This window comes from Cuculus canorus, chromosome 3 (assembly GCF_017976375.1).
Source record: "Cuculus canorus isolate bCucCan1 chromosome 3, bCucCan1.pri, whole genome shotgun sequence".
NCBI lineage: Eukaryota > Metazoa > Chordata > Aves > Cuculiformes > Cuculidae > Cuculus > Cuculus canorus.
Genome location: NC_071403.1, coordinates 76,915,805 through 77,059,983, shown reverse-complemented (window position 1 = coordinate 77,059,983; position 144,179 = coordinate 76,915,805). Strand labels below are relative to the sequence as shown.

At 38.5% G+C, this 144,179-nt stretch overlaps 2 protein-coding genes and 1 long non-coding RNA gene across 5 annotated transcripts; 2 read left to right on the top strand and 1 right to left on the bottom strand.

The window, feature by feature from the left end:
• Positions 1-4,638: 4,638 nt before the first annotated feature.
• On the bottom strand, positions 4,639-51,830 carry ACYP2 (acylphosphatase 2). Its single transcript, XM_009560996.2, has 4 exons — positions 51,686-51,830; positions 50,117-50,133; positions 47,507-47,616; positions 4,639-5,563 (listed from the first exon to the last, which is right to left on the bottom strand). The coding sequence occupies exons 1-4, from the start codon at positions 51,753-51,755 to the stop codon at positions 5,449-5,451; spliced, it is 312 nt and encodes a 103-aa protein (XP_009559291.2). The 5' UTR covers positions 51,756-51,830; the 3' UTR covers positions 4,639-5,448.
• Positions 51,831-68,117: 16,287 nt separating this feature from the next.
• LOC128851650 (uncharacterized) lies at positions 68,118-69,885 on the top strand. Of its 2 annotated transcripts, none has more exons than XR_008449035.1 (3): positions 68,118-68,235; positions 69,042-69,147; positions 69,667-69,885. It is a non-coding gene; the product is annotated as an uncharacterized LOC128851650 (long non-coding RNA). The 2 variants fall into 2 exon arrangements; XR_008449034.1 differs by lacking the exon at positions 68,118-68,235 and adding an exon at positions 68,761-68,852.
• Positions 69,886-72,867: 2,982 nt separating this feature from the next.
• On the top strand, positions 72,868-143,946 carry PSME4 (proteasome activator subunit 4). Of its 2 annotated transcripts, XM_054061779.1 has the most exons (48): positions 72,868-73,090; positions 80,218-80,358; positions 80,891-81,007; positions 82,848-82,907; positions 86,245-86,289; positions 87,613-87,762; positions 88,908-88,971; positions 92,273-92,347; positions 92,785-92,907; positions 93,389-93,481; positions 94,375-94,640; positions 96,164-96,350; positions 97,009-97,098; positions 98,664-98,728; positions 98,825-98,975; positions 100,725-100,823; positions 101,190-101,259; positions 101,690-101,757; positions 102,317-102,532; positions 104,510-104,667; positions 106,733-106,828; positions 116,649-116,704; positions 117,786-117,842; positions 118,033-118,088; positions 118,169-118,267; positions 118,766-118,828; positions 118,991-119,086; positions 119,891-120,022; positions 121,463-121,672; positions 122,566-122,702; positions 123,014-123,067; positions 123,896-124,025; positions 124,636-124,717; positions 125,257-125,410; positions 125,956-126,025; positions 126,636-126,761; positions 127,117-127,269; positions 128,043-128,147; positions 129,003-129,094; positions 129,488-129,619; positions 130,263-130,471; positions 130,748-130,833; positions 131,828-131,956; positions 132,994-133,149; positions 137,705-137,867; positions 140,312-140,445; positions 141,500-141,638; positions 142,305-143,946. In XM_054061779.1, exons 1-47 carry the CDS (start codon positions 72,915-72,917, stop codon positions 141,632-141,634), a joined length of 5,526 nt encoding a protein of 1,841 aa, XP_053917754.1. In that variant the 5' UTR covers positions 72,868-72,914; the 3' UTR covers positions 141,635-141,638; positions 142,305-143,946. The 2 variants fall into 2 exon arrangements, with proteins under 2 accessions (XP_053917754.1, XP_053917755.1); XM_054061780.1 differs by lacking the exon at positions 82,848-82,907 and having other exon boundaries at positions 142,305-143,944.
• Positions 143,947-144,179: the final 233 nt, after the last annotated feature.

Genomic DNA, 144,179 nt, shown 5'->3' with positions numbered 1-144,179 from the left:
CTGCTGTCCACATTCAGTAACAATTCAAAGGCCAGGATAAATCTTACAAGACTTTCCTGCTCCCAAAATAGAGGAATCATGAGTGTTAGTTAACACCAAGAAACTACGAGAGCCCACAGTGCCTTTCCAAACAGCAGATCTCTGATGATAGTGGGCCAAGCTTCTCATATTCCTCTATTAATGCTGTCTAAAGTTTAATTCTTCAAGCTCCCACCTTAAACGTAATGACATTTCACAACTGATTTATGAAGCAATTAATCAGTAAAGTCTTGGGTTTTTTTTTTATATTTACTCTTATTAGGTATTATAGTAAGATCTACTAGGAAGAAAAGAAAGAAAATTTAAGGAAGAAAATTAGTATCATCGTAATTATTTAAATCATTCTTGAATTTTGACTAGTAAAATCTTTCAATCCATTTCTGCAGCCCTTTCAATGAAAAGTTGCTCCTCCTTTGAGCTTCCATTTCAATTTTTCTTATTCAGTTATGTCAGTATTAATATCAAATAAACTAGGGCAAGCATAATTATTTTAAGACTGTGCAATGTGTTTTGTTTTGATGCAGAAATAATTTGGCTCTTCAATATTAATACTTACATCCACTACACAAGATACTGTGAGGAGCCTTGAAGAATGAATGATATTACAGAAATTCAAGTATTGTCTTTGTATAAACAGACTTTAAAGAAATATAGCACACACCACTTTTCCCCTCTCCATCTTTCATTACAGCATTCCCTTTAAATTAGAGTACTTCCAGTGGGTAGTAGTACGCAGCTATGCATTAATCAGTAAGCTTTCTTGACTAATCCTGTTCATTCTGTCTAGTAAGAGGATTCCAGTAGCAAACATGCATACAGATTTCTAAGAAGAAAGCAAGCCAAGAAAGGCAGCTCCAGAGGATATCAAGCAAATAAAAAGTGACAGATTGGTGTCACATAAGAGAAAGTATGGTAGGAGACACCATCGTGCTTTTCTCTGTATGAAGGCTCAAGAATATGTAGGTAAAGGAGAACATTCTTACTCTGCATTACAACACACTAAGTACTGAGAGTAAATAGCATAATACAAGATTACATCATTCCTGATGAGGCAGAATGCTCTCCTTCTGTTTGCTGCTTTGGGAAGAGTTAATTTTTTTATTCTTTAATCAAATATAAACAAGCTTATACATTTTTTAAATGGCCTGGCTGTTTGGGAGTTGAGCTCCAATTTAGTTCATGTCTGGTCTTAAGGTTTAACAATGTGAACTTTCTTAAATGATGGTAGAAAACAAGTCAGGCACAACATTTTCCTTCAAGAAAGTCAGCATAATTCACAAATATTTGGAAACAGTGGGCACAGACTTTCAGAAGTCTCAACCCTTTTTAGACAGGTAGAAACTCTTTCCACTTACCGCAAGCATGGAGCTGGCCTGTACATCATTTGCTCTTGTTGCACTGCATTTTTTAAAAAATAAGTCAAAATAAACATAAAGGATACCTGCAGCTACAAATGAGCAATATTAGTACATAGTAAAAAGGAAAAAAAGTCAACTTAGACTTCATATCTAATTAGTCAACTGTCCTTGCTTTTTATTTTTCCGTCTTATCACTGGAACTCCTTGGCTCCTCAAAATCAACATTGTTTTTCACCAATCTAGAGATATTGTTCTGATAGTCTGCACATACTGTATTTCCACAGATCAGATGACTTTGTACCCATGATACTTCAACAGAATCTGAGGATTAAATAAAATGAGAAGATTAATGCATGCAATGCAAGACAACACCCACTAGTTGCAGCAACATACCAATGCACAACTTAGAATCATAGAATCACTAGGTTGGAAAAGACCTCTTAGATCATTGAGTCCAACCATTATATTATACTTGAAGTATAGAGAAATATTTCCAAGCAACCCAGTTCTACAGAGAGCTCAAAACTCCCCAGATGTGAAGGTGTCTCACCCAGACATATCCAACCCCCCTGACAAGCTCTTCATCCAACTTCAGAACTGCTGACTTCACTAGCCTGTAGGCCAGTCTCAGCGGCCTGTCCAGGAAGCTGACAGATGGAAGTTACCACTTTCTCCTGCCATGCCATTAAGCCTTGACCTCTTGGACTGAACGACTGCATCGTGCTTCCATCTGAAGGATCTTTCAGACAGAAAACAGAAGTTACTTTGTATAGTCTTCGAATATCTATCTTGGAAAAAGTCACCCAAATTATAAAAAACAAACTGGCATCTGTTCACTTATAGCAGTCTTTTCAGGAGAGCAACAATGATGCACTGTCTTCTGGACTACTTCTTTTCAACGTGCTTTTGACAACACTATCTTATGTAAGCCACTTGAGTCTATTCTCTTCTGTGCAGTCAACACAAGCCTCCATTTTGTGTGCAGCTTATCCCTAAGGAGATGCGTGATCATTTGCTTATTGCTGATGATCACCTGAGCAAGAGCCCTACAAACTCCTATTCATCCACAAGTAAGCCAGGTGCCGCTTTGTGCAAATCAAACATTTTCCTGTGCCTAGAACAAGTTCCTTCTTAGGCTGGCTCTTCATCTTGACAAACACAGGATCCTAATTGTATTGCAGGCGCTTGTATGAATAAAACACGGCTATGCAGCAACAATTAAGAACAGATATGATGCATTAAAGTTTGATTTCAACGCAATGTAAAAAGAGTCCAAAATGTCTGTAAAGGCATTTCCTCAATGCCGAGCATCAGGACACCAGCAGCACTCAGAAAGTCATGTTAATTCTTCAGCTAGATAACATATGGCCTTTGGCCTTAGTAACCTCCAAATTCAGAGGGATGTACATTTTTTTCCTGTAATATATTACCATTACCCTTATCACCATCTTGGGCCTCCACCTTCAGCTAGAATGAGGAAGCACAGTGCAAGAGATCCTTTTGCTGCTTGGAACTCCATTCACTTCAGAAAACTCTATACAGGTATACTCCTTAAGTACAACTGGCTATAAGGCTTCCCAAAGCTTTGAAAGTATGGAGTGCAATACTTAGTAACCCTTCCTATGAGGAAACAGAAACATTGATGCATCAGTAGTGCTTATTTGCTCAATAAAAGCTCTGTTTCTAAGAATGAAAAGCACTCTATGTGCAAACTGTTAGAAAACTGTCAGATACATTATAGCACAACACAAAGTCCATGTATTTTAGTTTTGAACATCAAAAACAATCAGAACTAAACTCACTTGAGAACTCACACATTTTTTGCCTCTTGTCCTATCACCGATGTGAGGGAAGTGGATTTGCAAATAAAAAGGAAGGTTATAGATGATTCCAGAATCAATCTTTCCATCAGACAGGCCCCAAATGAGCACAGGAGCAGAGGCTGAGTGTTTACTGTTGAGGCATAGGAAAAAACCCTTCTGACACAGACTCGACAAGAGATCTGGCCTACAGTACAGAGGCCACAAATTATAGGAATTATATTTACTTAATACCATATTAGAAATAACTTCTGCTGAGAAACTTCTTGGTTAGGAAAAGCACTCTAAAATCCTCAGTGTAGTGCTCATATCAAGACTTTACTTACTTTTTTGGTTTTCAATATGTGAGACAGGTATATGCAAATTTCTTTATCTTTCAACTTTCTCAAAGTTCTCCACCTGCACATTTCTTCCCTTAAAAAGTGACCACTTTAAATGTCTGCTTCTCCCTCAAGCCTTGCATTTCTAGTGGAGTCAGAGTAAAATTACTGAGTCCTTGTGAACATCCAAATCTACCCATGCCAACACACTGAAACAATTGCACAGGAAGAGCTAAGGATGAATGTAATGGGATATTTGTTTTCTGCCTTCCTCTGTCATTGTTGCTCCAATACAAGCAAAGCAGTTTGGCTGGAAATGCCTTTGACTGAAGGGGTATCTTCTGCCAGGTAGCTTCAAGGAAAATGAACTATTTATGCTTGGCAGGATCCAGTTTTCAGAGAGGATGTAACAGCTATTGAGCTACCGCTACACGTGAACTTTGCCATTTACCATTGGAACTGAACAAGAGTTATTGACAATGACTTCAACAAAGGCTGCTTGTGTATAGTCACAGAAGTCAAGTGTAGTTCGAGCTACAACAATTTATAAATAACTCCTGCAAATCCTAGAAAAGAGATTTTACTGCTTAATGCACAAAGGCCTAGAGAAAGTAAATCTAGTAGTCAGTAGAAATATCTCTCCATGCATACCTTGCTCTCCACAGATGAATAAGCACAATGCTTAAATTATGAAACGTCCTTTCCTGAAATTGAAAAAGTGAAACACAAATTTAAGGACGTTACTTAAAGTGATGCTATACACCCTTAGAAGAGGTACAGACCAGCCAGTGGAATTACCAGCACTCTGCCTGTGCTCAGAGACAATTACTGCAGTACTACTGTGCTTTATGTACCATACACTTCTCACAGGGACTTACAGCCTAAGCCTCCATCATAGCATGATCACACCACTCCTGATTAACTGAGAGTGCTGCCAGATCACACAGGTGCCTGCTTGGATATATCAGAGATCTCACCAGAGGCCTCCAGTATGTAGTAATCTCAATTACAGAAGTAAGAATATAGGTCTGTTGCAGCCCTGACAGACTCCTTGGTGCCTGTGACAGGAGCACTTCATATAAGAATCAGATCCAATGCTGCAAAGACTTACCCAGTATTTATTGCAAGCATATAGTACAAGTTTCTCAGGACCTTTAATGTACTTGATGTGATGTACGTGGGTGCATCATGTTGAGTGAAAGTCCAACATACACTCTTAACTAAGGAGTAAATACATTTCCATAACGAAAAGAGCTACAATCTTCAATTTTAGTAAGTATCAAAAAAGCAAGATACTTTATGGTCAGTATGGATGTAAGCTGTAGTTAGAGGCCATACACATTTCATCATCTTGTTCCAAGACTTATCTGCATTATTATAGAGAATTTTAAACCAGAGATGGTTAGATAATCTTAGTTTTGACACAACATACATTTATTTTAAATTACCACTGTATCTTCACTGTCACAAATAACAAGATCTACAGAACAGAGCTGTTAGAATAGATCTCCCAGTGTTCCAGTTCTCTAGTGAAGTATTTTTGGTGAGATTACAAACAGTAGAACTGAAATTTATTATTTTGCATCTAAAACATAAATCACAGTGTAAAGATTAGGTGCCATATGGTTATATATAACAAATCTCATTGTGCACAAATAGTTACTGACACTTTAATAATTTTTCGATCTCTCAAGATGCAATGGATTAGATATTGGCATTTTAGATACTATCTATTGACTTTCATAGTGCAAAATACGGTAACTAAGAATTCTTACTTCATGTGAAAAGGAACCATTTATTTTATCTTTAGTATAGGAAGCATCCAAATGCTCTTGCGATATTTTATGGAGGCACAGAAAATATCATGCAGCAGAAACGTCATAGTTTTGTGACTGGTGATGTTTTCTTCTGCTAGTATCTAGTGCTAAATCCAGAGAAGTCAAGCTTGGGAATCTCCTTTTCATTGGAAAAATTTGTTCGATCTATGCGAGAACTTGGGCTTCCAACTTTACTGAGCCAGGATTTCCTGCAAGAAAAATGAGAGAGTTAGCATATAAAGAATATGTTTAGCTCTTTTCTGTTTTCCCTCCCTTTCTCCTTTAAATGCAAAAAAATGCCTTTTGAAAAGGTGTCGATATTTTTAAAGGCATTATAGAATATTACATAAACCCACATCTGACTAAAGGCTAAAGCAGATTTACTTTCATGATCCCTTTCTAAGCGCTTATTAATAGCATTAAAATAGGTACATATTAGCTTTGCACATTCAATACTATACTTTTAGCAATGACCTAAAAATCATTCTAATTGAAAAATATTATGAAGAAAGAATCTTACAGCCAGCTTACCCTTTTCTGACAAATAAAAGAAATGGGAAGTCAAACGAAAATTAAATTCAAAACAAGCAGCAAGATATAAAGCAAACAAATATCAAAACGATGTCACGAAGAAATACTAACATAATAAGAACTACTGAATTTTATATAGGCATTTTCAAGTGGCAACTTTGCATGCATTTGCATTATGATCCAATCTTTAATTATGCTGGTGCTTGCCCTCTTCCACAGGACACCAGAAAATAGTACGTAGCACATAACCATAAAATATTCGAGGCTGGAAGCTGATAGTGCGATGGCTGCTCCTACATGCACACCCACTATAATCCTATCCTCCAGTAATGTGCTAATTCACAGTAGTACCAAACTATATATATATTGTATGATAAAAGGAGGTGCACAAGTGCAGCAGACAACACTTCTCACAGAGTTTTATTTATGAAAAACACTTTCTCTGTATTTTCTGTTGTACTAAAGTCTCAGGAACAGGAAGAAGAAAGTATTTTAGCGTACTATATTTAAGGAGCAATATTTCCCCACAAAAGCTTTTTATAACATTAATGATGCATAAATTATATATAGATACATAACTGTGAGTAATATTAAAAATACATCATTACTCATTTAAATTCAAATTTGAACACCAGAAAAGCTGCCTTGTTAACATAACTGTTAATAAATACATCAAAACATCACACTGAGCATTATAAAATGCAATACAACTCAATTTTGATGTCTTTATAATGAAAATTGCTTATTCAGAGTTAGTAAATAAAACACACATGAGGTATAGAAACAAAACCAAAAGAAATATATTCCTTGCCCAGCCTTCACAGCTGTACATAAGACCAAAATTTACCCACTGCTGCTTCCGATTCTCAAGTTCCACTGCATGAAGATAGTAATCCTGCAAACTCTGCACAGAGCAAACTTTATTCATTATTAGCTTCATACACTCACATAAATAAGCATGAAATAAAAACTATGAAAACCCAAACAAAAAAATACAGCTTCACGGCAACTCTTCCTAGGATACATGCATTTCATAGGGTATGCATGTATGAAATGCATGAATCCTAGGAAGAGTTGCCGTGAAGCTGTATTTTTTTGTTTGGATTTTCATAGGGTATGAAATGCAGGAAGTAGGGAAATGTCAGAGAACGGCTCCCTGCCTGGGGTTTGCTTGGCTATAGGGTCTCAGTTCCTGATTGAGATGTTAGTACTTTGCAATAGGATGGATCTCCCCTGGCTCTGCTCAAGTGACAGGCACTATGAGTACTATGAAGAAGCATATTTTTTACAAGCTAAACAAGCAGGAAACCAACATTTGCTAAAAGCACATTTACAGTCATTTCCTCAGTTATCTGCAGAGCCGAAAATGTCATCTTCAATATCTTTGATAAGGGTAATATTTTAAAATGGTTTTTAGCTTCATCAGTATCCAGATCAATAGATGTAAGTTGGGAAAAGGTTCTGTACCCTCCTCTTGCTTCACTCAGCCCTCTTTGTTTTCCCTCACATGCCACGAATTTCAGATCACCCAATGTGTTCAAGACATTAGCTACCATTACGAGCATTTCGAGTTTTAGCTTGCCATTTATAGCATCCATTTTAAAATTCACTGCTGCTACCAACTTCTCTTCAGAATGAGAAAGGCAGCCTCCACCTCCCTTGAAACGCAGAGCAGGTCTGAATCAAATGAGTACATTCCTCCAGTGTGCGACAAGACAGCTTATAGCTTACTCTTCAATAAAGATTTGAAAACATCTGTTTCTAAAGCTACACTGTTTCTATGAATCTGGAACAAGAGTTGATCTCCAAACAGCCATTTCTAGCATGTTTTATTTCTCAGGTATTGCACACCCATGCACCATGCTCTGATCTCACCATTCAAACCCCAGCCGGCAGTGTGGAGCCTAGATCAACTCAAGCACACTTCAATCACAGACTGAGTAGTTATACAGCTTCCTTCTCTGGGGGAGAAATTGGGCAGGGCAGCACCAGGGGCCAGTCTGGATGAGGACTCTCAGACTCTCGTCAGGGCATGCAGCACTCCTGGCACCCTCCTTCCACCCTCTGCCTTATCCACCCTGATTGCCATATCGAGGCAGAGCTGCTCGCAAAAATACCCCAAAATGTACCTGAACAACACTCCCAAGTGCATCTGACTCTGTAGGCATGGTTGTTACTGAAGCCCCTTGGAGCACACTGATTCTGTCACCCCTCTGGATTTTACTTCCTCAGCCCAGCCAGGTCAGCCTGCCTGAAATGGTTTATTCCATCATATTCATGGTGGCTTATTCCTCAGAGTTTAACACAACTGGATCCATCATTCTTTTCCTCTTCTCTTTTCATGTGACTAAAAAGAACCCTGTTAAGTGACTCTGTCTTGTTACCTGGGCAACCAGGCTCTTTCCATTCAACATATTATTGGAAAACGACATCTGAAGAGCTGGGTTTGCACCATCCCAATTTAGATCCTCACAGAAATAGCTTGGATGTGTACAGTATTCCAAGCAGGCATGTTTCTTCCGTTTTGAGGCACACGTCTTTACCTGTCAGGTAAAGGTAACCTGACCAGGTCAAATCTGGAGAGTTATCTGGGAATGTTATCTAAGGAGCCTTGCCTCTAATACAACGTAATAGCAGCACAGCCCTAAAACCCACCACACTTTGACATCTACATACAGCAGAGAAAATTCATGATTTCCCTGAATAATATTATTTAACTGAAATCCCTGTAATAAGACAGATTTCTCTAAAATAAATGGCTTGGTTGGCGCTGTTGTGACTGGAATATTGTCCTACTTTGAAAATGAAAATGTAACTCTGCTGCAGAAGGAAACAGGCCTTTCTGTACCTTTACACAGCAGGTGTGCCAAGCAAGGACCTAAGTAAGCCATGCAGTTTCCTTTTGCTCAACTCTGTACTAAACGATCCATACACGTAGGATGCTTCTGCAATGGCGCATTTACTGTACATCCAAACCACTTTATCCTGAGACTGGAGCAATTTACAGTCCATGGTGTTAGAAATGGGCCTGAAAACTATCTATGGCGTTAATACTTGGTGAGCTAGGCACAATTCAGGAATATGTTTGTTTCACTTCATGTTAACCACAGTGTCACAGTCGAACAAGAAAAACGTACGCTTTTATTTAGAAAAGGAAGAAAATAAAGGCACTGACTTGTTTACACTTTATTTTCCTTTGTTTGGGATAAAATATTGGAGAGAATTTTGCTTTTTGAAGATTGTATTTACATCCATGACAGTGTATAGACTAAGACTGCAAATATTTATAAAGTAAGTCCAAAATGTTGTTGTATTCTGAAACAGTACTGTCAAGTTTTCATAAATCCTGATATTTAAACATTTGCAGAAGAAATGTGGAATTCTTTTTCATCCCTGTCTGGCTTCTCAGCTTTTGGGAAGAGCATTAGCCATCGTTTTCACGCTTTTCTCTACAATCATAAGGGCTAGGAATATTTTAAGTAAAACTTTGTTTTTAAAAGCTCAACATTCACAAGTAAAGCCTCTAGCAGCCTGCATAGTAAAGACATCTCACACCTTACTGTAGAGCCATCTCATTGTCCCTGCACCTCTGCTTCTGCCGCAAGCACCTAACAGTAAAATGTGAATCTGGAAATACAATTCATAGGGTTCAGTGCTGTTGTGAAAAAAATAGCAGGAAAGATACATACTTTGGTAAGAAAAGCGTGTTTGAAAATGTAGGTTTGTTTGACATGATTTGAATCACAGTGTGACCTCAAAAAAAGCGACATTTAGCATTCTAACTTTAGGAAAAGCAACCAAGGCCTTAATAAGAAGGAGAAAACAGATTCTGAAGAAAGTAACATGAAGGATTCTGGGAAGAGTTGCTAACACTTTGCTGCAGGTTAAGGTCAAGAGTCCTCAAGCTACGTGTACAGTCAAATTTTTACTACCAGCCTTCATCCTCTGTTCCTAGTGATGAACTTTTTTAGTTCTCAAAACTAGGTTCTAGCACGGTGTAAAAACCTGAAGCCACCTGACCGGAAAGGTGGCTGCCTCCAGAGCTCTGTGCTGCCATGGAAACTGCTGCACACACACACCCCAGGCAGAGGTAATCGGGTGCTCTTCAGGCTGTTGTGCCTGTTGCCTGATAGAGCAGCAAAATTGCTGCTGGCAGTGGTCCACACGAGGCCAGGATCAAATGTCTGTGCTTAAGTGTATGTCTATGCCCTTCCCACAGACAGAGCTGCAAAAGGAAAGGGGAAGCAGCAGAGGGAGTGACACGACAAAGTGCAATGGAGGGTAATCTTAACATGTTTCTTAGAATGACCCGACCATAGTCCACTAGGTCAAAGCCAAGTGACAGGTTAGTTCAAAGGATTAAAATAAAAAAGAGAAAGCCAGCAGCAGTCTATGGATACAGGCCAAGGAGTGGGTGGGCTAGAAATGAAACAACCCGCTCAGTCGTAGGCGCAGTGCCCTAGAATAGAGCTGGAGGTGTAGGAAGACTGCACTGCTGCTGCCTGTTCACTAGCTGCTCTGGGCACCCCAACAACAGGAATTTCTAAGCCTGTTGGATATTTAGCACGAGTTCCGGAACTGTTTTAGAAAGAGGAGAAAGAGATATTTAATCAAAGCTAGTGTTTGACTCTGTATTTTTAAACACAGCTGCCAGATGAATGTTGTTAATTTGCTTGTGTTCCTTCCTCTTCTGTCAAACCCTGCTGCACTCAAGGCCAGAGTCCCTCTAGATAATATACCATGAGCTTTTCTTCGAGGTACTATTTGAAAGTAACTGTCAACAGCAAGGACGTATTAGCAGAATCTAGTTTATTGAAGATATTGTGTGATATCACACAGAGTAAGCTTCAAACACATGTTCTGATGTCACACTTCTATTTATAAATCTAAGAAAAATTATTTGCATGTTAATGATGACCACATTGTACATTATTGGCAAGATTTTTTAATGTAAAAATGATCATTGCCGGTTCGCATTATCACAGAATTTGACTATATACCTCAAATATACTTTGTCATTCCTATCTGATCTATGTTAAGTCTTAATTAAAGAGGAGGAATTATCCCAGAATGAAAGAAACCTAGCCTGAAGTTGTTTTTTTTCTTGTAGACCATGCAAAGATCTGCAGTGGATTTTTCTATTAATAATTTCAGTAAACTCCAAGTAGAATTTAATAATTCACTTAAGCATGGCATCATAGGAAGAATATTTTTATTACAGAGTTATCAGAGTACCTCCTCGTTTAAACCATGTTAGGCAAGTCACATTTGCTTTTTTTTTCTTTTCACAGATGTTTTCATAGAAAAAAAAACAAATCAACTTTGCAGAAACTTGTTCCAACAAAGAAGAGTAAAGAAGTAAATGAAAAGTAAACCCAAACCAAGTCATTTCAGTAACTCCAAACAGCTTTTATGTCCACACTGACCTACAGAAAGTACAAGACAAAAGAGAATTTCCCGCTAAGCTCATGTCCTGTCTTCCCAAAGCAGTAAAAGTACCAGAGAGCCAGAAGAAGCAAAAAAGCCTATTGTACATTTTCCTGTAACATAAAGGGTATGATTTGGCTCACCAGGCAGACCAAGAATTTTGGCTAACCCCATTCCATTGCACAGAATGCAACTAGAACTTATTTCTCATTCCACATCTATTAAATCTAAGGCCACAGGAAGCTTCGATGAGGAGGAACTGTTGCTGTTAGTGTCCCAATTCAGGCTTCCAGAGAGGAACAGCTCATTCTAATCCCTAGAAGCTGATAAGCACCCATCACCCACATAAACTGTATTTAAAATAAATGGCTGTATTATAGAGTTGAACGAAGAGTGAAGTACTATTGCCTCACACCAATTTTATAACTAAAAATGTTAATTAAACTCTTTCTCTGACCTTTTCCAAGCAACCCTATTGGAAGACCATAATGAATCACCATACTGGCCAAATCTGTTTTAATTAAAACCCATTTCATTATACAGCCCAGTAGAAACAAGACAGCCACTGCAGTAAAGGGAGCCCCATTACAGCCATCCGACTGGAGAATTCATATCAAACCAACATGCACCCACAGTCCAGGAAACCACTCAAATAAGACAGAAAGCTGTAGAGGACAAATGCAATCGAGAATTTGAAAGACTACACTTTTAGGTTCTCTGTTAATGAGGGAGACAGACATAAAAGCCATATGAGGACCAACCCCCACATTATCATGCGTGCTGTATCCTCCGTGTAATTCTCAGAAGACAGATTTATACAGAAAAACACAGATTAATTTATTATACAAGAACTAAAAGTAACACCAGACCAAAACACAGCAAATTCCTTCAAGCACCACTGGGATTCTTGCTATTTCCCTCAAAAGTCTCCCTTGCTTCACAAGTACTTAGGATAGCTAAGACAGAAAAACAAAGACACTCTGAGAAGTTGCAAACCGGCCTTTTCCAGTTTATAAGAGCCTGAAATCCTTTAAAAAGAAGCATCACAACTTTAAAAGCATTTTGTTATAGAGCACTGAGCAATTCTGAGTAAGAATATTTAATGTTTCCATTGTTGCAGTCACAGTACACAAATTTACCTCTCCCTAGAATACCACTGTTGGAACACTTCAGGAGCTGCCTCATTTCAAAACATTCAAGAGTGACTGCTTCTGTCAAAGCACCTTATATAAGCACCCACATGTGAGCACAGATTAGGTAGCTGTTTGTCCTGCTGTTAGTCAGGCTGAAGTGCATGTACAATTGGTTCTGTATGTACAAAACATTTCCCTGCCCATTTTTATAATTAAAACAGAACCCACCTCTCAGATTGCAGAAAAACTGTCAGCCAAAACAATTCTAAGCTGAATACTTACTTTGATAACACTGGTATTACACATGCATTTTCTTTTTACTATTAGGCCAACTGATTAATGTATGTTTGAGCTTACAAATTACCATTAAAGAAAAGATAATTGCAACACTTATGGTGTCTGGCCCCTATAGAAGTGAGTGCTGTTGACAGAAAAATATGTAACAGCTGCGAATTTTATTTTTGTTTTTATTTATAACTTGCAAAAGGGTATTGAAATTTTCTTATTAAGCATCCAGCTAGCTCAGCCCCCTTTCTCCCATTGACTGTACACTACATCATTTAATTTGGTGATTTAAATTGCACAATTTTAAAAAGCAGCAATCACACCCATCTTATTGACCTGCAATCTCAAGGAGCTTTTTTCAAAGCTATAAAGTAGTAGACATTTTAGTATATGAATTAAAAGAACAGCAAAATAGTTTAATTATGTTATATTACAGGGCATAACTGTTCAGAAAAACACCAAGTACATTATACTAGCTAACAGTCTGCTTAAATTTTACATGATGAGAAAATTAGGGCTTTGTCAAGACTTACTTTCATAATGCTCTTTTTTTTTGCATTATAAATATAGATACAATAAGGAGGTAGGAAGAGATTAGCATAATGATATGTTACAGCTATTATGTTCTTCATTTGACAAGAACTATTTGCAGTTTCCAGCATACCAGAACACACTCTTGAGGTAAATGCAGCATGGTATGTTTACAGGAAAGGTAACATCATACCTATCATATACAAGATGCATATGTAATTTGTCCAGGAAATAAAATCCCCTTTGCAATTGGTTAGATTTGTTACCAAAAACTAGGGTTTGTTGATATGTATTATTTATTGTTTCTATAAACAACAGAAATAGATCTTGTGTTTAAAAACAGTCACATCCTTCCCAAAGACTAGGCTGTCTCCTCTGCCTTGAGGTAAATCTCCGTACACAGCAAACAGCCTAAGGCACAATGACATGTGCCAAGCCTCTGGCATACTGTCCCTTATGGAAGGGCAGACAAAACTTATGGAAGCGACTACATCTTTCCACACTGTCACATCCCAAAGAATTTTATTTCATTGCTTTTATTTTATAACATCTTACTTCTTTCTGATGTTTTTCTTACGACTTCATACACATTAAAAATACCACTCTTGAAAGGCCTAGTACTAAGATTGGTTTTGTCTGCTGGCTTTGTAAGTTCCATAAATTTAAACTTTCACCTAGGTTTTAAGTCCCTAAAATGACAGAGGCTATCTTACAGGTCAGTATTAAATACATCATCTAAAGAAGCCTTTTGATTGATCCCAAACTACTCTGATAGGAGGTATCATGGATAGATAGCAGAGATCTTGAATACAGGATAACAAAAGTAACTCTTAACTGTAAGCTACCTCTTTTCCTACATATATGCATTATTCAAATCTACTTTGTAACATCTCTAATTGTTGGACTTCATATCTATTAACATACAAAAAGCCCGTCAGAAAAAATAAAGACATATTCATGTACAACAGTGCTACAAGCACACGTATGGCAAAGTCCATTCCTGCAGTCTATAAACTGTCATTATGAATATACTCATTTAGTAGGAATAAACACACTTAACATCAAAGCTCCAAGCTATTTAAGGAAGCTATCAGAGCATGAACACATATTTTGGTTCATTGCCCCTTTGTGAAAAAAAATGTTATTTTAAACAAGGCTTTTGATACGCATCGAAATAAAACCTGATTCATGTTCTTTGCTACTCATTGGTTCCTGCGCCGTACCGCATATTTTTATTAAACCTGATTTTCAGACTATTTATCTAAACATTTTTTCCTGTTTATTTGCAATAGTGATAAAATTAATCAAGAAATAAAGATTTCTTTCTAGTAAAAAAAAATTATCTTCTTTCCTACAGAAACAAACCCAGATAGGAAATCCTAAGCTATCGCCTTCTCAAGGCAACTATGGTATATGCTACTTAAAGCTACTGCTTACAGAAAGAAAACCAGCAGACTTACAGATCTTTTCATTATTATTATTATGAGGATAATAGGCTTGATCTTTCTCCTAAACTTTCCATTAGTTTTGGACATCTTCCTGCTGGTTCACTAGAATCTGCCCTTTAACAGTACATTTTTTTTTTTTATTGAGAGCCTCAGACTTCATTACCTTGAATAGAAGCAGAACTCTACTGAAGACAGCATCTTAATTTTACTCAACAGTAACACTTCTAATGAGGACAGAGTGAGACTCAACCTCTGTTTTTGCAAAATTTATTTTGCAAAATAAGCAGTAAGAGGTAAATTCAGCTCTCTGATTTTTTATGTATATAACTAAGCATATCAACTAACAGACATGCAAGAGCATTGCTCCAGCAATGCCACCTAATCACTGTCTTTCACAAAGGTTGTTTAGACTAGCAGAGTAAGAGCAATGCATTATAATTTCTTAATATACAAGAGGTTTTGATGTTTTGTGAAATGCTTGCTGAGAACAGAATTACTGGTAAAGTCTAAACATGTTCCTAAACTCATAAATCTTTCCATTTTTTCATTTTCCCCTCAAGCATCAGGGGCTGTCACAAAGTATCAAACACCTCATTTGTTTTCTGTAATTTATGCCATTTTCTTTCTTTCTCTGCCCCTTTCTTGAAATTTTATTCTGCCTGGACAGTCAAAGCAGACAGAGCTGTTTCTGACCACTTTCACACTTTGGACTGCTGCAGGGACTATGTAGGTTTTGTAATGTGAACTGAGAACTACAAAAAATCATAGCAAACCAGTAATTCCACTAGCAACTAATTTTACAAAAATGTACACACAAATATTTCATTAATATTATGCTTGACAAACCCTAGGTTTGGTAGCTAATTGCCAGGGCCTCATTAAAGCACAAAAGAGTAAGTACCCAATGCTACCAGGCTAGTCATGGCTCGCCACTATGAAACAAATTTTGTTTTCCATTACAAACTTTGCACGCATCCCACATAAAGGGTTTGCCAATGGAATTCATGGAACTGGAATAATTCACTGGTATAGTCACAGATGCTCAGTGGCATTATGTCTTCCCTGACTTAGTGCCTCTTGTGATGGTCATGATGCGTGTGCTGGTTTTGGCCCTTTCCTCTGTAACTAACACATTCCTGACTCAACTGTGCACATGAAGAAGGGATTCAGGACTGCAGCCCAAAGTTACTACTTAAAGTGAAGAAATAACTAAAGTACTTAAAATAGCTCATTTCAAAGAACTTAGTTCAAATTAAACTTTGAGTAACTTGGTGCTTCCAGTGACAACGGTTTCCGAAGGCAGAGAGTTGAAATGCTGGCATTGAAGACTGGCAGGTTTCCTAGAATAAAACCTCCCAAAAGGCACACACTGATGTTCTTTGAATTTGCTCATGTAGGCCATTTATAAATGCATAAAGAATAAAAGATGTTTTCCTTTTTTGCAATATCAAGATCTTAGAAGCAAAATAACAAAACTAATAATTTAGGAGGAAGAGTTATGTGAGCTTACAAACGTGAGCAGTGCATGATTAGGGGGAGCTGCTCTAAAATAACAATTTTGCAAAATAATGTCAGAACAGTTCAAGTCATTATGCACTTTACAAAAACAAGAGTATGCTCCAGCTTCCTTGTTGTCCAGAAAAACCAGTTCAAATACTTTATATAAATCATATCACTTAAATATGAACTTCACATTACAACAGCTGCTATGGAATTCAGGATATGGTATAGATCAGATGAAAAGGGTGGCCAGACCACAGATTTGGCTCCAGACACTAAACGCCTTCAGGAATTCTGAGATAAGTGAGACCTGATTTTTAAGAATACGTATGATTATATGACAAATTTCATCACCAAAGTGATGCAACTGAGAACAGGAAGGAACTCAGTGCACATCACATCTGCAAGTCACATTTCAGGGTATCAAACTTTGTACCAGTAAAAGGAGAAAAATAGAGATCACATATGAAAAGCTCAGTCTGAATTACTTAACTGGCACCATGGTAGAAATCTATCACAGAAGCAAAGAAATTCCAACTCTCAGAGCAGTGTTTAATTGTCTTAGTTGATCACCCTTCTTCTCCTCCTGTCTTACCAATAAGACTAGTGAAATCAGAAGGCATGACCAGAAGCTGCACATGCTTTTACTATACAAACCCCACAACCTCCTCTGGACAAGCCTCCCAGGACACTGAACAATGTAGCGGTTCTATGAAAAATGTAATTTTTGATGCTGTAAACGAACCCTGGCTGGACAGGCACACTTAAGCAGAATAAATTACTATTAAGTAAGTCAGGTTCAACAAGGCCAAGTGTAAGGTCCTACACCTAGGTCGGGGCAATCCCTGTTTTCAGTACATGATGGGAGATGATGTGTTTGAGAGCAGCCCTGCAGAGAAAGACTTGTGGGTGCTGGTCGACGAGAAGCTCGACATGAGCCGGCGATGCACGCTCGCAGCGCAGAAGGCCAACTGTGTCCTGTGCTGCATCAAAAGAAGCGTGGCCAGCAGGTCAAGTGATTATGCCTCTCTATTCATCTCTTGTAAGACCTCATCTGGAATACTATTCCAGTTCTGGAATCCTCAATGTAAGAAGGATATGGAACTGTTGGAACGGGTCCAGAGGAGGTTACAAAGATGATCAGAGGGTTAGAGAACCTTCCATACGAGGACAGGCTGAGAGAGTTGGGGTTGTTCAGCTTGGAGAATAGAAGGCTCCGAGGAGCGACCTTCCAGTAGCTGAAAGGGGCTACAAGAAAGCTGGAGAGGGACTGTTCATAAAGGCTTGTGGTGATAGGATGAGGGGGAATGGGTATAAACTGGAGAGGGGCAGATTTAGACTGGACATTAGGAAGAATTTCTTCACCATGAGAGCGGTGAGGCACTGGCACAGGTTGTCAAGGGAAGCTGTGGATGCCCCACCTCTGGAGGTGTTTGAGGAGAGGTTGGATGGGGCCTTGGGCAGCCTGATTTACTGGGGTGTCCCTGCCCACAGCAGGGAGGTTGGAACTAGATGATCTTGAAGGTCCCTTCCAACACTAACTAGTCTATTAAGTCCTAGACAAACACTTAATTCCAACATTTTTTCTACCCCTACAGGTTCCATCTCCACCACCAATACTCCCCTTCCTTCCCTCAGTACACAACTTGGGAATAACTTTACTTCAGAGTCCTCTGCTACTCCACCTACACTAGATTAGATAATACACTCTTATTTGTCTTTTTACTACTTGCCACTCCTTTCAGGAGCAATGCTACTTTCAATGAAGGGAGATGGCCACGCCAGAGCACTCTGACAGGAAAAATCTTGATTGTGTGAAATCCTCACCCTCCAGAAATTGGTGGAAGTCTTTGCAATGGCACAGAATCAGAATTTCGTCCTTTATACCCACAACAAGCAGGTGTGATTGCCATTTCATTTAATGCACTACAGAAATACATGAAATGGAAGTAATAGTTTCATTTCTGACGTCCTACTGAGCCCCTCTGTATTTGGAGAAATTAGTGGCTTAGTATTGCATGAGAATTTTCATTAGAAAACACATGTACAAAGATGTCTGAAGTAACACAACAGCTAATAGTGTGTAAATAAAGGGACAGACACATAGAATCACAGAATGGCTTGGGGTGGAAGGGACCTTTAAGATCATCCAGTTCTGACCCCCCTGCCACGGGCAGGGGCACCTCCCACCAGATCAGGTTGCTCAAAGCCTCATGCAACCCAACCTAGAACACCTCCAGGGATGGGGCAACCTGTGCCAGTGCCTCATCACCCTCAAGGTAAAGAATTCCTCCCTTATAGCTAATCTAAAACTCCCCTTTCAGTTTAAATCCATTTTCCCTTGTCCTATCACTCCATGCCCTTGTAAAAAGCCCCTCCTCAGCTTTCCTGCAGGCCCCCTTTAAGTACTGTAAGGCTGCTCTAAGATCTCCCCAGAACCTTCTTTCCTCTGGGCTGAACAACCTCAACTCTCTCAGCCTGTCCTCATATGGGTGGTGCCTCAGTCCTCTGATCACCTTCGTGGCCTCCTCTGGAATTGTTCCTTCAGGCCCATGACTTTCTTATGCTGGGAGCCCCAGAGTTGAACACAGTACTCCAGTGGGCTCTCATCAGAGCAGAGCAAAAGGGCAAAACTGACCTGCTGGCTGCACTTCTCTTCATGCAGACCAGGATATGGCTGCCTTTCTGGGCCACAAGCGGAGATTGGTGGCTCATGCTGAGCTTTTCATCCACCATCACACCCAAGTTCTTCTCTTCAGGGCCACTCTGAATCCATTCTCCACCCAGCCTGCATTTGCGCTCGGGATTGCCCTCACTCAGGTGCAGACCCCTGCACTTGCCCTAGCTGAACTTCACGAAGTTCAGACAGCTGCACTTCTCAAGCCTGTCAAGGTCCCTCTGGATGACATCCCTTAGCTCCAGCATGTCAACCATGCCACACAGCTTGGTGTCATTGGCAAACTTGCTGAGAGTGCACTCAATCCCACCGTTCACGTCTGCGACAAAGCTGTTAAACACAGGACCCAATACTGACCCCTGAGGAACGCCACTCATTACCAGTGTCCACTTGGACATCGAGCCATTGACCATAATTCTGAGTGTCCATCCAGCGAATTTCTTATCCACTGAGTGGTCCATCTGTCAAATCCATGTCTCTCCAATTTAGAAACAGGGAGATCATGTGGGACAGTGTCAAATGCTTTGCACAAGTCCAGGTAGATTACATCAGTTGCTCTTCTCTTATCCACCAAAGCTGTAACCCTGTCATAAGCAGCCATCAAATTTGTCAGGCACAATGTGCCCTTAATGAAGCCATGTTGGCTGTCACCAATCACCTCCTTATTTTCCATATCCCTTAGCATAGTTTCCAGGAGTATCTGCTCCGTGATCTTGCCAGGCACAAAGGTGAGATCCTACATGGGGTAAAACCTGCGTTACACATAGTGTAGAAGAGAAAAAGAGCCAGATATTTATTGTGACACTTCTAGATAGAATATACTCTCAAATGTATGTAGGTTCCCAATTCAAAAGACCTGCATTTTTAAAGACCAGGGTCACACAGAACATACCTCAAACTCTTGAATACCAGTGCTATTTTAATCAACAGAGCACATTTGCTCTTGGACGTGCATACAAAATCAAGTGCTAAATTATTCAGGAACACCAAAAAACTCCAGGAGACTGGAAATCCTGCTACTCAGAAGTCAGCTGATGTCAAAATCCAGTCACCAAGGACTTCTGCTGGCAATCCAAGTAGTGAATACTTGTAACGCTGATTGTAAGAATTAAACATATATAATGCCATAAACAATCCAGTACATAGTTGTTGACTCAGTTTTCAATGCAATGCAGCGAATTTAGCCACAAAATTTCCATTGAAGTTATGCAAAACGTGCAATTATCCTGCACTTCTAAGAAATTCTCTGTGTGTACTGCGTAGCATCAATAAAGTAACAACGCTGTATTGCAAGTTAAGAGTTCCCACGTCTAACTTAATTTTCCTGTTCCTTCATTACAAGAAAAATAAAAAGCATTTCAGGTATAAGAGCTGTAAGAGCTATTATGTGGGTACACGCAAGTGAAAAATGTATCTGTACTCTTATTAGAGAACAACTTTTTCCCTTACAATATAAAGCAGTAAAAAGGATTTTTATTTAATTAGAACAGTACATCCGTTTTGGCTTTAAACTTAATACAGGATGTTACAGTCTTGCCTTCATATTTTTTGGTTTACTTAAACAATGGAAACAACAGTTCATAATGCCAAGTATTGACAGATCTTTTACTACTACGGTACAAATTCTGTTCTTTCATTCTGCTTTGCTTTAATGACAGAAACAACCATTACTCCTTTACACAATTTTGCTTATTAATCCATATATTCTGATACAGTACGTAGTTCTGATAGAGTATGTAGAAAAATACTACCACATTTTATTTTTCATCCCGCAAAATAGATGAAGCTCTGCATTTCAGCTTTAAAATAATTATTTCCACCCTATTATTGTTTTGATTGTTGAATATTTTTCATGACATAGCTTTTCAAAACTGGAAGACAACGCCCCAAAATCCATAAATAGTGAACGGTCCATTTCTTATTTCAGCTGTTAACAGTGCTTCATCTTCAAGGTTTGTTAAGAATCAGTTCAGTGAAGGTCTATGAAAGCTAATCACTCACTCAGAGTTTCCTATTGAGGATGCACTTATAAAAATGTTTAATCCAAGAGCCTGATCCAACACACACACGTCCAAACAACTGGCAAGCACATCTCAATATAACTCACTCAAGGACTAAGTATATTAGTTTATTAAATCTGCATTTGGCTTCTCAGACAAAGAAATCCAGTATGAACTTGAAGGAGCAACACCCTTTTTAAGCTAGACAAAAAGCAATGTGATTACAGATGAAAGTCAGAATAGTTAATTAAATATTAATAACTACTACTGCTTTGCCTTGCTCTTAGAGGAACAGTAAAACAATAAAAACACCCAAAAAAACCCTGCCCAACTCATCAAATTGCAATTGATGGTTGAGGAAAAAAAAATCAGACTCCTCTCCACACATTCAAGCTGAGTTACAGCGCTGGCCCCACCTACTGCTCCTTCACTGTGTCTGGAGACAGAGAAAGATCACTCCAAACTGCTAAATCAGATTCTCCCCAAAACCCACAGCACTTACTTATCCAAAAGGTTGGATGGCATCCAAAAACTAGATAAAGGGATGACAGTTTCTTACCTTTAACAAAACACAAAACATTGATTTTATTATGAAAAAAGGTCATGCGTTTTTTCCAGATCTACAATTGACAGACCACTGCTATGGCCAGCAAATGCCAACTAGGAAATAGACAAAAACCTGAAGCAACAGAGCACATGGAAGATAATAAAAATTTTCTTTTACCTAAATATCTACACAACCCTCACAAAATTAAGAATAAATACAGTAGAAAAAAAATGTAACAGCGAGAACTCTAAACAGAACAATAAACTATGTATAAATAATTCAGGCCTTGACCTATACATATGGTTTTAATACCATTACATTTACTATGAGTACATGGGACAAAAAAGTTTACACGGCTGTAGTTTTAACACGGACCATAAGCAGTTATAAGTTGCTACATTTAAATAGAACAGCCACACAATTCTGATAGAAACCTGGCTGGATACCAGACCCAAACACAGGCATGGATGCTCAGGGGAACGTAGAGAGCACTTAATTCAGAGTAATGGGTAGTTTTCCAACTCATTTATATGTGGAAAAAGCTTTTTGTCCCTCCAGTCCTTTCCTCTCCGTTACTGTTTGCTTACAAATCAAGACTATCTTGCTGCATATACACTTCATGACACAACCTGACTGCTGTGAACACAGCTCTGACTTATGTGGCTTGCCATTAGCTCCACAAGCAAGTTGTGACAGTTAGAAATCACAGGTCCTTGCTAGTGCCTCAAAGATGCAGCTGTCAGAATGTTACCTTATGAAGTACTGGGACCCAAGACAGAAGACAGAATTAGTCATCAGTAAAAAGGACAGAGGAAAAACTAGCAGGTTTTTTAAGTAAATTAGGTGCGTCAAAGACAGCGCAAGCAAGTATGAAATGTAATCGTGTGCCTAAATATGCCCAGTTAAAAGAGAGAAGAACACATCACAGTAGCACTCTGCACGCATCAGCACTCATCCACTCGTTTTCACCATTACGCTCAAGAGGAGCACGATTTGCAATGAACACTGGCAGAAAAGTGATAAAAGGAGAACGAGGACACCACCTTAAACTTTCTGAAAAGGCTACTTGATTGCTGGGTAGTTAGTCCACAGCAAAAACAAAGGATGCAGAGGGGAAGTTACACACCAGGGGTAAAACCTGAGACAGAACATGTCCAGCGTATTAAGGAAGATCGATTGATAGGCAAAGATGAACAAGCCTTCACTTGTAGGTATCCATAGGCTCAAATGAGGAAGCAGGAGAAACAAAGAGCTATGTAAACTTTCAAATAAAGACATATCTAAACAGAACCACTTGCATGCTTCTACAGAAATCATTGTATAGGTTGCTCGAGAGTAGCATGCTCTTATGCTCTTAAAAATAGGGATTTTTGAGTAAAATGCCATAAAGTACACCTAAATTTCTCTTCTATGATATTACTACTCACCATTCAAATTGCACTCATTCCTGATATGTTTTTAAAGTAAATTCAGTTTTAAACAAAATTCCAAGTCCCAGGCATTAACTTCTTATTTACTGTTCAGTGATTTCTGGAAGAGACCGTGTTTGCTAAGGAATGTAAAACACTTCCCTTATGGCAAAATTCTTTCAGATAATAAAACTGTTGCATGATGGAGGCTGGCTAGAGGATACAAATCATCCCCACTGATCAAAAGAACTTTGTTTTAAGGTAAATTATTTTCCATTAATTACTATTTTATGTACATTCACAATTTCAAATAGGTATTTGAGACAAATTTATGTTAAAATAATACACATTCAGCAGCTGCTGCACCCAGGGAATATGGCCCAAGTGACTCGACACTCACCCCCCACAGGACAGAAAGAGGTCTCGGCACAACAGTGGTCAGCAGGGTTTAACAGAGTTGGTATCAGTCAGCTACAAAGTAATAGTAATGGCCCCATTCATTTGTTCCCTGGTAATGGTGACTCTGTGTAAAGCTGTCTCTTGAACTGATATTAAGCCCTATGAAATAACACAAAACAAGTGAAGTGTAGCTACAAAGACCATGTTCTACCATACACCTTCCAGGAATTTCTAAACAACATGCCAGACCTCCAAAACACTTGAAACACAGGTCAGCTTTGATTCTTCAGGGATGTTTGGAATTTTGAATCTTTTAAGTTTCGAAAGAAACAGAAAAATCTTGAAAAATAATTATATTAATAATAAGGTAATAATATTTACTCCAAAAATTAAAATAAATCATACGGTATTTTACTTTGCCCCAAACAAAGCACTGAAGGCTTTTAAGAATTCCGTAGTTAATGCATTTATAAAGCATATTAAACTTAAGTATTTGAGCTTTCATTCATTTATTCAGATAACAAAACAGTAACTCTGATCCAAACGGGTAGAGACATGTAAAAAACAATATAATGTTTCTTTCAGAAGAATTTCACCTACATTGGCATACCATTACAAATACAGCCAAATTATAACAGGAGTCATACATGATATTAAGGGCAGAATTACTGTTGTTTGAATGCTTTAATTTGACAGAATTAGAGTACAATGCAAGATACCTTCATGGTGGAAATAATTCCAACGAGGGTGAAATTAGTCTTACACAGACACTAATTAACACATCATTAAAACATCACTCAACTAGAAAAAAAGTCTTCTAAATCTGTAGTGTAAGCTAGGACACGCTGCAATCAGTGGAGGCAGTTCACGTGGAGGGTGACAGCATGCAATACTTTAGAGATGCCAGACAGTGCTCCAGCCCCCAGCACAGGCCCTTCTGCCCATGGAAAATCTGCACAGACATTTATGAGATGCAACTGTAGTTTCCAAAGCCAGCCAGGATCAGGATACTAAACTGGCAAAATACATCAGCAACAGTTTCACACTGAATCACATTTAGCTTTTTCAAAAATGACACAAATTGGTACACCAGTTAGCTATTTCAGTGGTATCTAAAAACATAACAGGCTTTTTTTCAGATGAGGCAGAGAAGGTCTGTCACAAAACTGGAGCTGTAACACAATGAAAGAGGCTAATACAATAAGGAAGGGAGTTATATCATTACAACCACTACTACTCGCTCTGTGACTAGAAACTTCATTGTAACTCACTGAATTCTACCAGCAGCATTCATAGCAGCAATTATTTCCATTCACTTCTAAACAGTTACTTAGAATAAGATACTATGTAAGGTGTGTAGATAAACCAGTAGGAGGCAGAGACTTTTACCTGTACTGCTGCTAACCTCAAATGTTTTCCAATCCCTTTAATGGCTCTGCAACGTTAAGATTGGAAATGCTTTTATAAATGTCACAAGTACTAAAATAAACAGGCTACCTACAAACTGCCTGGTTACATATACCTTAGCCAGAAGTACAGACCAGCAAAATAAAATTGATATTTAAATTAATCCCTCTCCTTATAGCACTGATTTTTGCAGCAAAGCAGATGGAAAACAGGATTCTGCTAGTGCAGTTGGTGAAAGAAATATCTAGAAAGCAAAAAAATAGACAGCAACCTCTACATATGCAAGTAGATTGACATCTAGTGTGAAAACACTGAACTACAAAGACTGTACTACATATCAAAAAGGATGAATTTAAAATAAGTAAAACATATATATTTGGTTAAATGACGAGAACCAAATCCTCCAAATACAAACACCTTCAAATCTTCTTTCTTTCAAATAGCAACGCAGACACCAAAACATTGTACCAGTGACTGCAGAAGTGTACCTTCTAAAAGAGAAGACATGAGATATTAGCAGTGAATCCTAAAAGCCAGTGAGAGAATCAGGAAAGAGACAGGAAGATGGAGAAGGAAAGGAGCACCGGGTAGCTGGTCAAGCAGAAGTGAAGTAGAAAAGTTCAAGACAAAGGCAGAATGATCGCATGATTTGTTTTACACTTTATGACTGAAAGAGCTCATGCAATACCTTCATTTCTGTGATGTAGGACTGGAGACTGATGTAGAGTGGCATAAACAGTCTCTAGACAACTTTGTTCTTCAGCACAATGCATAAAGCCATAAAAGACAGTCTGTGTTGTAAAATAGGCTTTCCATAGTTGTCCTGGAAAGATTGAACCCTAGTATCGACATCATTATCCTAGAATTTCACTTAACTACTTTGAGTCAAAGATGCTTTCATTCCTGCAATTTAATTAAAGTGTCACATTTTTATTCATACCAGTATCATATCTAAGTTCATGGTAATATTGGCAGAGATTCTGGATCTAACCACATTCTCTTGGCAGTTCCAGACATTTCAGACCTATTTGTACCTTCTTGTCTGTAGTAATTCTGTAAAAGCAGTGTCTCAAAAATAGTATCTCAAAACACGCTCCAAAGTATATTCACACTATAACTCCCAACTCATTTATGATTAATTTACTATAACAACAGTAGGATCTCTCCTGGCCCCCATCAAACACTCTTCAAGGCTATTCATGTAATGCCCATATGCTTCGATATTAGATCCTTTCCAGAAACTAACAGTGTCAGCCTATTGATAGTATTTGTGTGATGGCTCTTGTCTGCACAGCCACCCTTTAGTGCCAGTGTTTAAAACAGCTGTTAACAGGACACACACTTTCAGCAGAAAACAGTTTACAAGCCTTCTACTAAACCAGAGTGGAATTACACAGCAGCAGCTGGCGCTGTCTGAGATACTGTCCAAGCATACACTCTCACTCCAGGTGTTTGGAGGCAATCCTCACAGCCCGTCCATCCCCATCCTTCTGCTTGGTAAGCAAATACTCTAGATGGATCACAAACATTGCTGTCTCATTTACCTCTTAATGAGAGCATTCTGGAATTTAAAATTCCTTGAAAAAGCCTTGAGGGAAAGGGGCAGGAACATGGTAATAATTATCTATGGGGACAAAGCAACCTAAAGATACTGATCAGAAATTTTGCTTTACATATTTGAGTAACTGTCCATATTGACATAATAAAGCCTTCAGGTCACACACATAAATTATTTTGCATTTTAACATCACCTAATATTACCAAACTGACATTAAATAACAGTCAACAGCTGAGATGTGGTACATACGGGCATCTAAAATAAAAATTATCTCCCATTAGTTCCTATATTTCCCACTATTATCCCTCTACTTATATTTTTTCTTCTTCCTGTTGTCTCAAAATCCAGAAGCACTGATGATTATGTTGTGGTCTGATAACTTATTGCCCCGAGTGACAACTAATTCCCCAAATTAATTCTTTTTTAATGTATACATACAATTCCTTAGCTTGACATTGACTCAATCTGTTAGTCACTAAACAACTGACAGTTTCTAATGTTTCAGATATGACCAAAGGCTTGTTTTTCTCAGGAAAACTTCGGACTAAAGTAAACCTCTGCATGATGAGTCAGAATTGAGTGATGACCTCAGGACAAGCTCTGGAAATGGTAAATGCATCTGTAAAAATGAAACAAATAGCTACTCACTGTGCCATTTTTGCAAGGGCACAGAGCAGAAAACTGTAAGCCCACACAGTGAAGTAAAACTTTCCTGACAGTAACTATACTGTACACATCCAGTCAACTGGAAAATAGTTTCTTGGCACCATTTAAACCCTTCAGAGTTCTAAAGAGAAAGCTAAAAAGAATTGCTCAATACCAAAGGCCTTGCCAATCTCAAATACATCCAGTTTTGCTACACAAGCTAATGATTTTCAGAAATTGCAAACAAGTAGACCCCGAGGAAAAAATCCGTATCTTGTCAATTTTTGGTTTGTGCCAGCAATCCCACAGCATGAACCTAACTGGAGAGATGCCCCATAAAAATCCAGGACTGCACCCAAGATAACTGTTCTGGAAACATACTGGAAACAAATGAAAATTAGGTACTTTTGGAACAAACAGCTTTTAGTTTTGTTTTCCTTGAGTATCTGACAGATACTCAAGGGGTCTAAGGGAGTAAGGTCCTTCAGATTTACTTGACTCCATTCACCATATCTCACATATTAGACATGTAGTCCATCGTTCATCATGTTACTTTTAAACTTTATTCCTACCAAAAGAAGTTTGTGTCCTCCTCATTTCATATACCAATTCTGACATCCAAAGTCTTTCTCTAGCAGCCCTACTCTGTAGAAACATATTTTTTCACTGGACATCAGCATTTTGAAGATGACTATAATTTAAACAGGGTAAATTAAGAAATATTTTTTATGCAACTAGAAGTAGAGAAATGCAACACAAAACACCAACATACCACCAATATACCTCCCTACATACAGAGACACAAAAACCGCACAGTTCAAAGACAGACTGCAGGAGATGAAGAAAGAAAGAATGCAGGGACTGAATGAAGGAAAGAAGTGAACACATCCAGAAGGAACACGAGATTCCCACTGTTTAGAATCTCTAATTACAAAACAGTTGACATTTCATGCTGAACTTTCTTGGTCAATAAACTACACTGTACTATTTTAACTTTGTTGTGAGGCTAAGAAACATCAGTCCCACTTTCAGATTCAGATGTAGCTTTGGCTGAACATTTCCCAGAAAAAAAACTAAGAATTCAGTTGAACCAAAATAAACATGGATTCAGGATTTGCTTTTTCTCATTTGTCATGAGTATGATTAAAAAAAAACCCTAAGTCTCAAATGTATCTTGCCATTACTTGAACATGTTTCTTTTCTTTATTTTTACCACCCTTTTTTCTTTACTAGGAGAACCAGACATCAGAAAAACAAAGTGTGCAATGAACCTGAACAGATATGGCAAAGAACAAGAAATACCTGGAAACTATTCATAATACTCTTAGTATATCCTTTTCACTAAAGATTATTACTAATCTCACACATTCTGATTTATTAATCAAGTGCCAGAAAATCATAAGACCAGCTGAAATCTCATGAGGTCTCTAAAGCAAAATTCAGAGGTTTTGCTTGCCTTTGGGTTTTAGCATTATCTTAACAGTGCCAGCTTTTTCTCTACAAAACGCAAGGCTGGAAACCTTTCTTTACTACAGAACTTCAATTTGTGCATAACAGGTTTGTACCAAGCACTAAGGCTTTTATAAAATGCTAAGTATCGTCACAAAAATCTTAAGTTAGAAATGCAGTTTATCAAGATGCAATCACTGAGTTATTAATGAATTAAATATCATCACCGTGCCAGAAAACAGGCTTCAGAAAACAGACTCTTGCTGCTCTCTGTAGAGTTAAATAACTAAAAACTAACCTCCCCTTCTTGATACTTTATTTCATTCACTAGCTAAAACACATCAGAAGTTACTTGCTAGAGCAATAGCCCTCTTTGCATAATTTCTTAAATGAAAGCCCTTTCTCCCAAAGGAATTTAATTCTTCACCTTTCTTGAAAAAATATTTCCATCAAGATACATTTATTTTAAAAATAAACTCTTTATGAGGCTGGCTTTATTTTAATATATCACTAGATTGCTCAAATTTGATCACGGCAGCATTTCTTTGTCATACAGTCACTTTGTCTCACTATAGTGGTATAAACGTCGCCAAAACTACAACTTAAATTGCCACAAGAGGAACTTGCTTGCTGTCGAGTTGTGGTAGAGTCAGAACAACTGGGAGGGCAAAAATCCCCATGGATTCCAATGTCTGTTGGCCTCAAGACTGCTACTCTTCTTTCAGGTAGAGTGTGATAGAGCCATGGACAAAAGAAATAATTTAGAAGTATCTGATTCTTCTGCCCACCTTACTCTTTCCTCTTTGAGCTGGTTATAAAACCAGAACTAGTGTTTTCTTTCATTAGCATTTAGAGTACTTCATGCCTCCCTCTTAAGTGAACTCCACCTTGCTGCCCCCACCAACTCCAAAGAGTCCTAAGAAAAAGATATTTCTTACTCTGTCAATCCTGAAACCTCAGCAAAGGGCAGGCTCACAAGGCCCTGTCTGAAATACTGGCTAGAAAAGTAATAATATACAAGTTAATGTAAATGTGCTAAGTTTTTCTCACATGCTAATTATTTAAACATGAATGCTTGTTTTACACAACAGGAAGTGGCTTATGCTACACTGCCATGGACTACAATTTTGGTTTTTTTAAATACATAGCAATTTTTAAAACTGTTAAATTCACTGTAAAGACCAAGATAACTGTATCATAATGACATAGAATACACATTATGCTTGCCTGGAACAAATTCAGGGTGAAATCACAGCACAGCCCTTCCATTTTGTACTACTGCATTTAGCTACAACCTTGAGATTAATTACAAAAGCCACTGCCATGTTACACTGCTGATCCACTTTAAGAGCAGGGAGGCAGTTTGGGAGGAGGCAAAGGTTACCAACCACAATTCTCTGAACAAGTGGCATCTACATTAACCTGAAGCAGACCACGTGTTCCACCCTCATGCAAGCCAGTGTCACCTCTGTTCACGTTCATTTCACCACTGCTAACTTTCACTTGCAGATTTGCCTAATCTTGTGACCAGTCGAACATGACCATTCTAGACTGTATTTCACAATGTGTATATCAGAGAATTTATTTATACCCAAAGATAGCTGTTTAAAATTAATACTTCCTACATATCAAATATACTTTATTGCCATGAACTCATTGAAAAAACTATAAATTCTCTCTCCTTTCCCACTTTGTCCTTCTAGATTTTTCTAACAGCAGCAATAAGCAACCACATAACAGGGAAACCACCGCTGCAAACACTTTCCACCCTGGAACATTGACTCGCAGTAACAAAAGGGACTACACAATTACTGCCTTCAGAGCTCTGGGATTTCTATTCCTTCTCTTTAATAGAAAATACTGGGTTAGACAGCACATATCACCTGGCAAGGAATAAGAAAACATGCTATTTCTGGCAGGTCTCCCATATCTCAAATCATATGCCATGATTTTGAACAGACTAAGACAAACGTTTCCCACAAAATTGCCATGATGCACAGATCAACACTTGCACCAATAGAGTCCCACTGGACTCCATGTTCATACAAAAGCTACCAATTTCAACATTAATGTCATAACTTTAGATGGCCCTATTATCTGGAAAAACATTTAGAGCATTTTAGTAAGTTCTATTTTCAAGCCACACATCAACATAGACCTCTTTAAGTCTTTCTACAGGAAGCCACGTTCCCAGTAACAAAATCCTCTCGGGAGTGTACAAGTTTCCATGCAAGATTCCAACTGAAGTAATTAACTTCATTTTTACCTCCACTTGGGAGGACAGTTAAAGCACAGTCAAGAAGAGGAGAGCCAATAGCACACCACAGCTTCCCTAGGGGCACTGTGGTTAGTGTAAAGGCGCCAGGCATGTTTCTAGAAGGCAGGATTCTTCAGTGATCCTTGCACAGGTCACAGCACTGTCCCACAGGTTCCAACAACCCTTCCCACATCAATCCCACACACCAACATGGCATTTTACCTCACTGGGTAAGGCAAACACTGGCACCTATCCCATCAACATGCTGCTTCATGTCTGGGTCCCATATGTGCTCCACACTTTGCCATTTCTATTTGTCTCCAGCAGGCATACCTTACTCGCCTGACAACTACAAAATATGAGACGATTTTTAAGTCTATTAGATGGCTCCTAACACAGTCAAGCAAAATATTTATGATTTCTCAGAATGTGTGTGGCTCAATATTTACGTTCATGGAAACCTAGAATGTCCTGAGTTGGAAGGGACCTACAAAGATCATCCAGTCCAACTCCTGTTCCTGCACTGGACAACCCCAACCTTTACACCATGTGTCTGAGGGCATTGTTAAAATGCTTCTTGAATATTGTCAGGTGTGGCACCACTACTGCTTCCCTGGGGAGCCTATTCCAGCACTCCACCACCCTCTGGGTGGAGAACCTTCCCCTAATATCCGGCCTAAACCTCTCCTGGCACATCTTTCCTGCCATTCCCTCAGTCGTCAGAGAGAAGAGATTGATGTCTGCTCCTCCTCCTCCGCTTGAGAGGAAGCCGTAGACCATGATGAGGTCTGCCTTCAGTCTCCTCCAGGCTGAACAGACCAAGTGACTTTAGCCACTCCTCATATGGCTTCCCCTCTAAACCATTCACCAACTTTGTGGCCCAACTCTGGACATTCTCCAGTAGCTTTAGATCCTTTTTATACTGCACTGCCCCAAACTGCACACAGTACTCAAGGTGAGGCTGCACCAGTGCAAAGCAGAGCGGGTAAAGCACCTCCCTCGATCAGTTAGCAATGCCACGCTTGATGCATCCAAGGACACTGTTGCTCATGTTCAATTTGCCATCGACCAGAATCCCAGATCCCTTTCTGCAGGGCTGCTCTCCAGTCTCTCCCTCTTCAATCTGTGTGTACATCCAGGGTCATTGAGACCCAGATGCACTTGCCTTTGTTAAACTTCATGCGGTTGGTGATTGCCCAGATTTCTAATTTGTCCAGAGCCGTCTGCAGGGCCTCTTTGCCCTCAAGTGTCAACAGCTCCCACCAGTTTCAGGTCATTTGCAAACTTATTAAGTAAATCTTCAGGCCCTGCATCCAGGTAATTTATGAAGACATTAAAGAGCATTAGCCCTAAGATGGATCCCTGCAGAACCTCACTAGTGTCTGGTCACCAGCTCAATGTTTCTGTTTGTAAGTAATAGGAACATCTCTTAATATTAGCTAGACTAGTAAACCAGACACTAAGTTGAATAGATTTTTGTTAGCCAAAATTCACTGAATAATTGTGCCTAAACTAAGGCAACAGAACAGCTTTCAGAAGATGAAAATAACACACAGTTTCAATAAAAGACTATAGGTCTGGTTTTTAAGCACTTGCCTATGGGTCTGCAAGTCCTGAGAAATCTGCTGTATGTAGTCAAACAGTATGGCACAGAAAAATCCTGCCTGCTGTTCTGGTCCTACACCAGAACCCTTTAAAAGGATAATGAAGACAGCATTGCATTTCATAAGAGATTTCCTGAGTGCCTGCTGAGCTGATCTTGTTTACAAGTACTCATTGAAATGATTAATCGCTCCTACATTCTGCTCCACACTGCTATGGCTCAGAATTTTCTGTCTATATTATCCATATGGACATGAGCCAGAAAGCAAATTTCAATGTAATTATCCAATTAATTATTATTAATGTTAGCATTTAACAAAAAAATTGCCAGCTGGCATACAGAACAATCAGTTTACTTCTATTGTGCAAGAAATATAAAAGGTATTTGTTTTCTTATTAATACAGCAAAAGTTGAACAAGTTGTTTTAAACTACAGAGGATCAGAAGGGCAAAGAGAATAGAGTGGTGAAGGACTGGACTGGGAGTCAGGAAACAACTTGAATTCAGTTTGCGGCACTTCTGGGTGACTGAGCCAATCAGTTCATCTCTGTACTACAGGTGACCACTCGTAGATTAACATTTTCTCATTCTCACGCTTCACTGCTTAATTTTATTATCTGTTCTTTGGTAGCAGAAGTCTCTTATAACACATTAATAAGCAGAATGGGGTCCTTACTGACTAAAGCCTATAATTTTCCTTTTCTTTGTACTGTTTTAACATTGAGAGGATTTTGAAAGTAGAAAGACAGCATTTCTTCCCAACCTAGGGGAAACCCACGACTGCCCCAGCTGGCCCACAGAAATCAACTGATACAATAAGGCAACTATATAGTTTGAAACAGTGTAATTGCAGTTTAGGCAAGCTACATAAAGCCTGGTATATCCTGAAATTTAGAGCAAGGTGTTATCTTTAGTGCTTTATGGACATTAGCTAGCCAATGCACAGAACCCCAGCAACTTAAAGAAACCTTGTTACAATGATTAGGGCAGAACTGGATATCAGCAGTCCCACACGTCTCTCTCAACACAATCACAGATTTGCTATATGAGATTGTACTGATGCTGCTCTGTGCACCAGTTCCTCCACATACAGCACAGGAATAATCTATATGGAGCTACTCAATGGAATTGTTCTCAATTTTAATTCACATTTGTGCTAGGAAATTAAAACAAGACAAGTGTTCACCAAAATTTGCCTCCACACTCAATCCAAATATATATAGCACCTCCACAACTATCAATGTCAGCACCATTACAATAGTATAATGTAAATGGGAATTCTACCTTCTAAGAAGCTACACTATATTTCTGTTTATGTACTTACGATGTAATTAACTGCAATAACAGCATCAAACACTCCCTAGGCTGCGTAACAGCAGGTCCTGAAACTGTTGATGTGTTGTGTGAGCTGGACAACATAAAAATCTATTAGATCTTGATCTTCACAGGATCCCAATACAATATCCCAGCCTCCTTGGCACACGGAGAATATAACACTCTTCAACCTTTAAACCAAGTAGAGATTCATCTCCTTTCACTCATGATAGAATTCCACATTTTTTTGCTTAATTGAGAGGACACAGCAGTAAGAGAAAAGCTGAAAACACGAATAAATAAAACTGTGTTGGCAGGGTTCATTAGTGGGACACTCAGCATTCAGTTAGCTTTGCTCTCCCTAGTAGCTCCCACACAACACACTGGAGACTACCAAGCGCTCGTGAGGGCAGCAGAATAATATTATATAGTGATTTATGTTCTAACAGAAAGATCTGGAAAAGCAACCAAATGGACAGCAGTCATTCTGCAAGGCATCACGGCGGCACCATTTGCCTGAACTTTTGCAAGCTGACAACATCCTAGTTATGACTTTTTTAGACATAAGTAGACATCATGACTGATATTTGTGACTACTGGCAGGGAACAGCAAATGCCTTGTCCTATCACCGAAGCTGAGTAACACTGCTGAACCACGGTTTCCCAGCCACAGAGGGTGTAGCACATGCACGAATTGCAGCAGTACAAATAGAAATTCCGTGTATGTGCTCCCAAGTACAGATAGGTTACAGGTGTGATTCACTGGAAAACAGGCAGCTGACCTAGAATTTTGAACATTCATCTCCAAAACCAACTGAATTTGCACTCCAAAGTGGTTTTCATCAGAGTATGCTGGCAGTTTGTCTATGAGGCTGCTGGGGAGCCTGAGCTTTCAAAGTTCACAGCCCCAAGACCGTTGGGCTAGGTAGACTTGCTCAAGATCAATCCTTCCAACGCTTCTGGCTCTGCAAAAGATTCTGCAGATCTCCCTTTGGGCCACAGTCCTTACAGCCTCCTGTCTGACAAGGAAGATCTGTTTCCAGGCTCCAGGTCCTCAGTCCACAGTCTGCAAATGCAAGGCAGGGCAGGCAGGGCTATCGCAGACTGGCAGCAGCCAGATGCCCTTCTCCATCTCTCCTAGAATACAGAGCAAACCCATCTCATTTTTCTAAATTCTTAAAAATTTCCTCTGCAAAACACTGACTCACCAGAATTTAAAGATGATACTAAACCTACACAGACCGACAGTGGGATATCGCTGTGCTCTCTGAAGTTTCCCAATACTGACCTTGAAATCTAATTTCAAGGAATGGTTTATATCATACAATGAGCACGGCCAGAGGCTAAGGATTAGCATTTGTAGAGCATAACAGGATTTCAGGTGAGTTCCTATATGATAGACCAAGCCCGCTCAGATCCAAAAATATGATGACTGAAATCTCATTAAATGATTGCTGGGAAATTTGCAAGCTGGAATAGATGGGGTTTGCTGCTCCAAATGGTTTGTTTTCTATTACATATTAAAATTCTATGGCTTATAGAATCAAAAAAGGAAAGGAAAACTATTTGCTCAGTACCTATTTCCATCAGAATGGTCATTAAGAAGTTCAAGGAACCTTCTTCCAAACATAGTATCAGATGGCCATTTTAATGCCTGCTTTTCTTTCATTAAGTTCTGAAGACTTCCCAGACTTTTCCCAGACTGATTTTCTTTGCTACGTTATGAGGGGAAACAAGCAGGAAGAGCCCACAGCATCACAATATGAGAGCATCAGTCTGAACACCACTAGAAAACATTTAAGATACACAAGCAGAGTTTTCATTATAGATTAAAACAGCTAGCTGTTTCACCCCAACTACAGCAAACACATCACAAAGAACACCAGTTTGAAAAGAAACTTCTAATCCAGTAACACAGAATGACTACAGTAAGTAAATCAACTCTAGAGCAGAAGGATGTCAGAGCAAATCCAGTGTCTTCTCCAAGTTTATATAAGTGATCCTCTGGAAAGAGATTTCAGAATTCCCTTCAGAGGGGCCACAAGCAATGGAAAGGCAAGTAGTGTTAACTCTGCAGGATACTTGGTAACATCTAGCATAGTTCAAGGCAAAAATCTCAAGGCACCACCTTAAGCAAATAAACACTATATTTCCCTGTAGTGCAAGGCAAGGGAGTGGAAGGAGGAGTTGGGAAAAAAAAAAACACGGTATAATTGAGTTATGTATTATATAATGAAGTTACCCAGCATATCGTAAGTACATAAGTGTGAAACATACTCATCTTCTATAAAAATATGGTAAATAAACTGAATACAACTTGCCCATGAATCAAATCATTACTACAGTAATTTGTGGGATAAAACAAACAGGTATCTTGGCAACATAAAAAGGCTTCAGTGTTTTTTCCCCACAAAACAAGCTCATACTAGCTTCGTCTTCTTTTCTGGCTATCTGTGCAGCCCAGCATAAGTAATAAAGATTTCACTTAAAGTCCTATATTAACCTGGCTAATTAAGTGTTTCAATCATAGAGAGACGATGCTTTTCCAAGTCAGCACTTTTCCCAAAAGAACACTGGTAAGATCAGTAGTAGTAGAGATTCAAAGGATATGTGAATTCAGAAGTAAATCAAGCCTACACACTCAACGCAGGATTCAGAGTTAACTATCCGCCCGTTCCTTTGTATGCTGTCCATTTGGACTACAAAACCTTTGCATTCCTATGGAAAAGCTCCTGCATCTGGTACCCCACATGTCACGTAATACAAATGAAAAATACTCCCTCCTGATTTCTCACCAGAAGCACAGGTTACTACTATCAGCTTAACCCTGAATCTGTTTGCCTAGCTCATAACACTTGTTCCGGGGACAACAGCAGCGTTCTTGTAGAGGTCTTTTCACCCTTTCTTATGCAACCTTAATAGTAGTTTAATGTTGTTTTCTCCTGTGGATTACAAACACAAATCTCTAGACTCAGAATAACACCCTTCATCCCTCTTAGGATAGAAAATTGGTCATAACAGGCTTGTTCCCTACTTACCGGACCATTAATCTTCAAATAGTATCAGCACACACAAAAGGAAAACAAACACCTTCAGCCATCAGGTGGGAAGATCAGAGAACAAACCAGACATTACGGTGCACTGCAGCACTGCTCATTTCTAGTCCATCCCAACTTTTGAATGCTTGGCTGTAAAAATTCAGTAATGATCTCTTAACATTGTTCTACACATCTAATCTCTGTTTTCAGACTAGTTAGCTGAATTCTTTTCCTTCTCAGTAAGCTTCTGTAGGTTACAACATCAAGTGGATACCCTTACCAAACTGTAGGTTTGTATAAACAGTGTTAGTTACCCTTTCAGCATTCAGAAGACCTGTGAAATCCTATGCCTTGCACTTTTCAGAAGGCAAAGATCCACTATGATATCCAGCTACAGTGTAGGCATCCTTGACCATTTCTTGCTCCACGCTAATGTTAATTAGTATCTACTTCAAGAGAAACACCAGAACTTACATGAAACCAAAGCAAAAACGTTCATACCAGAATTTATATCATACTGGCATGGCTTTCTGGACAACACCGAAAAAAAGTCAAAACTATCCTACAGAATCTTTGTGCCTAATCTGCTGAAACTCGTTAGCCCTAGACAATGCTGTTTAAAAAACATTTTTAAATGCCTCAATTTTAATAGCAAAAACACTTTTGAATCTGAAGTCAAAGAAAATATGTTCTAATACAAAAAAGGCACAACAAATAATTACATTTCTGAAGTATCCACATTAGTAGTTTTTTATTTTAAGAACTTGTTTGAAACATCACATGCAAGCTGTGGCCAAGATGCCTTTATATCAACTCACTGGAGTTTAAATACAAGTGCAAGAGTGTAATCTACATGCAAGAATAAATCCAGTCTCAACAGCATTCAAGTCTTTTCTACATAGGAAATTGTGACAAGTCTCTCAATTTCCTTCCTGGACTTGATGTCCTTAGAGGCCTTTTCCAACCTAAACAATTCTATGATTCCCGTTACATTCATGCAACTTGAAATAGGCAAACATGAGCAAGCTGTGCCATGTGCTGAGATGTCTGGAAGCTACTGGGCATCGTTGGTGAAGTACTAAGCTCAGGCTAGAAAACCATTCTGAGAAGGGCAGTACAGCAGCTTAAGAGTCCCACAGCTTTTGTCTGTTTCAGCAAGGGCAAAGGAATATCGTGCCTCAGAAGGCCATACAGACATTGTCTCAGCAATCTTGACAGAGTAAGCCATATTCAATAGGACAAACAGATAGAACCTTGTATCACTCCAGTACTAGCTTTATTTCACAGCACAAAACCCCAGGCAGCTCTGTCTAATGCAGCATCTAGAAAAGGTTTCAAAAAACCTAAACTAAGTACATGCTTCTATTGATACTCAGCAGTTTGTTGTCAAAGATTTATTTTTAACTGTGCAGTTATTCCCCTTGATAAGCCGGAGTTTAAGTCTCCTTTAAAAGTACTAGTTTAACCCGAACTTCCACTAATTTCTGTAAACGCTATGTTGCAGCATAACAAAAAAGAACACACTTTCTTCAGCACAAAAAGCCAGAATAATGGCGTTGAACCGTAACACACCTTACTGTATCAGTAATAAGGGAACACCTTCACTCTGAAAATATCAAAGCACTACATGTGGTCCCTGTAATATCAGCTATAAAGAACGCATAAATGCTTAATATGATAAAATGAATAAAAAGCTTCCAGCGGAAATTGCTCATCATACTGGAATTTGTACTTTGCAGTCTCACAGAAAACTCAACCAATCCTGATAGAGTTACTGTAAAACAGTTACTGTGATTTAAGTAAGATTAATTTAGAGTCAAAATAAGTTTGACTTTTCAGTCAGATGAAAAAGGCATATCGCTCTTCTAATTATGCAAGAAAATGCCTAAATTGAGTATTCTGACAACAGCTACACTTGCCTGTGTTTACAGTATGACCCAATACAACCTTGCAATGCTTTCAACTGTGCAACAGATGTGAGAACTGAAGGTTATCACAGGTAGTGATCAACTAAGGAACCGAAAGTCTGGAATTCTGTGGCAAATTAGGACTTCATGTACTAACACCACTAAAGAACTTATGCCACATCCCTATGGAACCATCATTTCCTAAGAGGCAAGCCACCAGAGAAGCACAGTAAAAAAAGAAGTTAAGCACCCTGCAGAAGATCACATACTAAGTTTTCCAAGACACTGTAAAGACTAACATATTCCAGTGGCACAGTTGCAGAAATTCAGTCCTGTTTAAATGCAGGAATAACATCTGGTAGATGCTTTATAAACATAAATGGAAAGCAGCTTTTTGTCTTCTCTCTATCTAACATTTAAACAAGTATTAATATACCCACTAGTAATAAGAACAGGAGACCAGGCACGTATGAGAGACCCACAGGAACTTTTTTCCTGCATTTAAAGAGATCTACAAACACAGAAAATTGTGGAATACCTTAAAAATTTCAAGAGAAAAAGGAGTCATATGGTTCCCAGTAAAGCAAAGGGACGTTCCTGGCAGCTTCAGAGGGAGCTGGAAGGAAGAAACTTTCTCCACTGAATTAATTCAAGCATCAAATATGATAAACTGTTGAAAGCTGGCACCCTCCCTCCAACAAATGAAAATACCTCAACAGACTTGTGTTTACAGTATAAGACTAAACTACAACATATATTTCAGAATAATAGCTGTGAGAATTAAACACTACCCTAACTTAGTAACCTTGAGTGTCAATAACAACATGTGATCTTTAACAGGAACTTTTGGTTTTTTCTCAAAACTGACTAAACGGCTTAGCCTGTCATCCTTCCAAAAAATCCAATACTCAAAAGGTGAAGAAAACATGAGGATTAAACTCTAATAAGACAGTATTTAGCAAATCCTAATTAACCATTTGTATTGTAAGCCTATGTTTAGTATAATTCGTTAATTAGAACATTTCTTACCAAAACGTATCACTATGAACACTTAAGTGATCAGAAATGGAAGCAGATATAAAGAATTACAGTTCGCGAAGCTACTGCAAATTCACACTGACTGTAAAAATTACTACATCAAAAAAGAATCTACAAGGTCATATGAGACAGCTATCTTTATACCCCAGCAGCAGAAAGGGGGAGGTGGAAAACATTCTTTTTTGCACTATTCCATATCCAGAAAGATATAATCATGGTTAAAAGCTTTAGTGGTTTATGGCATTTCGAAGTGAAGAACAGTGACAATCCAGCACAGTCCAAAGGACAGGACCTGTGCCAGGAGATCACTTCTATTTCTGGCTGTCACTGGTGGGCTGTGTGACCTTCAGTGGAGAACTACACCTCTCTTCCTGGTCCACAGCAAGATAATTGCCTTTTGCTGTGGCCCTAAGTGACTAACAAGAGGGCTGTAGGCACTGATGTACGATATAAAACAGCAAGGGTAGAACAAGGGTAAGCCACTAGGCCTGCAGTTTTGTGTTGGAAGCATGCAACTCTCCTTCAGCTAAGTATCAATAAAAATCTATGGGTTTTCTTCCCAGAAGCCAGCAACAAAACCTACTTCTGACTCACCTGACCCACTCCTTGTCTTTTAAGCAGAGTACAGTTGCTATGATAATTATATATATGTATATAATAACTAATATATATATATAATAACCGTAATTAGTTCTTCATTTATTCAATTTTTAACTGCTAGAACCTCAAAGAACGAGGTTTAATTCTAGTCTTTCCCAGGTCATCATCAGTAACATTTAGTAAATTTAATTTACAGAACCAAGCTCTGAGCCTGCATAACTGAAACATTTTACAATTCAGCCTAATATTAAGACATAATCAAATAACCACAGATAAGAAATTAATACCTCAAATATTCAGTATGAAGAGAGATGGTCACATTTACCATTACTCCAGCCACAAACATTTTAATTTAACACAATCTAATTTTCCAGAATAGGTTAGTCTTACCTTTAAAAAATAAAAATAAAGCCAAACAAAAAAAACTGAGCTTGTTATACTTGGACCTACACTGAACTATAAAAACCCATCATATTTCTTGTCATCTGAAATATTGCAGATCACCTTCAGCACCGATTAATGTAAAAACTGTACCTCATTACAATCATAAATGAGAACACATCCTAACACTTTTCCACTATTTCACATTTTAGCAAATTAAAAAAAGAAAGCTTGAAGAATGTGTTTTTAATTTCCCTCTCCCTTTTCCTTCAAAATATATCACTGTCAGCTTCCCAAGAACAGTACATTCTGGAAATATTTCAGCCATACTATTATGGTACAGAGCTGCCTCACTGACAAGGCACAAGGCAAACATTAAGTACATCAGAACAGATGTATTTTTATAGAAAATATGCATGGCAAAAACTGAAGCATACAATGACCAGTGGTTTTGCATGATCAGCCTTCCATCTAATCACTGCAATTTTGTGCCTATATGCTTCCATAGACACGTAGGATGCCAATATTCACCTTGGCCTACTCGTTCCTTCATTAGATAAGAGACACAAGAGAGATAAGAACTTCAGCCTGTATGTTCATGAAGCATGGCTAATAACAACATCATTCTAGTTATAAATTATTACAACCTCATAATAAATACAGCCCTGAAAATGTATACCAATAAATTTAGAGCCTACTTTGAGAACAACTGCATTCATCTTTGAAAAACAGTAAGAGTTTCAAACAGCCTAATTTGTTTTAGAATTACGTGTATTAAGATGGTCAAATGATCTCTTTTCTCCTAAATCTTCTTCACCATGTTTGACCATAAACTCAGTGTGTGTCCCTGCCTCGGTAATTCGCTTCCACTGCAGTCAGCTCACCCCTCTGACATTCTCCTCTCCTACACTAACAGATATCAGAATTTTCCTTCTATCTCTCAGCCCAATCTCCCATAACAATTTTTTCTATCAGAGCCCATCTCTGGTTAGCATATTGTGCTGCCTTTCTGCCTCCTAGACATGAACTTATCTCCAAGTTTTGTACCTTTTGTTCTAGTCTGATGTTACTCACCGCTGCTTGAATCTACCAAATCCCAATCCAAAATCAGTGTTTTTCAGATCTACTGCTGCCAAACGCAAGCTGGCTTCCATATTCTCTCCCTAATCCATCAATTTTTCAAATCTCTTTGAACTTTTCACTCAACAGCCTTCGTCTTCTTTTCAATAGCAGGGTGTATCACAGATGTCTTGAATGTATCTGAAAACCTAAACCACTTCCTTGCCTGTACAAACGTCCTCCGCATATTCATTTTTCCCATTATGTCCAGGTTCAGGTGCAAAGAAGTGTTACAGTTTCATCTCCTAAACAACATTTAGATTGAGCTGAAAAAAATTTAAAAACAGCCGTTTAAAATGGAGAAATAAAATGCAAAATACAGAATAGAATACCTCAACATAAATTGGGTATTAAGACCTTGCTCAAGGAACCCAATCTGTCTAAATAAGGAGAAGATTTATACTAGCCTTGAATTCTATTTCATGCTATCAGAGTTATTCTCTGCCAACAATTAAAAAACTATATTGAGGAAAAAAGTATTCAATGCCAGTTGATACAGACAGGAATCTGGGAAACACCTGACTAACAAAACAGATACAGAACAATAGCTGCAGTATTAAGAGAGCTCCCTTCTCCCACTTTATGTAGTAAAAATGGACATTTTTCAATGCAGATACAGACATCATTTTGAAGTCTTGTGTCATTTACATATTTAGTACAAATTATTCTTAAATTACATTTATATTAAAAATTAAACCATGCAAATTAATTTAGCATTAATTTACTAATTAAAAAAAATTTCCAAGTCAACCAATCTATGTTTTATGCCACGCCTTCCTACAAGAAGAATACTTATTATGCTGTCATATACTACTTGTGTCTAAAAAACATTTTAAGATTTTACATTTTACAGTAAAGCCTGATTTGAAATCTTTGGGCTCTGGAATAAATTCTGAACTTGGCAGTGTACATGACATAAGTCTTACCTTCCTTTTCTTATAGATAACTAAGCCATATGTCATCATTCAAAGACCTAAAAATTTCCATAGGAACATGGTTTCTAGCCTGTCAATGCAAGTTGCTATGGAAACAACCACAGTGCCTGTGAAGGCTCCAACCTTATTTGATGAATAAAATGGAAAAAAATATCACAAGACACTAGGATGAAAAACCCTGTACTCTAAGTCTTCCTGAGAAAGATACCAAATGATTACCTCTTCTACCCCATGTAACAAAGCCTGGGCTGGCAAAAAAAGCCCCCAGTTCACCATAACACCTTATGTCATTACATTTTAGAAATGCTATGACTCTGCTTTTCTTGTGACTTCAGTATTCTTTGGATTACAAAAAGGTAAAAGACTGAAAATGAGCTCTTTAGTATTTAAGGATAATGGGTGTTAGCTATGCAGAGCAGTAGCAGTGAACAGAACCGGCCCATAAAATATGGTAGGGAAAAAGGAGGTGAAGAAAAAATGGATTCTTCTCTACCAGTCCAGAAATAGGTTCACTTCAAATGAACCATGTATCTACAGAACAAACAGCTCCATCTAGAGGCTAGAAAACAAGGGATGCTAAAACAAGATTACAGGTACAGCTTCTCACGACTTCTTAAAAAATACGTTAAAAAAGGTCTGCAAGATCTCCCAATTAAAATTAAAAACGGGCTTCCAAATACATTTTCATATAAAAGTTACTTGATTTGAAAATCTAAAAGTTTTTCATTAAAACCAAACTGAAGACAAATCTTGGAATGAAAATACCCAAGATCAAAACCTGCTTATTCATACCTTAAGCTTCCTGCGCTTCAGTGAAATTCACACTGAACTCCTAGCCTCAGGGAAGTCAGTACATTTTGCCAGTTTTCAGTGCAATCAAGGTTTCACCACCACAGAGTGCAAGCAAAAAAGTCAGCCTTCCAGCACCACTTCAACAACAACATCTGGCCACGTTCAACACTAAATGAATGGTCCAATAAGGACTGAGACTTCTTGGAAGTACAACACTTTCTAGGCCCCAAGTCATTGTAATTGCATATCTATAATTTTCCACTTATTTCTGCCAGAGTCAAAATGTCCCCACTACGTTGCTATATGCTCCAGAGCAAACTCTATTGTGTATGTCATATTTCAAAGTAATCATAATTTTCAATTATAATCATAACCAACATCATAATTTTATGTCTGCAGGGAAACAATTACTTTCAAGATTTAGGACAAAATCCAGGCTTCAGCACACTGCTTGGGAAACTACACTAAGCACAGGTAAAAAGTCAGTTCTTTTTCCTGGCAGGATGGCAAAGAACCAAACCTGCAGTGTACTGGACTGGCTGCGTCAGCAAACATTCTTCTGTGCCACATCTGCAGCAGTAGATACACATCCTGCAGCTGCCTTCCTGCCCTTTATCCCTCAATTCTAGCATAATAGTTGTATTTGACTAGCCAAGACTCTAAAGAACATCTGTTAGTGGCCAAGTGATTTTCTAAGTAGATCTTCTCTAACATACTCTCACCTCATCAGAGAGCTTCAAGTATAGGTGGACAGTCATACCTGCAACTCTTCTGCTTTCAACGTTATTTTCTCCACTTTATACTGGTTCTGACCACTCTCCAACTAAACTCTAAATATGCATTACAATAATGCTTAACATAGATCACTAGGACTGTCCTCATAATTTCTTCCAGATTATATTTTACCCTGCAGCCTGCATTAAAAAAAAAAAAATCAAAAAAAAGATAAAAACAAACACATAAAGGCATTGTTCCTTGAGCCCGCACTGGATGCCTCCCAGCTGTGCCTCACAATACAAGTAGTGATACAAAACCAAGTATAAAGGGTCAGAAAATCAGGGGCAAAGGACTGCTGCTGGAAAACGGTTGTCTGAGAGGTCTGCCGCATTACTGCTCCAGAACAAAGGCATGTGTTGTTATTCACTCCATGCTTCTGGTAATGCTGAATTTCTTCATGGTGGTTTTCCCACAATTTTTACAGTTTCCCTATTTTTATCCTCTTCTTAAGCCCTTATCCCTCTCTTCTATCCTCCCATCCTGCTTTCTCCATTTACCTGTTGAAGAACTCTACTTCCTTATGGCATCCCCATCGTCTTTTGTCTATGTTCTTGATTCTATTTAGCATCATGAAAAGATAAATATTGTTTATCATAGATCAAAACACCCCTTCCACCTTCCCCTTAAAAGTACTAACATTAACAAGCCACAATCAATAAAACAACTACAAATCATTTTATTACCATTAATACATGATTTTTAAAAGTCCAAGTGCTGCACTTGTCAAATTCAGGCTATTTCGTGCCTCAAGTTTAATTTAGGAACTTATATAAGTGAGAGAACACCTGTCCAAAAGACACTGCACAAACTATTCTTGAAAGATTTCTACAAGGAGACACATTGTTCCAATATTTGAAATAGCATTCACCAGGAGCCTTTTTTGAAATATCTTATAACATTGATTGATGTACTGTATTTCTCTGAAAAGTGTTCAATTTCTTCACAGAGATCTTCAATCGTTTAAGTAGTGTCCTACACAGTCTCTTCTAATATTCAGCAAATAGAAACCAGAGTTTTCATAGGAAGTTGACGCCAGAATTTTCTCCTAACTGTTTTTCACATTTTGAACACAAATGTATGTTTAGGATTACTGGTTCATATTAATTTGCTATAGCAGAATTAAGTCTTGTTTTCTTTATATTTAATATAGCATTTTAAATAATCCTTGAATCTAGAACACAGTATTATGATTTCCTGGGAAGCATGACCGAGCACTACAAAAAACGCTACAAGCTCTGGAAAAAAACTTCAAAAACTCAAACCTATTTTGATCTTCTATTAACACGTACTAACAGAGAGAAATAAGGGCCTTTCACACTATCTGTTCACATACAATAGCTCCCCTTTCATGTGAAAGTTCACCAATTTAATGCCAAAAATAAACTCACTACCTTTTCGATATATCAGATCCCACCAAGGAAGCAACGAAGAGTGAACTGTTTCTCCTCCAGCATTCTACTCTAGGGTCTTCAATTTAATAATCCATATCTCAATTCATACTTCAAAATCGGACTTCAACATTGTGACATTATTCCAACATCAGTGGAAAACATTGATTTCCAGCATGAAACGAAGAAGCAGCAACTCAAAAAAACTTTTTATTTCATCTGAATATCAAACACAATGACATAAAAAGCTTCAACACAGGTTTTTTTTTGGTCACAATCCAGCTTGCTGACCCTAAGCAAAATTGCGTAACAATGAAAAAAAAACCTTTTGTTTCCTTTTGGAATAGACTGCATGCCAACACATGTTTAAGAATAAGCCTAGTCGTGTTAGTCTGATTTTGCAGCTGTCCTCTGAGATCCTCTATTACAAACTTCCTGATGTTCAGGTAAGCACGGTTTCATTTAAATTCCATCAATATAGACAACAGAGAAGGGAAAAGTATGGAAGAAAACTCTGCATTCTGCAGCACTCCTAATTCATTCAAAAACTAGGAACTAAGCTGTGCTTTTGCCTAAATCTGCTTAATCAGAATAAATCAACTGACTAGAAATTTTTAAATTAAGTAGTATTTCCACAAATAGAAACTAAATCCTCATTCTTCACATATTCATTTTCAGTATTCTAAACTAACTAAAGAGATGGCATCAAGATACTAAGTTTTCAAAATATTTAGATCAGGCTATTAACAAAAGTCTTCCAAAAAGTAGGTATAAACTTGACTTAGGAAACAAAGAACTAATGTTTCCCTGGCTTTGCAAACATTTTACAGGCCAAACTAATGTTAAGCTCGAGACCAAAGAAAATAGTTACTACAAATACTTCTGTCACATTATATTATCATACATAAATCCTTTTACCAGAATTGTAACGCTATTTTCTCTACTATTTTCTATATTTTTTTCTATATTTTTTCTCTCTTTGTATCCAAGTTCTGTTTTGAAGCAATTTCTGTTGGAAAGTGTTGGCAGAATTTGCACTAGTAAATGCCCATCCATAATAAAGCCTACAAAAGAAAGTTTTACTCACTCATTTTTCACTGAGAGAACAAACCACTGAAGGATGTTTTAAAACTCCTAACAATCTCCCTATATACACTTGCAAAAAACAATAGCTGGAAGCAACAGAATCAGGTTTTGTGTTTCTCCAGGAATCTCCTCAGTGTGACAGCTTTAATCTTCTATAAATTGGAAATTTCATAAGGAAACATACCCGTTCTTTTTCATACCAAAATATTTCGACGTTTCTTTCCAGATGGTAGGGGCTACAAGCTTTTGATGAAATATGCACTTATGTATTCACTTTTCTAAATTAGGAAAAAATCACATTTAAACCCAGTTTCCTTTAAATTTATTTAAGTACAGGCTGAACAAGCATTTCAAGTTGTTCTTCAGTCTGTTTCTTAATACAGAAGTTTTGAAGAATTAAAAACCAGATTTTTGCCACATGTAAGAATAAAGGTTTTTCTTCATTTCACAAGGAAACAGTATGTCAAGGAAATACACTGGAAAAATGTGTGACACTGGAAATAAAAACTGGCCGATGTTACACATCGTAGACTTTTTTTACAGCTTAAAGAAAACACATTTCCTCAAAGATGATTTAGAAAGGCTTGTAGTGATAGGACTAGGGTCAATGGGTATAAACTGGAGAGGGGCAGATTTAGACTAGACATAAGGAAGAATTTCTTCGTTATGAGAGTGGTGAGACACTGGAACAGGTTGCCCAGGGAAGCTGTGGCTGCCCCATCCCTAGAGGTGTTCAAGGCCAGGTTGGATGGGGCCTTGGGCAGCCTGATCTACTGGGAGGTGTCCCTGCCCATGGCAGAAGAGTTGGAATTGGATGATCTATAAGGTCCCTTTTGATCCAAACTATTCTATGATTCTAAAACTAAAACTGAGTACTGTCACTTGCCGGCATATCAATCCACTTGTCACTCTGGATTAAAAACGCTTCTGTAAATTATTTTAGTAAGACTAAAAAACCACAAAAATACTTACATTGCATTTACTTTATCTTCTGGGCCCTGAACTTGGCCTGTTACAGTTCCTTGACTGGTATTTTTAACCCAGCCAACCACTCCTAATTTCCTAGCTTCCTCTTCTGTGTACTGATACAAAAAAGAATGAAAAAGGACAATCAGTGTCAGCACATACACCACATGAACACCACTTAAAACCCCACTTTCATTTTCATAGCTACACTTCCTCAGATGATGCTCACGATCAGGCATTAAGATATTCCTGTCAGCTCTGAAGTTGCAGAAGACACAGCCAACTTTTGGACAAGAATGCGATTTTACATATATATAATAAATGCATGAGTTAATTTCCACTTCCGTTTTCACAGCTTTTAATACCTTTCTTCAAACAAACTATAGGTACGATGGCTCCCACCAAGACATTACACTGCTCAAACTCATTTTCTTCTTTGCTTTATCACTTCTGCATGCACAGAAATCTTCTGATGGCGTGAGGTTCTTTCTTTCACAGGGAGGCCAAAGACTTGCTAACCTAATTTTAGGAACTCTTAATACAATTTTGATTACAGAAGACCCTACTAATCCCATGTCATTCCCCTTGTACCAACTCCATTCCTTTCTATTGCTCACTCCCTGCTCATTTGCCTCTTCAACATCCACAGTGTCTAAATTCATTAAATTTACTACATGCACCAACTTCATAGCTCCTTTTCTCCAGTTTCATCTTAAATCCTTTCCACCTGATTTTCACCTCTTAAATCCTACCCCCAGCTGCTGCATTACTACTAACAAACAGTAAAGATCATAATCTAATTATACTGTTTTTCTAATATTTTTGCAATACTGCAACAAATTATGACTTCTCAGCTAGTCACTTCTTATGACAAAACCAGCAGTTTACAAGTACCCTGTTTTTTTGAGGTGTCAGAGTTTTTAAAAAACTTTTTCAGTTTCAGTCTTTCATGTACATATGAAATATATCCATGATTTTCATAACTTGTCCCTGAACACTGAAATTGTAGGGAACAGAAAGTTTATTTTGTAGAAATCCATTCAATTTTGTTCCATGAAGGACAATAACAACACTGTTAGCCAATACCTAGTATTTCATTACTAGTAAGTTTATTTACATTAAACATACCTCCTCTGTTTTGCTTCTTCCTTGTTTCATAAGACGTGCAAAACTAAATGGCCTATGTTTTTATCTTGTGTTACACAATATCAGACTGATGGCTTTAACAATAGGATCCGAGTTTTCAACACATTTTGATAAGAAATAGCCACCAGTACACAGATATTAAGTGTGCATACTCCATTATCAACCTCTTTACACACTTATCCTAATGCCAACAGCCAAACTTCAGGTCAGTATGGCTACATTCCAAAAGATGAACCAAGTTTGGGTGTAATCTAGGCAATGAAAAAGCATTCCTAACTATGCATAGTATTTTTCAAGTTGATTATGAGCAGCTTCTCCAAATTAATTTGTACAAAAGCATGGGAATGCAGTGGACAACCTGGTTCTCAGGACTGGCACTGTGCTGTGTGTTCACAAGGCTCCAGGTCAGCTCAAAATAAGGCAGAGCAAGCTTGCACCTGCCCTCTACATAATGCACAGGCAGACACTTTCCGCCTGAGAGAATAACAAAATTCAAGAGATAATATATTGTAACTTTCTATCCACTTCAATTATTTCACAATACATATAAACCATGCATAAAAACCTTTAAGGTCTAGTATTAAACACAGCCCTCTATTTTCAGATTGTTCTTATTTGGGTTTCTGTGAAACGCAAAACTACCTGCTGCATGTTCAGAGCTGGTGGAGACCTTTGGCTGGGTTATGAGCTGCAGACTGCATGTTTGTAGCACATTGTTACAAGGAAACACAATAAGCTTCTTTAAATAATGGCACTATAAGGTCCAACACAAAAAAACACAAGACTACAAGTGCCCTCTCTTCGCTGTAAGCATCAGTCAACAACTGAAAATTTTCCATCACAGATTTCTTCTGTTTCACAAGAAATTTCATGTTAACTCACTGTTCGCTCTCGCACACCAATATTTGCTGACCAAGGGTAAGAAAACGTCTCTGTTGAACATGCGTCCTCTCATATGAAGTGAGGTGATCGAGCTGAGCCTTGCCTCACTGTGAAAGGTTAGAACATGACCATCTCTTTGTGTCTCTCCCCCTACTCTTGGTTCCTGAGCCATAGGGTTAGTCTCTTTTTTTTTTTTTTTGTGGTGGACCTCGTATAATTGCCATTATGAAATTAAACTGGAACACATTAGCAAAAGCTAATACTAAGATCTTCAGATTTAGCCTTTCTAAAGACTAACATGTTACAACGTTCATGCGGCTGTTTTATCACAAGTAATCCAAACAGAATCATTAGATACTATACAAACAAGCAACACGTTGTTAAGCTTTTAAAAATCCATTTTAATATAACAATAATATAAAACAATATTTTTCTCCTTTTAAATCCACTCGCAATACTTAACTGACTAACCTAGAGCTCAAACTTCAGGATGGATATATTTACGCTCTACAGACCTGCTGCCATGTATTTTTAGCACTGGAAACACTATACTGTAAAGTAGAACTGGTAAATCAGATGTTGCCTTACCATCCTGAAACAAACACCTAGAAAAAAAAGAAAGAGACATTAAAATAATTTGAAAGAATACCATTTCTAGCATTTTCACTTAATATAAAGTTACGGTAAACTCCATACAAGCTATCTGTGGTCTTTTCTTAAAGAAATAGGAGAGCAGTCGCGAAATTTTAACACTGGGCAAACTATAGAATTCAGGTACAAGCTGGCCTCAAGCCTTCCCTTCAGGAAATGATTATTTTCATTAACATAGGATCATAGAATGAAAGAACGGTTTGCGTTGGAAGGGGCCCTTAAAAGTCATCTAGTCCAAGTCCCTGCAATAAGAAAGGACATCTTCAACTTGATCAGGTTCCTTAGAGCCCCATCCAACCTGGCCTTGAACATTTCCACGGATGGGGCATACACCACCTCTCTAAGCAACCTGTGCCATTGTTTCATCATCCTCAGGAAAAAAAAAAACTTCCTAATACCTAGTCTACATCTCTCCTCTTTCAGCCTAAAACCATTACCCTCATGCTATTGATACAGGCCCTGCTAAAATCCCCTAACTTTCTTATAAGCCCCCTTTAAGTATTGAAAGGCTGGAATAAGGTCTCCTCGTAGTCTTCTCTTCTCCCAGCTGAGCAACCCCAACTCTCTCAGCCTCTCTTCACAGGGGAGGTGTTCGAGGCCTTTGATCCTTTTAGTGGCCTTCTCTGGACTATCCAACAGTTCCATGTCCTTCCTGTGCTGAGAGCTCCAGAGCTGGATGCAGTATTCCAGCTGTCAAGTGGTTGGAGCTTTATTTAGTGAAGATGCTGCAGCATGGGAATTGCCTTTTGACTTATTTTTCACCTTCGGGTATTCCTGCCAGCCCGGGGGTGGGGCCGTTCCCACACAATAGCTCTGACAAAAGATGGGAGCAGAGCGGGTAATGGGAAGTTCTCCTGACAGAACAGCCAGTGTTCTGCAAGGAACAGCAGGGCAAGCCTTACAGCGGGGGTGTATTATCATAGAGTGGTTTGGGTTGGAAGGGACCTTAACACCCACCCAGTTCCAAACCCCCTGCCATGGGCAGGGACACCTCCCACCAGATCAGGGTGCTCAGAGACTGATCCAGCCTGGCCTTGAACACCTCCAGGGATGGGGCAGCCACCACTTCTCTGGGCAACCTGTGCAGTGCCTCACCATCCTCATAGTGAAGGATTTCCTCCTAACGTCTAACCTAAATCTTCCCCTCTCCAATGTAAAACCATTGCACCTCGTCATATCGCTACAAGCCTTTATGAACAGTCCCTCCCCAGCTTTCCTGTAGCCCCTACAGGTACTGGAAGGTCGCTGTAAGATCTCCTCGGAGCCTTCTCTTCTCCAGGCTGAACAACTCTAGCTTTGCTCCAGCCCTCTGATCATCCTTGTAGGCCTTCTCTGGACCTGCTCCAACAGCTCCATCTCCTTCTTATGTTGAGGATTCCAGAAAAGGACACAATGTTCAGCCCTTACCACCCTTCCCCTTGGGAAGGAGGCGGCGGCGGCCGCTCCCGCTGCCCCTCACATACACACACACAACCCTTACACACGCTCGCTCAGCCCCGTCTGTACCTTGCACTCGCCCAAACACTTCGTAATCCACCGACTTGAGCGCGCCGGAGGCTTTCGCCAGGGCGGCCATGGCGGGGCAGGCGCCGGGGGCGCGCGGACGGCGGCGCGCGAGGCCCAAGATTCCCGCGCGCGCGGCCGCCTCGCGCCATGGCTGGGGGGACGCGCGGGGGAAGCGCGGGGGAGGGGGGGCGAAGGGGGCGGGAGGGGAAACACCGGTACCTAGGGATGGGGACGGGAGCGTTACCGAACATGCGGGCAAATCAACTCTCTAAGACTCGTTTTGGAGTTTTGGAAAGCAAGCAGCCTTTATCGGGCCTGGGCAACATGAGGGAATGATCGCCATCATGTGTGCAGCGACACAAGAGCTGGGGACAAAATGTATTTCCCACTTACATGCATATGGATAAATTATCCCAGAAATCTTCTGCTTATTCTGTTACTCTCCAAGGTCTAATTTTAATGTTATTATGAACTTCACAACAGTCAAATCTCTTGCTGATTTGGAGCTGGCTCCAGCTCTCTGCTTGACCTTGCATTTGGGGCAGACAGAACTCCAAACAGAGGTGATCACAGAAGACATCTATTCAGCACAGAACACACTGAACATAAGACGTTATCACCTCCAAAGAATGAGCAGTGTCTGGAAAACGCACTGTCTAAAAGAAAACGTACTGTCAGAGAAAAAAAACATGCGATCAGAGGGACGTTTAGACTAGACATAAGGAGGAATTTCTTCATTATGAGAGTAGTGAGCCGCTGACACAAGTTGCCCAGGGAAGTTGTGGCAGCCCCATCCCTGGAGGTGTTCAAGGCCAGGTTGGATGGGGCCTTGGGCAGCCTGATCCAGTGGGAGGTGTCCCTGCCCATGTCCAGGGGCTTTGAACTGGATGATCTTTAAGGTCCCTCCCAACCCCAACTAGTCTATGATTCTGTCTAACTTGGAAGAAACACCTTCCATTGGATCAGATTGCTCAAAGACCCATCCAACCTGGCCTTGAACACCTCCAAGAATGGGGCAGCCACGACTTCTTTGGGCAACCTGTGCCAGTGCCTCACCACCCTCATCATGAAGAATATCTTCCTAATTTCTAATCCAAATCTTCCTCCTTCCAATTTAAAGCCATTCTCCCCTCATTCTGTCACTACATGCCCTTGTAAAAAGTCCCTCCCCAGCTTTCTTGTATGCTCTCTTCGGGTACTAGAAGGCTGCTGTAAGGTCTCCCCAGAGCCTTCCCTTCTCCAGGATAAACAATCTCAACTCTTCCAGCCTGTCCTCAAGTGGGAGGTGTTCCAGCCCTCTGATCATCTTCGTAGCCCTCCTCTAGACCCGTTCCAACAGCTCCATGTCCTTCTTACATTGAGGATTCCAGAACTGCATGCAATACTCCAGATGGGGTCTCACAAGAGCAGAATAGAGGAGTAGAATCACCTCCCTCAACCTGCTGGCCACGCTGCTTCTGATGCAGCCCAGGACACGGTTGGCCTTCTGGGCTACGAGCACACATTGCTGGCTCATGTTGAGCTTCTTGTCAATCACAACTTCCAAGTCCTTCTCTGCAGAGCCGCTCTCAATCACACCACCCTCCTGCTTGTATTGAAACCACAGATTGCCCTGACCCAGGTGTAGGACCTTGCACTTGGCCATGTTGAACCTCATGAGGTTCACACAGGCCCACTTCTCCAGCCTGTCCAGGTCCCTCTGGATGACATTGCATCCTTCTGTTACGACAACTGCACCACTCAGTTTGATGTCATCAGAGGAGGGAATGGAGATAGGGAAGGGTCTGGAGCACTGGGGTCATGAGGAGCAATTGAGGAAACTGGGATTGCTTAGTCTGGAGAAGAGGAGGCTGAGGGGAGACCTCATCGCTCTCTACAGGTCTGTGAAAGTAGGTTGTAGCAAGGTGGGTGCTTGTCCCTGCTCCCAAGTAACAAGTGATAGGACAAGAAATTCTTCACTGGAGGGGTTATCAGGCACTGGTACAGACTGCCCAAGGAAGTGGTTGAGTCACCATCCCTGGAGGGATTTAAAAGACAGACAGGTGCTCAGGGAAATAGTTTGGTGGTGGACAGGTATGGTTGGACTCTACCTCAAAGTTCTTTTCTAACCAAGTGATTCTAGAAGGTCTGAACAAGACTGTCTCCTGTTTCAGCGCTGGGGCGAGAGGTTTATGTGCTCAACTGAGCTCCCCACAACAAGCACCCCAATACAGGTAGCTGGCATTGGCCTCATTCAGGGATTTGCAAGAATCACTGTAACAACAATAACAAAAAAGCGATGCTGTTGGTGCCATTGATGGTGAAACTGAGGTAATTTGACCAATAAAGTGGAAAGTTAAGTGGTTGAGACTTAAACGTACAAAACCTCACCCAAATTTACCTTGGACATCCCTCTCCAGCAAGGCTGTGTGACTGACATCTCCACACAACTTAGGCTTCCACCAGCAATTTTAAAAAGCTTATTTCTCAAACACCAAAGCTGGTAAGGGGCTGGACTCCTTAGCCGGAGCAGTAAGCCTTGGAGACAGAAAGCCCAACTACTCCAACTATTCACCAGACCTTCAGTGATATTTGTTATCACTCATGTTTTCATTAGCAAGCCTTTCCAGAAGTATTTGCATGTCATGTCTTTCATGTAGATGCTACATGTGCAAAAATATAGGCCAGAAACTGTTTAGTAGGCTGAGTCGCCAACCAAATACCACAAAGATTTTCCATGTTTGCTTGCAGTTTGACTCTCCCTCCCACATTTGCTTTTTCTAAAAAAAAATGTGTCTTCAGGCAGAATTCTACACTAGAAACAACATTTAATCAACCTCAAAAGATGAGCTCAGCCTTCTCTTACTCACCAAGACATAAAGCCAAGTTAACTGTGACTTTACAATAAAAATCAAAATAATAATTTAATTGCTCTCCCTATTAGGCAACTCCCCCCCCGACACCACTTTGTGTCCTAAAAGTATTGCAGCTTAATCTGAGTTGTTTACATATTTGGATCTCAAGACTAGAGGGAAGTTAAGAATAGATATACAAAAAAATGAAATTACCTTTCCAAAACAGGTCAAGTAACAAGACAAGTAACCATTCAATTCAGTACCAAACAAAAATAGTTACATAGAATTAGAAAACTTCAGTATCACAGGGAATGGGAACATAACAGACATTGTATCATCATTGGCTTTAATTACATAACATTAAATCAAAGCCTTGCCTTTCACAGGGGTCATACATTTTGCTAGTGTGGAATCAGCACCATTTTGTTTTTAGAAAGGAGGATTCTACAGAAAGAGGAACAGAATACATCATAGACTGAAAATCTTTTGTCATTTGCTGCCATCTATCAGCAGTGAAGAGCAAGACAGGTAAAAAATTGATTTACAATAGCAGCCTGTTTAGAGTATAAAGCATTGTAACGCAAGCCTGGAAACCAGAGCTCATTCTGGCACCAATTATGCTTTTCTGTCTGCACATTCCAGTATGGGCAATGGCAACTTTTGTTTTATCAAGATGGGAATGCATCCCTGCTTCTCTTCTGGAGAGCTTCCTGGCTCAGAGGTACTCTCATCTCCCATCTTCCTACTGCTAGTTTTTCGGAGCATTTTTGTGTTGTTTTTTTTTTTCTTCAGAAAAGTCAGTTTAAGATATTTTTTTAATCTGCCATAAAGATATCTTGCCACTCTTTCCCTAAATGAGCCTAAGTTTCTCCTTAGTTCATGAGAAGTAGCAGAGATACCATACAGAGCCTAAAGAACTCCAGAAGATGACAAACGAAACACCTTTTTACAGTCCAAGTAATCAATATCAGTAATCAAAACAGTATTCAAATACCCCAATTAGCAAGAGAGCTTTAGCATGTACTGTCAAGAAATGGAGACTCTATGAAGTCAATGATGTTCTGCATTCCAACCCCCCTACCGTTTCAGCCATTCACTCTAGGGCGATGATGTTGGCCTAAGAAGAATCAGCTGATTGCACTTTCTAAAGCTACAGCCAATTGTAAAAAATGCTAAACACCTACATCTGTTAAGGCTTAAGACACATTCCTTGATTACACCGCAAAGGAATGCAAATGACTATGAACATTTCCTGCAACAAATAAATTGTTGTACCTTTAGAATGAGCTTGAGGAGGAACAGAAAATATAATGTCATAACATCTGCAGGTCATCTCGGGATAAATACAGAGTCTTTCATACTGCTGCCAGCTCAGCTGTTACCACATGTTGGATTTAGTTTGCTACTCAGTAAATAAGGGTGACCTTTTTTATAACTACAACAAAGCAGCAACAGTCACAATTAGTGTCCAAGTGAGAAATTCCAGCAGGCTGTAGTGGATTCCAGTGACGATCATTGTGGTGCCAGTTTGCTATGTCTTTGCTATGCTCACAGCAGTTGCTGTTTTAAGATTCCTCTCCTATTTCACCGTATGCATTTCACCTTTTCTTTTCTGATCACTAAATACTTTGTTAATTCAAATATGTTTTTATTCCTCTGTCTGTTTCAGAAGGCATTGGTTTGTATTCTCACTTGTGATATACAGATTGACTTTCATTTCCAGCACGGTGTCATCTAGGAACAACTATTATTGCAACTTAAGGTTGTGGAGAAGGACTTCTTTATTCTGAAAGGTGTTTTACTTGGCAAGCTTTTCACAGCTGGTGAAAACTATAATACAGGTACATCTAGTGTTACCAATAGGTCATCTGCGTCTACTCTGAGCATTAAGCCTTTAAACATTCCTCCTAGTTCTTACTTTAAATGCAGTAAAATTTTCTCATTAACCTGTTTTTAACCACAGCACAAATAAAGGATGCAATAAAGGATACAGTTATTGGAAAACGCCAAAAACCTGCAATGGTGTCATTGCAGCCAAACATCAGAGAAGAGCCCAAGGAGCTGAGGATGATCCTAACACTTAAATAACACATCCCACAGTCCCTGAATAAGGCAGGAAGAGACAAGGGGTGGCAGCAGGGTCCATCTAGGAAAAAAAAAGAGTGGACTGGAAACACAGCTACATCATACAGGTAGATCCAAGAGACAAAGCTAAAGACAGGACTGAAGACTGGTCTGTCCATGACCTAGAAGAAGCAAACATGCCCAATCCCGAGTTTAAATGGAGTTCCTGGACCAAGGATCAGAGGGCTGTGGTTGGGTCTCAGGTGAGGCTGGTCAGGACCTATTGGTGCCCTTGACACTGATCATTATTGATAAATGGTTTTTGATAAGAGAATATTTTATGTAGCTTTTGTCTTGGTTGTTAAATCAAAGCTCCATTATTTATGCTGTTTCTTCATCTCTGGGACAGAATATTTGGAAAACCATTAAGACCTTTTATTCTTTCTCCTACTTTCCCTCTATGTGGCTATCACCTCACCACTATATATACCTGATGTTTTCCACTTCTAAAATTACTCTTTAGAGTTCACATGGATGTCCCATCAGGCACATAACCTCCCACCTTGCTTTCTTAATTCATCCTTCAATCTGTAATTATATTGCTATTTTTCTGCACCTTTTTAAGTAATATGGCTCCTCCTCAGACCCATCCATGATTGCATTTCTGCTCTCCTGCTGCTGCTTTGTAGAGTTTCTTGTGCAATCTATGAAGTATTGACATTCCTGACTTTTCTTTAGAGTTCACCACTCTCTCCTGGCCACCAACTTGCCAGCTGGTGTTTTTAGTTATACAATTTCTTCAGATTTTTTCATATTTATGCAAATCTGTTTCATCTCTCTCTTTATCTGAATGAAACTCTATATCTAACTTACTTGCAAACAGCCCCAGGTGATTTTGATAAGTGGCTTCCCAAAGGATCCCAAAGCTCCTAGATAGAAGCAGCTACTGCCCTGGTTGTTTGGCTATTGTTGTTAGCTAGGGAGCACTGTATGCCCAGGAAGGAAGTGTAAGTCTTAGTTTATCCTTCCTAGCTCCTTTTTTTTGGGAGGATGGGTGAGTTTTTTTTCTGTCAAAAGAAGTGTATATTAGTCTTTCTCTTGTCTTTTGAAAAAATGCTTTGCCCTTCCTTTATGTTTACTTTTCTCTAGCAAAACAATAAGTTTTCTCCTTTCTTCGTTCTTTTATCCCATTTTCTTTTTCTAAATTGCACTTGCTCTTATTCCTTCATTGTTGCATAAAAATTAATTGGACTTTCAACTTTGCAGACTTTACTTCAAACTTGCACAACTTGGTTAGAGTCTTTATTTAGTAGTCCTTATTGTGTGTCACCTAAATATACCAAAAAACATTTGAAGGCTTAATCTTGAGCAACTGTGAAACAGGAGATGGCTTTACTTCATCCTTGTTTTTTACTCTTTCTGTAGATAGCTGGTTAACAGTAGCTGTCTTCTTTTAACTGCTAATGATTGGATTTTGAAGCCTGAAGAGCAATACGTGTGCGCAGTAAGATTCTTGAAAAGCCTTAGTCTGCTTTCTTCTGTATGAAATTGAAAACAACAGGTTTTTGCAGAACTACTGAACAGAAGTGTTGTAATTTTCAAAACTAAACACAGAACTTATAATATTCCTTAAGACTTAGCACGAGACAATAAAGTGTTCCCAGCCTGTAAGGGTTTTGCTAATTCCATTACCAATAGCCACAAGTCAGCTTATTTAGAGAAACTAAAAGTCAAGTGGAACGGGTGTAAAGGTGTCAACTGAAGTAAAGATTAAGGCTCTATATACCTTTCACATAATATATTAATATACAGTGGAGAGCCTAAGCACTCTGTAAAGGAACGTGAAAAAAGGGTGCATGTTGAGAGAGAGCATCTGGTTATAAGTTAACAAGCAAAAAGAAAAAAAAGGCAGCATTTGGCAAAAATCAAGTGTCATTTTGAAAAAATGGCGTAGGAGGAAACTTCTTTATCATAAGACTAAAGAAAACAAGAATTACTTTGTACTGTGGAACTGCAAAACTTGAAATTCAGGCATATAAATTCCGTTATATCTTTGAGGATTATCTACCTACATACTTATATTGCAATCACTACTAGAAAAAGAGTGGTTGAAACAAGTACCACATTCAGTTTTGAAAGAACACATGAGTATGCTTCTGGGGGAAAAAAAAATGTTGGGGTAATAATGCATGGCCAAAAAAAACAAATGCTAAAATATTTTCTTCGTGGTTGACTGATTAACTGTTATATATTAAGCTACATTATGTCCATAGCACAGGCAGGTGACCTGGTTACAACACTTGTCTCCTGATCCATTTGTAATGCAAGATCCAAATCCAGCAATCTGATCCCTGTGGGAGGACCCACACACCTGTGCAGAGGCCCACTTAGGCAAGTGGAGTGTTGTGCAGAGGAAGGGTCATGCCTACACATATCGTATTACAGGACTGCAGCCAAACTTTGTGTGGATGAGACCTAAATGTGTCCCTCTCGTGCTCTAAAATCATAGGCTGCTTAACTGAAGTAACAGGAGTTTTATAGTGGCAAATGCAAAATTGTGAAGCTGTTATTTCACTGTGGCTAGGCCATATTGCATAGATTTTGTTACTTTATGCTTTTTCAATCAGTTATTCTTAGACCCTACATGTAGAACAGCTGTATTCTTTTACAGCAAATTGTATGGAACGCTTCTTGTTGTATTAAATCTCTAACTTGCTACATCCTGATTTTCTTTAGGGTGTGAAGACCTATGAACTGAAACAAGTTTTTACTTTTTAAGTTGAAGCAGTAATCCCCAAAGTTCTTTTGCTTGTAATCCTACTCAGAACTCAAGAATCTTGTTTGACATCATATATAGATATGAATATTTCGTGAAGCTAAACATCTAACTACTTCTCAATGTTTTTTTCTATCATTGCTATATCAAAGTCGTTATTTTGCTTTACATTAGTTCACATAAAAATCTATGGTAATAAACCACTAAATCTCCACCAAAAAAAAACTACATGAAAATAAAGCTCAGATTTTTCAGTCTAAATAAAGCTTCAAAAACTGTTTTCACTGATACATAAAAAGAATCTTCAGGTAAATCAGTTCTAGTTAGTAGTAGTAAAAAATTTAATCTGAAAATATAACAAAGAACTAAACCATTAGGTAAAATTAAATGCTTAGTGTGAGGAAATCTGCCCTGAAGACTTGCATCATCATTGCAAAGTAGGCTTAAATCATAAAGTGTTCATAAATAAAGCGTGAGACTAAGAACTGATGAAATACAGCAGAAGAAAAAAAATCCATCTCAAACACAAATGTGATTGGTAAAGTTCAACTGTTGAGTTCTAACGAAGAATCAGAGGGTGCAGTTTGGGGTTAGGTATGTCAGTCCTGTGCTGGTGTGATCAAGTAAGTCTTGCTTGATAATTAAATCCCAAACCCACCTATTATCATGCCTGCAAGGATTTAAATTCATTGAAAATAATCTCATTGCCAAAGATAAGTCTAACTTGATTTTATAAGCAGTTAATTTGTGAGCAAGGGAAAAACTTAACTGTAAGAACATTTCAATTTTGTGAATCCAAGACCTAGCAATATTATGTGAATTAGATTAGATACTAAACCAAGAAATACATTTAAAAAAAAAAAAAGTGTTATTCGGGAAATAGTTCATTCTGCATGCAAGCAGTGTTAAAACTCTTCAACTTAGCAAGCAGTTCTGTTAGTGTTGTCTTTGTGATCTTTTTTATCTGGATTATTATTTAATGATTTGGAATGTTATGCTTCCTGAGGTTTTACTGGAGACATCAGCAAGCTCCAAAGAGAAAGTGTGAGAAGATTGGGGCTTGGTAAAAAAGAGAGCCCTGGCCATACTCCTACACTTAGAAGGCGTACATTTGAAGTCTGAGTCCCATGGTTTAGTAGAGAACCAGGAGGAGATTTATCTGACATTTCATTTATGAAATATCCATTCACAAGAAACATAGTAAAATTTGGGGAAAGCATTGACTAAGATGCTGCCAATGGTTTTATTTTCTCTTATGCAACATGCTGAGGAGGATATGTGGTCCTTTAATGCAGTTAGTTCTTTATTCCCCTTGAAATATGAGAAATTTAAACATCGCCCTTCCCACAGCCACTAGAACAATAATGTGAGATTTTGTGGAGGATTTAGGGCTCCATAAAAGATCTAAGAAAGCACAAAGAGCGTGGGTTGCTAAAAGAATGGGTTAGAATAGAGGTGGGTTGACAGCTATTAAATTTTGCAGTTCTGTGAAACTATTTGATTCAGTCTCATTAAGTGCATTAGCCCACTATTTCTTCTCAAAAGTAACAAAAAGAAACCCTAATTAGTATTTCAGAATCCTGGAGTGTATTAGTGCAGCCTGTGTCATCAAGTATTTCAGTCAAGTCTCACTGAACTGATTGACACTTCAATTCTTGGAACTGGATAACTTCAAAAACTTAAGTTACAATTTGTGTTGAAATAAATAAAATGAGCTATCTGCTGTTATTACAGAGATAGCTGAGAACCAGTAATGGCCAAACAACTGGTGTTGATGGCATAGCGGGCCAGAATAGCTTCTTAGATTTAGCAATAAATATTGTCACATGAATTCAGACGTTTTCTGGTAAAGTGAATACTCTATTTCAAATATTTACTTTAGGTTCCCATAATATTGTCTCCTTAAATTGGTACATTGAGTTGTTCTGCTAGAAAATTAAATAGTAAATTAGTAATAACAATGAAACCATGTTGATATGCTCAAGTTGCCAAGATTAAAAGAGAGAAAGCATGAAAGACCTTAAGTGACAGAATCATAGAATGTCTGGGGGTGGAAGGGACCTTAAAGGTCATTCAATCCCAACCCTCCCGACAGGGACATAGGCAGGGACACCTCCCACCAAACCAGGCTGCCCAAGGCCCCATTCAATCTGGCCTTGAACACCTCCAGGGATGGGGCAGCCACAACTTCCCTGGGCAACCTGTGCCAGTGCCTCACCATCTTCACTGTGAAGAATTTCTTCCTTACGTCAAGCCTAAATCTGCCCCTCTCCAGTTTATACCCATCTGCCCTCATCCTGCCACTACAAGACTTTGAGAACAGTCCTTCCCCAGCTTTCTTCTAGCCCCCTTCAGGTACTGGAAGGTCGCTACAAGACCTTCTCAGAGCCTTCTCTTCTCCAAGCTGAACAATCCCAACTCTGTCAGTCGGTCCTCGTATAGGCAGTGCTCCAGCCTTCTGATTATCCTTGTAGCCCTTCTCTGGACCTGTTCCAATAGCTCCATCTCCTTCTTATGTTGTGAATTCCAGAACTGGGCAGACTACTCCAGATGAGGTCTCACAAGAGAGGAATAGAGGGGCAGAATCACCTCCGTTGACCTGCTGGCCATGCTTCTTTTGACACAGCCTAGGATATGGTTGGCCTTCTGGGCATGTTTCAAATCAACTTAAATGCTTTTGACAAATGAATGATTATGTGCAAAAGAGTGGTCTGGTTGATAGATCATTCCTGGAGTGTTAAAAAGCTTTTGGCAAAATCCCATATTAGGTTATTCTGGGTGGTAAAAGCAAGTGCTGCTACAGAGAGCTACAGAAAAATCCAATTACACTAAATGACTGAGCATTAAATAGTCAGACTAAACTCAGTGTTATTTAACACTATGAGCAGAGCAAAAGCACACCAAACTACACAGACACAGCAGTGGTTGCTGAACAATCCATTTATCACTTGAGAAAGAGATTCTGGAGTTAGGGCAAACAGTTTTATGAGAAGATGTGTGTAATGCTCAGTGGCTGTCAAGAAAGCCCTCAGGAAAATATCATCAACAAAGTAATAGAGAGCAAAACAGAAATACTGCCAGGTCACTGTGCAAGCCCTGGCTGTACCAAATACTCTGCTCTAGCCATTCCTCACCTCAAAACCAAGAAAAAAGATGACAGAAAAAATCAGTTAGGATGATCTGAAGCTTGGAACAGCTTCATATGAAGAAACACTAAATAGACTGATATTTCCCTGTGTCTTTCTGAGAAGGGAGAATATTAGCCTATTCAGGGAATGACCCATAGGTCTGTATGATCATAAACAGTGCACAGGTTTCTTTATTTCTCACATACGAGAACTCATAGGCATCAAACAAAGTTAACAGGTAACAAGTTTATGGCAAACAAAAGGGAACAAATCTTCATGCCATGTACAAATCAGAAATTGCAGCTGCAGAACACTGATTACAAAATATAGTGAGCTTAAAAGGCCAATAAATGAGGGCATGAAAAACCAATTTAGCACTATTAAATACAATGAAATACCCTGTGACTCAGGATGTCTGTCTGTGAGATGAGGAAAATGGAGAGTATACAGAGGGGAAGTAAAATTGTATGCATGACCTGTCTCTAGTTCTTGGTTTTAGTCTTGTCACAGGAAACTGCTCTTGCATGTTTCCGCAGCAAAGACAATCTTGAAGAACCTGAAAGCTTTCCTGGAAAAAAAAATATTTGTATGGGGTGGAGAGAGAAAAAAGGCACAGCACCTGGGAATCTAATGAGAAAAGAGGTGAATATCTAAATTTAAAAAAAAATAATAAAATAAGAAGGGGAGAGCTACTGAACAAAACAACCATGATGACACCAGCCACTCCCTGAAAAAGCCCCTGAAGAGCTGGAGGATGCTATCCCATATTTTGTGCAGAGGCATGACAGCATTAGGTACACAGGGTTGATGGTCTTAGCTGGTATGGCTGTTCTTGTAGCCTACAGCCCAAGTGCTGCAGCTGATATGATAGTCTAGAGGTGGTGTTTTGCAGAATCAAACCCTATAACCCAAAATGAGTTATAAAGCAGGTATGTTTATTTCCAGTGCTGGGGTGCAAGGGGGTTCTCCTCCTAGCTTGCACACCGTATAGTTTAACAAGCAGCTACTTATAGTGTAAAGACATGCATAGGTATAAGTGCCTACTACATATTCATACCCTTTCCCCGCTTTGTATTATAATTAGTTCTGGGGAGTTCGCTCCAGTCTTGTGCCTGTGTAGTGCCTCCCGATGGTTGTGGGCCGCGGTCTTAAGGATGAAGTAGGAAGTCTTCCTTGGGATGAATATATTTCTTTTTGAACTTTGCCCAGACTCGGTCTCCTCTGGCTGTTTTCAAACTCCTGAACCAAATGCAGCCAGCTTTCTGCATTCCAATGCCCACTTATCAGTAAACTGCTGCTAGCTGGCTCCTTCATTATCAATTTCCAAGGTCTTCAAGGCGAATGACGCCAAGCTCTAACGAACACTCCCAATCCCCCTTGTCTGCTTTTGCTCATCAGTGGTGTGCTCCACAGCTCAAGCACACCAAGCCATTGTATGCTCTGTTGGGATCTGAAAGTGACCCCTGCTTGGTAACACCTCTTGCACCCTGACACTATCCTAAATGCTCTTTCCTCCCAACTTCCCAATTCAAAATGCTCTGCTCTCCAAAGGTGTTCATTTGCTGGGGATAACCAGACTGACTGATCCAGTTTCTTCTAACTTCAGAGACTGCCAGGCCTCCTGCTGATACCATTCCAGATGCTGATTATCAGATTGGTAATCCCTTACTCTATTTTTTCAAGGCAAACAGGGCTGGAATCTTCAAGGACAACCTTTTTTCCAACCATGTCTCATCAGGCCTTTGGGTGAGGAGATTAATTCATAGCATAGTTACAGGATTTGAGCATACATTTGGCAAAGCCAGGAAAGCATGAATCAGATTCTGTATTCATTCACTGAAAAAGAAAACACATGGGGGTTGTAGATAGCGGTATCACTCTCTGTCTGAGGAATTAACAGTTAACGCCTACTGCATTGTCCTGCAAAGTGCTCTCTGGAGAGTACAAGCTATCTCTTCTGCTCTTTTCATTCCAGACAGATTCTCTTTCTCATTTGAGTTTTTTAAGCTTCCTTAGTTCTTTCACCCAGTTCTTGATGCTTTGCCCAGTAGAAGGGCAGCTTCCGGCTTAACACTAATTATTGCTCAGTTTTCCACTGGGCTTAGCCTTTAAGTTACAATATACAGATGTGGCAAAAGTGACTTTTCCCCTCTCCCTGGGTTTTCTCTGATTTTACAGTCATATTGTGTTCCTTAATTAGAACATTCCTTCTATCCTAAATGGTCTTTCTGACAGTTACATTTCCGAAGTTGTTATGAAATGTTAATTGTTTCACTTTGAACTCTTCCTAACCTAACACAATAATAAACCCCATGAATTTACAGTTTCTTGAAACCCAATTTTAGGCAGCCGGACCTGCATTGCCATAATCATGCCTCTGACACAAGCATACTTAGGATCCCATGTTACTAGAACATAAGCATAAACAGCTCACCATGTTAGACCAAATGAATGCTAGATTCATTTGCTCTGAGCTTGCTTCATATGATCCTCTCAAAGTTTGTTAAGCTGCTGGATGTCTCCATAATACCTCAGGAGAGAAGCTGCTGCCTTAGAAATGTGCCAAAATGTCTACCATGTGGATTCAACGCATAAAACCAAACAATGCATATACCAAAGTATAAATAATTCTTTAGCAGGAGAGAAAGGATTGGTTGCTTAAGGGAATATTTAAGTGAACTTGCCTCTCTTCCAGAATTCATAAATATTTAAATATTCAAAACTGCAAGCACTCAATCCACCCAGAGAGTGACAGTCTGAGCTGCCACTCGTGCTATGACCATGATATCACAACAATTATTCGTGCTGCATGCTGCTCGAAACAAGGTTGAAAACCTGAACAAAGATTTTTGGCTGATATTTGATTTATCTTGGGTTGGGATACCAGACTTTATACTTTTTTCTTTTCTTTTTTTTTAAAAACAGATGTTGCCAATTTCTTCCCTGAACGGGAACAACATGGAAGACCTTAACATTTTCAGCTAAAGCTTAACACAAAAGAGGAGAAACTGCATATATTTTAGGATGAGAGGACCTGTTCACAGGTTCCACTCATCAGTGATATCCAAATGGGCTTTGAAGGCTTTTCTAAAAGAAAATATTTACAATCTTCTAATGTGAAGAAGCACAGTGCTGTGTATGATTCCCCACTGCAGTCAATGGGACTATTCATGAAGTAGAATACTATCAAACAAGTTGGTATTTTACATTTTATTCCTAACGTGAAAGATAAATCCTGCACAGAAAAGGTATATGTAGTTGCCATTTGGATAACATAAGTATTGGAAGAAGACTGAAAGGGGAGAAATGAATAGACAAGCTAGAGAACAGAGAACTGCAAATGCGGATGCAACAGATGCATTTACCATTGAAAAAAAACCCCACCATCAGCTACTCCAGGACTTGCGGTAAGGTCTGCTGCAATTCTGCTTCAGCAAACACAGAGTAGCTGTATGAAACTGCTAAGTCTGTAGCAAGCAGTATCTATGCAAGTGGCTGCAGGCTGGTAAGGGACTGTATTTCCTCAACTTCCTAGAACAGCAATACCTCTAGATTTGACCTTTGAGCTCACTGTCATCACGTGCTCTGCTGCGTGTGGTTTCTGTTTAGCAAGACAGTGAAAAAGAAAAACCCATCTCAGTGCCTCAAGAGAAAAAATAATTAGAAGAAAAAAAATTAACGCCTATTTCCCCAAAGCTAGCTGCATTTATTTCATATCCAAGGAATTATTATTTTTCAAAGTAATTTGCAAAGAAATCAGCAGTAAGCTCCTATAATGAGGTTCTAGTCTATTACTTTTTCTCCCTGCAGGCACAATAGTTTCCGGAGGTATTTCGGGAGTTTCAGATATGTAGAGGAAACAGGCTGCCAAAGCCAGATTCTCTTGTGTGAATTTGAGCCAGTTTTGCTTTCCATATCTTACACAATAAGACACTAAAGTGAACAAATCCAGGGAGTTGAGAGGGAAAACTGATTTTTCTACAAATTTATTTATTTCACCAAGAAGGATTTTGGTCCTGGTTTTGCATAGTGACCATCCATGCTTTTAAGAACAGTAACCCATTAACTTTATCTGGGAAGGAGGGGAGGCCAAATAATATCTTGTGAATTGATATGACTGATGATATATTTAGTCACCTGAACTCTCATAAACAGAACCACCAAGAAGGTAAAGTGAAGGACAGCAGTGCTGCACATATTTGGTCAGCCTTGTCTACATAGCAAAGTTTTACAATACAGGTGCCTATATTATCACTTTGACCACTTCATAAGTGCCTTCTGTTGATGTTCAATATAGACCAAACCGGGAAAAGTTCCACTTATATTACAATGTGTATCTAAACAGGCATTATAAAAACAGAACAATATCAGTGCTCAGTGTATGTGCTTTAGGCAATGTTGAATCCTCCTCCCCATCCAACTTGAAACATGTAACAGAGTATTTAGACAGCCTAACTTTAGGGACCTAAAATTAGTTACTCTGAATCATGCTTTAGAAGACTCTATTTTTGTCCCATACTATACAGGAAGCTTAAGTTCCTTGGCACCTCATTCAGATGCTGTTGTAGTCTTCCGCTCATGAAAATTTTGCCTATATTTCGGTAGAGCAGTTTCTCATAGTTTTTTAAATAAAGCAAAGGAGGCTACACTTCTCCAGATAAGATTTTCTAGCTACAAACCACCATAAATGAGCTGTTTATAAAATCAATGTTTCTGCTTCCTTGACTTAAAACTAGTGATCCATATTGCTTTCATACTCTTCAGAAGACTGGTTAGACCATTAATCCTACTGCCATCTTGCGATTTGTTTCTCAAGAAAGTAATAACCTCAGTTGAGTTTCTAGGGGCAGGAGCAGAGACAAGCAGCTCTAACTACCGTTCTTCACTGTTTATACCAGACAAGAAACTGCTGTTACCCAAAATTTTTAGAGCAAATCAGTTTCCCAAGGTCCAGGGGAGTAAACTCTTCCAGAGCAGGCAGTAATTATAAGTTCTTCTCATGCCCCCATCCTGAAGAGATAGAGCAGCTCTGCACAATGAAAATGCCCTTGTTAATCTAAAAACTTGCAGCTAGTAACCAGAGATGCTTCTTCTTGGAGAAAGTAAGTTGCTGCTATCTTGTCTAAAAGTTGGTGAGCAGGGTGGCAGCAACTTCTTGAATCCCTTTGGCATCCTTCAGTGTCTGCTTTGGATGATGGACCAGTTTAGAAACACAAGATGAGAGAAAGTCTGAGGATCCTCATCACTGACAAAATTGAAAAGGAAGCTGTTCTTCCTTATTTTTGAAATGGAGTTCTTTGAGACATGATAGAATGATTTGGGTTGGAAGGGACCTTAAAGATCATCCAGTTCCAAACCCTCTGCCATGGGTAGGGACAGGTCCCACCGGATCAGGTTGCTCAAAGACTCATCCAACCTGGCCTTGAACACCTTTAGAGATGGGACATCCACAACTTCTCTGAGCAACCTGTACCAGTAACTCACTACCCTCCAGGGAAAAAAATCTGAATATCTAATCTAAATCCCTCCCCTTGCAGTTTAAAACTACTACCCCTTGCCCTGTCCCTGCACTCCCTGACAAAGAGCACCTCCCCAGCTTTCCTGTAGCCCCCTTTAAGTACTGGAAAGCTGCTCCCAGCCCTTGGATCATCTTTGTGGCCTCCTCTGGACTCGCTCCAACAGATCCACGTCCTTCCTGTGCCAAGAACTCTATGAGTGGGCTCACAGACTAGGACAAGTATAATACAGGTAATACGAAGCTCCTTTTGGTCTGGGTGTTCTTTTCCAAGTTGTGAAATAGATAGAAGACTGTCACTTGAAAAATTATTCAACTTTTAGCTTAGGTTGAAAAGGACAGATGGGTCACTAAGCAAAATGCCTACATAGGTAAAGTAGTTGTTTGAAAACTGAGATAGTAGGAAGCACAGTTAAGGATGAGTGACAAGTTTCCTAAATACCAACGACAGTGCTGGTGTTAGTTGACCTAAGGCAGTAAGCCGTCCAGCAAGGGAAAGTGTGAACAATGTGCAATGCAACTTAAGCCACTGTTAACAGTCAAAATTTCTCATGAATGGCAAGACTGTATTTTTTTTGCACAACTACAACACTTGGATTCATCGGTTTTCAAGATCTAATGCCAAAACAAACAGGTGGAAGCCATATTTGGGTTGTTCTCAATTCATATTCCTCCTACTTAATAAGAGAGGAAAAAGCTGTTGATGCAAGTAGCACAGACGGGTTCCTTGTTATGAAAGCCAGCCCTTCATCATATGACTTGGGAACCAAATGTGCTTTTACACACTGCAGCAGCCAAAACATATTGCAAACTTGAAGAACAAATTTATTTTTTACTCCCTTGGCAAAATGTAATACTTTTTTTTCCTTTTGAATTGCAGAATGCCAGCATACTGAGGAGAAAGGATTAGGGTTTTAGTAGTTAGTAAATGTAATTAATAAATTAACATCTAGAAAATACTTTCAAAATGCAAGTACTATATGTATGCTTACTACTGTAATTATGAATGGACTCAGGATCTCTTTTTGCCTTGTTTCAGATTCTGAAAATGGGAATCATATTTCTGAGAATAAGGAGGTCAAACTAGTCGGCACCATGACTGTCGGAGGTGCTGCTGGCATATTTTGCATATTTTTCCCTGGAAGGTAAGTGTTTAATTCTGGTGGAAGGCACTTGCGTGTCTGAGGTACAACAGTCAAAGACGAGAAGGCTTGCTGGTTCAGACAAAATAGGCTCCCTGAGGTCAGAGGTGCTTTTTCACATTGCAAATTGCTTAGAAACGTGTGAAAAATCAGTCTTCAGTTTTAACTCAGGTTAGAAAGGGCAGAAACTGCAGGAGTATTTCCTTGTGATAACATAGCTCTGAAGCAACAGAATGCAGCTTTAAAGTTCCTTATGTATCTGACAACTTCAATTTCAGAAAATTGGACTGCGATTTTGATATTTTTTTTTTTTTCCTCTAAGTCCAAACAAACTCTGCATGCCTCAAGTGTGATAAACGCTTTCCCACATTGGAGTTGCCTGTTTGGACAAACCATCATTGCAATTAACTAGGAAAAATGAATTGCCCGTAACTGACAGAAAATAAGTAATTCTAGACTTTTCAATTTTGAGGCATACATATTTTCACTTCTCCTTAAACATGGATATTTTTTTCCTTGCAGCTTCTGGGCCAATTATCTGATTTATTCCTGCCTGAACTGATAAAGCCATTCATTTCATGGTGTTTAGCTACACCGTTTGCTTATGCCTGTTTTCACCAACAAAACACTAAAACAAGATGTACTTTACCCCCATAGAAATTTGATGGTAATCAACTTTCATTTTTAATTCAGGCCAGAAAGGACAGAAATTCATTTATCAATTGTTATGTGTAATATAAATATGAGGCAATAAAATGTAATTGTAAAGCCATTGTGAAAGATATCAATAAATACACTACAAATCACAATTAAAATTAAAGCAAAGTTCAACTATTTTGTAATAATGTAAAAGTCGATTTACATAATCTACAAGATCATGTGATACAGAATCTTCTGGAAATTGAAAGGTATTTCAAAAGTATTTACACTAAACAAAACTGTTGTCCTTCCCTTATTAAAAGTAGAGGTCTAGGAAGATGGGAAAAGGCAGAACTAACATTGTTTCTTTGACATCTGCTTGAAGGCTCAGCCTTTGTAGCACTTCAGTCGTGAAACTAGCAAAGCATTTGTTCTATCCTAGTCTTATCCTGTAACTCAGAACAATTACTGAAACTTTAGAAAAAGGAGGTATTTGGTACATTTAAAGTTCCTATACACTTTCACTTTTCTAAGATATTGCATGAAAAATTATTGATGGGAAGCTATAAAGTAGCATCAAGCCTCTGTCAGACACGTGGGGAAACAGTATTAATATAACGCTGATTTATTAGCAGTCTTTGTCAGAAGAAACCTACAGTACTTGTGCTGGTTTTGGGTTTTTTTTTTTGTGACTCTAAATCCAAGTAGTGTGACTCTACTCATCCAGGTGTACTTGAATGTAACACACAGGATGGCTTTCAGTTGCAGTGGACTGGAAATAAAAATGTTTGATACAAAATAATAAGATGGTTTAAATACACTTGTCAGGAAGATGTCATGGGAATATCATGAGTCCTGAGTTGGAAGGGACTCACAGGGAACACTGAGTCCAACTCTTGTTCCCCCAACATTCACACCATGTGCCTGAGGGCATTGTCCAAATGCTTCTCGAATATTGTGAGGCTTGGTGCCATGACTGCTTCTGTGGGGCACTGTTCCAGTGCTCCACCACCCTCTGGGTGAAGAACCTTTCCCTTGTATCCAACCCAAACCTCCACCAGCACATCTTCCTGCCATTCCCTTGGGTCCTGTCATTGGTTGCCAGATGGAAGAGATGAACGCCTGCTCCTCCCCTCCCCTTGTGGGGAAGCTGCAGACTGTGATGAGGTCTCCCCTCAGTGTCCTCCAGGCTGAACAGACCAAGTGATTTTAGCTACTCCCTGTACAGCTTCCCCTCTAGATCCTTCACCAATTTTGTGGCCTCCTCTGTACACTCTCAAGTAGCTTTAGATCCTTTTTATACTATGGTGCCCAAAACTGCACCCAGCACTCATGGTGGGGCTGCACCAGTGTGGAGCAGAGCAGGACAATCACCTCCCTCACCCTGCTGGTCATGCCATGCTTGCTGCACCCCAGGACATGGTTCCCCTCTTGGCCGCCAAGGTTCACTGTTGGCTCATGTTCCACTTGCCGTGAACCAGAACCCTCAGATCCCTTTCCGCAGGGATGCTCTCCAATCTCTCACTCCCTAGTCTATATATCCACCCAGAGTTGCCATGTCCCAGGCACAAAATCTGGACTTGCCCTTGTTAAATTTCACATGGTTGGTGACTGCCCAGGTATATTGCAGCATCATGATCCTTGCTTATCATGTGTAGGTATTCCACAGCATTTTGCCTCTTCATAATGTGTTTCAGCATGTAGTTAGCCATCTTTATTTTTGGTTTTAATTTTAAGCAGAGCTAGTTTGGGCATAAAGATCAGAAAACAGGATTTGCCCTGATAAAGCTACTGACAAGTAGCTTTAAATCTAATCAGTTCGCAGCTGTTGTATGGTGACAATGTAACTCTGGAGGGGAAAATCAATTAGCAATTATATTTAAGGGACAGCTGGAGATAACAGCTACCAGTATGGCTAGCACTGCTATCACATATCCATCACAGGCTTTATCCTACACCCACAGGCCAGCAGCAGGAGCGGGCACCACTGAGCTCCACTTCACTGACTAGCATTATTATTTCCCATAAGCCTCTTACACAGGCAGTCAATCTGCTATTAAACCCCATGGCTCATTATCTCCATCGTGGAGTCCATCCCACTTCCCACTGCAGTGAATTTTTGGGATGAAGACCAACATTGGATTCTCTTCCCAAGTTCTGCTCTTGTGGACAGCTGGAAGGCTACTGTTTTTGTCCTGAGGTATGTGATCGGATGGTGGCAGCTTTATGAAAAGGGCTTTAACTGCAAAGCCACAGAAAGTGAATGCTAGAGCAGGACCTAGAAGCGCTGGTTAACAGCCAGCTGAACACGAGCCAGCACTGCGCCTAGGTGGCCAAGAAGGCCAACAGCATCCTGGCTGAGATCACAAATGGTATGGCCAGCAGGAGCAGGGAATTCATCCTCCTCTTGCGCTCTGCACTGGTGAGCCTGCACCTCCAATTCTGTGTTCAGTTTTGGGCCCTCCCTACGAGATGGGTAATGAAGTGCTGGAGTGTGTCCAGAGAAGGGCAACCAAGCTGGTGAAGGGGATGGAGGTCAAGTATTACGAGGAGTGGCTGAGGGAACTTGAGTTATTTAGCCTGGAGAAAAGGAGGCTGGGAGGAGACCTTAGTGACACTGTACAGCTCCCTGAAAGGAAGCTGTAGGGAGGTGGGTGTTGGTCTCTTTTCCCAAGTAACAAGCGAGAGGACGAGAAGGAATGGCCTCAAGTTGTGCCAGTGGAGGTTTAGACTGGATATTAGGAAAAATTCCTTCACTGCAAGCATCCTCGGGCACTGGCGCAGCTGCCCAGGGAGGTGGTTGAGAAGGCGCTTAAAAGCCGGGCAGACGAGACGCTCAGTAAGCTAGTTTAGTGCCGAACAGGAACGGCTGGACTTAACCTCCAAGGTCTTTTCCAACCAAAGGATCCTACGCCTCTGTGAGCGAGAGACACTACCCCCACGCCGCACGTCCCCCCTCGCCAGGGCCGCCAGGTCACCGCCGGAAACGTCACGTGGCCAAGGGGGGTGTGTGTGCCCCGCGCTGCCCCCTCCTTCCGCCCCCGCGCCGGAAGCGCTGTGGGCGGTGCCGTCGTGACGTTCCGTCGCGGGGCGGTGGCGCGCGCGAAGGGGAGGGCAGTGCACCGCCCGCCATGGCGCCGCCGCCGCCGCAGAAGGAGATCGCCTACAACCGGCTGCTGCCCTACAGCGGGCGCCTGGAGGCCGAGGCTGCCCGCTTCCTCGCGCAGATCAAGGAGAACCTGGCGCGCGCCGTGCAGCTGCAGGAGCTGTGGCCCGGCGGGCTCTTCTGGACCAGGAAACTCTCGACGTGAGTCGCCTCGGGAAACGGCCCCCGCGGCGGGACGGGACGGGGCCTGCGGGGCCCTCACGGGGCCTCCCTGAGCCGCTCCGTCCCAGCCCCGGCGGGGGTGACGCCCGGCCCTCCCCGCCCCGCAGTCGGCTGGCGCAAGGGAACGGGGACAAAGGTGGCTTCTGCTCCCTGACCTCGCCCGTCGTCCCTGAGGCTTCCCCGCTTCTACAGACCCTAGAATAAGTTGGGTTGGGAGGAACTGTCAACCGATTCCTGCCCTCCTTTCGCTGGCAGGGGGACACCTCCCGCTGGGTCAGGGGGTCAAAGCCTCATCCAGCCCGGCCTTGAACATCTCCACGACTTCTCTGGGCAGCCAGTGCATCATCACCCCTAGGGGAAGATATTTCTTCCTGCTGTCTTACCGAAATCTTCCCTCTATCAGCTTATCCCCTCATCTTGTCCCTGTAGTCCCTGATAAAGAGCCCTTACCCAGCTTTAGAATGGTTTGGGTTGGATGAGATCTTAAAGATCATCCATCTCCAACCTCGCTGCCGTGGGCAGGGACATCTCCCACTGGATCAAGTTGCTCAAATCAAGCGCTTGCGAGTTTGCTTGGGATTTTTTTAATGTATGTGTGACCAACCGTTTCACCCCTTGCCCTTTTAAGCAAGTTGTGCCAGATGCCATCTCTGTGTAACTTCTGGTGCAGGAACGCAGAGTCTTTCTCAGGACAGGCTGTTTGTTAGTTCAGTGCTAGCGGGATTAAATTCTGGCTTCATACTCTGTAAACACCGTTGGTGCCCTTGGTATCTTGCTTGTACTGTAGCACAGTGTAGTCTGTGCTGATCTTGGCTCTGCTGTGCATGCTGCCAAGCTGCTTTTAATATAGAGAAAGCTGTGATGGTTTCACAGATAGCACTGAATAGAACACAAGTTCCTCTTGGTGAATTTCACAAAGCATACTGAACTCTTTTTTTTTTTTTCTTTTCCCCTTAAAAGCTGTTATTTTAGACACCCTGGCACTGAAAATGGCGTCATATGACAATGACTCCCATACCTTCAATCAGTAAATTATATTTCTCTGGATGTTTACCGTGTTTTTTTACTGAGTGCTCTGTGTGCCTTCATAAATGGTGTTTCTTCTGTGCTAGAAGTTCTGCAATGTGTGTGTTTTGTACAATTCTGAGATTTTTAACTTACAGTTTTGCTCTTTACATAGTAATTTTTTTAAATATTAATATTCATTTGGCAGTCAAATCTGTTTGATATGTATGTATTGAAATGTAAGCAATTTATATTTGCTGAGAGGTATTCTTAGATAGAATTACATTGATGGTTGCAAAATGACTCACATGTTTGCGTTATGTGAGAGTTTGAACTTGCTTGGAATGGATTCAATACTGTTTCCCTTCCTTACTCCCCACCCCCAGCCATCTGCTGGATCATAGTGGTTTCAAGTGGTACCTGCTGCCTTTGACCCTGTGGTTGAACTTCACCTACTGATCAAGTAGAAATAAGCTGTAGTAGTTCTTACTATGAGAAAGATCACTAGAAATAGGCTAAATGTGGCACAAGTCCTTTGAAATCAGTGCAGGGTTGTTTTAGAATCACCCTATTACTCACTCTGCAAACTGTAATTACTGTTATCACTTTAAGCTTCAGGGCAGTAAATTTAACCTCTTGAGAACTGCTTCTGTGCTGCTTTATGAATCACAGAGAGGTCAGGAGGCTCTAATTTGTGGTTTTCCACCTACTCTTTGAAGCTTGAATTGTGTGTGCTTGCAACTTGTCTAATGCCCGTTAGTCACGGTTTTTTTTTTTTTTTTGTGGCATATTGTATACAGTAAGACTGGATAAAGTTTGGGTGTAGGCAGGGAAGGAAACAGTGGCCTTGGTTTAAAAATAAACTGGTGCCCTTACTATGAGAGATGTTTTGCTGCTTAGTTTAACTTGAAAAAGTACTTCTGTGAGGTGAAATGCATTAGTAAAAGTTTAGGCCTAAATGAAACACTTCTGAACCATGTGGTGTTCTGATGTCAGGCCTAAGTCAAATTGTAGGATAATGACAGTAAAATCAAAGCTTTGCTGTCTGATGGTGAATAATTTGACTCTGAATGATTTGCTATGTTCTTCCCTATGGGCCAGCTATAATAATACATTTGTTTGTTAGAAAAAATGCCCAGAATCTTCAGGTTATGGTCACTGCTTTGTTGCAAATGTCTGAATTATAAAAGCCGGTATTCTCACAGTCTGCTGTGAAATACTTTATAGTTCAGCTGTGACTGACATGTATTTAATCTATTTCTTGTACAGATAGAAATGTTAATACAGACATTATAATATGTACATACGTGTAAGTGAATAAAGAAAAAAACCATGCATGCAAATAATATACTTGTGTAGCTACACCTCCTCAGGCACACACAACATTATTCAACCTGTATAAAGGCATAGGAGCATACAGAGTATGAAGGTGTATAGAGTATGAAGAATGGAAGTGAAACTCAAATATTTTTTTAAATTAAAAAATCGAGTATCAGTTACTATTTCATGATGACAGCTGAACCTGAGATCTTGTGTTTCTTTTTGCTTCCAACAGCTGAAAACATGACTTGGCACATACTTATCATAAGAGCAGCTGTTTCAACTCTCTGATGTCACGGACTGAGTAGGGGAAAAAAAAGTGCCAATTTGCATAATTCATTTACGTGGAGTTTTCAGTGATATGTACTGGTTCTTTGGTTGGGATGGATAAGTGCAGTGCGGGAAGAGAGCTTTGCCTGCTCTGAAGACAGGAATAGTGCAGCTACTTAAGTAACTTCTGGCTTAGTGGGACTTCTTACACAAGTGAAACTGCTTGCCTCAAAGACTGGCATTTAAATCTGTAATCATTACTCCAAGATTCCTCCAAATTAGGCTCATGAATTCTGTATCTTATAAAACTCTGATCTGGCTATGAAAGCAGAAGACTGAGTCTTAGTTGTATAACTTGCTACAGTATGTGTGTGGCAGGGAAAATCAGGCTGCATCAAAATCATTTGCTCAAATGGAATAACATCATACTCTGCGTCCTCCAGGTCAAAAATAGGTTGCTGTTTCAATGTTTCTCTCTTTTATGTTTTACATAGGAACTTTGTACACGGATTTTTTATTTTTTTTTAACTCCTTTTTGGTTTTCAGAACAGAGCCTGTAAATGAGCGTATTGGTATAGCGTGAGCATTTGGGTTACTGTACATATAGTTGACTGGGCAGCCTGGAAAACACACAAATGCCTCTATGTGCTTTCCACTTCAGTAGGCAAGGGTAGAGTTTTTGGAGCTGAGTGACATGATGTCTGTTCCTGAAAATGTTGTTTTATGTGCTTCTCATGTACAGGCTTATTACAAACTGACATTTCTCTGCCTTGCTGTAAGGTGTGGAAACATTGCAGCTCAGCTGCTTTGAATTAGAATGACAGGACACTAAGTTACAGCAAGAATGAAAACATCTGGGTGGGACTTCACTGAAGTATTTTAATCACTAGTGCATATAAGTCTTGCTTTACGTCTATTTCCCTCACATCTGTATCAGAATACGAGCTTGCCTGAGGCGGGTGTGTGTCTACTGTATATGTGTACATGTGATTTAAACAGTCTCATTGAGTGTGAGTCATTGTTTTTCATATAATCTGTCTAAAACTCTGTTTTAGACCAATTGCAATCTTGTATGTTACAAAATAAAAATAGGTAGCTAGGTGCTTAGGAGAGTGCTGTATCCAGCTCCATAAGTGAAGGCAATTTTTAACTGTAGCGGAGCAGACAACTTTCTAGGGCAATTTAGGATGTTCACTTGATATGATAGCACGTTTCCTAAAAATAGGTCTATTGTAATTGTGGAGTGAGAGATTAGATGCCTGATACTTATATAATAGGAAATAGGCTGTTTGGTTTGGTGTTTTGTGGTGGGTTTTTGTTTTTTTTTTTTTTTTTTTCCCATCTCCAGAGACCCTGTACTCTGTGTAGTAACAACAGAGCTGCAAACAGAATTTTTGCTTCCATATCACATTTTTTTTAGTTTGAGTGGGGTTTGTTATTGCGGAGAGGGCGTCCCCTTTCCATTTATCTGAATTCCAAGTTGGAACCCAATAGGCCAACACAGTGCTGTATAATTTGTCTTTTTTGAAGTTGACAGGCTGAGAGCTCGTAAACCCTTTGCTGTTTTTCTTAAAGGAGGATTCTGAAAACATTGTAGTTCCATTCTGTTACATTTTGCTCCTTTAATCTTGAGGAAAAAGTGATTAGCCCCTTTCTAGAAGTAATTATTTTCTGTCATTGTTTTAAGACGCACGTGGATTAAGATGAATAATTGATAATTTTAAAATCTACCTGCTGCACACATAAAGAAGCTGTAAAAATGGGAGAGCAATTTGGCATCTAGTTCTGCTTCTTGGGCATAGTGACATCTTTGCGTTCAGGACATTTCTGTATACTTCACTTTTTCTTCTGTTTCTTAATTAAGCAGCATTTTATATTGTAGAACTGTTGTTAGCAAATATCAAAAAAGGTAACCAGCCAAACATTTTCGTTATATATAGCAGCACTGACAGATTAATTGGATCTCTTGTGTAGTGTTTCTTTGTAGTTAAAACTTATTTTTCATGCTTCTGCAGTCCAGGGAGTGGAGAAGTACGTGCAAGTGCATATAATTGAAGGATAATGAAACGGAAGTTATTAAAAGTTAAGCTTTATTTCAGAACCTTCTGTTCGACAGCAAAATAAGCCTTTGGTGTTGCTGTTTACCTTCCCAGATGTGTACTGTCATGGAAATTACAATCTCTTGTAGGCAAACTCCTGTAGAGTCTGGTCATTGCATCAAACGCTATCTTACCCTTTTATTAAATAATAAGAGAAGACTAAGGGAAATTACTTCAGTGAGATTGATAGAATTGTGACTGGTCAGCTCTCTCACGGTCATATAAAATGTCTCTGATTTGTCTGTTAAGTCTAGCAGACTGTTTCCAAGGCATATGCTTTACCTTGGAGAGTCTGGCAATAGCTCTTATGTCTGCTTATGAAAACTGCGTTGTCCTGATTGTTGCCCGATCTATCTTGAAAAAGCTTCCATACTTTCACATTGGGTTCTTCCCATACAGTGTATGAGTAATGTATGCTTTTAGAAGATAAATAATTCCAATTAAAATAAGCGTGATTAAGTTATATGCTTCAGTCAGCTGCCACAAAACCATGTCAGCCTGTTTTTTTGGTGAGGATTCCTTTTACATGTCTTTTACACTTTTCATATGCATAAAAGTATTCAGCTGTTGATGGTGTAATTCTATTGGTAGATAAGTGTTTCTGGCTATTCCAGGTAATTTAGGTTCCTGTGCTGGAACGGTGGGTTCTCCTGTATTTCGTTTGTTTCCGTCTGTGTTTGAAATAAGTAAAACATTTTTAAATGAGCATTAGTGAAAATACTGTTCATCAAATATAAAAATCCCCCCTTGAAATCAATAGGAGAAGGAAAAAGGAAGAGGAAAGTGCTGTAGAGTTGATTGGATTTTCTTCTTTTTTCTGAAAACTGATTATTATCAGTTTGCCTGAGCCCGATAGCTGTTAGGAAACTGGAGGAGGAAGGCTGGAAAAAAGAAATCTTGTGAGGAAAGGGAGAGGAGACTTGGTATATGTATATTTAATAACAGTAACTCCTTCTGGTAAGGTTACTAGTGGTGGGTGATCCTGAAAGTTCAGAGAAAATTTTACTTTAAATTGAAGAACAGGGATATGGGGAAGTAAGGAAAAAAGTCCTCAAGCAGTTGGGACCAAATCCCCTGTGCTCTCATGTCACTGTGCATAATGTGCTCCGGTAAGGGATTTGGATTTTAGTTATCAAGTCGTCTCTTCTCCCGTTCTGTGAAGAATGCAGTTTTGCCATGCAGCGTGAAGCATTTGAAAAACTCCTCAATGTCAATTTCAGAAACCAAATTCAGGAAGCAGGACAGTTCATTTTCATTGTTAGATCAATAACTGCTAATGTTTGCCCCTTTAAAATTACATAGCCACTATTATTTTCAAGTAGGAGTCCTTCAGAGATGTTTCCTTCTTAATCTTATCATGTGGTGGTGCCAGTGTAGGGTTCTACAGCACGTGCTGTCCTGTGTACCAAATAATCAGCATGGGAGCTGGCGTTCTTTGCATTACCAGAACAAGCCTTGGTGTTCTACTGGTGTATATTTAGCAACAAATTAATCCAACCTGTACTGAATCTTAAACAAAAACAATGAGTAGGCTTCTCAAATTGTTTTATAGGGCTTGGTGTATGCTTTGTCTGACTGCTTTTTTTATTAGTAAGGTTTCTTATGAATCTTTTAAGAATAGTTGGAACAGGAATAAGAAGGAAAATGTGCCTCCCAGGCGAGCGGTAGTTTATTGTTGTATGATATGGAAAATGCTGCACTAGAGCTGTGTGCAGGTTTTGCTGGAGGAAATTATCTTTTAAGACTTTAAACGTATTCTTTATTCAATCTAAACTTGAAAATAGCAAGCGCTTCTTCTAGAGTTAGTCCTAATGGATCTGTAGTTTCTGAAGGGATAGCACTGGAACACACCACCAACAGAGCTCTATGGCTGAAACAGTTGTTCAGTCTTACTGGAAGCTCTCAGATTTGGACTTTGTGAAACTTGTTGTTTTTTTTTTTAATTAGCTTTAGATTGTGTCCTGTCTCCTCCTTAAAATGCCCCAGCTGAAAAGGATGGAGTATAATAAGGGTGCTTGTGACAGTTTTTGTGGTTTTGTTTTTCTTTCTTAAGAGATTTTAAATACATGGGCATACAGAAATTCTAAATTTTAATAGTTAGTACATTGTGAGCTGAGGTGAAAGAATATAATCCTTGTTTATTTAGTATCTGGTGTGAGCATGAAGTTATGGTATTTGTAGAATCTTAAACCGTAAACATTATTGGGTTATTCTTTTCCTTTCTGTGGTTAGTTTCAGTTGTCATTCTTCCTTTGCTGTAGATCTGCAGGTTCTTATTTGTTGGACTTATGAACTAGGTTTTAGTTTTGTTTCATTAAGCTGCAAGTCAGACGGAGTCTGACTCTGGCCATAGATAAAATGGAAGTGTTTAAAGATATTGCTGACTCATGTTATTATTTGGTTTTTTTGTAGATACATCCGATTATATGGGAGAAAATTTAGCAGAGAAGATCATGTGCTTTTTATCAAATTATTGTACGAGTTGGTAACAATTCCAAAACTGGAGATCAGCATGATGCAAGGATTTGCACGCCTGTTGATAAACCTGTTAAAGTAAGTACAGTTTTCTGCTGACTAGTGAAACTTTGATCTTTAAGTGATTGATCACTTCACTTGCTTAATCTTGTTGTGTACTAGTATGTTCTGTTACGGGTTATTTCACTTAATATTCCCCCTGCAGGTTATATTGGTTAAAAAGAGTTCTTGTTATAAGAACACTTTGCCCCTTCCAGAGCATTAGGATTAGTATTGAGAGAATGTCAGTTTGTTTTATTTCTCTGATAGGAATAGAAAACATCTCAGAGAGCCAACTGTTAAGGTTGAATCTCAAACAGGGAGATGAGGACTGTCTCACAACTTGCTAGTGTTTATTTCACTTAGTCAGACTTCTCCTGAAGATCTTGACAGCCTCTGCTTCTGCAGAAATGCTGCAAGCGGCTGGCTTTTTTCTTGACTGACCTTCCCTTAGTTTGTGCCAGATGCTGAAGATAAGCATAATCCAGAGCAGTGATTTGGGGTATTCTGATGTGATCTGGGATATTCTGATTTAATCCTAAAGTGCTCATTGTTTTTTTTTCCCTATTAGGAAAAAAGAACTGCTTTCCAGGGATGATTTAGAGTTACCGTGGAGACCACTTTATGAAATGTTGGAAAGGATATTATACTCCAAAACAGAACATCTTGGATTAAATTGGTTTCCGAAGTAAGTTTGTATTTGAAAACATTTGATAGGCTGTAAGTACCTGTAGTGCTTTAAGGTGCTTGGTAATTTGCTATTAATATCTGGAATTTAATACATAGTAAATATTTTGCTTATATTTTCATTAAGTATATTTCATAGAATAGAATCATAGAATCACTAGGTTGGAAGGGACCCACCGGATCATCCAGTCCAACCATTCCTAACACTCCCTAAACCATGCCCCTCGGCACCTCGTCCACCTGTCCCTTAAACACCTCCGGGGAAGGTGACTCAACCACCTCCCTGGGCAGCCTATTCGAGTGCCCAGTGACCCTTTCCGTGAAAAACTTATTCCTGATGTCCAGCCTGAACCTCCCCTGGCAGAGCTTGAGGCCATTCCCCCTTGTCCTGTCCCCTGTCACTTGGGAGAAAAGGCCAGCTCTCTCCTCTCCACAACCTCCTTTCAGGTAGTTGTAGAGAGCAATAAGGTCTCCCCTCAGCCTCCTCTTCTCCAGGCTAAACAACCCCAGCTCTCTCAGCCACTCCTCCAGCCCCCTCACCAGCTTCGTTTCAGTAATTGTATAAAAGACTGTGCTAAACCATGTATATCCCTCTGACGATGAATTGTGTTTGTTACGATATTCATCTCTTTATGGATGTGCTTCAGTTAATTTCTAAATGTTATGGAACCAGGGGTCTTAATCGTCTTATTTTAGGATGATAACCAACAATTTAATAGATTTAATGTTTAATTTTCAATGATATTCAAGGTAAATGTCTTCTGTTTTATAACACAACAGGGAAAAAAAGTAAAAATGTTAACTGTTTTTAAATATGTGCTATAATCATTCCCAGTATCTGTAATGTAGGTGTAAATCAATATGCACACAAAGTAAATTGAATTACCTTCCATAGAAAATACGTGTGTGTATATATATATTCAAAGTGATTAGATGTTATGGATAAATAATATTTTTCCTGGTTAAGAATTTTAGAAATGTTCTACTGATTCTAAAAATGGAAACTTGTTTTCATTGCTTCCTTTGCGCTGACAGTCTCTCCTTGTCTAGCAAATTACCAAAATTACAATTTTCCTAGTAATTCCAGTTACAGAAGGTTCTGCTCAATAAATTACAGATTATAAAAGATATTACATGGATAATTCATTATGTTTGTTTGAATTGAAACTTCAGGTAAAGAAACACAGGTGAAATTACTTAATTGGCTTTAAAAAAATTACCTTCTTTTGTCCATTGGGAGTATTACCACTGATTCCTTGTGCTGAATGGAAGATCATATTGCTGATCAGTGGCAACAAAGGAAAATAAATTTAGCCTTGTGACTTGTTACAAAGCACTTCAAGCTGAATTTCTGTCATGGCTACTTAGCTGGAAAAATAATTTTGCTAAATTGCATTATTTTGCTAATTGTAGATATTACGTGCAAGTGAAAATCCAAAAGAGCAGAGCCTTTTTTAGTTGGTTTATCTCATGCGTATGCCAGCACCTACTGAATCTGCATACTGTGCTCTGTAGGATGTCAACAGCCACTTTTTTCACTTACTGCATGAGAAACAAGCGTAGTAAGGAGGAGACTTTTCCAAGAGGGGAAGAAGATTAAGCTGGGGGGAGGATATCAGTTGTGATGGGCTGTCAGAACCTTTTAGCTTTGATTAACTGTATTAAATATCAGACGTTCCATCTTAATATGCAGTGCGATTTTTTCTCATACGGTGTTTTTTTCTTTTATCATCAATTTTGAAAGGTATGTTTTTGGTGGAAGTCAAGAGATAATTTTGAAAGCTGACTTGATTTATAGCTGTTAATTTAACTACTGTTTTAATTTCTCTTTTTACATTCAGTTCATATCGACCAGGCTTGTCTTCACCTAAAACATTTGTGCTTAATGTATTACATAGGTGGTAAGAATGACTTTTTTTGTTCAGCTCTGGCCGATGTGTAATCTTCTGCATGTTCTGTTAAGACTGTAACACTTGTCACACAGGTGTAGTTTCCTGCATAAATAATTGTATTGGAAAACCAATGTTAACATGACACCACTGTTTATGAGAATGTCGCACTGTATGTAAAACTTTCTAATTGGGGGACAAGATAGTGTGTGTGAAGTGGCTGATAAAGTGGCTATATGCTAACTCATTTAACCGGCATATGTATTTCAAGGGTCAAATGAAAAGTGAATTTTACATCTGAGTAATTGCTGTGTCTGCATATGGACAAAATCAGTATCGGTGTATGAGTGGACGTCACTGAATAAGTTTACCTTACTATTAACAACAATGAAATCATGGCAAGTGCTTTAGCAGTGAGGTAATAGGCTCTGGAAAGTACGCCCAGCTACAACGTTCTAGTTGTGAAGTGTGAAACAAAATTTCTGTATTGGAAGAGTTTACTGTGAAATTTTGCAGTGACAACCACATCAGGAGTTTTGACATACATATAAATTCAGAAACCTGGTACAAGAAGAAGTGGAATTGCAGTTGGTTTTGCTTTGTTTGGTTTTTTTAGGAAGAAATTTTTCACTGTAGTTATAAATTCACTAAAATAATTTGTGAAACCAAAGCTGGTTGTTATTTTCATTGTTTTGATTTAAGCTCTTGTAATGCAGTGTCCACTGCAGGGCTAGAATTTTGCTTAAGGCCTGATCTGTCCTAAAGAACTGAAAATTGTGCTTTTCCTGCTTTTTGATAATGTCGGTGATGTCAGTTTCTGTTCATTATTTGAACTGAAACAAATTTGTCTTTGAAAATGCAGGGGAAAGAAACAGATTTACAAATTAATATGTCCGTCTCCTTTCCAAAAGAAGAAAAGAATCATATAGTGCCAACTGATGACTGGTGATAGGGGTTAATATTATTGTTGTGCTTTTCAATATATCCATGGCAAGACATAGTGGTAACAAGCTAATAATACTTCAAGTAATACGAAGGAACTAAAAGGGAGGAAAACTGGGATGAGAAATTTCCCTTTCTCTCATTAAAAACTCGTTTCAGGAATGAGTAGGAAATACCTTCCAGTGTAAGTGACCTCATTATCTCTTGATTATAAAGGTTTCAGTACCTTATCCAAATGGTCTGCACTACATATCTGAGCCAGGACAGAAGTACAGACTGCAGTAGATTGGTCCAATCCAGCATGGCTTATGTGTAGAATTGTTTGCTCTTGTGCTCTCTTACTCTATGGCTATGTTTAGCAGTGGAGTAGCATACAGAAATCTGTGAGTGCGATAAGTAGGTATTTCTCAGCGATTCTGCAGTAACAGGTGTGCAGAAAGTCTGACTGAAAGTGAAACAGAAGCCACTGCTTAAAAGCTGGGGAGCGTTGATTCAAAGTGATAATGAAAACAGCAACCAGCAGGCTCTTGTTCTCCCCAGCTATGTTGTCCTGTCCTTCTCTAACAACTCGTCATCAAACGGGAGTCTTGCAAGATGCCTTCTGTAGTTGTTCTGTGGTTTAATTGTGTCTTAGATGGGAGTTTTCTTAGGTACCAAATTGTCTGCTTTTGTGGTTTTTTTCTTTCTAGCTTTGATTCTAAATTTATGATCAGACAGCAGGAGGGAACATCCCTTCTGATCTTTCTCCTTTGCTCTCTTCCACTAACAAATGCTGAGATATGACTCTAAACTTGTGAGTTTTAAAGGCTTGCTGATCACTGGCATCGTTGTTTCTTCAAATTCCTTAGATTCTCCTTGCTAATAGTTTATTTCCGTGGAGTGGATGGGGATAGCTTTTTTTGTTGTTTTATCAGACAAACATTTATCATGTTAACCTTTAAAGCTCTCAAGGAATGTTGTGGGTTCATTCTTTAATTATCTACTCTTAAAACAACTGTTATCTATTTCCTGACTCTTTCAAGAACTGTATTCACTTTAACCCAGAACCTTTTTGAGCTTCTTGCGGAGTTTGATCTTATTTTTGCTTAATCAGTGATTGACTCAAATTTTAGAAGCTGTCAGTCAGCTCAGAATTTTCATTCTGGAAGAGGTTGTGGGTTTACTTTGTCACTGTTGTGTAGAATGTACAGAATTTTACATCTTCAATAGCACTGCTTGAACTGAAGTAGTCATTTGTATGGGGGTTGGGTGGGCTTTTGCTGGCTTGCAGTGAATGTTGAGGTGTTGAAGGGAAATAGCGCTTTACCCATTTTATATTTCTCCTAGCGTGTATGGGATCAGTTTGTTTTGTATAGGACTCAAGAGAGTGTGTGCATGCTCAGTATTTGTGTGTCTCAGAATTAATTGAGCTAAACTGATCTTTGGTAAAACTCTAAAGATGATACATTTGCATCATCTTTTTCTGATCAAAATAGCATTTCTCTATGTTAGTTTTTGGTGATAAGCTAAAGGATGCCATTTTTTTCTATTAAGAGTACAGAAAGTATATCTAAAAAATGTAGGAAGTTGTTCTGCCAGAACTTTTTTTTTTCATTCAGGGAAATTTTTTTATGTTAAAAGTAGAATTTTTATTGTGCTTGTCTCACAATAAACAGAAGATTTGAAGAACATGACAGTTTACTGCTTATGGTTCCATTGATTTGATCAATCTCTCACCTCCCTGCCCCCTTTTATTCTTCGAGTTTATTCTGAGTCTTAGTGGTTTTTTTTTAAATGGTTTAATGGCATCCTCTGATGATTCCTGTTAAAGTGATTTCTCAAGTTTTCTTGCTGTGGATGAAAACGCTTTTAAAATCAAAAATGTGAGGGATGTGAGGGAAGCTGATGAAATAACCACTGATTTGTGGATAGTTCAATTCTCTTTCTTCAAACTGCTGAACAAAACACAAAACTAGATTCACAAGAACAGTTGTGGTATTTGGAGTCTAATAGTAACAGCTTTCTGAATTCTGTGGCCTTTATTTGTCTTACAAATATTTATGAAGTCCATAAAACCTTTTTATTCTCCTTGTGTTTTCAACTACCCCATAGACATTTCCTTGCTCTGCTGATTGTTCATGTGTCAAATGCAGGATATTACTTATAAGAAATTATAATAATTCTTCACTCTTCACTTAAACACAGTAATTACCAGAGTGATATATGAAAAGTAGAACCAGGAGTTCAGCAGAGTAATTGTTATGGTTAGTTCTTGTAGATGACAGTTAGCTACTGCATGTTCACAGAAGACATCTAATTGCATCAACATTATCTTAAGCTCTTGAGGGAAAAATCAGCAAATGGTTATTTTATGCTGTCATTGAAATTTGGTTATGTACTATCCTTAATGTTTCCTTTCTTGTTTCAGTTCTGTGGAAAGTGTTCTGAAAACACTTGTGAAGAGCTGCAGGCCGTAAGTGTTGTTTCTTTTTTTTCAAGCCTGCATCTTTAATATTACTTTAAGAGAGGGAATAAGTGTGTTGGTTTTTTTGTTTGTTTGGTTTGTTGTTTAAAAAAAACCTAAACCCAAACACACCACCCCTCAAAAAGTCCCCAACCGCACCCTACTGGTCATTCCTTGGCTGATATTGTCCCAGCTCATCTAAGAAGTTTCGGGTGGAGGGTCGAGACTTCTCTGTTTTACTATGTTATGAATGATTAGTATGTCAGGTTCATAGGTTGTTTAAAATGAAAAGAAAATGACAAGCATATTCCATGGTATAATATTTAAACAAAGTGTAAGTTGCTTTTTCCTTTTTAACAGCCTTGGTTGAAAATTTGTTAGTAGTTTAAGCCAGGATATCGGTAGCTATCCCATTGCTTTCACTGGCAATGTGTGCCTGAACCACTCTTGCTGTCTGCTCTAGTTGACATTGTTGGCAGGTGGAGATGTAGAGAAGAGACTTGTTCTCCTTTATTTGCTGTTCATATGGCCATCTGTACTTACCTGCTTTCATGGGAGCAGTTGTTTCACGTACTGGTGTTTATACTCCATTGAGCGTTCCTATGGGAGATGCTGTTCTAAACACATACTGTTAGTGTGAGGAACATAAGGATAAGGCAACTTTACACTTTTTCCAAATAGGTGTGGGTTTGTAGCTAAATAAAACCCCATGGTTTTCAATACCGATTTTTCTGGTATCTGTTATGAATATAAAAGTCACCAAAGCAGTGTTTTAAACATGAAAATGTGATATTTGTCTCTTGAAAATTCTCGCTTAAGGTTGGAATACTGATAATGTTAATTCCAGTTAGCTCCACATCAACTGCAATAATTACGCTGTATAAACAGTTAAGTGGTATGCTTTTTAAATACTGCATTGCATGGACATTCAGTTTATTTTAAAGTAAATTCTTGTGATGTTCTGATAAATGTTCCTTGTGCCTTAAGTAATCTCTTCCTGTATTGTATCAAATGTAAATGGTAGTTGTTTGGATTTGATCAGCCATCACACTGAAATCGTTTTGAATTATACAGAATCTTTTCTTGTTCAACAAGACAAGAATTTCCTTAGATTTGTGGTCTTAAAATGATGTACCATGATGCATGTCCTTAATCTTAACTTTGTGTTTTGAGAAGGTTAAATGGAGTTGAGGGCTGCCCATCTATTGCCCCCTGGTACATGGTCTTAGTGTAAAACTAAGATTTTTATGACAAATTCATAGATAGTTCTAAACAGATTTTAGAAGACCCAAACTTTAAAGGGAAGCCTGTATGTGCTTTCCTTGCTTTCAGATATTTTCCAGAAGATGCCACTGCAGAGATGCTTGATGAATGGAGACCTTTAATGTGTCCGTTTGATGTTACCATGCAGAAGGCTATTACCTACTTTGAACTGTTTCTGCCTACTACCCTCCCTCCGGAACTTCACCAGAAGGGTTTCAAGTAAGTGCAATTGTCTGCTGGTATGTTGCTCTGTTGCAAATGCAAGCGATTATCTTTTACAGAATGACTTGAAGTCAACCAGCAAAATGAATGGTGGCTTTTAACAGCGTTTTTGGAAGAAGTTCAAGGCAAACTCTGTCAGCATTCTTCTTTTGGAAAAGTAACCTCAGGGAATCTTAGTACCTATTCTCTAATGACTTCTCCCTTATCTAGAGTAAAGCATATGATATGGAACATAGCAAACTAAATTGATTTAAATGGACTTTAATTCTGAAAGAATAGTCTCAAGTTAAAATCATGAAGCAAGGCTTTAACTCCTACCTTCTGTTTAATTTGGGGTCACTTCTGATTTGTCCTTCATGTAGGTTAAAGTACAGCTGTTACTGCAAATTTAGGGTTGGGGGGTCTTCAGTTGGCTGTTGGAATGTGGAAATGTGAGACAGTTCGAAGACTGCTATAGGAAATGAGTTTGAGAATTAAAGGAGAAACATTTCCAGAGCGAGACAGGATCTTGATTGGCTTTAAGTAGAACTATTGAGCTTTGAAATGTAAGCCAGTGCCATTTACCACATGTAGAGATTACTTAGGCTGGTTAGGTGAAAAGTGTATTTGGGATATAAGGTAAGTGAATACATAAGAAAGGAAGTGAATACTGTTTGTAAAGGTGAATTCAAGTAAGGGACTGGCATGGAGGGTTTGCACCCTTGGCTTTATATGGATTTAGAATAGAAGCTAATGACATTTTGGTTAATAGGGACAAATTTTAGATTTCATGGTAGAGGGAAGTTAAGTGTGATTTATTTTCATCTGTTTTACCTGTGTTGAGATGACCATATGTAAAGGAACAGCAAAGCAGAGATAGATAAGGAAGCTCCTGGTGAGACACTTGTGTGAAAAGGGAGAATCGGAAAAGAATAAGAGGAGGAGAGGTAAAAGAAGCAAGGACTAAAACTCAGGATCAGCTTGGGCATAGGCAGCATGCTGTGAGAGACTAATACAAGTGTGTCTGTGTTGATCCCAGCTCTTGTTGAATGAGTTGAAGAGCAGGTGAGTTCCTGAGAACACCTGGCAAACTGAGGGTTAAGTATCCAGTGAGGGATCTGCTTTCACAACATAAAAATTAACTTGATTTTGTTCTCTTGCAGGCTTTGGTTTGATGAATTTATAGGCCTTTGGGTGTCGGTTCAAAATCTTCCCCAGTGGGAAGGGGTAAGCATTTACTTTTCGCCTACGCTAGAGGAAACCCATTTAAATATTCCTGCAGTGTGCTCACAGTTTTTTTTTTTCCTTCTGCTTTAACTAGTAGAAGAAAGCTGAGAGAATGATGTCATCATTGTTAGCAAGCAATTACTGGCTGAATAAATGAGACCACACTTGTGCTTGGTGAACATTGTTTAATGGCTAGCTCAGGCAGCTTTCTTTCCAGCCTTGGGAATGCTGGTGTTTTCCAGACTGCCTCCTAATGCTTGTAATGATACAAAGTGCTATTGTGATTTCAGTAAATTATAGTTCTGTAGTGTCCCATCTTTTATATCTTGACACATCTTTGATTCCTAATTTTGAGTAGTAAAGCTTTGCCTTGACTGCAGCGAGTTGTTGTCATCTTTATTTTAGATAAAGAACCTGTATTCCTCTTAGCCAAAAATACCATTGGACAATGTCTTTCAAGGATAATAGTCTGCCGTGTACCCATCTGCCTTTTTTGTGTGTCTTGTGTGCCTAGATACAAATTTGGGAAATAAAATCTCATTAAGGCAACACCACCAGCAGCTTGGGTCCTGCTGTTGTCAGCTGACCTGTGCCTTGGCTTTACCCCAGTGAAACTTGGCCTATTACCAGATTTTTTCTGTACTTGCTATGAACAAAAGCTCACTGACCATCTGGCTCCCTAATCTTCTGCCCATATACACAAGAAGTACTTCTCTGTCATTGGAGAAAGCTGATATCCAAAACACTGTTGAATGCTACCTTGTAGTATATTCCCTTTCTGGCAATTTCTTTGCAAAAAGGCTTGCATATAGATCTTTCTGCTTGAGTTAAGTTTCATCAGAAGTAAAGGAAGGCAGTCTTTGATTCAACATTGCTAATTGTCCAGGTTTAAGCAGGAGTGATTGCCTAAGTTTTACTTGATGTTGTAGACTCTTCTGCATCTTTTTGATGGCGATCCAAAAAGTCACAATTCTGTCTGCACTTCCTGACAGAAGGATGACAAGCCTGCACATTAATATCATGATTTGGTTTGTTTCTGTCAAACAATCTAAAGAGTAAGCATCGACACTTTCATAAAAAGTTATCACTGATATTTTTTCCCTCTTCCACTGTATTCTGAGAGTTTGCTCAGAAGGCCCATACAATGTTATTTTTTACCTAAAACTTTCACTTCTTGTTTCATTTGCTGTCTAGTCCACTTCTTCAGAGCAGTCTTGTTGATTTCATCAGAATTGAATGCAGATAATTAAGACATATGGGTTCTGAGGATGCAGTTGAATTGAAGCCTCTCTACACTGCAAGCTTTTTCTCGGCTTGCTTCGGCAGGAGTTAGACTTGCTGTTTGAAGCGGGGCTATAGAATCAACTACTTTTGTGCATGTTGAGGTTTTTTTTCAGTGGGTATTTCCTAGTATCAAGCAAATAGTAGATAATTTAAGAAAACTTCAAGACTTATCTTCAAGCTGTGTCAGATATTACTATCCTGAATTGAATTAGTGTTTTTTTTCAAACCTATCACGTCCTTCACACTGAGGGGTGAGCCGTTCTTCTGTGAGTATCTGTCTCTGAATTACCAGGATGATTTAATGCCCTTTCTTTTGGCTTTGCCATAGCTTCAAGGTACTGATTGAAGCATCAAGACTCTTGGAGACCTGATCGGTGTTTCCCTTGTTTTGGACAAGCTCATAAAAAGGAGTTTTAGTGGATCATGTGCTTTCTCATGATCAGGATATGAGAGTGAGACTTGATGTCCTTTTTTCTGTTTAGTCCCGATGACTCTCTTTCCCAAGGACATCTTTCAGTTCCCTTCTGGACTCATGAGACTGTTCTGGTGACGATGTGTCTAATTCTTCACAGATAGTCACATACTGCCATCCCATCTGACAGCTAATGCCTGTGACCTTTACAAACCACAGATGTGTATAAGCCAAAGCTTACAAATGTGACAGCCGTGAGCACAGGCAAGTGGCTGGACATATCCTGCAGAAGCTAAATAATCCTTCACGATACATTGGCTGAGTTTTCTTCAGTGTCTATATATATAGATGCTGTATCAGGCCAGTATCCACATTCAGCTCATGTGAGGTAACTTTACTGGTGAAGAAGCACCATGAGATGAACTAACAATTACAAGTACTCATTAAGCTGTTCCAGCTCAGTGTTTTCATTGAAGATGTGCATGGCATGTCACTTTCTGATCGAAGTTATCAAGAAGCAGGACAATGCATTGGCAGCCAGAGTGGATAGTACAGGGCCCTTTCCCTTCTCCAAGTGTTGTTTGTCTTTGGATATCTGTTTATTCTCTTTGCAAACCTCCTGTCTCCTACAGAGCATATCTTTCTCATTCTTCCATAGAAGAGGATTCCCGATGTGTTTGTAGGTAGGGTCGCATCCTTCAGGAAGTTCCTTAGGACATTTTCCAGTAACCAATCCAAATAGTCCTTTATGCAAAGGCTATGAAAACAGAGAACAGATTTCTGTTTGACAAGTTGATGAAATGACCAAACTAGAGCCTGTTCTAAGATTTTTTGTTTTGCTTAAACTGTGTTATGAGTTTGCTGGGAAATCTCCTTTATATCTGTCACCTGCTGTTTGTTCCAAACCTTTGCTGCAGAGGTGAATATTCCTACTGCACCCAGCTGATAAGACAGTGGTTGTATTTGAGGGACTCTGAAGTTTAGTATGGGTGTCTTTCTTTAAGCTACTGCCAGGAGTCTTCTGCTCTGTAGAAGCTGTTCAAAAGGGGAAAAAAGCTTAAAGCTGCCTAACAGGGAAAAAACATATTTCTTAGCAAAAGCTAGGATCTTTGAAATCATATAGTTCAAGTTCTTCTATTGTTTATCTTCAAAAACTTCTTCAAAGTTGTTTTAACAATAAAGAGTTGAGAATTAAAATGGTACTGGAGGCATTCTGCCTTTCATGTTAGTTCATGGAGCATGGGGAAAGAGAGAGTCTGTGTAGACCTTCTATAAGAACTGTTAGTAGGTCTTTACATTTGAAACAGAAATAAAGATATAGGGGTGTATATTCTGGCAGGCTGCCTCTCCCAGGGCTTAGATGGCAATTACCTGCTTTGTAAGTGCTCAGATGAATAATGAGTTGGACTCTTGATGGCAGGAATTCAAATGCATTATGAAATATAGTATTGGTGGCTTCTGGTAGAGTGAATTCTCTGTTTGCAGGTGCTTCAGTGCCACGGGTAGCTTTTATCTTGCATTTCTAAAGTAGATTGAGGGATTTTGTATGTCTTGTATTATAAACACATTCTAATGAATATTTCCTTCTCTTATGGTTGTTTTCAGCATTTAGTAAATCTTTTTGCTCGCTTGGCCACTGACAACATCGGGTACATAGACTGGGATCCTTATGTACCAAAGGTAACTGTCCTTGTTTTATGAAATTATTTTGTTTACTTTGAGATAAGCCTTCAGTGTTCCTATATGAATATTAATTCATACTCCCTGTATGGGTCTTAGACTGCAGTGACCCAGTTTTTCAAATTAGGTGCAGTCATTTGAAGACCTAAGTTGAACTTTGAAATTTGAGCCATCTTTTTGTAACAGACAGCATTGGAACTTGTTACTGTTATCACCTGACTCAAAATCAAACCAAAGCAATAACTTATTTTGCTGTACAAGTATGTGTGACCTTTGAATCTTTCAGCTTATGTTTTTTCTTAAAAAATATGTTACTAGCAGTTATATTGTTTAAAAAAACAAAACCACCAAACATATTTTGACTATAAAGTTACGTATGCCATAGAACTGGCATAAATTTAATTTGCATCCTTTTCTTTTTAACTGTTTTTTTTCAGATATTTACCAGAATTTTGAGGAGTTTAAATCTTCCAGTGGGAAGTAATCAAGTTGTTGTTCCAAGATTCTTGACAAATGCTTATGATGTAGGACATGCGGTAATGTGGATCACAGCCATGATGGTTAGTAACTTTTTCATAAAGTGAAACAAAGCTAATGCAAAGCTTTAAGCAAGTATGTATTTAAAATGAGTGTTTGTTCTGTTTAGCTCACTGCAGATCCGTTATTTTAGGCTATCTATGTTTTAAAGTACATTATTTCACTGTCAGTTTGAGATGTGGATGTAAAGGTTTATTTTGCAGCCACTGCCTGTGATGTTCTGGAAGTGAACAGCCAGCTGCTAGTGCCCCTGTGAATACACACATGGGACCTGCTGTACAATTGAATGACTTTTAAGGGTGAACCTCATCAAATCACATGGAGAGAACTTGCTACTTAGTACTGAGCTCAGGCTGGGGCAGGGAGGGAATTTGCAGATGTGATTTGATGCTTGGAGGTATTGCTGTGGTGAGTGAGAGTGCTCGCTTGCACCTTCTGCTACTGTGTTTCCTCTTCATTTTGACTTATTCCATGTAGTAAAATTCTGTGGTTAATTTTTTACAGGGTGGACCAAGTAAACTAGTGCAGAAGCACTTGTCTGGATTGTTCAACAGCATTGCCTCATTTTACCATCCTTCAAATAATGGGCGCTGGCTGGTGAGTTTTTTGCATGTTGAGACAATACTTTGACTGTCAAACCTGTCAAATCAAACACGTTGATAGATGCACTGTGTGCTTCAACAGCCAGATTGTCTGTTGGTTGCATCATATTTTGAGGCTTTAATTTCCAATATATGTGATTGCACTGTCATTCAAATTATACTTTTATTTTGATGTCAGGACCACAACTAATGGGCGTCTTCTTCAAACCTCTAACCAAAACACAGTTTAGAAGTCCAAAACTAGATTTCTAATTCTTATATAACTAGGAAAAAGAAGTAAGCACTTCAGTGAAGGTGACACACACCATCAGTGTTACTTGTGTGACATAGCTTTCACGTTACTGACCTACTGTCTCCAAGTTTGCAAAATCTAATTTTGATTAGCTGAAGCAAAAAGATTTTTAATGTGTATGTATTTTGATAAAGTATAACTTTTTGATGGTGTAGCTAGTGGAGTCTTTTTGCTGGAGAATGTAAGAATCTCCATGTAAGTACAGATTAAAATAGCAAGACTTATCAAAGCAGTGCCACAGGAGCTAACCTGTGCTAGAATAGAGTATTTGCGTACATGTGAATGTGCAGAAAATGCTCTCAAAGATGTGCCAGTTACTGGTAGGTAATCTTAATTCTTTATTATATCCTTTGTGTATATTTTTAATGATTTTTTAAAATGATAAGGTATAGTGCTGACAGCAGAGTTGTTAATGTTTTGGGGAACTGAACGGTAGTGATAAATTGTGACATTGTAATTTAGCACTCTTCTGAGTTTTCTTCTCTTGTAATTGTGTAATTTGAAGATATTGGCTTATTGATTGTCTGCTGTACTCTTAGCAGCTCAGATTCTTCTACTGCCAAGTAATTGAATAGCATTTCTTGTGTATTCAACAGAACAAACTGATGAAACTACTTCAGAGGTTACCCAGTGGTGTTGTCAGAAGGCTGCATCGCGAGCGCTACAAGAAAATGACTTGGTTAACTCCTGTGCCTGATAGTCATAAGCTTACTGATCAGGATGTTACAGACTTTGTTGAATGCATTATTCAACCTGTTCTTCTAGCTATGTTTAGTAAAACTGGAAGCCTAGAGGCTGCCCAAGCGCTGCAGAACCTTGCACTCATGCGTCCTGAGTTAGTAATTCCACCTGTACTTGAGAAGTAAGTTTTGCAGAAACATTACGACTTTCCCGTTCTCTTCTGAGCAAATAAATATACAAAGCAGTTATGTGTAATGATAAGCAATTTCCTTGCTGCTATGAAAGCTTGCAGGGAGAGGAGCTGCCAGTACACACAATGAGTGATCACCTGAGTCGGGACAGGGAGTGTGGAAGGCCAACTGGGAGTTGCTCATACCTTGTGCATACAGGGTAGTCCTCAGGTGGTATGCCTTTCTGTTAGCATTTTCTGTCAGATAGTGGGTGGAGTAGTTCAAAAAGCAACTTTGTACCCTTTATTCATGAGCCACCTTGTACTTTCAGTAGCTTTCTTATGGGCTGAATATAAATGAGGGTTTATGTGTTTGTGTAGTAATGAGCATCTGCTTGATACTTCTGTTTTGTGTTGGAGTATGTTACATTTACAGATTGTTTAAAATTACTTCAGGCTTCATAAGCAAATCACTAAAGTATGTGCCTGTGTCAAATACTTTGTTTGTACTAGTTGTAATGCCACCGTGCCTGAAATTCCAGAACAAAAATGTTATCTCCTTCTTGCCCCAAAGAAAAACTTCCTTCCTAGTCCTGATCCATATTCCCCCTCCTTTGCAGTCTTTTGTACCTTAACAACTTGTATTGTAAAAACGGTGATGAAATGAATTTGTCTTGAAGAGCCTTTCCTCAGTTTCATACCTTACTGACTCAACTGTTTGTAAAATCTTGATAAATTTACTCTTACGTGAAAACATTTCAAGCATAAGGTTATAAGGACAGCAGTGGATGCCCATATTGGTAGGACTGCTTGTTCTGTTTTGAGAGCAGACTGAATGTCTGTGCAGTAGTTCAAACTGTCACTGGTATATTTGCCTTGGCTGTGGTTCTGAATTAATTTTGTTGAGTAGATGTAGGTCCTTTGTGCTCTGAATGATGTAGGGCAGGGGTAGCACTATGACTCCTGTTTGAACTGTAGGCTGTTGATAACAGTAGGAAGTGTTGGGCAGTTTTCTAAAAAGTACTTGGTGTAAAAAAGGAAAAAAGGTTTAGGAACCACAGTAACATAACAGATTTTTAATAAAAAGGTATGGACTTTCATGTAACATTAAGTAATGTACCCGTTACCTATTTAGAGGCAGTCAAGGCCAGTTTTCATGCTTGCCAAAAGAACCTTACGCTTTTAAGTACACCGCTTGCATTTGCTTAAATCCAGATGGAAAGTCATCATAGCTTTGAATCTAGGAGCCCGTGCAATTATTGATTCCTATGCTACAACTGTTAACAAATTATTTAATCATGAATTTTTTGTGAACAAAACTGATCAAACCAAAGTAACATTTCCTGATAAAGCAATGTTTAAGTCCATTGGACAAAGATTAGAAAAGTACTTTGGAACTGTTGTTTAGATTGAATTTTTCTTGCAGAGATTTTGTACCCTTTCTGTAGAAAATAATATATCAATTCCAATTCTATTTTCTTTGAAGACTTTAGAAATAGTATTGTTTCTAATATGGCTGCTCTTCAACTTTATAGAACATATCCTGCACTTGAGACATTGACAGAACCTCATCAGCTCACAGCTACTTTAAGCTGTGTAATTGGAGTAGCTCGTAGTCTGGTGTCCGGGGGGAAGTGGTTTCCTGAAGGTCCAACACACATGCTACCTCTACTGATGAGAGCATTGCCTGGGGTGGATCCAAATGACTTCAGCAAATGTATGGTGAGTAAATCTTACCCTTTTTTAGAAGATAGTTAGCCAGTTAGTTCACTCAGAAAGCTTTTAATATTCATATTAGAGCAAGTAGCTTGCATTTCTGCATTTCTAGAAGTTCCTTAGCCCCGTTTTGTTCCTGCAAAGCCTCTAACTTATGGTAATGCATTTGTCTTGTTGGACAATGCCAAGTCAAGCTTTTTACCACCAGACTGTGGTAAGCATTGTACTGACAGACTGGGCAGCTTCAAAAAAACAAAGTAAGACAGATTTTCTAAAGCTCTTAGCAAATATTTCTGGTCTTTTAAGATCAGTAGGAAGAGCTTTACCACTTTTGATTAAATTTTCATTAAGAGCCCAGCTTTCAGGAATTCATATTAATTGACTGTTGAAACAATGTAAACCTTATAGGATCTTTAACTTTAAAGTTCAGCAAGAATAAATGTTACTTTACTCACAAAATTGAGGGATTTTTGCACAGGGCTGTCTGGGAAGTTCTACAGATGAAATCAGAAATAACTATTGAAGTTTTTGGGTGGAAGAATTAGGCTCTGGAATTTTTTTTAATGTAATTATTTGCTTTAGCTACCATGTTGTAATTGCAAAAGCTTTTTCATGTGTAGAATACATTAACACTTGTTAAAGAGCTGTTTGCAACTCTCCACAGATTACATTCCAGTTCATTGCAACATTTTCTACTTTGGTGCCTTTAGTAGATTGTTCATCTGTATTGCAAGAAAGAGATGACCTCTCAGAGGTAAGAGTGCTATATAAAACCAAAACTATAATGTAGTTTTCGGTTCTAGCAATGAAATATTCTTTTCAGAACTGCAACAGGTTTGCTGCTTACTTTTGTATACGTAAAATTACATTAAATAAAAATGCAACAAAAAAATGGAAGGTATGGATCGTGGTTGCTTCTGGTCAGTGTGGTGAAGCTGACATCAATGTGCAAATTGAGGCTGTTTTCTTAGCCCTGCTTCTTACTGATAGGCTGTTCAAGAGATAATGTTAAACTCGCAGTTCAATCTTTTTATGTCAAACCTCAGTGGCACAAGGCCCTCTGTAGTGTAATTTGATTCTGAGCTGGCCCTACTTTGAGTAGGAGGTTGAACTTACATGGTTTACAGTGGTCGTTTACCATCTAAATTTTGTTGAGTCTAATAGCAGCTTTGTTACCATTAATTTTTGAAACTTCTTGTTGCCATAAAACTTTAAAGAAAAATAAAGAAAACAGAAAAAAAAAAAAAAGCAAGTGACTACGGTGTTGTAAGCTTAGACGCATCATTTCTAGTTTAAAATTAGTCCAGCTTCAAGCAAGGTAAAAGTTGACTGTCTGGGAGACTTGGGAAAGAATTTAGTTCTCTGTTGTTGAAAACTTTCTATGTTTTAAAAACCAAACAACCCCCACAAAACTATTTGTGTTTATTTTTAAAAAGAGTACACGCTCTTGACTATAAGACATTAACCTTGTTAGGCAGTGAGCCTCATGCCTCTCTTCTGCGTTGCTGGACATGGTCATCTTAGCTGTTTGCTACTTCAGAGTGCTGTTCATACTAGTCTCCAGTTTTAGAGCTCCTTGCACTCAGTTTCTCCAGTATTGTTCTAATACTTTGTCCATTTTCAGGTAGCGAAAACACAGGAGAGAGTGGGAAATAATTTTTCAGTTTCCCAACTTATCACTGTGGTTTCCAGTCTGCTTTTGATACAGCAGTTCAAGCACCGATAGTGGAGCTCAATCTCACATACTACAAATGAGGCAGCAGGAGCAGTGTAGTTGCAACTGCCATGTAAAATGTCTCATCCACTGCTAAAAGCTCTTTTTACAACTCAGAGGATGGCTCATAGCTACAGATTGCACAGATCCTGAATGCTCAACCACTGAAATAAGGTTAATTTCATTGCCCAAGAGCTGCAGCGCTCAATTAAGAGGAGTTTGTGCACTGAATGTTTAATATAAATATGCCAGCAGAGCCAAGTCTGCCACCACAATTGGCAGGCACTCACTGACCTCCTGCTGGAGAGGAGGATCAGTAGTAAGGCCAAAGGTTGTATCCATGGAGGCAAACCTGATTTCACCTTGAGAGGTTATTTGGCTAGATATCAAAGCCGGGAAACTTGATAGGACAGTGTAAGGGAAAATGCAATAATTGTTTCATGTACTGTACTTGACACTGTACAGACTTCAACAGGAGAAGTGCTGTAGTCTGTATCACTTGAAAATTGGAAGTGTTTTTGAAATAGTATAGAAAATAAACTTTATATTCTGTTTCCCTAAGAAAAGCCAACATTTTGTACTTCTTTTGTGTTGGGAAACTGTAGGTGGAAAGAGAATTGTGCTCTGCAACTGCTGAATTTGAGGATTTCGTACTGCAGTTTATGGATAGGTAAGTAAGCGAAGGATAGACGAAAGCTTGGCATGAAGAGCTTAATAAAACTTTCGAGTTCTGCTTACTAACATTGTACTTACTGTGTTTGTGTAGGTGTTTTGGACTTATAGAGAGCAGCACACTAGAACAAACCAGAGAGGAGACTGAAACTGAGAAAATGACTCATCTAGAGAGTCTTGTGGAATTAGGTCTCTCTTCTACTTTCAGTACAATCCTTACTCAGTGTTCAAAGGATATCTTTAAGGTATGTGGAACACAAACTTTCCATCTAAATTTAAGAGGCTTAATTTTCTATTGTGGATGACTGGTACATTCAGATTCTTCTTTCTTTCATTGTCCTGTTGTGAACCTTTAACCAAGGAGAGGACTGGGAGTAGGAAGTTTAGGGCTTCATGTCAATTTAGTTTATGATTTTATAAACATCAGTACAGAGCTCCTAGGTTTTTGATGCTGTCTTGCCAACTGATGATAAATGTTAGGAGAAATCATTCTGACAACTTATTTTATCACTTTATCATTTTAGGCTGTGACTTTTCATGTTGTCTGATGGTAATGCTAACCTACCCAGTCCCCTACTTTCCTCTTCTCTCTCTCTCTCTCTCTTTCCCTGCCACTTCTTCAGCTGGGCAAAACCAGCTGTTCAAGGAGCCATGTAGCTAATGGGATCAGAAAAATTATCTGGATTAAAATAACTCTGAGTGAGGGGGTGGAGAAGCCATGTTGTTACACAGACAGTTTGCTTTTCCTTGCAGGTTGGGTTAACACATTTTAATCTGTTTGCATTGCATAATGTATATATTTGGAGATGGTAGTTTTGTATATTTTTGAAGCAATGCACTGGACACTGTGGTATGATTTTGTCTTGAATCTTTTGTTTAGTGTAAGTCTTAAGGTAATTCTTTGTTGTCATAAAGTATTTAATTTGTATTTTTCCTGATTGCTCATTATTACTGTATTCATGTGCAGTCTAAACTGCAAGTAGTTCAACTTGCCTTGCAAGGTATTGGATGGTAATAAGCTGCTTTAAAACACCTCGGCCACTTAGCCAGTTGATAGTTAATTCCCTATTTATTTGTTAACTAAGGGATGTCTTGGCTTTACTGCACTTTCACATGTGAAATAGCATATTTTCCCTGTTAACAGACTGACTTATTCAGAGAACTGATTTTCTACGCAATTTCTCAAAAGCACCCCAAGCTTACATCATGAACAAGATTCATCTGGTCTCTTTTCTTTCCAGACACGTGAAGTATCTCTTTCCAGCTGAAAGCAGCATCCCATTGTGTCACCAGTTAAAGCACTCAATGTCTCTTGTTAATAAACTCTTGAGGGGAGGATGGGAGCACAGGCATTCCTGTAGTTGAATTATTTTAATGATAGTGGATGTTGTCATGAGTTTTTGTGGTATAGTCTGTTACTGGAACTGAGTGTTGCAATAAATAAGAGGGGGAAAAAGTGAAAATCTGTAAACTGAAACTATTTTCACAAACCTTTTGTCACTGCTACTTCTGTAGCAGCTTTTATTCTACTGCCGAAGGGAATAGTTGTGCAATTAAACAAAGGTGTTGCATAGTAGTGCAAGTCATAGAATCATTTCGTTTGGAAAAGACTTTTAAGATCATTAAGTCCAGCCCTTAACCTGATACTGGCAAGTCCAGCGCTAAACCATATCCTGAACTCATGTGTACTGATAGCATTTAGGGTTTTTTTTCTTATTCACATAAGTTTTTACTCTTTCCATTCTATAGTATTGTCGCCTCTAATTGTGATGGATTGTAGTTACATTTTACTCAGCTTTAGGTGTTCTACAGAACTGCTTTCCCTGTCTCCCTGGTCTGATTTTTTTTAGATGTAACTAATGGTTGCAGTCTTCTGTTTTAAAAGAATACAGTATTTTGCACATGTGCTGCCTTCTGCATAGTATCAAGCACTTTATGATACCTAATTTTCTTTTTTATAAAAGTGAACTCCATCTTTTTTAATTCATTTTTAGGTTGCCTTGGAGAAAGTTTTTAACTTTGCTGTTTCAAATATATTTGAGACAAGAGTTGCTGGTCGAATGGTTGCTGATATGTGCCGAGCTGCAGTAAAAGTGAGAGAAAATATTTTGTGCTTGATCTTTAGTTTAAAAAAGCCAATGCTGCTACTTTTTCTTATATAAGAGCTTTCATTTTTGTGTAAATACAGGTGATTCTTAATATTTTGTCTTCTAAAACTGGATGGTTTCATATAGCAATATTTCAAGAGGTTAAGTCACAATATATTTTTCTTGCATTTATGTTAAATTTGAGTTTAATTAGTCTTTAAAAATCATGAAGTTGGGCTGACTCTAGATTGAGTTGGGTTGAGAAACAATCTGTTCTCTTTTTTTTCAATAAGGTTAGATTTTTATCAATACATGCACTGAGTGCCATGAAACATCTTTTCTAAAACGAGCTATTTATGCTGCTGTTTCCAGTGCCGCCCTGAGGAATCCCTGAAGCTGTTTGTACCACATTGCTGCAATGTTATAACTCATCTCACAGTCAGTAAGTTCATAAGATTTCTACTGTTATTTGCTTTGGTTTGGATTGACTTTCATTAAACATTAAAAATAATACTAAACTTCTGTTTGCATTCCACAACATCATTTCGATGATGGAAAATTAATTCTGTTATTTCATCTGAAAATACAAACCAACATCTATTTATGTGTAATTTCCAGACGGAATTCTATCAAGCTACAAGAGTGTGCTTTGAAAATGTCTCCAGACTTTCCTCAGTTTCTCAAAAAGTATTCAAGATGTTAAATAGGCTAAAGTAACTTCCAGCTGGATGTGGGTGCAGTTTGAATTGGAAGATTGAAATAGAAGGGTTGGGAGTGAACTTGTGCGATACAAGCATCTTGTTTCTTATTTAGCTTGTTTGGAAAACTTGACTGTAGTATTGTTACATAGTGCTTATCACTTGTTCCTCTAGATGATGATGTGTTACATGATGAAGAACTGGATAAGGAACTGCTTTGGAATCTTCAACTTTTGTCAGAGGTATTGCAAAGAATGTTCTTCCCATGCATGTATGTCATTGCTTAATGTCCCTGAAAGGAGAAAAAAACCCACAACTTTTGCTATTAAAGTAAAGGAAATGTTGTATGAAGGACACCGCATCTAACTTCTTTTTCTTTTCTAACTTTAAATGGAATGTAAGTGGCTGCTATTGGAAGAAAATAAAACACACAGTGTGTATGTGCAATAAAGTTAAAGCTTCTAATACAATTACTGAGGGGCAGAGAAGAGGAATCAATGCAGGGAAACCATAAGATGCTTTTGGAAAGGATAAATCTTTTAAAATGAATTTTAAAAAGCATATGAATATTGCCCCAAAAGGTCGAGAAGCAATGTGTATTACAGTTCTTACATGTTACTTAAACTTTTCCAACAGCAGCAGAAGTGGTATTGATGTGCAAATTCAGCCTTTAATTTGAATGCAATGCGATGTATGGAATGAAACTTAGTACAGGAGTGGCTGAGCAGTCTAATCCTCTCTTTAGTCCTCTAGAACAAATCCATTTTTGTTGAACTTCGAAATGTTTGTCTTTCCTACTAGATCACTCGAGTGGATGGAAAGAAGTTGCTACCGTACAGGGAGCAGCTTGGGAAGATACTGCAGCGAACCCTACATTTAACCTGTAAGCAGGGTTACATTCTGTCTTGTAACCTACTGCACCATCTTCTTCGTTCTGCTACACTTATCTACCCCACAGAATACTGCAGTGTGCCAGGTGGCTTTGACAAGCCTCTTTCTGAATACTTTCCTATCAAGGCAAGGATTTTCATTTATTTAGGATTAGAGGACTTGACTTTCTTTTTTAAAAAACAATCATACACTATATTATTTGGGTTTCTTTTATTTGTTTTTGTTTTCTGAACATAGGTAGCAGCAATGGAAAGTGTAATTGAAAGGTGGTTTGGGCTTTGAAACAGAGCAAATTACAAGTTATTTGAAATAACATTGATAGCAAAAATGAATACTGTTTTGAGTAATTTGATAGCATGACATATTAGTGTTTTATGATGTGTGTTTTACAATGATTGCATGACTACAATAAGTTAAAGCAAGTGTGCCAGCTCATGTTTCTTAATTTTATAATAGATGATGCATTTAATTGAGACCCAGTTATCTATCAGTAGTACAGTGGTATGACCAGTTTTGAGTTTAGCAGGAGAATTTGCTGTTCGGTTTAACTTAAATATCAAGTAATGGGAAGCATTGTTGCTCTGGGACAAACTTAGTCTTTCATCTGCTTTTATGGATGAGAGCTGCAGCCTTTCCTTGTTCTTCTTTATGTGAATGTGATTATCAAATGTAACAAGTAGTGGTGAGTGCGTGGAAAAATGAGTGGGTGCAAAACAATTGCAAGAAAGGACATATGGTATTTTAGAGGTAGGCAGAATGACAAATGAACAATGGTTCTACACTGAGCTTGAAATAAAAATTAAAGTAGAAGTGGCAATATTAAAAACGAGTGGAACTGTCAAAAATAATCTGCTAGTTTGCTGTTAAGACTTTGATGTCGATTTATCAGTATTACAGATGAACAGTGCAGCAGTTTTCAGTTGGTGTGTTTGAATATAAACCTGCATTTTGCTGAAAAGCGCTCTTTTACATAACTTTACAATTACAGATAATCTAATGCTTGTTACTGAAAGCTTGTACAGTTTTATAAACTGATGAGAACATCCACTTGGGCCAGATACTCATTTAAAAACAAATAAGAAAATCTTAATTATATGCTCCAACACAAAAATAGATTTTTTTTTTAAAATTCCTTTGCTGTTCCATACATCACTGGCTACTTTAGAAGTGTATATTAAATCAACTCTCAACTGCCATTAACAGCTTGAGTTTGTCACTTACATGCCTCCTACCCTGCCCCAGTGTAGGACTGCAGTTCTGTCACTTTAAGTAATATTCATGGAGGACTAGCCAGCTCTTCCGAGGAAGAGATGTAATAGCAGGCTACATTGAATAAGTGTGTTGCTGCAGTTCTCTGTACTTTTTTCCCCGTTAGATCAGTTAGGCCTTTTAAGAACAGGTCATGAAGTTTTGTTATATTCAGCTACCATGTAAAATTGGACAAAGGCAGGAAACGTAAAGTGAAGACTGCAAAAGCCTGGCTATTAATTAATGTAATTCTAAGCATAAACTTCATGTTTGAATATGAATTAGTAGTAAATATTGACTTTTCTCTCCTAAATATTCCAACGGTGTTAATTCTGTCGCAGGTCTGAGCTCTTTTGTAAGCCAAATTATGAAAAGTTGTCTTTGTTTTGGAATGGCCTGGCATTGTATGGAAGTCCAGCTTAGCTTTCTCTTTTTGTTTTTAAAATGAAAGTGCGAAGTTTCCTGATTGTGTTTCAGATCAGAAAATAAGTATTATTAAACTGGTTAGCTTCTTTATGTTCTGTATAAGAGTATCAAAAGTCTGAGCTGTGCTTAAGAATATTTCTTACTATCCAGCTAAAGGATTAATAAAGTTATATTTCAATTAGACCAGTACAATCCTTTTCCTTTTCCAGGTGTGTTATTTTACAGGTACATGTAGGCATTATATTAGGTTTGGGATTTCTGTTTGGTTTTATTGTGTTCCTGTTTTTTTTCTTGGAATTGTCTGGATAACTGCCTCACAGCAGTAGTTCGTTCATGTGTTGGCCTTTTTAGTAATTTTAAATGCTAAGATTTTAAAAGATATCATGCTTCATAGTTTGATTAATAAGAAATGTCTCTTATTTCCTACAGGACTGGGGTAAACCAGGTGATCTGTGGAACTTGGACATCCAGTGGCACGTTCCTTCATCTGAGGAAATTAACTTCGCTTTTTATTTGCTGGATACTTTTCTTCAGCCTGAGCTCACCAGACTAGAGCACTATGCAACTGGAAAGCTAGAAATGTCCAGGTTAGTCGTGATATGTGCTATGGAGAAGCTGCATTTATGTCTGATTAAAGTAGTTATTGCCAATCACACTGGCACTACAGAAATTAAGGAGTAAAATACTACAATGTCACACTGTCTTTGGTATGATTCCAAGATTTCTAACTCTTAAGAGTACCTACAGTTTGGAAGTGCATTTCATAAAATGGATACGTTATTTTGAACAATAACACTCTTTAAAACAAAAATCTTTTCCATTCCAGAATTTTTTTAAACTGTTTTCATTTAGCTGTAGTCGGTGATAAAAAAAAAGCTCTTCCTCTTGACTCTTATCTTGTTATTTTGGCACAACCATTTGAGTTCCTAAGCGATGAAGTAGAACACCAAACTGATTTGGCTTGGAATTCTGTCTCTCTCCACTTCCTTCCTATGAGTAGATGGATTCAGTACATAGTGTGTCCCTGCAAAAAGTGGCAGTGTTGAAACCGAGGTGGTGCAGAGTCAGTGGCGTAACAGATTGGAATGGAGGCAAGAATACTGTTGCCCAATCTTGTTAAACTCTCTTAGTGTGAAACCGTGTCTCCATAAGGATAGTTTCTTAAGCACAAGATAATCATGAATTTAGTATGTGCTAAAGCATTTACAAGTATCAAATAGCTAAAGCTGTTTACAAGCATTAGATTTCAAACATTCTTTATTTCTCATGCTAAACCTTCACGTCCTTGAAGCTATATATACTTCAGTTGATGTTCGTGGCATATGACGTTATACCTCTTGCTGTAAAGTGCAGCCCTACATGAAAAGGGGCACAGTGTGTCAGGCTCCTAAATATCTCTGTCTAACTAAGCTCCCATGTTTTATCATCTGAAAAAGACAATATATGCTCAACACATCAGTGCCATCAGAAATTATACTTGGACTAAAAGAAGAAAGGATATACTTCCTGTTTAAATCCTTGGTTTATTTGTGTCTTTCTTTCGTGGTTTTTTTTCTTTTCTCCTCCTCTCTTTGACACCTTGTATGTAAAGCTGTTAATTTCTAACAGAATTGGACTTTGATTTGGTCAAGGCTTAACAGAAATAGATGGTGGTGCTTTGGGAGAGTATCACCAAGTGCCTGAATTGCGAATTGAATTGGAAGGCAAGATACCAAAGCTGTGAAAGTAGAGAATACCACTGGCTGCTGAGGGAATAACTGGTGTGAATAAATGGGATACTGGATGGACCTGCTCTCGCTTTGAATTGCAGTGTTCTGGAGCTTGAATTCCTGACAATTTTTTTTTCCCAATGTTCCACTAAGTAATAATTGGAAGGCAAACATTTTTTATAGATATAGCAGCTTCAGAGTAAGTTTTTCTGTTACAAAAGATAAAATTAAAAATTCTAACAGCCTTTTTTGAACACACCTAATTAGAGAGTTGATTAGTAATGCATGTGTATGAAGAGCTATTCAGTTAAGGAACCTCTTAAGAGGGTTGAAAGGAGTTATTTTGCAAATCAGAGCTGCTTACCATGAAGATGAGAACAAAGGGCAGAATTGGTAACGATACACGAAAGGGTACTATATTAGATGAGATGGCTTTAAAAAGAATTCCTTATCTCTAAAGTAACACAGAAGAAGATTGTTCACGTTATTACGTTATAATTTATCTTCAGACGGTAAAATATTCACTAATAAAGTGTGCTCTCATCCTGCTAGTGGTGGGAAGGACTTTCCATGGCCTTGGAGTGAGGAGTTATTTCAAGATTTTTATCTGAGATAGATAAAATTCTTCTAAACAATTTTTGGGAGTAAAGCTGTCTGTTTTGAAATCAGTTTATCTCATTATACTGAAGTTATCTTCACAGTTTCAGAATATAAGATCACCGAAACAAGTTTTTTCTGAAAAGGCTGAATGTTGGAGTTCTGTAATAGAATTAGGTTGGATCCAAAAAGCACTTCTTGGTTTCTATAGTCCTCCCTCTTGTGTTTAGAACTGATGTAGATAAAGAAAAAAGCTTTTATAAAATGTCACAAAAATTATGTTTTATCGTTTATATATTTTCAAGCATTTAATAGATAAGTAATCAGGTTTTCTTCTTTGTTTAAGAGATGATGTGCAGCAGTGTCTTGCTATAGTGCATAACTGCTTGATTGGTTCTGGGAATGTTCTGCCTCCTCTACAAGGAGAAAGGGTGGCTCATCTGTAAGTAAAATTTATTTTTATATCACAAATGTTCTTAGCAGTTGTATTACCTCATACTGTTTTTTACTGCTTTCTTATTGCTGTTATCACAACAGCTGCTTCTAGTGGCTACTTTTAAGGAACTCTCACACTAGTACAAAGACACAGAAATTTGAAATAGTGATTTCCAGAAACTCTTGAGTACGTAAAACCTGAAAGAATGCTAAGTGGGTTGTTTTCATACAAGACTGAAAGTGTTTAAAAAAGGTAGATGATGGCACTGCATTACTGATGCTACTTGATGTAAGGAAATGGAAGATAGGCTTTTAGTCCTGTGTTCTCCTTCCTCTAAAAGAAGCCTTAAAACCATGGTGCACTGCCGTCTTACTAATGTTCCAATCACTCTGAACAAGTATAGTCATAAACAATCTGAACTTAACCTCTTGGATGCTGGTGCTAGCATACAGTAGAAATCTAGAAAAATGGCTGAGTAAAGTTTTATTTTGGAAGTAATTGGAACTTTCTGTTGCATTACAGTGGTTCAGGCTTTAACACAGACTATTTATTAGTAGGTGAGATTGCTGCTTTAGCTTTGACTTTGGAAAAGTATGTTGAAATATTAACAAAAAGACAATTACAAGTTCGATCTCGATATTCCTGTTATATGTCACGTTTAAAATATATAGGGTTTCAGTGAAGTTTATGGCTGCAGTCTGTATTTAGTGACTATAAAGTTGATGAGGGTTTTTTTTGGTTTTTTTTTGCCTGAGTGCCAGCTACTGAAAGTGCCAAGTAGCATTGATAGAGTCTCAAACACATTGCTTCAGGTGCCTGGCCTCTGTGAGCTTCTCATACAGTGGGAGAGCTTCCACTTGAGTGTATGTTTGAACATTTGTTAAGCTGGACAGTTTTATAGAGGCCATGTTTTACCATTGAATATGTAAGAAATTCAGGGAGGTACTCTTCTAGTTAAAGGGCATTCAGGCTGATGATGACTGTTTTATGGTTCCTGTATAAGCAATATGCTGCCACTCTGTATTGGGAAGATTTGAGTCTGTTAGCATCGCCAGGCAGGCCCTGGCATCTCTTAGACTGGAAGCAATAGACACTTGCAATTCTTATGGCTCAGGAGTTCAGGAGCAGAGTTTCTGGTGTTAGTCCTTTGGAGAAGAATTATTTTGTTCTTGGGTGCCTTGAACTTCAAACTTCAAGGCTGTCTTGGCCAGAAAAGCCTTTAACACCACCCCCCAAAAAAAAGGCTATAGTAATCAGTTAAGGAAGAAGTGCCTGTGTCAGAGTAAGCAGTTTTGTACCCTTGTCTGGGCTATCTAATTGTCAGTAACTGGAGCTTCGTGTTTTAGAAGAATAAACCTCTCCACCTGTGAAGAAGAGTAAAATGCAGCCACCATTGGAATGTTAGACTGGCGCTGGTTTTGGTTTGGTGTGGAGTATTTAGGATCATTTTTTTTATATTGTTGGGCACTGTCTGTAAATTCTCAGGGTACAAATTAGGATATTGGCCTGTAATGAACTTCCAAATGACTTATCTACTTGATGGGAGATTGTGTCCTTCTGCTCATGTCTGTGCTCTCTTATTAAATATAGACAATTTACATGAGAACATACTAAAATCTATTTGTTACTAAAGATACTAAAATCAAAAAGTTACTAAAAGTTACTAAAGTTACTAAAATCAAAATCAGACATTTTTTTCTCACAATCTGAATTTTGAAACTCAATAGTTCATTCTACTAAATGTCTCCTGAGCTTCAGAATCCAGCATTATCTGGTTTTGGATGACTTTACATATATTGATGAAACATCATCTGCCCACTGTGAGCAGGTCTTACACCCAAACTTGTTTGGTTTACATTAAGGCTTTTAAAATACATAGTTAGCACAATTTATCTTTTCAGTGACTTTAAACAGGACTCTGGAATTTGCCTGCCAAAGTTGAATGAATTTTGTTTAAATAGGCTTTAGTTCTCATTCTTTGTATGATTTGAATTATCACAAACAGGACATGGATTTTTATTGAAGGAGACAATCTGAAGGAATTAGTGAGTTTGTGCGTGATAGATTGTACTTTGGCCTACTAAGGTGGCCTGAAAACTTAAGGAGATCCTGTTGTACTTCATATAAAATAAATGTTGGATCCCTGACAGTTTATTCAACTTGGCAAGAACAGTTATAAATGTCAATATTAATTTAGCATCTTTAGAGATGAGACTGAGTTGATCTGTCCGGGACACAGATGATATTTATTCTAGTGATGCTCCTTATGAAGCGTATGTTCTGTTTTAAGGGGTTACTGTATGTAAGCAAGGATCACAGAAGGGAATTATATCAAGAAGGAAGATGTTCTCTCTACTGCCTTATTCCTTCCTCTTCCTTCCCCAAGAAATCACAGGAATATTTGTAATGAGGAGCATATGTTTTGATATAAAAAGCAGTATGAAGCAGCTTCCTGTGAATAGTTTTCTATCTCATATGTCCATAAAATTATATCCAGTTTGAATCCAGGGGAGTGTGTTTGGATGAACTTGATATTAAAACAGAAAAGAAGTTTGATTTAAATTATTATATTGTGAGTTCCTGGGTTATTTTTTGTAAGATTCCAGCTTTCTAAGCCTATTTTGATTATATGTGGTGGAAATGTGCATAAACCACTTGCATTTGAAAATAAAGGGCTTTTATTGAGAGTGACTAAGTCGGTTACCCAGAACACCCTTATTTTAGGTAGTATGTATGCGCAGTTAGTACTCACCACTGGTGGTGGCGATAGTCACCATCCTAAAGTGGCAATGTAGGAATATGTTTAAATGATAAAATGATAAATTGATAATGCCTTGATATAGTTAAGTTAAAAAAAAATTGTGTCATGAATTGTAAATTTGAAAATATAAGAGACTTCAGAAGGGAGCTCACCAGAGCGTGAGCAATGATGCAAGGATAACCAAGATTATACAGCTTGCTCTAAACCATTTTCTTTAGATTCTTATCAGCAATCTTGCAAAGACAATCGATTTTGTCTGGCTTGCTGAGTTTGATTCAGAAGCTCCCTTTAAATTCTTCTTCACAGTTAGTGAGGTTGCTGAAATTTGTATATATGCAAATAAGATGATTTTATTAAGAATAATTGATAATAGCAACTCATGGCTAAATAAGGGTTCGGTGGTAGCTGGGGATAAGATACTGTTCGTGAAAATATGTTGGAAGTCAATCACCCAGACATAGAAAGGTGCGATGTGCAGGTAAGAAATAGTAGTTAAGAGCAAAGTATAGATAGATGCTACTAATTAACTTGATGTTAAGATATATATTTAAGATATATATTTAACACACATAACACAAAGGTCTTACCCTGATGGAGTCTGGGGCAGGGGGAAATGGGGTCCAGCCTGTTGGCTGATCCCGTAAGTTTCAATGACATTTTCCCCTCACCACTTTCCCCTTCGTTTTCTTTTTTTATAGTAATTGGCACCTTTAGGGCAGAGTTTTAGATGGAGTTTGGGTGACTGAAGTCTTTACATGAGACCCTGCTGATTGGTGGAGGAAAAATTCTTGCTTTGCTTGCCAAAACTTAACTACGTGTGCCCAACTGGAGTGATTATGGTAGTAGTTTGCCTCAGAGGTGGGGAGGAGGCAGGTAGCCTTATGTGTGGAAGTGTGTTTTAGTGTTATAATGATATTACAATTCTTTTATAATGAATACAGGTCAGCGGGAGGGCTGGATTGTCAGAGCAGCAGCTGCAATGCATATTCCTGGAAAATAATTGGGCTTTTGTCCTTGATGATCATGCTCCTTGCTGTTAGTAGGAGTTGGCTGTCCTTGTTTCCAGGCATCCCGTTCCCCGCTTCAGATAGTGAGATGCCCTTGATGCATTCCTTTCTCATGCTGCAACTCCACTGACTTTGCTTTTGAAAGCTTTGTACTCAGCCTATTGCGGGGGAGGACCCAGTCTCATTTCTCCCTACATTCAGCCTTATTCCCACATACGTGTATAATTCTAAACCAAACTGACACAGGAGTTTGCCTGTCAGATGCCTCCTGTGCCACCTAACTCCAAAAGCTCATCACATAACATGTAGCACAGCATTGTTGTTGTGCTGGCTGTGAATAAGAGCTGAGTAGGTGTAACTGCTAGATTCTCCTTCAGCTTGATGGTTAAGGGTTCCCAAAGATTCTTGCCAAGAAAGACAGATGAGTCTTTGTTCCCTTATCTTCTAGCCTGCTCACTGAATGAAAGTTACTTGGATGGGGGAGAGCTTGGAGCTGTGTAATTTGAACCTCAACAGAAGAAATGTGTGGGTAGAGTGAACTTTAAAACCTTGTGTGTAGCAGGATGATGAATAGATTTGATGATTCCTTTAGTACTATGAACTCTGCCTGTAGCTCCTCCTGCCACTAAGGTGTTTTTTTTTTAACTTAGGGGATTTATTTCTCTATTCAACCACTGAAAGCTACCCAAATATTCGTATACCTTGTTTTGGGGGTCTGTTTGCAATCTTAGGTGGGTGACAGGCAGGGAAAGGCAGCAGCAGGAATGAAGGAGAGAGGCTGCCTTCTCCATTGGGAACAGGCTGTAACAGCATGAGACCACTGTACCTAATTTGATCATTAATTAAAGTGATTTGATCGTAACAGTGACAAATACAAAGCAAGATGACTTGACTGAGAAAGGAGATAGAGGGTTTTGCTTGATAGGGAAAAGTAATTATGAAAGCTAGTTAGTTGAAAACAAGCTGGACAAATGCTTGTTTCATTATTGGTTGTTGTAATTGACCTGTGCTGTTCAATAAAACTCCCTTGTGTTAAATGTGTGGTTTGGGTTTTTTTGGATGGATGAGTTTGAAATCACGGTGTTACATAAATGTGGTCATCTTCTAGAGGCATGAGAATGCAGTAAAAGTTATGAGCACTGTTTTGGGAGAAGAAAATGCATAAATCTGGATTCCAGTTATAAACCTTTGAGTTTTAAAATAAATAGCATGAAACTGAATTCCACTAACATGGTAACTGTTTGCTGTTTAGTGGTTAGTTGTTGCTATAGTTCTTTTGAAGTCACTTCTACAGTAGGAAAATAGAGCTGTTGCAAATGCGAGAGCGCTCCATTAGTGTGTAGTGCTTTTAACACAGGATGGTGTGCTAGAATTCACTATTATTATTTTATGGAAATAGTGTTTCAAAGTCTATTGCCTTGTTCATTTACAGAGACTTTTCATCTTGAAAAGTTCTGCCTGTTGGTCTGTTTCTATGGACTCATACAGGTTTTTTGTTCCTCAGTGTCAAACACCTGAGAGTACCCAATAACTGCAAAATGTCTCTTCCATTTTTACATGTCAACGATAGTCTGGTTTGTGTCTTGACAGTTTGTTTGTTTTATTTATTAGCTAATGAAAATAGGTTTGCTTCTTGAGTAGTTAATATACCAAGGTTTTCTGTTGGTTTCTTCTTTTTGTATTATTTTTATTTATTGTTTAATAAAGCTGAAACTGAATAAAATTCCCCAGCACTGGTCTGGTATGTTCTCCTTATCAGAATCAAATCATGCCCATATTTTCACAGATTAATAAATGCTGGTTCAAGTAAAGGTTTCAGAACTTCTGTTTCTCTACAAGTGTGTACATTGGCATGAGCCTTCTCGACTCTCTAGTCAGTCCAGGTTAATGCGTTTATGATGATTCATTGGTTTCTTTTATTCCTTGTTTTTATCTTTTGATGACTGGTAGTCTTGAACTGAAATATGATCTATTTAGTACAGAAAACACATTGTTAAATTGACTAACACTTGAGGTTGGTATGCGCAGTATACCCAAAAGTATACACTGTGTGGGTACATGCGCACACTTGGTACACATCAACATAGCTGTTGTGAAGTGCTTGAAGAGTGATTTCCTTGTTCAGCGACCTTGAACATAAATGGCTTAGGTTTCATAATGCTCCAACTTTTTCAAAGACCAGGTACTTCTAATGGGTGGTTTGTGATTTTTTTTATGGTGGGTTTCCCACACCCCACTCCACCCCCCCAATTTTGGAAGCAAAATTCCCATGTGTGTTACATGAATGACATCGATAATTTCTATCCTTCTGAAGGATCATATCCATCATAGCTTGTGCTATTTTAAATGCTTGGTGTTAGTGGGAATGTTTTATACCTGGGCAAGTGTTTGGGGAGGAGATTGGCAATTCTGCAGAAAAGGAATTTGTGCACAATTCATGCACAAAGAAACTGCATAATAGAAACTTGTCAGAATTGGAGAGTAGTTATATTTCAGTAGGAAACAGACCTTTAATAAATGTCACTTGGTGTTGAGGTTTTTTTTGCCTGTGAGTAGCAAGGAGTTTAAATTTCACCTTTTTTGGAGGAGAAGTGAATTCTCTTCTGAAGTGCCATGCATAAATTAATAGAAAACTATTACGTGACTCAGTAGTGTGTATTTATATTATTATTCCACATAGCGTTCTTCACCTTTAGTAGAGATTCTGTTGATTCCAGCTGTGTTCTGTGAATTACTTTTTAAATGCAAAATGGATAGTAACGAGGGGAAAGGGAAAAAGGAGTTGAGGAGGCTGCCAGCAGTTGTGAGGAGCGATCCTTGATGACAGCAATAGGGAGTTTTTTTGTGGCTGAATTAAGGTGTTCAAAGCCATAGTTCTAGCTGTGGTAAATTATCCTGACAGACTTGGGGAAAAATGAATATACATTTTCTTCTGCACCTGCAGAAACAAAATGTAATGGCTACTGTGCCACATCACTTTTGTGCAGGTGTACATAATGCTTCTGTGCACACAGTCTGCCCTTTTCTTAATAGGGCACTGTGATTGTGAGTGACGTCCATCTCTTTTTGTTGTAATGACTGTAATCATCTCCAAATAAAGATTGTGTCAAATGTAGACAGCGTAAAGCTCTCTAAGGTTGAGAAATCTTTCACTGGTGATTAGTTGAGTTCCCCTTCGCTTTGCTTTCCTTCCTTGACTTATTAATGAGGTAACTATAAAGCAGCTGATTTAGAGAAGTGGGACCAGGATTACTCAGAGAACATCCAGGTTTTTTTTTGTCTGCCTCTTAACTACGTCTTGGTTAGATAGGATACATGTCGCTCTGCTCCCGCTGCAGATGTTGGTAGGAGCTTTCTTAATGTCCTTTCACTGAAGGTGTTGTTCAAACTGCAGGCCAAGGATAAGAGCATTTCTTTTAAATGTGTAAGGATGTGATACCGTGTGCTGAGGGGCAGGGCTAGCTAACCTCTCTTGGCATCTCCAGGGAACTTCCCAGCTCCGCTGAGGGAGCTGCACACAGAAAAGGAAACAGTTACTCCTCCACGGTGAGTAACCCTGTGTTCTCCTTGTTCACCTTCCGACTGTCGTCATTTAATCTCTTATGTCGAAATAGGTTGATGGAGCCTTGATCTGGTCCTTAATTTGGCACAAGTTGTTATTGCAATTAGAAAAGTGTCCTCTGCTATCAGTTCAGTGGAGTCATGCTAAAAGTTACTGGCTTCTGAAAAGCTGTGTCTGATTGCTGGACTGCTCTTGGAGACTGAGGAATGTGTATAGAGAGACTTGGATAAAGTGTCTGTAAAATGTCCGGAAGTTGAAAAACATAAGTGCATCAATTTTTCTCAGATAAAGATGCTTTAGTTTTTGTACCGTGGCAAATAAGGGAATGAATTCTTCAAAATTCTTTTTAAATGGGATTTTTTTTTTCCAGCTGTAAATTTGGACTTTCTTGGCACTTTCTGTGTTGAAAACTGTTGGTGCAGAATGAAGCACAGTATTGTTTGTACATTGTGTGAAGCATTGTCGTGAGAATTTTGGTTTCAGTATTGACCAAAGTTAAGGAAAATATTTCATGCCTCTTCCTTTTTTGTGTCCGAAGTAAAAAATTTCTCTGGCTGTGTAGCTTATACTTAGAATGCTGGATGTTATTAGCATGGATCTTAGTTTATGGGCCAGCTACAAATATTTGTTGTATTTTGAACGTAACACTTTGATCCTGTTTTAGCCTTATTGAAATAAATGGGTCTGCCTGTGGAGTAATGTCATGGTGAGTGCAAGGACTGTACCAGGCTAGTTCTTGATTACCTGATGCTGTGTTGAGTCTGTTGGTCTGCTCGGGAACCTCAAGTGTAGAGAGAGCTTTGAGTGGTGTTAAGCATTTGTGTTAAGCATTAGAGGTTTTGTTCAGAACTTGGCAAGCTGGCAAAGAACAGCTGAACGCGTTTGATTTGGAAACTTTCTGTAGCCTGTCCGAGGGAAGACCGGGAAATTGCCTTTAATTTTCCTTGTCTCATAGGTAGCAAAGCCTTAAATGAACTCAGTTTGTGTATTTATACCAGGGAAAAGCTGCTTAAGGGTAAAAATATATTAAAATGTTCTAGAAAATTTGCTGCTATGAGGTCTTTTAGCCATCAACATATCCAGCATACTGCACAAAAAAATGTAATGTCTAACTGTCTTTGATTGTTGGATTTATCTGCTACCTTTCTTTTTTTAAGAAGTTATAGCATTTGGGGTGGGAAGGTTCACTTTTTTCCCCCAGATGTTAATTTCAGAAATATCCCTGCTCTGTATCTTCTAGTCTGGAGAGATCTGATCTTGGAGAAAAACATAGCAAACACTTTCAAAGTGAATCACGTAGATGATTCTAAAAGAGCAAGTGTGTGAGAGCACAGAAGTTTTATATATATTTATTTGTTCAAGACAGAAGAACTGGGTTGACATTGGATATTTTGGAAATTCCATTGGTGGCCAAGTTGTACCTTAAGCACATATGCCAGTGCTGAGATCTGGGATAATAAATAGTAGGCAAACTTTTAGAATGGCTTATTTTCAAGCTTACTTGTTAGCGCTACCAGAAATAAAATGGGGAAAAGAAAATGAAGGCTCCACTTCTTCATGTCTTAAATCAGTTATGAGAAGGATGCTTATGGGCTTGTTTGACTTTTGTTGGTGCTGAAGTGACCAAAGAGTTGCAAAAGTAGGTCTGTTTACTTGATTTTTGGTTCAAAGTTGCTTTTTTGTTAGGATTGGCATTCCTATGTCTGGCCCACTTGCTGATGCTCTTTGTTTAGTCCAACACCCTGGTGTATTTTGTCTTTGAAAGCTTGAATTTGTCTGCCTTAATGATTAGGGAGGCAAGACTGTAGGTTTAAAAAAAAAAGAAGAAAACTAAAATACACACAACCCCAAGGCTATGTAGGGTATGGTCTTATGTCTTTTAAGTTCATTGGCATGTAAACCTGTATTTTTTTGCATTGTTCACATAAAGGAAATCCACAAAGACTAACAATTCCCTTTAACAAAGTATTTTGGATTCATAAGTTTGGCCCAAATCCTGGAAAAAGCATGTCTTTATTTTTTTATATCATTATTAATAAGGAACTTCATGTAGTATGACTTCTGTAAATCATGGGTAAGCACCCAGGTCAGAAAAGCTTCATCAGCTAAACTTGTCAGGAAAGGATTCTGCCTCAGCAGTGATGTTCATCTGTTCTTTATGGACTAAGATGACTGAAAGCCTCCCTTGTTTTGATGAGCGTGTTCATAGGTTTCATAATGAGGCCAAATCTCTGGCTGTTTAACATAACTGGTCAGGTTCTGTTACATGAGAAATCAGGATTGAAGGTGTCCTTATGGTTTATGTGTCTCTGACAAACATTCTGACCCATGAATATGGTTGGTTTATAAATATTAGACTTTACTGTTTGTAAACTCAAATGTCCTTGGTGCTACTGGCATGAAATTTAACTTGTTAAAATGAATTGAATGTCAGTGAAACTCACATAGCTAATGATTTCCATAATATGTAGTAATACTTGGTTTGTTTTTATGCAGCGTCCCAAGTCTGGTGTCTTTGGAAGAGACAAAACTGTACACTGGTGTTGAATATGGTAAGTGGGTGCTAATTCTTTTCAAACTGGTTCTAAGTGTTGTTTTCAATCGTATTTTTTTCTTCTTTTAGAAACATTAGGTTGTTTTTGAGAGTGTAATTTTGATTCTTCTCTTTACATTAAATGGGCTCTTTGGGCTAATCAAGGAAGTTTTTGTGTACACACAGTTTCACCTTCAGCAAGATACGAATCTCCTGCAATAACATGGCTAGGAAGGGGAGCTTGGCTCTAACTCCCAGGTCAGAATGGTTGGGTCCGTGCACTTCAGCGCAGATCAGAGGTGCAGGAAGCAACACCTGTTCACCCAAGGACTGTGCTTGAGAGGCAGAAGCAATTGAAGCATAACCTGCTAAATTGAAGTATAACCTGATACATAACCTGTATCAGCTCCATTAGAATAAAACTGCATTTTCCAGGCTTTGTGTATTCTTTACCATCTTATGAATGAAGGTGGGCTGTTTAAATAAGGAACTGGGGCACACAGTAACCGATTACTGGACTATGAAATGGTTTTAGGTGCTTAAATGCTTCTTTTAATATCTGGCCCATTAGTTTGCAAGTGATGAGTTTGTAACCATATAACACGTAATGGAGAATGGATTAAGATTATTCTGGTTTGAAACTTTCCATGAGGACTGATTGTTCTTTCTTTTGCATTTTCTGTTAGATTAGGATTGTCTCTTCCCCTCCATGTATTGAAGGGGAACAAGTCCACTGTCTGTTAGTGGCTTGATCACCTGATATGCAACAACTGTATTCGGTTGGCTTTCTTGTTCACTCTGCTTAGTGTGTCCCTCTCTAATTTTCATAAACTGAATCTACCTTATTCTGTGGTCAGAAATGAATCCAGCTGTCAAGGCAAATAAAGAAGGGTGTGTACCTATAAAAGCATACTCTTTTGACATGATAAACAAAAGAAGGCCATGTGAGAGTGGTATCCTTGAATATAACAAGATGGTTATGTTTACAATAATCCATACTGCCATTTATGAACAGTCTCCTCTGGCTTTCTACTTGTTTACTTGTCATTAAATTGCTTTTTATGCTGTTGTATAATAAATGAATGTTTCATGTTTTCTAGATTTATCAAGAGAGAATTATCGAGAAACAATTGCAAGAGTTACAAGGAAATTGCTACGTAAGTTTAGCCACTCCTCTATCTAAAAGGTTCTGTGTTTTTTGTGCTTTGAAGTGTCACTTCATGGATGAGAAACTTGTTCAATTTCCTTTGCCTATTAATTCTTAAATTTAATCTTTGTAGAACTAAAACTACTGTTAATTTTCAAAGCTTTTTTCCTGTCTCGTAATAAATTTTCTTTCAATTGCAGGCTATATACTTGATAATTCAGAAGATGATACCAAGTCTTTATTTCTAATAATAAAGGTATATTTATAATTTGTAATACTTAAGACTAGATATATTTTGCAGAATAATCACTCTTTGTCGTACTTTTCTTTCTACAGATTATTAGCGATGTTTTACAGTTCCAAGGGTCTCATAAGCATGAGTTTGATTCACGGTGGAAAAGCTTTAATCTAGTGAAAAAATCAATGGAAAACAGGGTCAGTGATTTTTCTTTGTAAAGCTTAGGTGGGGGTGGGAATACTTCCTAATGTTCTGGAAGAGCTTGTTCATATATTTGCTTATTTCATAATCAGTTTTCATAGTTTTGAAATCTAATTCCTTCATAAGAATATTGTTTTGCAAAGATCTTGTACCTTTGTTTTGAAACCTTGTGAGTGAACAGCTTAGCATTTCTGAATTGTAGTAACCCTGAATTTGCATATATCCTTGGACCAAGGTCTCAGAGGCTTGGCATGACACTTTGTTCTGGTCCTTGTTAACTGAGAAATTTCTGTGACCAGAGGTTGCTTTTGCTTACAGAGTAGTAGCCAAATAAAAAACTTTGCCACTGCAACAAATGAAGGTTGTCTGCCAGAAAGAATTTCTACACTACATTTTTCTCTTTCTAGAAGGAAAAGAGTATATGAGAAATTCAGTCAGTACAAATTACTCATGTGGATATCAAAATCTAACCCAAAATATGTATTTCTTTACAGCTTCAAGGAAGGAAACAGCATATCAGAGCTTTGCTCATAGACAGAGTTATGTTGCAACATGAGGTAATACATTAATTTAAATCTCCACTAGCCACTTGACTTGAAAAGCTGACTTGTTATGATATCATTTAGCAAAAGGTGTGGTAATTCTGCACTAGCATTTCTCTTGCATTTGTGAAATGTAGAAACAATCTGTCCTTTGTTTGTGTTTTCTGTGCAATTTAGTTGAGAACACTAACAATGGAAGGCTGTGAATATAAAACCTCCCACCAGGAGTTGATCAGAGATCTTTTGTGTTTGTCTACAAGTTCATATGGTCAGGTAAGTAACACGTTTCAGTTTAAAAGGGTTGAGTTCCTTGTTTATGTCTCCATGTTTTCAGGATATTTGCTTTTCAGTTTATTTCTGTGGCAACATGAAGTATTCATTTACTTATTTCTTTTGCCTTAGTTGCCGGGTTTGAAAGAGTTTCTGCTTTAAGCATAGTCCATTCTTTGTCAAATAAAGAACTTTAGTAGTGGAGAGGATGCCAGCTTAGGTTATAGATTTTAAGGGTTTTGAGGGATTTAATTCTAGGCTTCTAAAGAATGAATCGATAAAAAGTGTCAGCAAAAATATACTAGGTTGACAGTATTTGGAATGCTAAAACTAGGTTCAGGAAGTAGCTATGATGGCATCCTAGATTTTTGAAATCAGCTACTGGCCAGCCTGTTATGAACACTCTGCCCAGTAGGAACTCCGTATGTGTTTATGAATTCAGATCCATCCACGATGTCTACAGGCTCTTTAGAGTTCTGCTATCTGCATTTGCTAATCTATTCTATCTGCACGATTTTCAAAATTATCTTAAAAACACAGTGATTCTTCTTGGCAATATAAAGAATTTTCTTTAACATTCTAGATGTTCTCAAGTAAATGCTAGAAACAAGAAATAAGCTTTTATGAACTGTGAGCCAAGGGTGAGGGAAGCATGCTACTTACAGCCTTCTACAAATAATTTTGTTCCTGTACACAAATACATCATGTAAACTCTCTGAATAAGTAACTGCATAAGGATAAGGATGTTATTTTGTATAGTGTATTTTTATTTTAAAGGAGTTTCTAGTAATGTGTCCCTTCCCACAGGTCAGAAGTAAAGCTCAGCAAGCATTCTTCACAGCTCTGGGAACGTACAATTTTTGCTGCAGAGATATCATTCCCTTGGTTTTGGAGTTCTTGCGTCCAGACCGGCAAGATGTCACTCAAAAGCAATTTAAAGTACTGCTTCATTTACTTTTGTTTCATGTTTATCTTCTGAAGGTGTTTTTATAGGAGAAGTTTTAATGGTGAAGTGGGATTTGCTTGTTTATCAGCCTGACTCTTGATTTTTTGATGGCAAATAAATAGTGTAAGGAATTATTTGGGTTAGATCAGTTGTGAAGAGAAATTTTGTGTTTATGTATTCCTCATTTCATCATGTGTTCAGACACTGCAAAAATGTATGTTAACGCCTATTTTGAAATTATGAAGTGGAAGTTGAGAAGCTATAGTCCAAAGTGGTAAGCAGTTCTGTCAGCTGTAGCAGTATGAGAAAATAGATATAAAGTCAGTCACCCAGAAGAAGTTTTACTAGATCGGGTAGGTTTTGGTACAAAGTGGTGGGTAAAATGCTGATGCTCTCAGGCCTCAAAATAGTGCTGACACAGTGATGCCCAATCTGTCCAGGTATTTGAAAGCATCATCTTCCCATCCTTCCTCTGCTCCCCCCGTCAGTCCTGCTGACCATGGAGACAAGTTAGACTCTTGTCATATGGCCAGTAAAAAAAGCTGTGGCTTATTATCCTGGTCTAGCTGCCTTATAGGAAATCAGACAGCATGTGATTACATTGTTTGCATATCTTATTATCCTTTTTCTTGTTTATTATTAGTTTTTCTGCCATCCTTGTATCTCCATCTGTCCCTGTCTCCTCCCGGATAAGCAACCTATGCTTAGTTATTTTTTTCTCAGTTGGTCCCATTTTGCTACACTTACAGCATTTGCTGCCATACCTGAATGTGGTATTTCTGCTGCTGTCAGGCAGCATTAGGCTTTCTGACATTACTGATGTGGTTACCTAGGCACTGTTGTTCTTGTAAGACTCTGGTCTCCAGAAGATCCTCACAACTTCCTTCCAACGACCTGTGAAATTCGGCCATTTCTCACATAACCCCCACCTAAAGACCAGTGAAACCCAGCCCTGCTTTGTTTTGCTGTGTGAAACTCTGGTCAGCTTCTCACACAATCACCTGTCATGTTCACTGGTTTGTGGTGTCCAGTAGTTATCCACATCCTGTTCAGCCGGCATCGGTTTGGCTCTGAGCTTAGTTTAACTGCCAAATGATTTGCCTGGAGCCCAAACATTAATAAGTTCACAGAAAGGCCAGGGTGTGGTACTTGATCACTGAATAATCTCCTTTGTAATGTAATTTAAAAATCAGGCTGTGGATGAATTAATTGATTGGGCTTCCAATCTCATTAAAATGGTTCTACAACGTGAAGGGAATTCTTTAACAAATCCTCAGTGTTTTGACAATGAGGCCATGTAGCTGAATGTTTATGATACATCTTCGTGTTACCATATTGTTAAAATTAATTTTTATTCTCTGTGGGCACATGCTTGTGTAGACAGCTATTGCTGATTGCTTTAACTTTTTAAAATCACGTCTTTCATTTTCCAGGGTGCCTTATATTGTCTCCTTGGAAATCATAGTGGAGTATGTTTGGCAAATCTTCACGACTGGGATTGTATCGCACAGACGTGGCCAGCAATTGTTTCTTCTGGCCTTAGCAAAGCAATGTCTTTGGAAAAGCCATCCATAGTTAGACTCTTTGATGACCTAGCAGAAAAAATCCATAGGCAGTATGAAACGATTGGATTGGACTTTGCGGTAAGTAGACAGATTGCTCGGTGTTGATGTCTTGGATTCCGAGAGCATTTGGTTACATAAGTCATAGAATCATAGAATGTTTTGGGTTGGAAGGGACTTTAAAACTCATCCAGTTCCAACCCCCTGCCGTGGGCAGGGACACCTTCCACTGGATCAGGTTGTTCAAAGCTCCACCCAACTGGGTCTTGAATACCTCCAGGGATTGGGCATCCACGACTTCTCAGGGTGACCTGTGCCAGTGCCTCATCACCCTCACAGTGCTTGGTGCTCGTTTATATTTGAGGTTTTTTTCTAATGTGGATTGCATCCTGATTTCTATTGCAGTGGAATGTAGACCTGTTTTTTGAGAGCTTCCTGTAATTCTATTGGAATTTTTAACTTTTTGTTGACCTCTAAGGAGGTGTTATGGAAAGGAAATTTAAATTGCCTTTCGGTGTTAATTATGGTGGATGATGCTCATCGGGTGTGAAGATGCATAGTGGTAGTACAGTGTTGTCAAGTTACCATTGTCCTTACTTGTAGTGATGTCCCACTGTGCTAACACACAGCATTCATTGCACCACTGCCTCATGCCTCATAAGTGGCATGGTACTTATTTTAACAAATAGATGTCAACTAATTAAAATATCTTAAACAATTTCTACGCTTTAATAAAATATTGAAATTTGGTGTTAGTTTTATTTTATAATAGAATAAAACATTTGCTTGGAAAAATACATCTGCTCTGTGAACACAAAAGCCGTCTTCCCTGCTTCTTTGTGAACTTATCTATATGTGGACAGGAAATTCTGCATTCTTCACGTGATCTTAAGCTCTCCTTATTTAAAAACAGAAACAAACATTAAAACTTGTAAGTTACTGCTCAGTCCCAAATTTTTGCATTCTGTCAACAGGTTCCAGAGAAATGTGTTGAGATAGCTGTTATGCTGCAAAAGTCAGAACATCCAAGTTCAAACTTCACAGGTCTTTGTTCAGAAGAAATTCAATTAGGAATTCAGCGACAGAAAGAAAAGAATGCTGAGGCTCTGCGGTGAGTTCAGCTTCCCTTAACACCAGCTTGCACTGCCTGATATTTACTGTACATTAAATGTAATAATCCAAAATTGCTGAACTAAATCTTAATCTCAACATATTCAGAATGCCCAAGGAGTTTTGGGGCGTGTCCTTCCTCCTGGCCTGGCAGCGACTTTCCTCTGCACTCCTATTTCCTTCCTCTTCTCTGTCCTCCCCATTTCTGCTGCATTTACTGCATTATCTTCACCCACCTTTTGTTGAGGAACTTTTATTCTATTTTTAAATGATTCTCAGTAGCATCTGATTGATTCCCTCTCTTCCCCTCAGAAACTATGAAAATTTGGTCAACATGCTGCTGGACTGTGTGGAACAAAGAAATCTGTAAGCCTCCCTTTCTGTGCATGAGACTTTTTGGGGGGTGGATTGGAGATGGCTACGTGAATAAACAGGAATTGCATCATGAAGTGCAGCTGTCATGACCAGGACTGAGTAATATATTTTCACCCTTGAGTTAGTTGTCCAAAAGCCATTTTATCAGTAGCAATCTTGCATAAAAGGCGTTGAGGCTAGCTTCCTGGAGAGTTTTTGCAAAGGTATCTGCAAAAATTGGATTTCTGGAAGTCTTCATGTATTTGCATGTGGACTCTGCTTGCCAAAACAGGAAGATAAAGGCCAGTGTAGGGGAGTCTTGCGCTACTGTTTCCTAGGTTAAGACGTGAATGAGCCTTGGATTTATTTTCATTGGGAACTTGATTTATTAATATAAGGTACTATCACGTCTTGGAGTTTGGCTTTGTTGTTAATTAGTTTGACCTGGTTTGTTTTAATATTTGTCTGTTGTGGGGAGAAAAGCTCTTGTTCTGTCTGCATGATACTGACATCTGAATAGATTTTTGATTGGTAGCCTAATATTTGTGTTTAAAAACTTCAAAAGAATACCCCATAGTTCTCTCTTTTACCTTGAAATGCTGGGATCAAAAAGAAATGATTAAGTAAGTGTGTTTGGTTGCACTTGTGTTCTCAGAACACCAGAGGTTTCCCTAAATGACAATTAAGCTCATTAACTATTGCAGTGGCATAGAACATTGCTTAAGTTAGTCCAAACATATTTACATAATTTCAGTCTGTATAATCATTTCTGTGCAAAAGCAGCACATGCAGCTCTGCTACTTATTGTCTGTTTTCAATGTTTGTTGTATTTTTTTTTAGTCCCTGGAAGTTCGAGCACATAAGTATTGGTTTTCTGTCTCTGCTCCTGAGGGATGATAGGATACTGCCTGTCCGTGCCATAAAATTTTTTGTGCAGTGTCTCAACCATGATGCAATTGTCGTTCGTAAGGTAAAAACAACATTATTATATTTTTTTTTAAAATCAGGTGTTTGTGGTGTCTTGCTGTGATAAAAGCACAAAAATTAGGGGGGTGTCCCTCCTTACTCTTCCAGCCATGCATGTGTAAAAACTTGACAGTGCTGTAGCTGTGGCATATGATGTTAAGTCTGTGAAACTGAAGATGTGCAACATACCTTTTCATTCATTTTTACTTCAGAATTTTGCAGAGTTTCTTTTGCAGATGTCTTGTTTTTTCCATCTGCAGCTTCTTACCTTATGGGAGCCATCTGTGTGTTATATCTGTACATTCCATTCTGCTTGTCTCTTCAGTGAAGCTTAAAACCAATGGCTGCCACCTTTTTCTTCCTGATAATTATTATTGGGGAGGCTGTTGTGGGCTATAAAAATCACACTTAAACCATGTCCTGTATCCCCTTGAGATTTACTTCTTTATGGGAAGTATCAGCCACTGGAGTGACAAAGTTCACTGTAATTTTTGCTGGCTCTTTAGGGCACTGAATAGCTGGCTTAAAATGTATCAATAATGAGATGATTAGACACATCCTTCTGGAGGTAAGTGCATGGAATGGATACATCAATGCCCATTTCTTTCTTTTAGGTGGCCATCTCCGCCGTGGCTGGTATTCTTAAGCAGCTTAAGAGAACACACAAGAAAGTGCCCATCTGCCCTTATGAAATAAGTAGGTTTAATTTAATATAAGAAATGTCCTGCTAATGTTTATCCTAAATTTTTTTAAAAGCATGTTATTTTGGTTAAATTCAACATAGAATCACAAGCTTTTCATTTCTCTGTGGTTGATAATGTCCTAAGCAAACAAAACAGGTAACACAATCAGTCATCTTTCAGTTTGGTGTGTTTTTAAACAATGTTATCCTTGCAGGTCTGTATTAAGGTATTCACTTATTTGGAGTGAGTTAAAACTTCAGAGAGGTGGTCATTCTCCTTTCAGAAAGCCTTGTAATTTGTGAGAATAATTTGTATATCTCTTTTTTATTCTTTTTTTTAATAATTTCAAGTGGAACATCTATTTAAATTACTAAAGGAATCTCTTCTATTACTGTTAGGGTTACTTGTAATCTCCCAGAGCAAATCTTTGTGCAGATTTGATAGGGGGGAGGGAGGCATAAAAGCTCTTTAAAATCTTTTGATAAGCACTGTACATTAATGCTCCCAGTGAATGTTACGAGTTTGATAGAGTATCAATTCTTCTTTAACCAGGTGGAAATCCCAAGCCTTCCAGCATTCAGGCTGGTGACAGACCAGATAACCAGTGGCTGCACTATGATAGTCAGAGTTTACCAAAGACTAAGGAAGCTTGGGAGTCGTGTTGTTTTGTGGAGAAGACACACTGGGGATATTATACCTGGCCCCAGTGAGTATCATTAAGGATTAAGGTAGAATTGTGAGAGTCAGCAGAAAAAGCCTTGTGGGAAATTAAATAATGTTTGTTAGGTTTAAATTTTTTAATTGAAACAAAAAAATTACAATTTATTTTCTCCTTTGTGCTCCTTGCTTGTTTTAGCAGTTCTGGGTGGCTTTTGTGGAGGTGGTTATTTATTGTTGTTGTGTTTTTCATTTATTTATTTTCTACCTGCTTCTCTTTGAGTTTTGTGGGTACTATAGGCCCTTATTTCATATGACTGTTTAACTGCTGGTTTTAAAATTAAGTATGCATGTTTAAAAATTATATACGTGTGAAATATGCAGAGTATCCTATCAGTACTAACTCTGGATTGCTTGCTGTAGTAAAACCTTTATAAATACAGACTTAATTTTCTTGTAAAATTTCTTTAAGTTTCTCTTTTGGAGATGATGATGAATCCTACTTAATAATATAAAGAATATAGAAAATTTATGGTAAGCTTTATTTTCCTTTGAAATATACGTTACTGTATTCTTTTTTTTTTCAATATTCAGAACTATGACAGTTTATGCTCCAGTTGAGCATCAGCCAAAGCTTGGACGAAGGAGAGATGAGCTGACAGAGGTGAGGGTTTCAGTACATTGCAGTCTTGTTATTTTATTACTTCTCTTTGCTTTTTTTTAATATTGTCCCCAGATTACTGTGGAGGTAATGTAGAGATTAAATTCACTTTCTCATTTAACCTAAGCATTGCTTGTAATTTAAAGAGTGCTACACAATGTGTAGAAACAGATTTGTTTTGCATGATTGCAAACCAAGATGGAGATTGAATTCAATTGAATTGAATTCATCGGGTACTGGAACAGGCTGCCCAGGGTGCTGGTTGAGTCGCCTTCCCTGGAGGTGTTTAAGGAACAGGTAGATGAAGTGCTTAGGGACATGGTTTTAAGGGAGCATTAGGAATGGTTGGATTTGATGATCCAGTGGGTCCTTTCCAACCTGGTGATTCTATGATTCAATTATACGGTTTCATACATGGATGCATATAATCATGTCTTGAACAAGCAATAAGTCGTAACTATTTAGAAACCTAGACCCCCACAGGACATTTTTAATCATATTTTCCTCCTTCATTTTCATAATTGGTTTGTTAAGCATTTTCATAATTAGTAAGATGTCACTGTGACAGTCAAGCACCTCAAAGCTAATCCTTTTTTTTTTTTTCCTGTTACAGGCAGAACAAGTTATATATGATCACTTTTCTGATCCCAAGTTTGTCGAGCAGTTAATAAAATTTTTGTCTTTAGAAGACAGAAAAGGAAAAGACAAGTTTAATCCTCGTAGATTTTGCCTCTTCAAGGTAACTGGAGTTCGATAACCAGATTACTTCCTTTTTGCAGATAATTGTTGAAGCATGGAAGAGCCATACGCTTCTCGGCTTATACCCCACTGTTGCAAAATTGTCATTTTTTAAAGGCATGCTACTATGATAAGTCCTATTAATCCTCTCTTCTGATTAACTGCATCTGGAAACATATTCAGAGTAATACAAAAGTATATAGGATGCTTGTATATAGTTGTTATATAAAAAAAGCAAAGTAATTTCACTTCCTGCATATTTAAATCTCAGGCATTTCATGATCTTACATTCCTTTTGCAAAGACAATCATTTAAACAGATAATTACTGAAGGCGCTTTCACATCTTGTTTTATAGGGCCTTTTCAGAAACTTTGATGATGCCTTCCTGCCCGTTCTTCAGCCCCATTTAGAACAACTTGTGGCAGACTCTCATGAAAGCACACAGAGATGTGTAGCTGAAATCATCGCTGGTTTAATAAGAGGTTCAAAACACTGGACGTTTGAGAAGGTGCTGAAGTAGTGCTTTTGAGTGATTCATGGAAGTTAAGGAATAACTTTGAATTATTATGTAAATTAAATGTATAAAATGGAGGGGTTTTAATGTGTCACCTCTGTCCAAGAGAGGACTGGAAAGGGTTGCAGCACTTAGTGCTTCATTACCAAACTTTGAGCACAATTTATAGCTTGATGTAGTGCCTATATAATACTACGTGTTAGTAGAATGCATCAAGATTGAAACTAAGAACAGTTTTCTGGTAAAGAGATAGCAAAGCTGACAGGGTTTGTGATTTCTAGTTAGAATAAATGCTTATTTCTAGCTTGAACTATTACATCTTTCTTTAGTCTAAACCCAGCTGTCTACGTTACCGTTAAATGAATTTCTATGCTGAAATGTAATTGCAGGAGAATCAGTTCCTTAATAAAAAATAAGTTTTAAAATCTGTAAGGAGGAGGAGTTCTTGGAGTGTACAAGACTGCTGTCCTACCAGAAGCAAAGCATATCCAGTCTCTGATACAGCTGTGTTTAAAGCACCATGAAAATGATGCATATGTAGTCTACAGGATTTATAAACACCTTGTAAACAAAATTACAATGATTCCTGAAGTCTTAGCTCTGATGCTATTTTTTTCATTTTATAAATACCGTATTGTGGCTGCTTCCTGGAGTCAGTATTGTTTTTCCATGATTTGAAATGATGGAAGGAGTTCTCTTCACAGAGGTTAGATGGCCATTTTGTCCTTAAATAGACAAATCTTGTCTTTTGCCTTTTTGCTGAGCAGGTGGAAAAACTTTGGAAGCTTCTCTGTCCGTTGCTTCGAACAGCTTTGTCCAACATTACAGTGGAAACATATAATGACTGGGGCACATGCATAGCAACCTCATGTGTAAGTCTTATGAAGCTGTATCCAGATGGTGAAGTTTCGAGATAGCCTGTAAATTAGTACTTTATTAATAGAGATATTTGGGTGTATTCTAAACCTGAGACCTGTAAATACAGTATAAAAATAATACTAATTTAAAATCCTATAGCTTTTTTTGACAGTTTTGCTTCCTTCTGCCCTTTGCAGACAATTTAATATAACATTTTAGAGAATTGAGGTAAAGACTTAGTTTTCCTTTTAAGCAGTTTAGAAGAGCTGTATAAGGTTAGTGAGCAATGTTAATGTGTGTGCTTGATATGTGTTCAATTTTTGGGGAGTTTTTAAACTCAAATTACGCATTTATTCTAGCTTTGAAGGCGCAGCATAGCCTTACGCTGTGAAAACTAAGTCTCATATAATAACATAATATTATATGTTATTCTTTAACATATAATAAGATTTCTATATGCTGCGGTGAACCTGGTGTCATGGTGTCAGAGAAAGAGTAAACGATAGGCTGCAAATATTTTGGATCAGTAACTCTTTGAGGTCATGCAGTAAAAGTCAACATAGTTTGTCAGCTGGAACCCTGGTGATTAATTGGTAAAATCCAGGCATGATTATTCATATATGTCAAAAAACTTATTAAAGTCCTTCTATTGTTATCATCGTATTTACCAAATAATTTAAACTGCGTGTGGTTCCATTGGTTTTCTTCCTACTGACGTTCACTGTGAAGAGATATTTAACTTTGCACTTGCTTGATAGAATAAACCCAAGGGCCACAAAGAAAATCTCTGACAAAACTTCCTTTTTTTATACATTATTTACATGAAAAAAAACCCAGTTTGCTTATATGTGATGTCCACTTATTTTCAGGAGAGCAGAGATCCTAGGAAACTGCACTGGTTATTTGAATTGCTGCTGGAATCTCCATTGAGTGGTGAAGGAGGATCATTTGTAGATGCATGGTAAAATTAATTTTAAATGAATTTTAACTATTTTATTGTGTCTGATTAAAGAAGCAAATAAAACATGGATAAAATGTATTGAGAGCATATTGTGCTAGCTGACTTGCAGAAGCAGGGAACAAAAGTGCTGCTTTCCAATTAGCTTTCCCCCCCGTGATGACAGTTTTTCCTTTTTTGTGTGTGTAATTAAATCTAGCTAACAAATTGTGAAGGTTTGGAACTGGCGTAGCAACAGTACTATAGTTTCATATTGTAACTTTTGTCCATCTTTACATGCAATTCACACAAAGACACTTCTATGCACTGACGGGCACAAAATAAGGCCTGGGGGGGAACACTGGGGAATGGAGGAACAGTTTCGTATGACTGAAAACATTCTGTCCTGCTTTCTAGCCGACTTTATGTACTGCAAGGTGGCCTTGCACAGCAAGAATGGAGAGTACCAGAACTGCTGCACAGATTGCTGAAGTACTTGGAACCTAAACTCACACAGGTTTACAAGAATGTCCGAGAGAGAATAGGAAGGTCAGCGTTCTCTCCTGAAGTTCTTGGGGTTCTTTCCTCTTAATTTTCTTTGGGTAGTTGAGTATCTAAGGAATTACACTGAAGTGATGACTACTTATCTCTCTGCATTAACACCGGTAATAGAAATCAGGTATAGTTAATAGACTTGCTTCAGAAACTTCAGATGACTTCTCTGTTTTTGTCTTTTTATTGAATCTGACTTGTTACGTTCGTGTATGGTATCTCTGAAGTTCTTAAACCCCAACAAATACACACCACCCCCCGTGAAAAACAAAGAAAAACCCCCAAAATGGGAAACACAACATTACTACCCAGATTTGCTGTGTCTGAGCCCTAATAAGCTATAAATAAGCTGAGAATCCTTAACAGAACATTTTAGTGACTTAAAAACTAGTTACAGATCTGTTCAGAGGAGAGGGGAGTTGCATCTTAGTGACTGTCTAACCCTGCTCTATTCAAATATCTACAAAGAGGGTATTTGAAAAACGTGGTTTTGAGTAACCAATGTAAAGATAAGAGGAATTTTTCTATAAATATTAAACGTCAAAGTTGAATGAATTGATCTTGGATCACTTTTACCTGCGTTCTCTATGTCGTAGCCAGGCTAACTGTATGTTCGTGCTTTCTTTGTTTGGTCTTTTAGTGTTTTGACCTACATATTTATGATTGATGTTTCCTTGCCAAATACTGCTGCAACTAAATCTCCTCGTGTCCATGAATTTACTACCCGGATACTTGAAAATCTTAAACCTCTTATGGAAGCAGATGAAGAAATTCAGAATCATGTTATGGAAGAGAATGGAGTTGGTGAACAAGATGAGCGAACTCAGGGCATTAAACTCTTGAAAACTAGTGAGTTGCTTAATGAGATTAAGAAATGGAGGGTCTTTTAAGACATGATGATGAGGTCTGTAAATCATATATTTGCAGTATACAGTTTTTCCTCTCAGATCTGTGGTGCAACAAGGTGTCTGTTGTTTCAGGGTTGAGTCAAATGGTAGCATAGGTCCAGTGTAACATGGTAGTCTCCCAGACGAGCCTTGCAATAAATTGGGTCTATAAGTTGTTTGGGGATTATTACTGTTTTTTATCATCTTTGTTAGTGGTCATTTCTCTCTTATAAAACAGTTCTGAAGTGGTTGATGGCAAGCGCAGGACGGTCCTTTTCCACAGCCGTCACGGAGCAGCTCCAGCTTTTACCCTTATTTTTCAAGGTATATGCTTTAATTGCTGCTTTATTAGTCCTGTTTGATTAAAAAGGGCTTTTACGTACAAAGTGAAGTTATAAGGAACTTTTTAAATAAAATAAAAAGCAAAAAAATAGTGGTAATAAACTTGCTTTCCAAGGAGGACCAAATGGATATTTTTATGCTTATGTCTGTTTACAGCTGGTAATACAGCCTGTTAAATGATTTTCACTGACAGTAATGACTTGTGGGTGAACGCACTGTACATTTGTAATTTGAGGGAGGAGAAAATGTTTAATTCACGGGAAGAAAAAAGTGTTTACTTCATTAATGTACATATGTTGTTTCTGTTCTGATACTTATGTTTAGTTGTTTTCTTTTATTCCATGATTATGGAATTCTTCTGAAATGGTCGTCTTTTTCTTTGTTTTCCTTGCTCCTCTAATCCTCTATTATTCTATGAAGCTGAGTCATTCAGTGCTTTATATCTGAATAATACATGATTGCATGCGGCAAACCATACGTCTAACTGATATAAACATCAGTCAGTTATCCAACAATAATGTATGTGACCACAAAATAAAAGTTTACTTATGTGAAAGTGACCTTGAATTACTGATAAAGCTTTCTCTCAGTTTTGGACCTACATCTAAAATATTAAATTAATTGGATTTGATAGTGAAAGAATTGCAGTGGGAAACTGAAGTCTTAGCGGCACCCATTTAATCCTCCTGAAGAGCTTCAGAGTAGCCATAGTGTTCAGATAAGTAAAATGTGGTGCAAGGAACAAGGATCTGATGATTCTAATTCACATTTTCCACAGCTTATGGCTGAGAATATTTTAACATTATATTGTTTTTCCTATGTAACCTAATCTTTCAGCATTATGTTCATTGTATTTCTCCTAGATATAACTTTCCTTTCATAAGAATTACCTAGAAAGTTTCAGGATTTTGCTGTTAGCAGTGCTTATTTACTAACGCTAGCCTTCCCGTCCTCCCTCTTTGATCTTGTTCTATAGATTGCACCGGTAGAAAATGACAATAGCTACGATGAGCTCAAAAGAGATGCTAAGATGTGTTTGTCATTAATGTCTCAGGGTTTGCTGTATCCTCAGCAAGTGCCTTTGGTACTTAAGGTGCTAAAACAAGTGAGTATGGTCTAAATAGGTTAAAGCTCCTTGCCATCTGATGCACTCTGTGTGGTGGGGTTTTTGTCTGTTTGCTTGGTTTTAAGATAATGCAGTAGTTGTGATATGAAGAGAATCAAATACTGTTTTCTTAGAGGTGAAAGGCAAGTATCTATTGGAAGTGTTTTAAAACACTTAAAAACTGTGAGTTTGGTTTTGTTTCCCACTTCCAGACATTTAAACAACTTGTATCTTTATAAGAAATTGAACAGTATTGTAATAAATTAAAATTTGGTTCAGTAGTGGATCATTTTAAGCCAAACACATCTCCTCACGAGAATAAAAATTCAAAATTCAGTTTCAAAATAAGTCATCATCTAAAGAACTGCCCTTGAATCTCCGCGTTTTTCTAGTTTTACAGTATCTTAATCAACTGCTGTTGGATTCTGAAAAACAACACAAACAAAAATGCACTATTTCCATCATGCAGGACGTGGTTTTTTTCTCTAGTCATTAAAGACTGACCTATAGCAGTAAAACTACCTATTGCAGAATGTTGGTGTAAGCTGTACACACAGCCAGAATAGTAACTTCAATGTTGCAGGCCAGGCTGCACCTATGGCAGATGCTTTCAATAATTTGGACTCCCATGAGCCAGTGGAGATCAAAGTAAAGGAACTGGAAAAATTTGGCTTTCCAAATGCATTGTATAGAATACATATACTCAAGCAGGACGGAATCTCTGGTTAATTTGTATCTCCCTTATGGCTGATGTCAGGAATCAGTCAAAGGGAGAAGCATGCCTACTTTGTCTTTTGCTATGGTAGGTATCTGTTAAATCGCAGTAAACTTTGGAAGTTGAGCCTTTAATAAATTATTGTCTAAGTAATTGCATGCATTAGAAATTTAGAAGCGTATGAAACAAAAAACATCTGAGCGAGGGAAGTTACTTGAAACTCTTCCCCACGAGGTTTTGCTTAAATATTGTTAGCTTCACCTTGGGTAGCTGCTTTCTTTCATTTTCTTGTTTTCACTTTCTTACTTATTTTCACTTGCAGACAGCAAGAAGCAATTCTTGGCATGCTAGGTATACCATATTAACCTACCTCCAGACCATGGTGTTCTACAATCTCTTTATCTTTCTCAACAACGAAGCAGCAGTCAATGACATTAGATGGTTGGTTATAAAGCTCTTGGAAGATGAACAGCTTGAGGCAAGTCAGACCTTTTCTGAAATGCTTTGTTTCATGTGACTGGTTTCTTGCCCTTGTCAAGTTTTATGAAAGAACTACCGCTTGTGAATTAATATAGCGAGTATTTCTGGCTTAACGCTCTTTCTATTTTGAAAATACAACTAGCTTTATAGAATTTCTATGTTTTATATTCCATTTTTTGCTTTCACTATTCCATTCCAAGAAAACAACTGTTTAGAAAATACTTCATCAGTGATTTTTAAAAGTTCCATTGTTCCTACACTTCCAACAAAATGGAATATTGCTTTGTTTCATTCTTGGTTTAGGCATAGCTGAATTAGGGATGGTATCGTGCTGTAAATATTAGCATGCATGTCAATAGAAAATTCAACTTCCAAAATGCCTTCCTATGGGAAAACTGTATAAAAACACTACTTATTACTCTACAGATCTGTTTCCCATTTAATCATAGCAGCTTATTAAGGACAAGAATACTTTTTTATACATCCAGCTCACTAAGGGAGTGTTTCTTTACTTATAAGTGGATTTTCCTTAGTTTTTTGAAAGATGCATGCATAATAGAATTTGTCTAGCAGGTGCTGTACTGTTGGTGTTAAATGATTCAAAAAGTAATAGTTGTAAGCTTACTTGTCAGTCTGACAAGTTTCTGAACATCCCTTGATCTAGTGATGCTTCAGTATATACAAATGGAAGGAGATAAAATCAAAAATGGTGGCTGTGGTACATGCACACTGTTGAAGATCTGTTTATGAAAGCACAGGATGCTCTTAGAAGTGCTATCGGGGTCATAAGCATGTTCTTACGGCAAAAAAGGAGGGTGCCTGATGTTTTTCGTAGTCTTATTTTTCAGGTTTCTAAAAAGTGGGGGGAAATGACAAAAGTGTTTTATTCTGTTTCACTAATCTACAGAACTGAAGGCTTGTCTGGAATTATGTGAATTTAAATATTTTTTTATCATTGTCTTAATTCATTTACCCTGTGCCGTCATTTTCACTGCTTTTTTGCTGTTGGCAAATATCAATTAAATCCTCCGTTTGAGTCCATGAGTGCTTTTTTTCCTTTATAGAAGCCAGGAGATTTGGAAGTGTGTTACCCTTTTGCCAAAACAAAGATCCTGGTCTAGGTTCCCCTGTGAAGCTACGTTTTAAACAGCTGTTAAACCTGAGATGTGAAGCATGCTTTTGGGAACAGTCAATTGGAAATAATTTTTATATACAAATTAATATTTCTGGCTTATAAGGTTTGACATTACAGTCTCTTGCACTACTCACCCAGTCATGCCTGTTTCAGTGTTCAGATGAGTTCTGTTATGTCTTTCATGTTGCTGTTTGTTACATTGAGCTGGAAAGCAGCAGCTTGCAATCGTTTACCTTATTGCCCACAGCACTCAGAACACTTACCTCATAGTCTCATCATTTTGAAAAATACCTTTTATTCACTTTAATACAATTTATTTAGTTATTTTAAATGTACAAAATTATTCTTCTGTGCTACAGAGATGCAAATCAAAAAAGCTTTATCTGTGTTCGTAATCTCTTATGATGACATAGTTACCATGGAAGCTTTCATTTTTCTTTGAAAAGTGATCTCTTTTGATAATAGTTCTGTCAGGTGATAATACAGCTATCAAGTTTATTCTTGATAATAATTGGCGAGATGCAGTATCTGGCAGAGTAATTCCTATGTATTTTTTTAACGCTGGTTTTTAAGATGAGCGTGCTGTCAATAGAGCCCCTACCTCTAACTCATATTTGGAGTCTTTTAGCCTGTGGGACTGCGATTTTGATTTTTTGATTTAAAGATTTTTTTTTTTTCACTTATTTTGATAAAAAGGTTCCATACCTAATGATTCTGCCCATCTTGTTCTTTGCTTTTAATATACAATTTGCACTTCTAATAGTGCTAGAATTGCCAGTCTCAAACTTCCTGGTGATTTCGTATTTTTTCATACAATTGTTGCAACAAACCTTGATGGACAACAATGTTGGACCGCGCTGAATGTCAAATAGCAATGGGACTGCAATGCAAAGTGAGCGTGTGTCATAGGATGGTCTGGCTGCTGTTGAATGCAAATTTCATGCATCTAGCTTTAAGCACAGGTCTCTAGAATTGAAGAAAGCTCTACTTAAATGGTAATGTGAGAAATTATCCCTCTGAAAGTCAGAGGGGTCACGGAGCTGATGGAGTGCTGTGAATCTTAGAGCTAATGTGACCCTGCAGCAGAGAAGGGAAAAAGTATACAGTCCTGAAAAATCATGTCTTTGTATACAGCAGTATAACCACCCCTGAATATCACGTCTGATTTTCATGTAATTTAGACAGTTGGAGAGAGCTGCAGGAATGATTTCAATCTGGGAAAATAGATTTTGTACTAAATAATTCTATTTACTCAGAAGTAGAGGAAAAGTCAAAAATGAGTGTATTCAACCTGGAGTTACGGTTAAAGTCATAGCTTCGTTGATCTGAAAGCATCTTTCTCACTGTTTTCTCAGCCATAATTTGATCCAGGAGGCTCCCTGGATAGGTGCTTCACAAGTTTGTATTCTTACAGATAGATGTACTGAATGCATACCTCTCATGTTTTGATAAATGTTTTTCATATTGCACTGCAGTAATGAGAGTATTTTCTCTTTATGTAAGTAGCGCACTGCGGTTCTTTGGTTTTGTTTTGATATTGTTGTGGTTTTGTTAGACCTGAAGTCAGTCAATTCTGACCAAAAAAAACCCAAACCATACTCGACTGGAAGAGGATTCCTCTGCTGTTCCTCTGCATTTTTTATAGTCTATAAGTTGTCACACAAGTGTGATGATCCGTGAATTATTTAGTGTCAGATGTTGTAATGAATGGTTAGCTTGTTAATAGTTGATTTTAAGGGCTTTGCTTCTAGGTGCTTCTTGCAGCAAAGTGTTCCTTTTAGTTAGATGATTAATTTATAAATTGAAGTGGTTTTAATACAGCGGATAGTGATGTAAATGAATACAGCTCACTTGGGAGCTTGCTCACTTTACAGCCAAGCTTCTTTCTATTCTAAGTCTTGCATTAGCCCGTCATATTTCATTTAATAGCTTAGTTCTTAAAAGACGCACAAATTGCTGATAAACAATACTGGCAAACTTCCACTCCATACTCCTTTATGCAGTTAACAAAGTAGATCATGTTTGAATAATGTGTTGTAGAAATTTAAATGGAATGAAGTGAAGTCTCAAGAGCTTATTGTTAACTTAGTGTGTTTAATTATCACAGTCCTTGCAGCCATACTTATTGCTTTGTGGAGGTTCAGAACATTATGTTCGAGGATGTAATTTATTATAATCTCCTGCATTGGATTCAGAGCATTGGTAGGTGTTTGTGCTCCAGACAGACAAATGTTCTGTTTACAGTTGCACGTAACAGTATGTACTTACCAAAAAAACTGGCAACTGCTGTCAGTGTTTCAATGAGTTGATTCAGTTTTCAAGTTTTGAAATGTTGGGAGGTTTTTGTCAGCCTGCAGTTAGTGAAAGTAGAAGTGAATTTTGGAAGGTCTCCAGTTTAACTGTGGTCTCAGAGTTCTATGACTTTATAGTTTGAGAAGATTTGAGTAGATGAGATAAATTAATAGAACCGATTGGTATAGTTGCTTCTGAAAGCAAGTGATTGAGTTATCTCTACTTGCAATCCACTGTCAATGTGTTGTGGCTGTTTCTGAAAGGAATGGAAAAGGAGATCTATGTTTTGAATGGTCTGGCAACTAGATGAAAATTTATTTCAGTTGTGTTCTTTTGGGCTTCCGAGTTACCAAAGAGAAGAATATTTTTCCAGCCTGGAATTCTGTTTTTTATTAATGTAGTGAAAAGAACTGGTACTCAGGACAACAAAGTAAACAATGCTGGAGTGTTATAGAACTGAGTTGTTGACCATAAACCACTGAAACTCATAGTCATTGCTTATTAATCCGGCATTTGTGTATCTCTCAAAGAATTCTTGTGCTGTGGGCAGGACAGAATCAGCTTTGTCTCATGAACAAACCTTCTGCCTGTTCTTGGAAAGGCTCTTCAGCCTCTGTCAAGTCTAGCATCTCCATGTACATTTGAGCAGGAAAACTAAATGCTTTTGAATAAAGTATGCTTTTTTTGCCTGGTAAAACTAATGTTAATATGGAGACTATTACGGATTTTGTAAAGCAGGTTAATTACTTGAGGTGGAGCGTCTTGATCTCATTCAAAGTGTTTTTAAACTTTCTAAAGCTAGATTAGTCTGTCATACATGTTTTGATAATGGAGTTTAATGACATTATTTGCTTGAGTAGTAGGTCACTTTATGACAAATTGTGTGAAGGTAGCTCTATATCACAATAGAGTTATGTTTATTAATCTGTAAAGAACCATACAGTACACTAGTAGTAGTTTATGCTCTATGAAATAACAGGATAATATTTTAAAGACTTCTCTCAGGTAGAGTTTGGTTACTTTGCCTGGCTGGATGTACTTAAAAGGATAGTAGTAGCATAAATACCTCCTTCTTGCTGTGCCATGTGTGCTTAGTAATGGTGGTGTATGCTCTCTCTGCTCATAGGTGAGGGAAATGGCTGCTACCACGCTGAGTGGTCTGCTACAGTGCAATTTTCTCACAATGGATGGTCCCATGCAGACGCATTTTGAACAGCTGTGCAAGATGAGGCTACCAAAAAAACGAAAACGAGACCTGGGTTCAGTGGCAGATGTAATTCCTTCCGGTGGTAAGAAAATTGCTTTGAGAATTTGATTTCATAGAATCAGTAAGTTGGAAAAGACTTTTAAGATCATCAAGCCCAAGCGTTCCTGTCCGCTGCTAAATCATATCCCTAAGCACTTCATCTGCCGATCTTTTAAATTCATCCGGGGATTGGGACTCAACCACCTACCTGGGCAGCTGTTCCAGTGCTTGGTAACTGTTTTAGTGAAGAAATTTTTCCTGATGTCCAATCTGAACCTCACTGGTGCAACTTGAGGCCATTCCCCCTTGTCTTATCACCTGTCTCTTCTTGGGAGAAGAGACCAGCACCCACCTCTCTATGACCTCCATTCAGATAGTTGTAGACAGTGAGAAGGTCTCCCCTCAGCCTTTTCTTTTCTAGGCTAAACAACTCCAGTTCCCTCAGCCACTCCTTGTAAGACTTTGTTCTCCAGCCTCTTCACCAGCTTCTTCACTTTTCTCTCAACACACTCCAGGACTCTGCACGTAGCCTTGTTAAACCTCATCTCATTGGTCTCAGCCCATCAATCCAAGCTGTTCAGATCCCTCTGGAGAGCCTTCTTACCCTCAAGGAGATCGACACTTCCTCCCAGATTAGTGTCATCTGTAAACTTACTAAGGGTACATTCAGTGCTTTCATCCAGGACACTGATAAACATACTGAACAGAACTGGACCCAGCACTGAACCTTGGAGAACACCACTTGTGACCAGCAAATTTACAGCATAAATGATGAATAAGAATACTTTTTTTTTTTACTTTTTTGGTAGTATTTTTTATTATGTATTTCTACATTATTAATTTTCCAGAATTAAGACTAAAGGAGTTTCTCCATTTCCCATGGGCACAGTTCGCATAATTAAGAACACAGATGAAGAGGCTTAGCTATTTCCTCGATAAATAAACTTCTTTAGCTGCCTCAGCATAATTGCACTCCCTACTCACCTTATCTTCTAGTTCTTATTCTGAAAAAACCCAACAACCTACCCAATAGTTAACCTTAGTTAGGAGCTTTGGCTCTGACCAGGCATTTTGGCATCTGAGTCATGTTCGTTTGACCTGGAAGCACTGGGTTTCCATATTGTCAAATAGTTCCAGTGCTTGAGAAGACATTCTGAACACAGAAAGAGGGGACAATGGAGATGCAGCGACTCAAAGGAGGCTCTTTTGAAATGTTTATAAAGTATGCAGCAGGTGTAGACTAACTTTTTTTACATATTCATAGCCGACTGAACATGAGCCAGCAGTGTGCCCAGGTGGCCAAGAAGGCCAATGGCATCTTGGGTTGTATCAGAAACGGTGTGACCAGCAGGTCCAGGGAGGTTATTCTCCCTCTGTACTCGGCACTGGTGAGACCGCACCTTGAGTACTGTGTTCAGTTCTGGGCCCCTCACTACTAGAAGGATGTTGAGGCTCTGGAGCGTGTCCAGAGCAGAGCAACAAAGCTGGTGAGGGGGCTGGAGAACAAGTTTTATGAGGAGCGGCTGAGAGAGCTGGGGTTGTTTAGTCTGGAGAAGAGGAGGCTGAGGGGAGACCCTATTGCTCTCTACAACTACTTGAAAGGAGGTTATGGAGAGGAGGGAGCTGGCCTCTTCTCCCAAGTGACAGAGGACAGGACAAGGGGGAATGGCCTGAAGCTCTGCCAGGGGAGGTTCAGGCTGGATATCAGAAAAAAATTCTTCACAGGAAGAGTCATCGGGCACTGGAACAGGCTGCCCAGGGAGGTGGTTGAGTCGCCTTCCCTGGAGGTGTTTAAGGGACAGGTGGATAAAGTGCTTAGGGACATGGCTTAAGGGAGTGTTAGGAATGGTTGGACTTGATGATCCAGTGGGTCCTTTCCAACCTGGTGATTCTATGATTAGAAATGAAAGATGGAGTCATAGAATGAAGCTGGGTAAGAAAACAGAAGCAATTTGGAGATACATACGCTTGTGTGATCTTATTTGACTGTATGGTTTGTAGAACTGTCAAGTTTTCTGTAGTAGCTAGAGATCTGTCTACTGTGGCAGTGTTGTTAGTTTTTAATTCAGGATCCAAACTCAATCAGTTAGATAATCGTGAAGAAATTCTTTCCTGTGAGGGTGGTGAGGCACTGGCACAGATTGCCCAGAGAAGTAGTGGATGCCCCATCCCTTGAGGTGTGTATGGCTTGGTTGGGTGGAGCTTTGAGCAACCTGATCCAGTGTAAGGAGTTGGAACTGGATAAGCTTTAAGGTCCCTTGCAACCCAAAGTGTTCTATGATTCTGTGATTGAATGTTAGTGTCAGTATGTTATTCTCATTAGATCACCTCTGTTCGATATAGAGGCTCTCTTCAGTCATTCCTATGAGTTAAAAATAGTCTTATTTTCACTAATAACCAGTTTTAAGTTTGGCTGTGTCATTGGGGAATGCCTTAGACAAAATAGTTGCACCTTGCTAAATATAAATGAATATCCCGCAATTGCAGACTTGGTTAAACGCCACGCTGGTGTACTAGGACTTAGCGCCTGCATTTTGTCAAGCCCCTACGATGTACCCACCTGGATGCCACAGCTGCTGATGGATCTCAGTGCCCATCTTAATGATCCTCAGCCTATTGAGGTAAAAATACTTGTATTGTTTTTCTGTTTAATAAGTTTAAAATATGCTTGGTCATTCCTAGCTCCCCTTTCCTAGAAAAAAATAGGGAGTTATTAAGAAACTTAGTTTCTGCGGCATTTTATTGCGTGGTTTCAAATCTGGTTTAAGTCATGGACTGATGTTAAGTATTTTTGGTGGTAGTTCTGTTCTTGCTTTCAAACTTAAAACATAAACATAAAACATAAAACTATGTTTTATGTATAGCTCTTGCTATACCTATAATGAGTATACCTATAATGAGGAAGAAGTCTTTTTAAATTAAAAATGTCACTTCTGTGTATGCACAAAGAGATAGAATTAACATTCTACAAAATATGAACCTGAACCAAAAAATCACTGTGAAATTTTTAAAGCAAGTTTCTATAAGCAGCCCTAGAAACAAGTTCCTAAAGGAAAAGCTAGCTTTAACTCTTTTTTTTTTTTCCTATTCATTTTTTGTTGGCCTTTGCTGTGTTAACCAGAGTAGTGAGCTTATGGCTGAAGAATAGCTTAAATTTAACAAACTTTGCTACGGTGTGCTTTACTGAATCAAGAAAGTGAACAGATTGGACTTTTCTTTTGTTAATTTAATTATAGTTATTTTAATAACAGAAGATAGTTTTCCTCTGATTTGTTTCTTCTATGCACCATATGTGATTCATCCACTCCTCCTCATGTTTTGAGACCCAAAGCATTGGTTCAAGCTACTCAAGGAAAAGGAAGAGAGGAAAAGCATTTCACTTACACTTTATAAGAATCCATTAATTTTTTCAAACTCAAAATTGTAGGACAAAGAGGCCTTTTTATAAGAATATTGGAGTCGTGACACCAGTCAAAACACTTTAACCAGAACTTCAAAAATTAAAATACTGGGGAACTGGACTGAACTCTGCAGAGCCCTTCTAAGCTTCATAAGAGGTCAAACACTGTGCTCTACTCAGCAGGGGTTTTTTTTTGTTGAATTCAATGTTTTTTCTTTGTCATGGAGCTTAAATCCATAACTGATACAGCTCAATGCTGATTGTCTGCTATGCAGATGACTGTGAAAAAAACACTGTCCAATTTCCGGAGGACCCATCATGACAACTGGCAGGAGCATAAACAGCAGTTCACAGATGACCAGCTACTGGTGCTTACTGACCTCTTGGTTTCACCGTGCTATTATGCATAGACAGGTAAGATTATTTGTTTTGACACAAATTGACAGAAACATCAGCCTTCTGAAATCTACTCTAGCTCTCCAACCTAGTGTGGAGTAGGGAAGTATCCCTAGCCACAGGGAAAGCGCTACAACCAAATTTCTAAGTCCTGTGCGCCTCAGTGATCTGCTTAAGATTAGATTTATTTTGGTGAAATATTGCCTTTGTGTGTGTCCCTGTATTACACTAGTGTTTTGCTAAGAAATTTACACTTGTTTTCTTGAATATTCACGTTCGTTTTCTCCATTTTCTGCCAGTTGGCTGCCTTTTAAATGCCAGGCAGATTCACTAAAGGCAAGCTACTTGCTACATTGTACTTCTGATGTCTCTGAGGACTTTATGCTACAACCTAGTCCAGTATCTTGCAATGGGGAATGACTGCGACTGCTAGCAAACTGTTTCCTCTTCCACATTATGGCTTTGCTACCAGGTCTCTTCACACAGGCATGTCCCCAAAGAGTGAATCCATTACTGGAGTTTCTCTTTGTTGCGCTACAAGACTTTGATATCTGTTGTATTGTGATGTTTTGTGACAATATTCCAAAAGAAATTTAATTTATATTGTCATTTTATTCTGTGGTAATACCATGAGACAATCTTGTATCATGTTCTCTTTTTTAATTCTTTCTCCTTTCTTTTCAGGTTTCTCCCAGAAGAAATGAGGATGTAGGAAACTCTCTGTGAAATAAAGGAAACTCGGAGAAATTTATCATGTGGAAAACTTTGTATTGGAAATCCTGATACCTATAAAAATCCCTTTTAAATACAAACATAAAGACCTGGTTCTATTCAAAAAGAAGTGCACCACCCCAGGGAGCAACTGTGGGAGCCCCACAGTCTCCTTTATAACTGCACTTGCAGAGCTTCATCATGAGTTTATTGCAAGACCCTTGTCATTGGCCTGCATTACACATCAGTCTTGTTTCTGCTCTCTTGCACACAATGACTTACACTGCACATTTCTTATCCTCTTTTTCTGACACTTCTTCACAGCACTTTCCAACATCAAAGATATGCAGAACCAGAGAGTACTGCAAACCAGAATCTTCTCAATGAAGCTCTCCAGTTCTGTTGATGCAGCTGCTTCCCTAGTCGACGTACGATACCAAGAACTATCTTTCTCAGAGTTTGGTTTTTTTCACTACTGGGATTTGAGTGCCCATCGGGTGATGGGCTCTGTATCATTCAGTCCACCTCAGGGCAGGATTGCCTTTTTGTATCTTCCTTGACAAAATGTAAATAGCTGATCTTCTCCGTGCAGTTGAGATGATGACAGGACAAGAAGTGGGGAGTGAAAGCTCTTACTGCTTGCCCAGGTCTTCATAGATAGCTTGACCACACGTGGAATAAAAATCTATGATTATTTGCATATTTTTAAGGATGAAAGATGATAGGTGTTTCCACATAATTAGACCCCATGGATACAAAATCACGGCCTACCAAGTGATGGCTTGAATTCACAGAATGCAATGTATGTATTGTGTGAAAAAGGCACTGAATGGCTGATTGGTTTTAATAGCGTATTCTGAAAGATTGTCACTGCTGGAGCAAGCATATCTTGTTTGAAGATTGTGGGAACTCTGTATTTTTTTGCTTGTAGCTTTGTTCAGAGACTGGTATCTATTGGCTATTTAACAACATGTTTAATATGTGTTACATAGTTGTAAAAGACTGTATAAATTGTAGAGGCATTGCATTGACAAAACATTGTACAGTTTGCAACCTTTTACATAACACCATTGTGAGATTAATTTGTAAAGATTCATACTTAGATGTTAATACGGTAGTAGTTCTGGCTTTTGTATCAAATCAAATGCCATTATTAGTTTTTTTTAAATTATTTTCCTTAACAGAATATCTCTTCACATCTGAAAGGCAGAGGTTTTGGTTTGCTTTTCCTGTATCTCATGATTACTATGTCTCATTCAGATTTTAATGCAACACTTGTGGCCATCTCTAAATGCTGACATCACATATTCTGGTGTGATAAGTTCATAGAATGTGAGGTACATTGAAATAATACACAAACCAGTGTGTGTTTCAACTTTCATGCAGCCCTACAGGAGCACTGATACATTTTGAGTGATTTGCCTGCTGAGCGTGTGATTCATTCCAGACTTCAAAGCACAGCAGTGTTCCTGGTGCAGTATTTAATGAGTATCAGCACACGGATGTAACCACTGTATAGCGTAGTGCCAAAATTATTATTTCAATTGTGTATGTAGTTTAAGACCGAATAAATGGATTGTTTGTAACATCTGCATTTTTTGGTATTTCTAAAGCAAAAATTTCTGGTTTTGAGAATATAACTTAAGGTTGCTTACTGTGCTCTTGACCTGTTTTTATGAGGCGTGTGTTTATTGTGAGTTAGGGCAGCACAAAGGATAAATTAAAGAGGGGTGGAGCACCTCTTATATGAGGACAGGCTGAGAGTTTGAATTCTTCAGCTTAGAGAAGGGAAGGCTCTGGGGAGACCTTATAGTGTCCTTTAAGGGCATCTAACAGGAATGTTTTCCT

Bases quoted from the DNA above. Each gene is read 5' to 3' on its own strand.
- ACYP2 (XM_009560996.2), bottom strand. From the start codon at position 51,755: ATGGCCGCCCTGGCGAAAGCCTCCGGCGCGCTCAAGTCGGTGGATTAC. The intron at 5,564-47,506 runs GTAAGTATTTTT...TTTTTCTTGCAG, and splicing joins GAAGATAAAGTAAATGCAAT to GAAATCCTGGCTCAGTAAAG.
- PSME4 (XM_054061779.1), top strand. From the start codon at position 72,915: ATGGCGCCGCCGCCGCCGCAGAAGGAGATCGCCTACAACCGGCTGCTG. The intron at 82,908-86,244 runs GTAAGAATGACT...TTCTTGTTTCAG, and splicing joins CTTAATGTATTACATAGGTG to TTCTGTGGAAAGTGTTCTGA. The intron at 87,763-88,907 runs GTAAGTGCAATT...GTTCTCTTGCAG, and splicing joins CTTCACCAGAAGGGTTTCAA to GCTTTGGTTTGATGAATTTA.